We start from the raw sequence: 144,179 nt of genomic DNA, 5'->3' as shown, positions 1-144,179 counted from the left end.
ACCGCTCTTAAATGTGCTTGGATTTATGACGACTATTAGCGAGACGCTTCAGTTAAGAACAAAAGTGAAGCATTGTGGCTTAATGGTAAGGGAAGAGTGATGGGGATCAAGAAACCTGGGTTCTAATCCCAGTTCCAGGCCTTGCCTGCTCTACGTTAGCTTGGGTAAACTCCTCAGGTCACTGCTCTCCCCATGTCCAAAGCCCTGCTGAAATCGCATCTCCTCCTGAAGGACTTCCCTGACTAAGGCTTCACTTTTGCCCTCCCTTTGTGTCACCACAATTATTATTGCTTCCTCTTTTTGCCCTCCATTCCTCATCGCCCCTTCACTTGGGTCTGTTCCCCTTAATAATGATAGCGATGGCATTTGTTAAGCACTTACTATGTGCCAAGCACTGTTCTGAGCACCAAGGGTGATACAAGGTAATCAGGTTGTCCCACGTGGGGCTCACAGTCTTCATCCCCATTTTACAGATGAGGCAACTGAAGCACAGAGAAGTGAAGCGACTTGCCCAAAGTCACACAGCTGATAAGTGGCGGAGCCGGGGTTAGAACCCATGACCTCTGACTCCCAAGCCCGGGCTCTTTCCACTAAACCAGGCTGCTTCTCTGGAAACTAGTCTGGAAACTCCTTACGGGCAGGGAATCACATCTACCTATTGGGAAGGATCGGGGGCTAGTGGAAAGATGTCTGGGAGTCCGAGGAGCTGGATCTAATTCCAGCTCTGCCACTTGTCTGCTGGGTGACCTTGGGAAAGTCACTGGATTTCTTTGTGTCTCAGTTCCACCATCTGCCGAAGGGGAATTCAATACCCGCCGTCCCTCCGACTTAGAACGTGTGGCTCATGTGGGACCTGTTGATCTGGTATCAATGGAAAGAGCCCGGGCTTGGGAGTCCGAGGTTGTGGGTTCGAATCCTGGCTCTGCCACCTGTCAGCTGTGTGACTGTGGGCAAGTCACTTCCCTTTTCTGTGCCTCAGTTACCCCATCTTTAAAATGGGGATTAACTGTGAACCTCACGTGGGAAACCCTGATTACCCCTGTATCTACCCCAGCGCTTAGAGCAGTGCTCTGCACATAGTAAGCGCTTAACAAATACAACATGATTATCGTGGGGTGTTTACTGTGCTGAGTGCTGAGTATAATGTTCTGCACGCTATAAGTGCTCAATAAATAGCCCTGACTGACATGTTGGCTCTTTCCATAGAGCTTTGCAACTGTGACTTGGCAGTCTCGAAGGACGAAGGAGTTCCAGGGAGGAGGAAGGGTGTAAACAAGGCTCAGAGGCTAAAGAGTTGAGGAGGAGGGATTTGGGGAATGAAAGTTGTGAGCCGGGGTGTGATGTGAGGAGAGAGTAGATGAGGGATTCTGAGTCAGTAATTGATAACTTGGATCACATCTCTGGGGAGTAAATGGATCATTTGGGCAGCACAGAAACTGTTACTAGTGCAGCGACTGTGGTATGTGCCAAGCGCTGTACTAAGCACTGGGGTAGAAGCAAGACAAGCAGGTCCCACATGGGCCTTACAGTCCAAGTAGGAGGAAGAAGAAGGATTGAATCCCTCTTTTATACTTGAGGAAACTGAGGCACAGAGAAGTTAAACCCCTTGCCCACTATACCCAGCAGATGTGGCAGGCCTGGGATGAGAACCCAGGTCCTCTCACTCCCCAACCCCTGCTCTTTCCACTAGGCCGTGTCACATCATGTTCATTCCACTACTGGCCCCTTGCTCACACCCTCCCTCCTGTTTGAAACTTTCCCGGTCCACTGCTCTCCCCATCTTTAAAGATCTTCTGAAATCTCTCCTCCTTCATGATGCCTTCCCTGATTAATCTTTCGTCCGTCCTTCTTACTCTTCTCTCCACACTCCCCTTACTGCATTTCCACACGCCCAGTGTACTGCTCTCACAGTTTGCTTCTCTCCTCAAGACTGGAAGCTCCTTGTGGGCAGGAAACGTGTCTGCCACGTCAACGGTATTGTAATAATAATGTTGATATTTGTTAAGCGCTTACTACGTGCAGAGCACTGTTCTGAACGCTGGGGTAGATACAGGGAATGAGGTTGTCCCACACAGTCTACGCCCCCATTTGACAGATGAGGGAACTGAGGCCCAGAGAAGTGAAGTGACTTGCCTACAGTCACACAGCTGACAAGGGGCAGAGTCGGGATGCGAACCCATGACCTCTGACTCCCAAGCCCGGGCTCTTTCCACTGAGCCACGCTGCTTCTCCCGAGCGCTCAGTGGGGTGATCTGCCCTCAGTAATTCGTCAATAAGTACCACTGATGGTTTAACTGACTCCTTGGTACCCAAGGACTCGAAAATTCACAGCTGCAATAGCGCTTGTTTGCATAATCTTTATGGATTATCATTTCCTCTTACCTGTAATTTATTCCCGCATCTGTTCCCTCACTCCTTGAGGCCAGAGATAATGACTACAGATTCAATCGTACTCTCCCAGACTCTTAATAAAATGTTCTGCACAAAGTGGTGCTCAAGAAATACTACTGCTTGATTGTTTACTAAACAAGCCAGGAATAGAAATGAGACTCAGCGGCCTGAAATCCCCCATATCACCTCTGCCGCCCTTTTTATCTGTGACCTTGCAAGTATGACCTGCGTTCTAATCCCGGATCCACTGCTATTCAGCTATGTGACCTTGAGCAAGTCACTTAACCTCCCTCTGCCTCAGTTACCTCATCTGTAAAATGGGGGTTAAAACTGTGAGCCACATATGGACCAGGGACTGTGTCCAACCTGATTAGCTTGTTTCTTTCTCGAGGCTTAGAATAGTCCTTGGCACATAGTAAGCACTGAACAAATGCCATTATTATTATTATAATTATCATTATTATTACAACCCACCAGACCGCTGGACAGTGGCCTTTTGTGACCTCTAAGATGCTGCTATTTTCTCTCCTCGGCAAACACCGAGTCCATTTTCTGATTCCAGTCATCTCCTTCAGCCCCTCCCTCCTTAGTTCTGGAAAAAAAAAAACTTAGGTTACAAGTCCTTTCATAATAATAATGTTGGTATTTGTTAAGCGCTTACTATGTGCAGAGCACTGTTCTAAGCGCTGGGGTAGACACAGGGTGATCAGGTTGTCCCACATGAGGCTCACAGTCTTAATCCCCATTTTACAGATGAGGGAACTGAGGCACAGAGAAGTTATCTATAGTCTACCAAATGTATGGTACTTCCCCAGGTGCTTAGTACAGTGTTCTGTGCAATTTAAGTGCTAAATGAAATACCATCGACTGATTGAGAAATGTAGGTCTCGAGACACATTTGCGTATGACTGATCGATAGTAGCCTTTTCCAGAAAGTGGACCACGGCCTAAAACTGCTCTGAGTAACTTTAGGAAACCAAAGAGAAAAAAATAAATAAAACACACACCAAAAACATAGTATAAATCAGTGTCAGAAGGAAATGGTAGAATAGAATCTTCTAAACAATGGGGGAGCCATTATGGATTAGTGTCAGGCACGAAAGCCACACACCACTAAAATGAGAAATGCGCCTCTAGTGCGCAGTTATGAATTTCAAATCGGTCTGCGTAATAAAACAGTAAATGATGCTTTCTCATAAAATGGAGCGTCGTTTGGTGTGGCTTGGACGGGCTGAGCAGTAACCTTTCAGGCACCACTAAATCCTGGAGCGATTTACCCTGGCGTGGAAGAGAAAGCAAACGGGAACACCGTATCCCGGTCGGGCTAGTGATTTTGCTGTTCCGGCCATTCCGATTTCCAGATTTTTATTTGGTCACCGCTGCCGCCATCCTTATCCCTTTGAATCCCCCTATTCCCTGTGACTTCCGGTCTATCGATCCACTCCTGAAAAACTACCCTGGTGATGATTTCTGGCCCCAGAGCTGAGGTAAATAGGGCTATTGTTCATTAGAGTGGAATGGATCCGTTTTTCTAACTTCTCTTTACCTCAGTTTCCCCATCTGTACAATGGGGATCAAATACCTATCTTCCCTTCTCCTCAGATTATAAGTCCTGTGTGGGACGGGGACTGTGTCCAACCTGATGATCTTCTATCCACCCCAGTACTTAGTGCAGTGTTTGGCTCAACAGTCATATTTATCGAGCGCTTCCTGTGTGCAGAGTACTGTACTAAGCATTTGAAAGGCTACAGAATAAGAGTGTTGATAGACATCCCTTGTCCATAGTGAGCTTAGAGTCTAGAGAGGGAGAGAGACATTAATATAAATAAATGATGGCATTGTGCGTAAGGGGTCTGGAGCTGATGGTGTGGTGAACGGAAAGGAGCAGATCCAAGTGCAACGATACGAAGGAAGGGGACAAAAGGAAATGAGGACTTAGGAAAGACCTCTTGGAGGAGAGATGCCTTCAATAGCCTTTGAAGTTAGGTCACATATTAAATAATAATTATAATCATAATTGTGGTATTTGATAATAATAATGTCGGTATTTGTTAAGTGCTTACTATGTGCAGAGCACTGTTCTAAGCGCTGGGGTAGATACAGGGTAATCAGGTTGTCCCACATGTGGCTCACAGTCGACCCCCATTTTACAGATGAGGTAACTGAGGCACAGAGAAGTGAAGTGACTTGCCCACAGTCATACGACTGACAAGTGGCAAAGCCGGAATTCAAACCCATGACCTCTGACTCCCAAGTCCGGGCTCTTTTCTCTGAGCCACGCTGCTTCTCTAAGTGCTTACTATATTCCAAGCACTGTGGTAGATACAGGGTAATCAGGTTGTCCCACGTGGGGCTCACACTTTTAATCCCCATTTTACAGATGAGGTCACTGAGGCCAAGAGAAGAGAAGTGACTTGCCCAAGGTCATACAGCAGACAAGTAGCACAGCCAGAAGTAGAACCCACGTTCTCTGACTCCCAGGCCCGAGCGCTTTCCACTGTCACACTGCTTCTCTGAGTGCTTGATAGGTACCACTATTTTTATGATAATAATAATGTTGGTATTTGTTAAGCGCCTACTATGTGCCGAGCACTGTTCTAAGCGCTACAAGGGAATCAGGATGTCCCATGTGGGGCACACAGTCTTAATCCCCATTTCCCAGGTGAAGTAACTGAAGCACAGAGAAGTAAAATGACTTGCCCAAAGTCACACAGCTGACAGGTGGCAGAGCCGGGCTTAGAACCCGTGGCCTCTGAGTCCTAAACCCGACCTCTTTCCACTGAGTCATGCTGCTTATTATCAATCAGAGCAATTATCAAGCGCTCGGGAGAGGAAGAACAACTGAAGAGTCCGGTTGCACAGATGAGAATCTCCTGCCGTAGCAGAGCCCTCCGTCCAGCGGGATCGTTCCTTCCAGAACGTATGCTTTGCGTTTTTTGCGGGTTGGTTGGGTTTTTTTAGCCATTTTGGATGAAGACTTGAAAGATCTAGAGTTAGAAGAATAAGGAAATATCTTACCTTAACGTGGCTCTCAACTGACCATCCCATCAAGCTGCTCATTAACATTGGATAGAGAACTAATCTTGGGTTTTCAGAGTATAAAGTGTTTAAAGTTGATGACAGCTGAGGTCTACTGGAAAACACCGTTATACTGAGCTCCTTGTGAAATGCCTAATGAACTGATATCGTTCAGAAACACGAGGAAGGCAATTTAGAGGAGGTTTAGAAAGAGAAGCCTGGATATCTCACCTCTTCCAGTAGGTTTCAGTTGATTTTTCAGCCATCATCTCCAGGCCCCTTGCTCACTGTTATAACTGTTGTAGGCACAAGACAATTCTCTGTCGACCCCGGATTTTTCAGGATCTCAACTCTTTCCTTAGAGCAGAACGAACTGTACTTGAGCAATGGAAGCCGAAAAAGCCTATACTGCTGTGACACCCATCTCACGAGGCTGGGTCCTTCTTACAAAAGTGAGATTATTTTGATTGAATTATCTGGATAACAGCAGATGTGGACACCTGGTTCATGTGAGTTGCAGAGAAAGCATATTTTCTGCCAGAAAAGAATGAGCGTACACACACACCGCCCCCCCCCCGCCGCTCTGCCAGTTGCTTGCTGTGTGACCTCGGGCAAGTCGCTTTATTTCTCTGGGCCTCAGTAACCTCATTTGTAAAATGGAGAGTGAGACTGCGAGCTCAATTTCTTTGTATTCACTCCATTTGTACAGTGCCTGGCATATAGTAAGTCCTCAACAAATACCACATTTAGGATCTCTCGTCATTCAAAATACTGCTCTTTACGTACTTGATGGGCAGTCGGGGAATATGTCTTTCCTTTACCGTCTAGCCCCACTTCCTTCCCATGGAATGGGAACTGGGGCAAAATTTTGGCTTCCTTCCATTTTTTCATTTTATGGTAATGAGAACTTTCTATGTTACAAGCTCTGTTCTAAGGGCTGGAGTAGATGCAAGTTAACCAGATCAGACCCCATCCTTGTCCCACATGGGGTTCACAGTAAGTGGAAGAACAGGTATTGAAACATGGCTTTACAGTTGAGGGAACTGAGGCACAGGGAAGTTAAATGACTTGCCCAAAGTCAAACAGGAGACAAGTGATGGTCAGGATTAGAATCAGGGTTTCTGATTCCCAGGCCTACGCTTTTCCACAGGCCATACTTTCTTCTGGTTTCCTTTTTGGTGTCTAGCATTTATTTCTTGATCAGGTACAATAGCTTATAAGCATTACACTTTTTAGATGGCAATTTCTTCATTCTGTGGTTGAGTAGTGAAAACTTGGGTATGGGAGTCAGGAGATTGGGATTATAATCCTGACTCTGCCTCCTGCCTAATTTGTCACCTTGTCCCAACCAGCCAGTCATCTAACATCTCTTTACCTCAGTTTTTTCATCTGTAAAAAAGAGATTAAATACCCCTTAGATATGATCCCCACGGGGGCTAGTGACTGAATGTGATCTTACTGTAGCAAAATACCTGTAGTAATAATAATAATAATGATGGTATTTGTTAAGCGCTTACTATGTGCCAAGCACTGTTCTAAGCCCTGGGGTAGATACAAGGTAATCAGGTTGCCCCATTTGGGCCTCATTGTCTTTATCCCCATTTTACAGATGAAATAATGGAACCCACGACCCCCGACTCCCAAGCCCACGGTCTTTCCACTAAGCCACGCTGCACACAGTAAACACCTAATAAATACCACACATCGTTATTATTGGGATTTACAGCCCATCAAACCTCCTGCGCAAACTCGAACAGGGACTGAGGCTCAGACTGCCTCGCGGATGAAGTTACACACTGGAGGGAAAAGAAGCCATTTTACAAATGAAGCAAAGAGAGGCTTTGGAGGATTGGAGGGAGTGCCAACTAACGGAGATTTGATAACTGAGCCTGTCAGGAACACACTGAAGGTCATCACATCTGTGGATGAGACCTACAGCGGAGCAAACAATTTATTGGTTGATTCAGCAGCTCTTTTCAAACAGTCTGTCATTCATCATAGTTAGAACAACTGAGAGGCATAAATATGATTAATTCGTTTCTACGATTTTAGCGATTTTGAGCCATACATCATATTTTGTTCATTAGACAACTTATTTTTGAAGGTTGATAGCCAAGAAAAAAAAAATTGCCTTGAATTGAAATATGTTTTTCAAGTAACCTTTAACTTGTCGTGCTAAGCATTTTTTTTATTGACATTCTTCTTTTAGTGGGGGATCAAATTTAAATATGTTCACTTTTCTACCAAGTTAGCTTTAATCCTGGGCCCCCCGACGAAGGAAACGTTGTCCCTTTGATAATATCTTAATCATGGTTGTGGTGTAAGTGTACATTCCATAAAGACACTTGCGGGTCAAACACACATTCCAAAGCGTTGCTCCATGATATCTCTAGATATCAAAGCAAGATGAAGGAACTGGACAGAGTGCAAGGTTTGGCAGGGTGGTGAATGGATAGAATTTACTCAACACTTACTGTGTGCAGAGCGCTGTACTAAGCGCTTGGGAGAGTACAACACAACAATGTAATGGACTCATTATCTGCCCGCAATGAACTGACAGTCTAGAGGGGAGGGTACTGAGGAAATGCAATTTCCCCCCTAAGGTTTTCCTCTTTGGCATCCGTACTGAGCCATGTCTTCCCTCATCATGCCGTCTCTGATTGTTCCTGTGAATTGGGAAACTGGGGAAAGATTCCACATCATTTTCGCTTCTAAATAATGAGACACTTTCGTGGGATGTCTCTGAAGGTCAGGTTGGAGGATGTGCAGTCAAATCCTGCCTAAGTCTATATGGCATTGCTCACTGCTATCTCTACAGGCATTAGGCAAAGACGTATTAGCAAGAAGATGCTCAATGTGGGGAAAAAAAGTTGGAGGGCCTCTCGTCAGAAAGTTTCCCATCTGTAGGCTCTAGACGATGGAAATGCTCGTCGAGATCTATTAGATGAACTAGTCCACCCGGATTCACACCGAGGAATGAGGAACGCCTTTCAAAAAGCAGCAGGTGACTGACTAGTTAATCAAAGGCCATGGCCATCTGTTTTCCAAATCTGTAGCATTCCTCTCGGCTCGTTCCTGCTGATAACAGCATTTCCTCTCTAAGCACCATATTCAGAAGAAACGGAACAGATCAGCCCAGTGATTGTCCCTGAGAGAAGTCCAGGACCCAAATCCCTTCACTCCCTTGTTCACTCCCATCTTGTTAGTGACTTTGAGAGGTGTCCTCACTCAGAACAACCCCTTAGATATTGTACTTTACCAAGCACTTAGGGCTGTGCTCTGCACGCAGGAAGGACTCAATATTCCGCCATCAATATTTGTTGAGCGCTTTTTGTGGGCAGAGCATTGTATTAAAGCACTGTATTTTCCCCTTCTAGACTTTAAGCTCGTTATCGGCCGGAAACACGTCGACCAACAAGCACTTAGTGAATTGTATTTATTAAGCACTTATTGTAACAAGAAGAACAGTGCTTGGTACGTAATAAGCGCTTAACAAATATCATCATTATCATTACTGTTAATAGTAATAATAATGATAGTCGTATTTGGAAAGGACTTACTATGCGCTAGGCACTGTACACGAAGCACTGGGGTGGATACCAGCCAATCGGGTTGGACACAGTCCCCGGCCCAGGTGGGATTTATAGTCTCAATCCTCATTTTATAGATGAGGTAACTGAGGCAAAGAGAAGTAAAATGACTTGCCTGAGGTCACACCACAGAGAAGTGGCAGAGCTGGGGTTAGGATCCACAATCTTCTGACTCCCAGGCCCATGTTCTATTCACTATATTCATTCAATAGTATTTATTGAGCGCTCACTATGTGCAGAGCACTGTACTAAGCACTTGGAATGAACAAGTTGGCCACAGATAGAGACAGTCCCTGCCGTTTGAAGGGCTTACCATGCTGTGTGCAGGGCACTGTAGTAAGCACTTGGGGGAGTACACTGTAACAATAAGCAGGCACATTCTCTGCCTACAACAAGCTTACAGTCTACAGGGGGACACAGTAAGCACTCAATATATTTGATCGATTTTCCTGAGCAATGGGGAGGGTAGGGCAGAGTAGATAGACACAATCCCTGCAACCAGAGGAGTCAGATGTTTGATTCGATTACGTTAGCTGATTGGGACTGCTCTGGGTCTGTTCTGGCCCAGTTGCCACGCAAGCTAATTTCAAGTTTATAAGAATAATTATGGCATTTGCTAAGCACGTACTATGGACCAGGAACTGTACTAAGGGCTGGGGTGGACAAGCAAATCGGATTGGACACAGTCCTTGCCACTCAAGGGGCTTACAGTCTCAATCTCCATTTTCCAGATGAGGCCCAGAAGAGTAAAATGACTTGCCCAAGGTCACACAGCAGACAAGTGGCAGAGTCAGGATTAGAACCCATGACCTTTTGACTTCCGGGCTCTGCCCTATCCACTGAGCCATGCAGATTCTCTTTATGCCATGAGGCTTCTTACAGATCCTTCTCCATGTTTCAATCCAAGAGAGTTCTTTGTCTATGACTCTTCCAGTTTCTTGAAGAACTGCTCCGACAGAGTTGTGACTCATCTTGGGCATCAAGCTTATTACCTCACTGTCCTTTTAAGCCATTTCCCTGGGCTTCTCGAACTCAGGGCTGCAGTCTAGATGGCTTTCCCGGTGACGACTGAATGTGCCTCTCTTCTAAAGGTGCTCCTGGCTCTTAAAATCATGCCCTGCTCCTCTAAACAACTGGGCTAAATGGTCCATTGACCTCTGAAGCTTTTGGATCACTCGACATTTTTATGATGATGTCTTCTGATATTTGTTTATGAAATGATCTGACTGCCAGTTTATGCCAGTCATCGATATTCTCATAACATTCAGAGTCCTGAAAGATACTCATTTGCCATGGTCTCCGTCTTGCCACCAGCGTAACGTGGAGGCCGGAGGTTCCGGGATTATGTCTGTCGACTCTGTTATATTGAACTCTCCCTAAAGCTCCGTACAGTGCGCTGCACACAATAAGCGCTCAGTAAATATGATGGATCGATAGATGTAAGTCAGCATCCTTGGCTGCTCTGATGAGGAGAGGCACTATCACGGCAAGTCAACTGCTCCTGAGACCCAACCCAAATCCTCAGGACAGTGTACCACAGCAGTCGGTGCTCAGTAAATATCATTTATTACTTCTCTTGAGTCTAATCCCAGATATGTGAAGTTTGTGAATGGGATGAAACTTTGAAAATGTATATATATATATAGACATTTAAAAATATATACAGGTAAAAATATATACTATATATATGTATATATTTTTTTTTCCAGGAAGAAATTTGGCCCACTTCTTAATTGAGCAAACCTATTATGTGATCTACAGTCTTCTCTCTTTAAATGAATCCTCTTCCTGCAAAATGAAATGGCCTAGATTTTAAAGACTTTTTGGAAGACTTAGTTTACAATGTATTAACGTTACAGTTTGATGGGGACTTAGCACGATTACTGAGTGCTGCTTTTGCCACAAAAGATCGTATGCCACGATATCTGTGTGATTATGACTTTCATAACATCAGTGAATAATCAAATTGAGATTTTAAATAGGTAAAGATTGTTTCTCAGGTTCAAGGTAAAACTTTAAATGGTAGTAAAAAGAAAGGATGATAAATCATCTAGAATTGACGGGTTTTTACTAAATGAAAACAAATCAACCATCAAGATTATATTAGTGTTGTTAAAGGTCTCCATATAGAGATCTGTTAGAAACGTTTCTATTCATATAACTGTTTTATTAATTGTTTGATCTTTGGGCTTTAATCATGGGAAATGTACTGTGCTTTAATATGAGGCATGTAGTATGGATAACATCCTGAATGCATTGTTTTAATCTTTACCAATATTGATTGATGTTGTGGGCAGGGAATGGGTTTATCAACTCTGTTGATTTCTCCCAACACTTAGTTTAGAGCAGTGCTCTGGATACAGTAAGCACTCAGTAAATGACTTTGATGATGATGGTCAAGGAGTGACCTTCTGCTATCAAGAAAAATTAAAAGGCAAGTTTTACGGCTAGACAAAGTACCGGTGTTCTCGGGTAGCTTAAAGCCTGAAGGCCAAAACCACTTTTGCCAGAACTCTGCCAAACACTAGTTTTGACTTCCCAAACCTGGAATTGTCTTGGAGGAAGTCATGCCAATGCCAAGATCGGAATTCCGGGAGCAACATCCCTCGTCCCCCAGGATGCCTCGTCCCCTGGGAATCTCCACTGGGGTCATGAGACCAATTGATTTAATAATCCCAGAGCAGACAGGTGAACCTGTGGGTAGTCCCGGGGTAAAGGAAGGGTCATCTGACAACCAGAAGGAAATAACCCAAATATCAATGCTTTTTCAGCTCTTGCTCCTCTCTCTCCCAGGGGTGCTGGGCAGAAGTCAGCTGGCTCCTCCCCCACGAGATATATTCAAATAATCTGCTGACCTCCATGAAAAAACAAGGCCAAAGAAGACAACTTTTAAAAAGAGATGCATAAATCAGTGGTGTTTATTGAGCCCTCACTGTGTGCTACGCATTGTAATAATAATATTGGTATTTGTTAAGAGCTTACTATACGCAGAACACTGTCCTAAATGCTGGGGGAGATACAGGGTAATCAGGTCGTCCCACGTGAGCCTCACTATACATTATACAGATGAGGTAACTGAGGCACAGAGAAGTGAGGTGACTTGCCCACAGTCACACAGCTGACAAGTGGCAGAGCCAGGAGTCGAACCCATGACCTCTGACTCCGAAGCCCAGGCTCTTTCCCCTGAGCCACGCTGCTTCCCTTACTAAGCACTTGGGAAATTACAACACAACAGAGTTGTGGAAGAGTTGTAATAGAGAGATGCCACTCAGGTGATGTTTAGTAGACAGGCAGCTCCCCACAGAAAGAAACTGTATCATTTACTTCTAGTCTACTCTACTCTACGGTACTTCCCCAAGAGAAGCGGCGTGACTCAGTGGAAAGAACCCGGGCTTGGGAGTCAGAGGTCATGGGTTCTAATCCCAGCTCTGCCACTTGTCAGCTGTGTGACTTCGGGCATGTCACTTAACTTCTCTGGACCTCAGTTACCTTATCTGTAAAATGGAGATGAAGACTGTGAGCCCATGAAGGACAACCTGATCACCTTGTATTCCCCCAGCGCTTAGAACAGTGCTTTGCACATAGTAAGCGCTTAACAATTACCAATATTATTATTATTATTATTATCATTATTATTACTACATGGCTCTGCACAGAGCAAGAGCTCAGTGAATATTAAAGATTAGTTAGATGTGATTTGCCACTTGGCCTCATTGGAACCACTTTTAAAATTTAACTGAATTTGAATTGTTTTTAGGACTATGACAATGAAAGTCATAGATGTAGTTCTGTTTCCCTCTTTAGTCACAGAAGAGTCTAGCCTAGTGGATAGAGCAAGGGCCCGAGAGTCAGAAGAATCTGGGTTCTAATTCTGGTTCTGCCACTTGTCTGCCGTGTGACCTTGGGTAAATCACTTAACATCTCTCTGCCTCGGTTACCTCATCTGCACAGTGGGGATTGAAGGTTAGCCCCACGTGGGCCATGGACTATTGACAACCTGATTAGCTTAAATTTACCTCAGAGCTTACATGGTTCTAATCCCAGCACCATCGCTTGCCTGCTGAATGCCCTAGGCCAAGTCACTTGAATTCTCTGTGCCTCAGTTACCTCAACTGTAAAACTGGGGATGAAGACTCTAGGTCCCATGTGGGACATGGACTGTGTCCATTCCAATTAGCTTATATAATGATGGTATTTGTTAAGCACTTACTATGTGCCAAGCACTGTTCTAAGCGGTGAGGTAGATACAAGGTAATGAGGTTGTCCCATGTGGGGGCTCATCGTCTTCATCCCCATTTGACAGATGAGGTAACTGAGGCACTGAGAAGTGAAGTGACTTGCCGTGAAGTGACTTGCCCAATGTCACATAGCTGACAAGTGGCGGAGCCGGGATTAGAACCCGTGACCTCCGGCTCCCCAGCCCGGGCTCTTTTCCACAGAGCCACGTCGCTTAATCTACCCCCATTGCTTAATACACCACAGTCTGGCACATACATTCGTTCATTCATTCAGTAGTATTTATTGAGCGCTTACAATGTGCAGAGCACTGGACTAACCACTCGGAATGTACAATTCAGCAACAGATAGAGACAATCCCTGCCCAATGACGGGCTCACGGTCTAAACGGGGGAGACAGAGAACGAAACAAAACGTCATCAAAAGCAATGGAATCATGGAGATATACACCTTTTTAACAAAATAAATAGGGTAATAATAAGCACTTAAACACCTTAAGAAAACCATATTTTTAGATTCTTAAATATCCCCAGGTTAAGAAAAACAAACGTGCATCCTAGTATCCATGCTGTCACCATCACCACACTCCCGGAATCCTAAGACCGTAAGCCCGTCAAACGGCAGGGACCGTCTCTATCTGTTGCCGCCTTGTTCATTCCAAGCGCTTAGTCCAGTGCTCTGCACATAGTAAGCGTTCAATAAATACTACTGAATGAATCTCGTCCTCCTCCAAACTAGCCAATGAAATTGTCTGCTACGGAGTCATGTCCCTCTGGCAGGTTTCCCTGTGTGCCTCTATACACACCTACAATCAAATGTACAGTCAGTTGTTTACTCTGATTTCTCCACTCATATTTTTTAATCAGTCTCCCCTGGGTGTGCAAACTCCCTGTTCTGTTGTGTTCTCCCAAGCTCTTGGTACGGCACGAAACACTCGGTGTTAAGAAAGTACCGTCACCGGTATTAATACCATGCGCTTCTGTACCAGTGTTTCTCCTGATGTCACATAACTTTGTTATCACAAAAATAATGATGATGGTATCTGTTAAGCCCTTATTCTGTGCCAAACACTGATCTAAACTCTGGGGTAAATACAAGCTCATCAGATTGTCCCACGTGGGGCTCACAATCTCAATCCCCATTTTACAGATGAGGTCACTGAGGCACAGAGAAGTTCAGCGGTGACTTACCCAAGGTCACGCAGCAGACAAGTGGCAAAACTGGGATTGGAACCCACGACCTCTGCCTCTGAAAACCGTTCAGAAACCCCAAACCAGATTCTGGTTGAGAAGTAGCTTAGCCTGCAGGAAAGCAAAAAGGTCCCGGGAGACAGAATACCTGGCTGAATCTGCCACTCTCCTGCCGTGTGACCTTGGGCAAGACTCTGTGCCTCAGTTTCCCCATCTGGAAAATGGGGTGGCAATTCCTGTTCTTCTTCCTCCCCCTTAGACTCTGAGCCCCATATGGAACTAGGAACTGAGGCTAATCTGTTTATCCTACTCCATGCTCTCAGCACAGTGCTGGGCACATAATATGTACTTAATAACTACCACTGTTATTATTATGTTATTATGTGTTATTATGAAAAAGTCCATCACTTCTTCCCAATGCCATTTGCCCACCTCACCAATAGGATAAGAGGGAAGGCAGTTACAGAGAGGATTGAAATGTATTTGATTAATTTGGGGTGCATCACCGCATGAGACTGCATGAAGCAAAGCAACTTAGTTAAGTGGGGTTCTTGCTACCCCAAAGGACGCTTAGCTTGAGGGTTAACTTTCACCCCTGCAGAAGGAGTTTCAGAATTATTTCTCATCCCCATTAATGAGCCTTTATTATAGAAACCCTGAGGTATTTTATATCTCACACGGAAGAGTGTAATTAGACACAAATTGATGGTCCCGGGTCTTATGCGAAACTGGAATTTATAACAGATGATTCTGGACCCGTGCTCTGTCTGGTGTTATGTCTAAAAAGAGTCTGCAAATGCTGTAACTAATCTTCTAAAATCATCTGAAACCGATCTGCGCCCCATTTCCCACTTCCCGATATACAAACCATTATGGAAGCAGCCAGGTGCGATTCTTTTACGACTTTTACCAGACACAATTGAACATCTAATGACCTTGACAGAATTATCTTCATTAGAGGCAGGGAAGGCTAATCCACTCTGTCTTGGAGATGGAATTGTTTAGCAAAATGAGTTTTTTGGGGAGTAATCTATAGTTTGAGAAAACTTCATTCTTTGAAGATTTCCCCCTAAATGTTCCTCTTTGCAACTCCGTTAGTTTCTCACATTCTGATCATTTAATGGCTCGGCTGGTCCGATGGGGCTAGGTATCTGGACCCGATCTTTGCCTCCTGTTTATGCCGGGAAAACGTAAATAAACGAAACACGGAATGGAGCAAATCACACGGTGGTCTTGCGTTGCTATAAAAGCTGGGGGAAGAGATAGCATTATGCCTTATTTGGTTCTCAATAAGGCTTGAGTGTCCCAACACGCTAAATGATTGTACAGCTGTTTCCTCCCTGGCATGGGGAGCTCTTGGAGGCCAGGGATCGAGAGGATGCTTTAATGGGAGTCCTGAGTTCCTGCTTCTGGCACCCCCGGGTGTTCTTAGAAGGTGACCCAGGGGACAGGAAAACATCATCCCCAATACCACCTGCCTTGGTTTTCCACGCACAATAAAGAGGAAAAAGATCCCCTTGATTTAAACCGTGACCTGCAAGTGCCACTGTTTGCCAAGAATCCAATTTCTAGTTTCTTTTAGATGGCTTCTAAATGCCACACAGCACGTTGGAGCAACTTTGGTCTTCCCTTTAGGGAAGGTCTCTCTTATCTAGTGCTGCTAGGAAGGAATTCTTTGATCAGCCAATTAATCGATTAGAGAAGCAGTATGGCCTAGTGTTTGTAGTACGGGACGGGGAGTCAGAAGGACCTGGGTTCTAATCCCAGTTCCCCCACTTGTCAGCTGTGTGACTTTGTGCAAGTAACTTCACTTCCCTGGGCCTCACTTACCTTGTCTGTAAAATTAGGATTAAGACTATGAGCCCCATGTGGGGCAGGAATTCAGTCCAACTTGATTAGCTTGTATCTACCCAGTGCTGAGTACCATGTCTGGCACCATTTCCCTCCGCTCCTCCCCCTCTCCCTTCCCATCCCCTCAGCACTGTACTCATCTGCTCAACTGTATATATTTTCATTACCCTATTTATTTTGTTAATGAAATGTACATCGCCTCGATTCTATTTAGTTGCCATTGTTTTTACGAGATGTTCTTCCCCTCGACGCCGTTTATTGCCATCGTTCTCGTCTGTCCGTCTCCCCCGATTAGACCGTAAGCCCGTCAAAGGGCAGGGACCGTCTCTATCTGTTGCCGACTTGTTCATTCCAAGTGCTTAGCACAGTGCTCTGCACATAGTGAGCGCTCAATAAATACTATTGAATGAATGAATGAATGAACATAGTAAGCACTTAACAAATGCCATAAAAAATGGTATTTATTGAACATTTGCTCTGTGCAGAACACTGAACTAAGCTCTTGGGAGAGTACCACACAACAGAACTGTTAGACATGTTCCCTGCCTACAAGGTGCTTGCAGTCTGGAAGGGGAGACAGACAAATAAATTACGGAAATGGGCATAAGTGCAGTGAGGCTGAAGTGGGGTGAATGTCAAGTGCTTCAAAGGGTACAACCATTACACAGAAGAGAGGTGGAATAAGGGAAATGAGGGCTCAGTCAGGGAAGGCTTCTTGAAGGGGATGGGATTTTTAATAAGGCTTTGAAAGTGGTGAGAGTTGCGGTCTGACCGATATAATGGGAGAGGGAGTTCCAGGCCAGAGACACGGTATGGGTGATGAGTTGGCGACGAGATAGATGAGAGCGAGGTACAGTGAGTAAGTAGGTTGAGGTTAGAGGGGTGAAGTGAGCATGTTGGGATGTAGAAGGAAATCAGCCAGGTAAGATACGATGGGGCAAGGTGATTGAGTGCTTTTAACTCTATGGTAAGAAGATTCTTCCTGATGCCGAGGTGGTTGGGAAGCCCCTGGAGATTCTTGGAGAGTGAGGAAATTTTTTTTAGAAAAAAACGATCTGGGCAGAGTGAAGTATAGGCTGCAGGGAGAAGAGATAGGAAACAGGCAAAACAACAGTGGAGGCTGATGCAGCATTCAAGGAGTGCAAGTGCTTGGATCAGCATAGTAGCAGTTTGGATGGGGAGGAGAGCATGGATTTTGACAGTGTTGTCAAGATTGAACCCGCAGGATTTAATGACATTGAATATATTGGTTGAATGAGAGAGATGAGGATTGCGTCAAGGTTATGGACTTGGAGATGAGCAGGCCAGTGGAGGCATCTGTAGTGATGGGTGAGTCAAAAGGGGGACAGGGTTTGGGTGGGAAGATGAGGAGTTCTGTTTTGATCATGGTCGGTTTGAGTCTTTGGTGAGACATACAAGTGGAGATGTCCTGATTGTGGGAAGAAATATGAGACTGCAGAAGAGGAGAATGATCAGGGACAGAGATGGAAATTTGGGAATGATAATAATATCATAATAGTAGGGTTTGTTAAGCAATTTCTAAGTGTCAAGCAAGGATTAAGGACTGGGGTCGATACAAGATGACCAGGTTCTTTATGGGGCTTACAGTCTAAGGAGGAGGGAGAATAGGGATTACATCCCCATTATGCAGATGAGAGAATGGAGGCACAGAGTAGTTAAGTGACTTGTCCAAGATCACATAGTCGACTAGTGGTAGAACCCGAATTAGAGCCCTTCTGGCCCCCAGATCCATGGTCTTTCCACTAGGCCAGGTTGCTTCTCTCCACTGTTTTCCCTTCTTTCTCTCTCTCACGCCCCCTCACTCATCCTCTCTTTTCCTCCATCTCTCTTTTTCCCTTCACCTACTCCCCTGTGTCATCCCTTTCATCTTATATCTCTTGTAGATACAAGATAATCAGTTTGAACATAATCCCTGTTCCCCCTAGGGCTCGCAGTCTAAATTGGAGCAAGAAGGATTTAATCCCCATTTTACAAGCGAGGTAACTGAGTTACAGAGAAACTAAGTGACTTTCAGTTTGATCACCCCTCAGGCAAATGGCAGAGCCGAGGTTTGAACACAAGTCCTCTGTCTCCCAGACCTGCTTTCTCTCCCCGAAGCCACAGTGCTTCCCTGCTGCTTTTGTAGTATTTCTAAGAGAAATTACTCTTAGAAATACCACAAAGATAGTCTAGAAAGATGCCCCCTGTACTTGGATATTTTCATCTTCCATTTCTGCCCCTGACGATTTTCCTCTGTTTATTTTGAGTGATAAATAGACTTCCGTGCCCTCATTGCTCAGTTCTGGCTCAGACAACAGATGGATCTTCTTATCTGATTTGACAGTGATGTAGCAATACAAGTAGGTCTCCCCACGTTGGCATTTAATAGAGACTGAATTATCCTAAACTCTGGCTCGCAACTGCACGGGCCTGCCGGCAAAATGGAATAGGAACCCAGGCTGCTGCTCAGGAAGAATTTCTCTTTCCACATGGAGGGTAAAATCCATCTACATTAGCACATTTGAGGTCAGGGAAGTGTGAGCCAAACAGCTCGCAACCTGCAGAGGAAGCTGATCTAAGACACTGCAGCTTTCCCGGACCTTAACAATGTACAATCAATCCAAAAAGAATTAACCAAAGTAGCAAAAGATTCCTCATCTTTGCCAACAGCAGAAAACCTTTTGAAGGGGGATTCTGGAATTCCGGGCAATGCTCTGAACCGTTTTTGAGTTGGCATATCAACGGGAGTGTAGGGAGCTGAGTGTAGGGAGCTGAGTGCTGGAGTTTGGGTATGACTTCCCTGTTTCCATTTGCCAGCCGATTTCCCTGGGAGGTTAAATCTACTTCCTCCTTCTCATAATAATAATAATGATATGACTCTGGTATTCATTAAATCCTTACTTATTAAATCCTTATAGGCAATATATTAAGCACTGGGGTAGATGCAAGTGAATCAGGTCAACCGCACTCCCTGTCCCACATGGGGAAAACAGTTTTAGCAGGAGTGAGAACAGGAATTGAATCTCCATTTGACAAAGGAGGAATCTGAAGCACAGAAAAGTTAAGCAACAAGGTCACCCACTGGCAGAGCTGTTATTAGAAACCTGGTCTTCTGACCGCCGGGCCTCTCAACTCTTTCTATGAGGCTACACTGGTTTCCTCACCCAATTTCCTTCCTCCTCCTTCCACATGCATTCATTCCTTTCGGTGTCTGTTGAGTTGGACGCTGACCATACCCTTTTATTTCCCAGTGGCACATTGAATACAACACTTAGCTCTTTGCAGATTTTATCCGTGAACCATTGGTGTGATGACATTTTATCTGCTTGACCCAGTTTTTACGATTTATTGATTTGGCACTTCCACTTTCAGGGAGGTACGAGGGAATAACACTGCCTTTTTTTTTTTTTTTTGCTTTTTAGTTTTATATACGACTTGTTTTTGGAACCTTCGAATACTGCCTTTAGGTCTAATTAACTATATTAAAACTGACACAGCATCGGACTAGTCCAAAAAGTTTGAAATGATGAAACCACTGGGCGTGACTAATGAGGGAAAGCGGACGATCAGTCAAATCAGTTAGTATCAGCCTTGAATAAAACTCGTGGTGATGATCATCACTAAAATGGACTGAATGTCTTATGGTTGGAAAGCATTTTAGGAGAAAATGGCATACAATAACTGTCCGCCAAGTGTTTGCAATCTGGAACTAGAATCCAAAGCTTCTCTTCTTTCCAGTGGACCAATTGTAAAGCCAGGTTTACTGCTTCACCTCTCTGGTCAGCGTGATGCTCGATAGGGGAAGTGACTTGAGCTACACTGACCAGCGAAAACCGATTATCCCCTGAGACAGATTATGTTCCGGTAGAAATTGGCCAGGTTACAAGCAATAGGAGATAAATGCAGGTGGAAAACATTTGTAAGAAATGTGGAGGAAAGGCAGGAGAGAAAGAAATGAGTGCTTCTCCAGGTGACTAGAAAGCTAGGTATTGGGGAACATTTTCTTATACTATTTAATAATAATAACAATGTTGGTATTCGTTAAGTGCTTTCTATGTGCCGAGCAATTTTCTAAGCGCTGGGGTAGTTACAGGGTTATCAGGTTGTCCCACGTGAGGCTCACAGTTAATCCGCATTTGACAGATGAGGTAACTGAGGCCCAGAGAAGTGAAGTGACTTGCCCACAGTCACACAGCTGACAAGTGGCAGAGCCGGGATTCTAACCCATGACCTCTGACTCCCAAGCCCGGGCTCTTTCTGCTGAGCCACGCTGCTTCTCTAAATGTAACGTAAGCATAATGTTAGAAAGTCACTATCTTTAGACTGTTAAGTCTTGACGGTAAGTCGATCGTATTTACTGAGCACTTGCGCTGTGCAGAGTACTGTTGGTAAGCACTTGGGAGTCTACAGTATAACAAAGAGCAAACACATTCCCTGCCCACAGTGAGCTTACAATCTAGAGGAGGTGACAGATATGAATACAGATGAAACAATTACAGATAAGGCTGTGAGGCTGGGAGTGGGGATGAATAAAGAAGCAAATCAGGGTTCATTCATTCACTCATATTTATTGAGCACTTATTGTGTGCAGATCATTGTACTAGGCGCTTGGAAAGTACAACTTGGAAGAAGGGAGTGAGAGAAGACCACACGAGGGACTTAGCCAGGGAAGCACTTGTGGAAGAGAGGAACCTTCAGTAACACTTTAAGGGGTCGGGGTCAGGGGGGTGGGGGGTGAGTGCTCTCACCAGCACAAAGTAAGTACTCAGTAGATAGAACTGATTGCTTCGGTAGAACTCAGGAGTTTGAAGAGTGTTTTATACTTACTGAAAAATTTTTACTTGTGGCCAACAACGCAAGTATAGGGTTGCTAACTCTCTGAGGAGAGACACTGAGATTTTTGTGCAAGAGGGAAGATTGAGGAAGGGAGCCCTGCCCTACTATTTACCTCAAATCTCTGAACTTCTCAGATCTCCTATTTGCTGCTCTTTTTTTCCTGAGAAAACTACATAACGGAAGACCAGAGAGACCGTTAGCCCATTGTGGACAGAGAATGTGTCTACTAAGCGGTGTGGCTCAGTGGAAAGAGCACGGGCTTGGGAGTCAGAGAGCATGGGTTCGACTCCCGGCTCTGCCACTTGTCAGCTGCGTGACTGTGGGCAAGTCACTTCACTTCTCTGGGCCTCAGTTACCTCATCTGTCAAATGGGGATTAAGACTGTGAGCCTCATGTGGGACAACCTGATTACCCTGTATCTCCCCCAGCGCTTAGAACAGTGCTCTGCACATAGTAAGCACTTAACAAATACCAACATTATTATTATCATTATTATGATTATATTGTACTCCCCCAGGTGCTTAGTACAGCACACAGTCTAAGCACTCGGTAATAATAATGTTGGTATTTGTTAAGCGCTTACTTTGCGCCGAGCACTGTTCTAAGCGCTGGGGTAGACACAGGGGAATCAGGTTGTCCCACGTGGGGCTCACAGTCTTAACCCCCATTTTACAGATGAGGTAACTGAGGCACCGAGAAGTTAAGTGACTTGCCCAAAGTCACACAGCTGCCAAGTGGCAGAGCCGGGATTCGAACCCAAGACCTCTCACCCCAAAGCCCGGGCTCTTTCCACTGAGCCACGCTGCGGTGAATATGACTAATTCATTAATCACTTAATGCTCACATTAAGGGGATTCTTCACCAGTGCACTGTTAAAAAGGAGAATAAATTGGCTCTAATACAGACTGTTTTAACCAGGGACTCCCTTGCTAAGAAAACACTCTTGGAGAAAAGTTATTAACATTCTTCCTCATTTCTTTTAGTAATGTGTCTTCCCTGCCCAATAAGCACCACTTTCCAGAGATGTTTAGAAAGAAAAAGGAGAAACAAAGCTATTGGGAACTATTCTTTTTTCTATAATATCTGATTTTATTTGAGTTCCTCTACAAATGTCACTAGTTTTATTACCTCATACATTTTTTCCTCTGTAGTTTGAGTGGGCATTAGTAATTTGAGATAGGATGTGTGTGTGTGTTAAATTTTATACCTACTTTTTGGGTTTAAATTAATAGCATGTACAATTTTGTTTTAGTAAAAGTTTCAGGTAAAATCTTAAAACTACCTGAAGAAGGCTTGTGGGTTTTGGGTTTTTTTTGTTTATCCAGAGCACCAGGTACCACCTAATTCAAGCCTTTGAGGATGTACATTTTGCTCTACTTGGATTGTATAGTCGACCCTTTTTATTTTGGACTCAGGTTTCGACTTTACATTTTTCAGGAGGTTTCTAAAGAAAATTCTGCATCTTCTCTGATCTCATCATAAATGTGTGCCTTAAAGCTGAGGTAAAGCTTTAGAGCCCTTTGCTCTTCCCCCTCCACCCCAGAGCACTTATGTATGGATGCATATATCTATAATTCTATTTATTTTTACTGATGCCTGTTTCCTTGTTTTGATACCTGTCTTCCCCCTTCTAGACTGTAAGCCCCGTGCGGGCAGGGATCGTCTCTCTTTCTTGCTGAACTGTACTTTCCAGGCGTGTATGCTCTGCATACAGTAAACACTCAATACAGACTATTGAATGAATGAATGATTGAATAATGGGTTTTGTGTCTGTGTATATTGGTGTATATATGTATGTCTGTGTAAATAATATGCGGGTGTATCTATTTTTGTCTTTCATTGAGTCACTGAATGTTTCTGAATCTTCGAGAGTTCAAGGCAAGTTGCGCTTGACTGGATCTTTGGTGCTTGCTGGAAAAGGCCAAGGAGCCAATATACTGAGGCCAAGCCACAGTCTTGAATGTTGCCCCATTGTTAAGAAAGATCAAAGGGAAGGACACTTTTCTTCTTATCCTTGTCAATCACAGTAAATACAAGGCTCTGCAAGATGTTAGCTCGGTTGGACAAAGCAGAAATCTTTTATCAAGAAATAAACCTTATCTATGCCTGTCAGTTAAGAAGCTTTGGACTCAGTCCACAACTGTGTTGAATTGTCTTTTGTAAATCCCAATAAATGCTACCTCAATAGCCAAGGAATAGTTTTCACCCTAGGTTAAAATAAAAGGGGAAGTAGGTGGAACTTAAAAAACGGGCCTGCCCAAGACTTAGGAAACTCCCTGCTCTGGCACTTGCCTGTGGTGTGACCGTGGAAAAGTCACTTAACTTCTCCGTGCTTCAGTTTCCTCAAATGTAAAATGGGGTTTAAATTCTCCCTCTTAGCCTGTGAGTCCAGTGTGGGTCACGGGACTGTCTCTGCCCTGATTTATCTTGTATCTACCCCAGTGCTTCGCGCAGTGCATAGTAAGCACTCAACAAATACCATTAATATTGTTCGCTATTATTGTCATCAGTAATAATTTGCTCTGTTTTTCTTTCTTCCATTTTCTCACATCAATTTCCATTCAATTTATGGTCCAGAAGGGACAAGAGTAGACCATAAATTGAGGCGATTTTGTAAGGAAAATGATCAATAATCAATGGTGTTCATTGAGCATTTACTGAGTGCAGAGCACAGTACTAAAAAGTTGGGAGAATACAATGCAATAGAGCTGGAAACTGTCTAGAAGGAGAGACAGCCATCAATATAGATAGATGATAGATGATAGATAGATAGGTAGATAAGATAGATTAGATAGATAGATAGATAGATAGATAGATAGATAGATAGATAGATAGATAGATAGATATAGAGATATGTACATAAATGCTGTGGGGCTGAGGTGAACATTAAGAGTTTAAACAGTACAGATCCGACTGCCTAGGTGAGGGAGAAGGGAGATGGAGTAAGGAGAAATGAAGTTTTAATTAGGGAAGGCCTCTTGGAGGAGATGTGATTTAAATAAGGCTTTAAAGGTAGGGAGAATAGCAGTCTGTCTTAGAGGAAGTTATTTAAACATAGCATTATATTTGAAGTGGCGTGGATTTAAATTCCCTTGAAGGGAAACTGAAAGTACAGTAGCAAGAAGCAGATTTGAATCATAATATCCTAAATCCTGGAGAATCTGAATATTTGGCGGAAGGGGGCATCCGATAAACAGGCAAAATGAAAAGCCAAAGTGACGTGCACGTCCTAATTAGTTCATTCAGTCAGTCATATTTATTGAGCGCCTACTGTGTGCAGAGCACTGTAAGCTCTTGGAAAGTACTATACAGCAATAAAGAGAGACAACCCCTGCCCACAGTGGACTTCCAGTCTAGAGGGGGGAGACAGACATCAAAACAAGTAAACAGGCATCAATATAAATAAATAGAATTATAGATCTGTACAAATATACGTAAGTGCTGTGGGGTGGGTTCGGATCGGAGAGCTGAACAAATCTGAAGCATATCCAGGCAGAGCTGAGAATAGACTTACCCAGTTTGCGGGAACTGGTACAAAATATGCGTGTGGTTATGCGCTAATATTGTAGCCACCACCCCCAACGAGTCAATTCTCCCGACTCAGAGCGCAGTAGAAGTTCTGCAGGGAAAAGGTGGAATCAACTGTGGAACGGGCTAGAATCTTCGGTCAGGTGTCGTCTTGGCTCAGGAAATAGACGAAGGGCAGTCTTGCCCACTTGCACTTCATGAGCCGTGGACTCTCCCCCAGAGAAACCAGAATATGGAGTTTCTCACCTACTCGGCATTAGAAATTTGGGTTGGTAATAACGATAGTAAAAATAATAGTGGCATTTGTTAAACTCCTGCTCTGTGCCTAGCACTGCAGCGTGGCTCAGTGGAAAGAGCATGGGCTTTGGAGTCAGAGGTCATGAGTTCGAATCCCGGCTCTGCCACTTGTCGGCTGTGTGACCGTGGGCGAGTCACTTCACTTCTCTGGGCCTCAGTTCCCTCATCTGGAAAATGGGGATTAAGACTGTGAGCCCCACGTGGGGCAACCTGATTCCCCTGTGTCTCCCCCAGCGCTTAGAACAGTGCCCTGCACATAGTAAGCGCTTAACAAATACCAACATTATTATCTGTACAATGGGGATGAAGACTGTGAGCCCCACGTGGGGCAACCTGACAGCCTTGTATCTATCCCAGTGCTTAGAACAGTTCTTGGAACATAGTAAGGGCTTAACAAATACCATCATCATTATTCATGATTATTATTTTACAATCTAATCGGATACCTTGCAGTCCCTGTCCCACATGGAGCTCACAGTCTAAGGGGAAAGGAGGGCAGGTATTTGATCCCTTTGTTATTGATGAGGAAACTGAGACGTGGAAAGGTTAAGTGACTTTCCCAAGGTCGCGAGGCAGGAATTAGAAACCAGCTCCCCCCACTCCCAGTTCAAAGGTCTTGCCACCAGGCCACGCTTCTTCCCAGTGGTAACATTCACCATCATTTCTTTAAAACCTTTTCTTTGCTTCTGTGGTCCAATACTTGCCGAGGAAGAGTTAACAGCTCTTTATTCTGCCTTTATTCGGGCCAAAAATGTTTTCGTATTTTGTAAGCGAAGCCTTGGTATGAGCAGTTACAGAAAAATCAAACTGCCTCATTGAAATTCAGTGTAACTCCTGTTAGTGCAACATTCAGCCCAGTAACGTTTAAAAATATTTAAAATCTATAACATCAATATTAATTATGAGGTCAGACATGTCAGAAGTGGATTATTACGGGAATTAAAGTCATCACTTAGATGCTGCTGGAGGCTAATCATTTTCTGCGCTGGTCGGTGCCAATTATGAAGACTGTGAATGCGATACGCAGGGGTTGTAGATAAAAGTGTCAATTTTCCCCATCTGTTAAAATGTCTGCTATAAATATTTCTCAAATAGTATGTTAATCAAAGACTCTTCCTTTAAGATATTCATTTTCATCGAGACACTTATTTTAATAACTTAGTATGTGGAAGCCTGGATTTTTTTTTCAACTTCAACAATTAGGTGAATTGATTTCAATCAATCTACAGTATTTATTAAACTCCTATTGGGTCCACTAAACACTGGACTAAACGTGTGGGAGAATAAAATAAATTGTAAGATCCTCCTCTAGATTATAAACTCCTTGAGGGAGGGATCATGTCGGCCAACTCTATTATTTGGGCCTGTCCTTTAGTTTATCGGTCTAGTTTGTACATTTCCCCCTCTAATCCGTGAAGTCTCTGTGGACAGGGAACATCTGTACTCTTCATGACCCACCTGATGATCCTGATAAAAATAATAAGAACAATAATAATATTGATTGCTGGATTAGTTAAATATTAACTATGTGTCAAGCAGGGTAGTGATAATAACTAATAATAATTATTATGGCATTTGTGAAGCGCTCACTGTGTGCCAGGCACTGTACTAAGCGTTGGTGGATACAAGCAAATCGGGTTGGACACAGTCCCTGTTCCCCACAGGCCTCAGAGTCTTAATGCTTAGAGAGGCAGCGTGGTTCAGTGAAAAGAGCACGGGCTTGGGAGTCAGAAGTCATGGGTTCGAATCCTGGCTCCACCTCTTTTCAGCTGTGTGACTGTGGGCAAGTCACTTAACATCCTCTGTGCCTCAGTTACATCCTCTGTAAAATGGGGATGAAGACTGTGAACCTCACGTGGAACAACCTGATGACCCTGTATCTACCCTGTATCTACCCTAGGGAAGCAACGTGGCTCAGTGGAAAAGAGCCTGGGCTTCGGAGTCAGAGGTCATGAGTTCGACTCTCGGCTCTGCCACTTGTCAGCTGTGTGACTGTGGGCGAGTCACTTCGCTTCTCTGTGCCTCAGTTACCTCATCTGTAAAATGGGGATTAAGACTGTGAGCCTCACGTGGGACAACCTGATGACCCTGTATCTACCCCAGCGCTTAGAACAGTGCTCTGCACATAGTAAGCGCTTAACAAATACCAACATTATTATTATTACCCCAGTGCTTAGAACAGTGCTCTGCACATAGTAAGTGCTTAACAAATACCAACATGATTATTATGATTATTAATCCCCATTTTACAGAGGAGGTAATGGAGGCCCGGAGAAGTGAAGTGACTCGCCCAAGGCCACACAGCAGACAAGTGGCTGAGTCCGGATTAGAGCCCATGGTCTTCTGACTTCCAGGCCTGCTCTCTATCCACTGAACCAGGCTGCACTGGAGTACGTAGGTAAAAGTTAATCAGGTCGGACACGGGTCCAGTCACACGTGATTCTATTCTTGATTCTATTTATCTTGATTCTATTTACTGCTATTGTTCTTGTCTGTTCGTCTCCCCCGATTAGACTGTAAGCCCGTCAAAGGGGAGGGACTGTCTCTATCGGTTGCCGATTTGTACATTCCAAGCACTTAATACAGTGTTCTGCACATAGTAAGCGCTCAATAAATACTATCGAATGAACATGGGTCTCATTGTCTAAGTAGGTGGAAAAACAAAACTTTAGTCCCCATTTTACAGATGAAGAAACAGAGGCATAGAGAAGTCCAGTCAATCAAACAATGGCACTAATTGAGTGCTGACTGTGTGTAGAGCATTGTACCAAACACGTGGAACAGAAGTTAGTTGACTTGTCCAATGACACACAGCAGGCAGGTGATGGTAGGGGGATAAGAATCCAGGTCCACGCTCATCCACTAGGCCGGACGTACAGTGCAAGATGGAAGTGCTTCGGGGACATCCGCACTAAAAATAATAATAATGATCGTATTTGTTGAGCTCTTACTCTCAGTCAAACATTGTTCTAAGCGCTGGGGTAGATAAAAGATAATCAGACACTGTGTCCTACTTTTATTTCTCGCTTTCGCTCTCACCCACTGTCTTGCTCTCACCCGTACACTACCTGTCACTCGGACTGGGTGGAAAAGACGCAGGTAAAGGCTTTTAACCTGAGGTGTTTCGTAAGGCCGTTTGGGGCAGGGATGGTGTTGACTAACCACACTGTCCTTTCCCAAGCGTTCAGTACGGTACTCAGCACAGAGTAAACACTCCATAAATATGATCGATTAATTGAGTGAGGGGTCAGGGATCATGTCTACCAGCTCTGTTATATTGTTCTCTCCCAGGTGCTTAGTGAGTCGATCTGCACGAGCTAAGTGCTCCATAAATGCCATTCACTGATGAGAGGAAGCGAGATTATTTTCTGATCAGTCAAGGGCAGAGGTGTTCCTTTTCTCGCCAGCCACTTAGAATGCAAAGCCGAGGATTGCTTTTTCTAATCCAGATGCACTCCAATTTAGGCCGCTGGTAGCCCCTTTCTGATCGAGGATGGGGCTCGGGGGGATCCGCAGATCCGAGGCAATAAATCCGACATGGAGGCCTCACCTTGGCACTTGTTTCTGCCACTGATGTTCAGCTAAGAGTGCGTCGAAGCTTCGAAAAGATGTTGCATCTAAACTTAGAAATAAAAAAGACAGCATTCTCCTCTCAAGTGCAGTAGTTGGATGGGAGGAGGGGCTGTGTGTGTTTATGAGCACCAAAGAGAGAGCTCTCTCCAACCAGCTTCTTCTAGTCCAATAACGGTTTAATAACATACTCAATCAAGTACTTTCTGTGTTCATAGCACTTGGAAGAGCACAAGAGACTTGCTACGACCTATCCCAGCCCTCCAGGAATTTACAGTCTTCCTCCTATCATACTCCAGGCTAGGGAATTTCAATTCCGCTAGACGTGTGGTCTAGGAACTGAGTGACCTCCACCTAATGTTGATCTTCCATTTCTACTAGGGATGAAATTTCAAACGAGCATTGAGTAAGAAGTTTTAATATGGCTTGTGTTGGCTCTAATGTATCCAGCCAACTAAATGTACACAAATGGGCTGTTTCAGCAGAGCCCTGTCTTATAAATCTTCTAATTTAATATGTGAGCAAGTTGGGTTCAGACGCTGAAAATACAATCCTGAACGAAGAAGGGTAAAATCAATACTTGTAACGGTTATGGCCCGCGATGCAATGTTTATGGATTTTAAATATAGAAACAGTTTATTCTTGGGTATTTTATCAAGAGGCTGAGCGGAGAGAGATAGAGAACGAAACTGGTAGGAATTGAGAGTGAAGTCTTAGTTACACCCAGTTTTGGCATTGGCAATTATTCATTCCTTCGATAGTATTGACTGAGCGCTTACTGTGTGCAGAGCACTGCACTAAGCGCTTGGAATGTACAAATCGGTAACAGATAGAGACGGTCCCTGCCCTTTGACGGCCTTACAGTCTAATGATGATAATAACAGGAGTGGTAATGACAAAACTGGAGAAACGGTGCGGCCTAATAGAAAGAAGACGACCTCGGGAGTTAAGAGGACCTGGGTTCTAATCCCAACCCCGCCACCTGCCTGCTGTTTTGTCTTGGACAAGTCACTTAGTTTCTCTGTGCTTCAGTTTCCTCGTCTGTAAAACAAGGATTCGATATCCATTCTCCCTCCAACTTAGAATGCTGACTCCCTGGGAAAGGCGACTGCGTCTGTCCTAATGGCAGAATGTTGCGGTCTGTCATATATGAAGTAGGAGGGAGTTTCAGGTCCGGGGGAAGATGTGGGCAAAGGTCGACGGAGCGATAGAGAAGTTTGAGGTACAGTGAGTAGGTTAGCATTGAAGGAATGAAGAGTGTGGGCTGGGTTGCAGTAGGTTAGCGAGGTGAAGTAGGAGGGAGAGGGCTGACGGACAGATGATAGTAAGGATTTTCTGTCTGATGAGCATCCCCTAGAGGTTCTTGAGAAGTGGGGAAACATGGACTGAACGTTTCCGTGGAAAAATGTTGCGGGCATCGGAGTGAAGTGCAGACTGGGAAGGGGAAGAGACAAGATGAAGGCAGTTCATTGAAGAGACTGATGCAGTAGTCAAGGCGGAAAAGGATAAAGGCAGAGAAGCAGCATGGCTCAGTGGAAAGAGCACGGGATTGGGAGTCGGAAGTCATGGGTTCGAGTCCCACCTCTGCCACTTGTCAGCTGTGTGACTCCGGACAAGTCACTTAACTTATCTGTGCCTCAGTTACCTCATTTGTAAAACGGGGATTAAGACTGTGAGCCTCATTTGGGACAAGCTGATTACCCTGTCTCTACCCCAGCATTTAGAACAGTGTTCTGCACATAGTAAGCGCTTAACACCAACATCATTATTATTCTTATAAATGCTTGCAACAACATAGTAGCGGTTTGGTTAGAGAGGAAAAGACAGATTCTAGAGGGAGGATCAACAGGAGTTGTTGAATGAGAGAGCTGAATCGAGAGTAATGTCATGGAAGCGAGCTTGTGATGTTGTCTACATCGATAGAAAAGTCAGGGGGAAAGCCAGGATTTGGGTGGGAAGATGAGTTCAGTTTTGAACAAGTTAAGTTTGAGGTGTTGGTGGGACACGCAATTAGAGTTTTCCTGAAGGCGGAAAGCAATGTACAACCGCAGAGAAGGAGAGAGGGCAGAACTGGAGAGGTAGATTGGGGAATTGTCCATGTAGAGATGGTAGTTGAAGCCGTGGGGGCAACTGAGTTCTCTGAGGGAGCGGGCATAGATGAAGAATAATGTCCCCAGGAAGAGTGTATGCACAATTGCTGCCATTCCTGTCTTCTCCAATTTCACTCCCCACTTCCTTCCTAAAGGTACGGGCCACCTCTGAGCCCGCGTGTATCTTCAGGGGCTCTCCTGATCCTAACAGTGATCTCCTCTGAGGTAAAGGAGAAGCAGCGTGGCTCAGTGGAAAGAGCCTGGGCTTCGGAGTCAGAGGTCATGAGTACGACTCCCGGCTCTGCCACTCGTCAGCTGTGTCACTGGGGGCAAGTCACTTCACTTCTCTGGGCCTCGGTTACCTCATCTGTAAAGTGGGGATAAACTGTGAGCCTCACGTGGGACGACCTGATTACCATGTATCTCCCCCAGCGCTTAGAACGGTGCTCTGCACATAGTAAGCGCTTAAATACCAACATTATTATTATTATTAAAGTTTGCCTCTGGTCAGCAATGGCAGTGCATTCCACTGTCATCCTTGAGGGTCTATCAAACACTTGCACTATGAAAGCTCCACCCTGTTGTATATCCCTGGACACCCCTTCCTTCTCCCTCACCGGCCTAGGATTCACTGGGTTTTATTTCTGCACCGAACAGCCCAACAGAAATGCGAATTCTCAACAGCCGGGCCAGACTTGGCTGTCTCATTACCACCACTGTTCAAATAATAATAATAATAATAATAATGATGATGGTATTTGTTAGGCACTTAATACGTGTCAAGCGTTGTCCTCGGCGCTGGGTAGATACAAGCTAATCAGGTTGCACACAGTCCCTGTCCCACATGGGGAGCTCAGTCTTAATCCCCAGTTTATCAATGTGGTAACTGAGGCCCAGAGAAATAAAGCAACTTCATTCATTCAATAGTATTTATCGAGCGCTTACTATGTGCAGAGCACTGTACTAAGCGCTTGACTTGCCCAAGGTCACAGAGAAGTCCAGCAGTCAATCCTTTCCAATCGTCAGCTCTCCCTCCAGGGCTTGATCCATGAGATACGGGTTCCAGTGACCCCCTTCCCGGCCTCTATCGGTACTGGATAAGGGGTAGTTGGAAGGGAAAGCCGAGACAGAGGTGGACCTTCATGCTGTTCATTCATTCATTCACTCATTCATTCATTCAATCGTATTTATTGATCATTTCCTGTGCTCTGAGCACTGAACTCAGCACTTGGAAAGTACAATACAGCAATTGAAGAGAGACAATCCCCGCCCAGAGTGGGCTTACAGTCTAGAGTCCAGTGTTCCAGTGGAGAAGGATGACAGGGTAAGATGATTGATATGGGTCCAGCACTGTTCTTAAGTGCTGGGGAATTTACAAGTCAATCGGGTCAGACCCAGTTCCTGTCCTATGTTGGACTCAGAATCTAAGTAGAAGAGAGGACAGATTAGAATCCCAACTTCCCCTCGCTGGAGATCAAATCCTCTTCTTTCACCCCACCACCCACGCCCCAAAGAGATGGAAACTATTTTCCAAATGGTTTGAACGCAGACCTTCTTCTAAGTGCAATGAGCTCCGTGCCCCAGTGATGAGAAACAGCCATTTTATTTAGGTAATACATCCCGGAACAAATGAATTCTTAGAGGCACCGTGGGATCCATTCACCTGTCACGCATGGTTTAAGCATCTAGAGAGTTTGGATTAGCCCTTCTTAATCGTTTGAATTAGGCAAGAAGGCACGCATTCAGTTTTCTCCTGGAATATTAGTTCTAGTCATAATTTAAATAGATAGATGTTGTGGAGCCTTTTATGATTTATGTATCTCTAGCTGTCATATTTTTAAAAGGGAATCATTGGGCTTGCCTATTCTCCATATCTTTTAATTTAAGCACAGCTTTTGAATATGTCAAGATTATTTCTTTTTTCTTTGCATTTTAAATTGGCAAAAAAACTTCTAAGAAAATCGCAGGTTTCAGTGTCATTATAAAATTGATCAATCAAATTTACCGCGTGCTAACTGTGTGCAGGGCACTGTAATGAATATGAAAGTTGTATTGGTGTATATTTCATATACTCCTTAAGAAGCGTTGTCATAGTGGCCGCATGGCCCAGTGTGAAATGCGTGAGCCTAAGATTAGACTGTAAACCCGTCGAACGGCAGGGACCGTCTCTATCTGTTGCCGACTTGTTCATTGCAAGCGCTTAGTACGGTGCTCTGCACATAGTAAGCGCTCAATAAATGCTATTGAATGAATGAATAAGAGTCAGAGGAACTGGGTTCTAATAACAGCTCTGTCAATTACTTCCTTTGTGACTTTAGGCAAGTTAATTAACTTTTCTGTGCCTCAATTTCCTCAACTGTAAAATTAGGACTCAATACCTGTTCTCCCTCCTGCTTAGACTGTAGCCTCAAGTGGGAAAGGGTTTAACTTGTATCTTAAGGGAAGCAGCACTGTGTAGCATTGCTAGAGCACGGGCCTGGGAGTCAGAAGGTCATGGTCATGGGTTCTAATCCCAGCTCTACCACTTATCTGCTGCGTGACCTTGGGCAAGTCACTTCACGTCTCTGTGCCACAGTTACCTCATCTGTAAAATGGGGATTGAGATTGTGAGCCCCGTGAAGGACAGGGACTATGTCCAATCTAATTTGCTTCTATTCAGCCCAGTGCTTAGTACAGTGCCTGGCACATGGCTAGCCCTTAACAAATACCATAATTATCATTATTATTATTATTATTATTATCATTATCTTCCCCAGTGCTTAGAATAGTTCTTGGCACATATTACATGCTTAACAAACATAATAATAACAATAAAAAGTAAGCAGTTTCTTCTCAAGCTTAGAGGACGTAGATCATGTTTTCAAGGCTTAATGGTGGATAACGTTATTATTTTCAGTAGAGGAAATTCTGGGTATTGACCCAACTGCATCTCCTTCAGACAGGAAAGGTCCAAGCAGAGATAGGCAAATTTACTATTACTCTGGTCCCTCACTCATATTAAAAATACTTTTTCTTCTTTTCCTTTTTTTTTTTTTCTTTCAGGGACCTTGACAAAATTGTGAACCATTCAATTTTGTCTATATAGAGCCAAATATCTTGTCAGCATTGTAAACCAGAATGGGTAATTTTTTGTTTCCCAGTGAGAAATTCAGGTGTCCTTCTCTCCGCCACACTGATGTCCGTTTCACAACCACACATTTTTCCCATCGCGTTTCCATGTTTGTTTCCCATCTTTAAAGTGGAATTCATGTTCTACACATATTCCAAACATGAATATTAAATTAGACGAGTTGGAATTTCAAACACTCTCCAAGTACAGATAATCCTGCCCTACCGAGTGAACTACAATGTCATCACAAGACCCTAGGGGTAAAATTAAAACCAGTTGGTCTTGACTTACAAACATATACAGAGTTCCTGATCGGAATTATCAAATTGCCTATCGCCGACGTGTTTTATTTATGGCTCAATTACCACAGAGGCCAGATTTAAACGTCTACCTCTATTAGAATGTTTCAGTAAACTATTACAAATATCTTAATTTCTAGGCTTAGCGGTGCAGTTCGTTACCTAACTGAAAGTCTATTGTTTTTAGTCAATTACTATTTTGGGGATGAGAAATTTCATTTTAAAAGTTCTCTCTGTTCTCGGAGGGAAAGAAAGGAGACCAGGGTGAAAGCACGTAGCAATATATTTATTTTACTTAAATCTCAGCAGACGTCAAGAAATTAAGTATTCACTCTAACAAAGCATTTGCAAACTGGGGACCAGCAAATGCTTTAATGACCTTTCTTTTGGAAGGGGGAAATATCTTGGCCGGCAGCAAAGGAAAATTTTCATCTCTACAGAGTACACCAGACAATCTCTAAGTGATTTACTTAATTGATCTAAAAGAAACTTGATTCATGATTAGTAAAAGGGCAAATAAATCTTCATTTAAAGCTTTGAGAGTCAGGAAGCTCAATGCACCATGTCAGGGAAGCAATTCCTAAATCTAAAAAAATGAACATTGCACAGACCACTTGGTGAATTTGGGCTTCTCACTACAGAGCAGCAGCAGAATGAAAATGAGTTTATATCTTGCTTCCACATTGACATCAGAAAGGAAACTCTGAGGAAATGACTAGGAGAATGTTCTCTGACCTGAGCCCCGTTCCTTTAAGATATGAAACACGTGACTGAATAATTCTATAATTTGGAGTTAAAAAGCCACAGATCATCCACTCTTAACTGAGTTATAGAGCTTATATGAAAAAATGTGTGTAGTTAGTTTGGTCCAATCTCATAACATCATCTCTACCCGAGTGATTAGCACATAGTAAAGGCCGAAAATATAGGAAAAAAGATGGGAGTCAGAGGACCTGTGTTCTAATCCTGGCCCCACTATTTGCCTACTGTGTGACCTTGAGCAAGTCACTTAACTTCTCTGTGCCTCCTTTTTCTCAACTATAACAGAGGAGCTAAGATTCCTCTCCTTCCCCGCTGAGACTGTGAGGCTCACGTGGGCTTAGGAGTGTGCCTGAGCTGATGGTCATGCTGAGAAGCAGTATGGCGTAGTGGCTAGAGCCCGGACCTGAGAGTCAGAAGGTCATAGGTTCTAATCCCAGCTCCGCCACTTGTCAGCTGTGTGACCTTGGACAAGTCACGTCACTACTGTGGGCCTCGGTTACCTCACCTGGAAAAAGGGATTGAGACCGTGAGCTCCACGTGGGACAGGGACTATGTCCAACCCCATTTGCTCGTATCCACCCCAGCGCTTAGTAGAGTCTGGCACCTAGTAAGCGCTTAACAAATATCATTATCAGTATTATCGACCCCAGGGCTTCACGTAGTGCTTGGCATGAGGTCAATTCTTCACAAATCACACTTACAGTCCAAGATGGGGGACAAATGTATATGTTATCTCCATTTTACAGATGAGGAAAGTGAGGCAAAGAGAAGTTGATCCCATTTGCCAGAGTGGGCAAGAGATGGGGTTGGGACCAATACACCAGTCCTGTCCTGTTTCTTCCTGGGAATACTGCCTGGTGGAATTGAGGAGAGAGGGCGTTCCGGGCTAGAGGCAGGACGTGGGCTAGGGATCAGCGCTGAAAGAGGCAAAATGGAGGAATAATGAGCAGGTTAGCACTAGAGGAGTGAAATCTGCAGGCTGGGTTGAAGGAGAGAAGCGAGGTGAGATAGGAGGGGGCAAGCTGATGATATAATTATGGTATTCGTTAAGCACTTACTATGTGCCAGTCACTGCACTAAGCGCTGGGGTAGATACAAGCAAATTGGTTTGGACACAGTCCCTGTCCCATGTGGAGCTCACAGTCTCAATCCCCATTTTACAGATAAGGTCACTGAGGCACAGAGAAATAAAGTGACCTGCCCCAGCTCACACAGCAGACACATGGCAGAACCGGGATTAGAACGCGTGACCTTCTGACTTCCAGGCCCATGCTCTATCCACTCTGCCATACTGCTTCCCCTAATGGTGAGGAGTTTTTGTTTGCTGTGGAAGTGGACGGGCAGCCGCTGGAGTTATTTGAGGAGAGGGGTGACACGTCCTGGAAGTTTTTGTAGAAAAATGATCTGGGCAACAAATAAATTATGGGCTGGAGTGGGACGAGACAGGAGGCCGGGACATCAGCAAGGAGGCTGATGCAGTAATCCAGGAGGGATAGTAGGAGTGATTGGATTAGCATGGTAGAGGTTTGGATGGAGAGGAAAGGTTGGATTTTAACGACGTTGTGAAGGTGGAACTGACGGGATTTGGTGACAGATTGAATATTTGGGATGAATGACAGAGAGGAGTCAAAGATAACACCAATGTTATGGGCTTGTAAGACAGGAAGGGTGGTGGTGCCATCTACAGTGGTGGGTCGGTCGAGGGGGAGGATGGGTTTGGTGGGATGATAGGAGCTCTGTTTTGGGCAGGTTAAGTTTGAGGTGACGGGAGGACATCCAAGTAGAGACGTCTTGAAGGCAGGAGATGCGAGACTGCAGAAAGGAAGAGAGATCAGGGTTGGAGATGGAGATTTGGGTATCATCCGCACAGAGGTGGGAGTTGAAGCCACGGGAGTGAATGAGTTCTCTAAAGGAGTGGGTGTATGGAGAATAGAAAGGGACCCAGAACTGAACTGCAGTGTGACCTTGGGTAAGTCACTTCACTTCTCTGGGCCTCAGTTACCTCATCTGCAAAATGAGGGTTAGGATTGTGAGCCCCATGTGGGCCAGGGACCGTGTCCAACCTAATTAGCTTTTAAATACCTCAGAACTCAGAACAGTGTTTGACAGATAGTAAGCACTGAACAAATACTATTATTATTATCATCCAACGCTATAGGCAGTAAGCTGGCTGTGGAATGAGAACGTGTCTACTTCTGTTTTCTTGTACTCTCACAAGTGCTTAATAAAGTGCTCTTCACAAAGTATGCGCTCAATAAATATGATTGATTAATAGTCCCTGTCCCACATGGGGTTCACAGGATTAATCCAGATTTTACAAATGAGGAAAATGAGGCACAGAGAATTGAAGTGGTTTGCCCAAGTTCACAACATCAGACAAGTGGTGGAGCTGGGATTAGAACCCAAGTCCTTCTGATTCCCAGACCGGTGCTCTATCCACGAGGCCATGCTTCGATGCTGTTAAATATCTCTACACTCGTGTGTGCACGTCTGTAGGATTGTCAGTTCGATGAGGTTAGGAATCATGTTCGCCATCCTACTGGGCTCTCCCGAAACTGTAGTACAATACTCTAATACTCTTAGAGAAGCAGCATGGCTCAGTGGAAAGAGCCAGAGCTTGGGAGTCAGAGGTCATGGGTTCCAATTCCGGCTCAGCCGCTTGTCGGTTGTGTGACTTTGGGCAAGTCACTTCACTTCTCTGTGCCTCAGTTCCCTCATCTGTAAAATGGGGATGAAGACCCTGAGCCCGACTTGGGACAACCCGGTCACCTTGTATTCTCCCCAGCGCTTAGAACGGTGCTTCGCGCATAGTAACTGCTTAACAAATACCATCATTATTATTATTATACTCTACACATGGAGGTCTGTCAGTAAAGAGTAATGCTCTATGGTCAACTGAATTGCAGTGCACCCTCTCAGGGTCGAAACTGGAAAGTTTCCAGGAATGTACCGTCTCGGCTACGGGAGGGAGAGTCGAGCAGCGGCCTACCCGTTCCGTTCCTAGCTTGGGCAATGGCTAGCGAGTGGACGGCAACCTGCTACAAGTCAAAACTCCCCCGTGCCGGGCAGCAGCGGCAAGGGAGACGGTCGAGGGCGCAGACGCGACTTTACTGCGCAGGAGGAGGCGATGGTCAACCACTTCCATATTTTGATCGAGAAAACTCTCTGGAGGCACTACCAGAACGACTGCAGGTGGAGGCGGGGCGTGTCGGGAGAGACGTGGCCCCGGTGTCTCTGTGGGTCGGAGACGCCTCGGCAGCACAGGACGAGGCCGGACGCATTGGGTATTCAAGCATCTCTAGCCTGTCTTGGTGTCTTAAAACGTGTGAGTTAGAAATGGAACTAATATCTGTGAGGAGAAGTGAGCGCACTGCAATTTCTAAAGCAGAAGCCAGCAATCTGGTGGGAATCGCCTGGCTGGTCGCCTGGCTTTTCTCAGTGATTTGCCGATTTTCTTGGGCTTTTTGGAAGAGCAATGCTGCCATCTAATGCTCTCTACCATCCCTCAGCTTCCCTGGCATCCCAACCTGCAGAATAACGTCCTGAAAATGAATCTGTTCTTTGAAATACATTCTGGCAGCCAATCGATGATATTTACTGAGCCTTCGCTGTGTGCAGGACAGTGTACTAAGCGCTCGGGAGAGCACACCACAACAGAGCTGGGAGATATGTTCCCTGCCTACAAGGAGCTCGTACCTGACATTCTTCAGCATATTTGTTGCAAAAGGTTGCGGTAACTGAGATTCGCAAAGCAAACTGATTTCTTTGAGGCACTGGTTGGTTCCCCCGGCAAAGAGATTTCTCCACGACCCTCACGTGGAACGCTGTTAATGTATCTTCTCCGGATTTTGGTGAAACATTGGCAGGAGATGCAGGACCGTCGCTTCCTGCATTGTCTGAGAGAGGCGTCGGTTACGGTCCGGGTTGCTTAATAAAGAGAAATATTTCCTGGCTCGGTGGAAAGAGCCCGGGCTTGGGAGACAGAGGTCATGGGTTCGAATCCCGGCTCCGCCGCTTGTCAGCTGGGTGACTGTGGGCAAGTCACTTCACTTCTCTGGGCCTCAGTTACCTCATCTGTCAAATGGGGATTAACTGTGAGCCTCACGTGGGACAACCTGATGACCCTGTATCTAGCCCAGCGCTTAGAACGGTGCTCTGCACATAATAAGCGCTTAAGAAATACCAACATTTGGGAAGCGGCGTGGCTCAGAGGAAAGAGCACGGCCCTGGGAGTCAGAGGTCATAGGTTCGAACCCCGCCTCTGCCACTTGTCAGCTGTGTGACTGTGGGCAAGTCACTTCACTTCTCTGGTCCTCAGTTACCTCATCTGTGAAATGGGGATTAAGACTGTGAGCTTCACGTGGGACAACCCGATTACACTGTATCTACCCCAGCGCTTAGAACGGTGTTCTGCGCATAGTAAGCGCTTAACGTATACCAGCATTATTATACAGGGGTAAATGGGCTCATTGAAAATCGCCCTTCATATCCAATTCATCAACAGCATTTGGGAGCCTATTATTTGCGGAAGAGTACCGAGTATGGTACTAAACCCTTGAAAGAGTACAAGAGAGTAAGAATGGAAGCTTGCAAGACAGGATACCTACCTTCAAGCCTCCTGTATTAACAATCAATCGTATTTCTGTGTTTAGAGTACTGTAATATGTGCTTGGGGGAGTACAGTACGCCAGATTTGTTAGCTGTGTTCCCTGCCCACCAGGAGCTTATAGTCTAGAAGGGGAATTTATAGTCTAGAGTCTACAGACTCTATAGTCTACAGTCTAGAGTCATTCCGGGCCTGGGAGTCCGAAGGACCTAGATTCTAGCGCCGAGTCCTCCACTTGTCTGTGAGGTGACCTTGGGTAAGTCAGTTCTCTTCTCTTCATCTATAAAATAGAGAAGCAGCGTGGCTTAGTGGAAAGAGCCTGGGCTTGGGAGTCAGAGGTCATGAGGTTGAATCCCAGCTCTGCCACTTGTCAGCTGTGTGACTGTGGGCAAGTCACTTCACTTCTCTGTGCCTCAGTTCCCTCGTCTGTAAAATGGGGATTAACTGGGAGCCTCACGTGGGATGGCCCGATGACCCTGTATCTCCCCCAGCGCTTAGAACGGTGCTCTGCGTATCGTAAGCGCTTAACAAATACCAACATTATTATTCTTATTATTATTATAAAATGGGGATTAAGACTGTAAGCCTCCTGTGGGACCCGCTATGCTTGTATCCACCCCAGCACTTAATATGGTGCCTGGCACATAGCAAGCACTTTACAAATATTACAGTTATTATTATTATTGTTATAAATTCTGGGGAATTCACCAAACATGGGGATTGCTGCCCTTACAGTTGGATTAACTCATGTTCCTGAGCAGAGCTCTGTCCAAAGAGCAGTAATAATAACAATAATAATGTTGGTATTTGTTAAGCGCTTACTATGTGCAGAGCACTATTCTAAGCACTGGGGTAGACACAGGGTAATCAGGTTGCCCCACGTGAGGCTCACAGTCTTAATCCCCATTTTATAGATGAGGGAACTGAGGCACAGAGAAGTGAAGTGACTTGCCCACAGTCACACAGCTGACAAGTGGCAGAGCAAAGATTCGAACCCATGACCTCTGCCTCCCAAGCCCGGGCTCTTTCCATTGAGCCACGCTGTTTGGTAGAGGACACAAGAGTTAGGAGACCTGAGTCTACGGGACAGGATTCCTGCTGTCGAGGAGCTGTGCTTCTCCTCACTCCCAGCTAACAATTTTTTCCAAGTGGGACAGCACGGCAGCTGGGACCTGCAGGAAGTAGCAGGGAAATAAAACCAGGAACTCTGTAGCCCCATCTTGGCGGGGCTTGGTCCGAGGTCCCGGTTGAAGACATTTTTTTTCTAATGCTATTTGTTAATCACTTACTTTGTGCCAGGCACTTTACTAAGCGCCGGGCTAGATAAAAGCCAATCCGGCTAGACCACCGTTCCCTTCTCACAGTCTAAATCCCCATTTTACAGATGAGGGAACCGAGGCCCAGAAGAGTTAAGTGATTTGCCCAAGGTAACCCAGCAGACAAGTGGCAGAGCCGGGATTAGGACTCTGGTCGAAACACTGCAACAGCAATAGGGTTTGAAATTGGGGCGGGCGTTGCCATGCCTGCTCGGGACGTCGGGGGCAGGTAAGAAGAGGCAAGTGATCGTGTGAGGGCTGGCTGATGTCCTCACCTAATACAGTCAATCCTATTTATTGAGTACTTACTGTGTGCAGAGCACTGTACTAAGCACTTTGGAGAGCAAAATACAACAAAACAACTGACACATCCCCTGCCCACAAGGAGCTGACAGTCTAGAAGACAAGCTTACAGTCAGTTTGGAAACCAATTCATCCATTAAGCATTCAATCAAATAGCGTAGTGGAAAGAACATTAGCCTGAGAGTCAGAGGACGTGGGTTCTAATCCCGGCTCCTCCACTCGTCTGCTGTATGACCTTGGGCAAGTCACTTAGCTGTGCCTCAGTTACCTCATCTATTAAATGGGGATGAAGACTGTGAGCCCCACATAGGACAACCCGATTACCTTGTATCTACCCCGGCGCTTAGTACAGGGCTTGGCATATAGTAAGTGCTTAAGAAATACTATAATTATCATTATTATTCATCAAGCAGACGGCTTATGGTTTTGGATCCAGACAAAAGATGGGCTGATGTTAACCGTGGAGACCTCAGGTTTCCATCTTTTAGGGCCGATTTAAAACCCATCGAGCATCCCGTGGTTGAATTCCTCTGAACTTCCTCCTCGTCTTCCTCAGGACGAGCAAATCTCTGAGCCAGAGACTTGAAGTCCTACATCAAGGGACCTCCCCTCCACCCCCCAGCTTCCTGGCAGCGTCCCCTGGCATCCCCCCCAGAATCACCAGCCAACAGCCCCTCTCATTCTATGCCCGTCACCAGCTCTGAACTCGGACCTGGGCTGTGAAGCCTCTGCTTTCATGCGGAAGAAGAAAACGTTCTTTGAGCCTGGGTTTCGTTGGATCTTTTATTAATCGCCCCACAGTTCCCACAGGTCATTCGCTCCGTGTTTCCATCTGCTGTGGGCCTTTGCCGGAGAGGGAGCGGGAGTGATCGCATCTCTTTTCTGAGCCGATTCCTTCTGTAGTCGTAAGGGGGGGAAAAAATGAAAGTTCTACCAATGGGTCGTATGAAGGGCATACTGATCTTTTGTTCATCTCTGACCCAAGTCAGGGTTATACCCGGGGTAAACGTAATGTTTCCTATGGAATTTCCTGCCTCTTGCTGACCCTCCTCTAGCAGTAGTCATCAGAGACATCTTTAGAATGAGGTTCCTCTAGGAGGGTAAGGTGATAAACCTGGAGAAAGATAGGTGTTCATGTCAGTTGCAACCATTTGAATGAACCAGCGGTATTTATTGAGCACCTATTGTGTGCAGAGCTTTAAACTGAACACTTGAGAGAGTTCAGAAGAGTTAGACGATCAGTGGTATTTATTTTATCAATCCATCAGGAGTCAGACAACATGGGTCCCAGCTCCACCACTTGTCTCCTGTGTGTGACCTTGAGCAAGTCATTTCACTTCTCTGTGCCTCAGTTACCTCACCTGTAAAATGGGGATTAAGACTGTGAGCCCCGTGTGGGTCAGGGACCGTGTCCAAGCCAATTAGCTTGTATCCACTCCAGCGCTTAACACGGTGCCTTGCACGTAGCAGATTCTTAAAAAATACTACAGGTAGATGTATCGAGCGCTTACTTGTCCAGAGCTCTGTACTAAGTGCTTGGGGGAAAGTATAATATAACAGCATAACAGACAAATTGCCTGCCACAACGAACGTACAGTCTAGACAGGAGCCAACAGCCTAGAGGCGAGCTTACAGTCTCGCTTACTATGTGCAGAACCCGCAGTTTCGTTATTCGATGTCTGTATGGCTGTCCTTTATATCTGAAGAAGACCTCACTTCCAGTGAGATTCACCTCTGACTGGGACTTGGGAAAGGCCAATTTAGGATCTGTAGTCCTTTGGGCACAGAAAAAGCCTGTCCCTCGTCATCTAAGTCATTCTTAAAGTCTGCAGCATCAGGCAGTGTTTTCTCTTTTGCTTTTTTGTCCCGCCCTCCATAAGAAGGTTTGGCTCAGAAAGCCTCTCAATGATACTGTGCCCCGTAGGTGAAGCAGCGCGACTCAGTGGAAGGAACCCGGACTTGGGAGTCGGAGGTCATGGGTTTGAATCCCGGCTCTGCCACGTGTCAGCTGTGTGACTGTGGGCAAGTCACTTTATTTCTCTGTGCCTCAGTGACCTCATCTGTAAAATGGGGATGAAGACCGTGAGCCCCACGTGGGACAACCGGATGACCCTGTATCTACCCCAGCGCTTAGAACAGTGCTCTGCACATAGTAAGCGCTTAACAAATACCAGCTCTGCCACTTGTCAGCTGTGTGACTGTGGGCAAGTCACTTAACTTCTCTGTGCCTCAGTTCCCTCATCTGTAAAATGGGGATTAAGACTGTGAGTCCCACGTGGGACAACCTGATTCCCCTATGTCTACCCTAGCGCTTAGAACAGTGCTCGGCACATAGTAAGCGCTTAACAAATACCAACATTATTATTATTAAATACCAACATTATTATGATTATTAGGTCTCAGTGCTCTGCCCAAAGTGAACATTCAGTAAGCACTGTCGATAGATACCCTCAGCAACTGATACCCAGTTTTCCTCTGGGATGCAGCATCGTCCGAGGCTTGGTTTTACCGTGTCCTCAGAACGAGGAGCCTTCCGCACGTGGAACGTGGCCCACGGGTTGTGGAGACATCACAGGGGACAATGTGCTGGGATGTAGGGATTAAGCAGCAACTCCCTTGATCCACCTATTTTTCCAAGGAATAGGATTCATTCATCAAAAACTTAACAAGATATTGCAAATAAGTCTCGTTTCATATGCTTTCAGTGGACCGCTTATTTCAAGTGCTGACACTTCTTTGAAATGGAAAAAAACCCGACGTGACACATTTCTATTTTTCTTGCCTGTGGTAGAAGGCTGTGCCCTTTCCTTTCCTAAAATATATGCCCTATCATATTCCGTATACAAGAATTACAAAGATATTAAACATTGATTTTCCTGTAAGCCAATCTCTTTCGAAAGCTCCCGACAAAGGTTCATTGAACGGAAGTCTAAGGAATGGGTATTTCAGACGGCGGTTCCCAGATTTTGAAAATGAACGATGTGTTGTAATGACTCTGAGATGGTGTATTGATATAAAATTAATCAACTTTATGCCTCCTGTCACTGGTCAGCAATAATAAATGGCAGGTGGTTGTGGTGCCAAACCATCCAAGAAATTATTTGCTGTAGGCCCTGTTGGAAATCCGCTGACATTCATTGTGTTCTTGACCGTGGCTCCGACAAAGTCCAGCTGTGTGTCATATATGCGTGAGTTCTCCTTTCAGGCTGTTTGGGCCCTATGAAACCGTTAGAAGGTCAGAGGTAATTGGAACAGCCACGAGGACGCTATCGGTCATCATAATTGACTTGTCATCATACGTAGGAAATCGCATCGAATACCAGGGCTGACGTTTCTAGAGAAGAAATGGCGCGCCCCCCCCCCCCCCCCCCCCCCCCCCAGAACAAGCTTCTCCACCTCTGAATTGCAGTTGATTTTGGAGTATTTGCTCTGAAACACCTGCAGGTATTGAATTTTGATGACTGGATTTGGTGGGACTCCCCCTAATCTGCCTACAGTATAGAGTCTGGTCTTCCAGATCTCGTGTTTTCATTTGGCACTGTGGGTAGAGTGCAGTGGCAGAATTTCTGGATTTTCTTTTTGACCAATTATGTGGGTCTGGTGCCGCCCAGTGTGGTGTTGGAAGCGCCAGGTGAACTTCTGTGCACGGCATCGGAGATAGGGTGAGTAGGGAAGGGAGATTGATGGTACACTGGGATTAGTGATGTTTCCACAGCTGGCGTGTGCCTCTGGCTTAGAAGAAATGGTTCTGTGGGATAGTGACGAGTTTCAGGTTGCTCTGTGGCCAGAGTAGGGTGTTGTCCAAAAGGGTCAGCATTCTCAATTTTTTATCCGGCAAATCAATCAGTGGTATTTATTGAGTGCTTACTCCATGTGGAGCACTGTAGTAAAAGCTTGGAAAGGTACAATGCAACGGAATTGGCAGAGCCATCCCAGCTACAAATCGCTACTGGAAGGCATCTCATTTTACCTTCCTGATTTTGCTACAGAGGGAATGTATGTTCCTCATCTTCCATTAATCGATCTTTGTACTTCTAAAGTGCTTATTCATTCACTCACTCATTCAGTCGTATTTATTAAGCGCTTACTGTGTGGAGAACACCATGCTAAGTGTTTGGGAAAGTACGATGCGACAATAAAGAGTGACAATCCCTGCCCACACTGAGCTCACGGTCTAGAGGGGGGAGACAGAGAGCAATACAAAAGAACAGACATCAGTACAAATAAATGAATAAAGTTACATATATGTGCACAAGTGCTGTGGGGCTGGGAGAGGGGGGAAGAGCAAAGGGAGCAAATCAGGGTGAGGCAGAAGAAAGTGGGAGATGAGGTCTCTTGGAGGAGATGTGCCTTCAGGAGGGCTTTGAATGGGGGAAGAGTGATTGGTAGAGGAGGGAGGGCGTTCCAGGCCAGACGGAGGACGTGGGCCAGACGATAGCGAGACAGGCAAGATGGAGGCAGATTGAGAAGGTGAGTATCAGAGAAGTGAAGTATGCGGGCTGGGTTGTAGGAAGAGAGGAGCGAGGTGAGGTAGGAGGTGGCAAGGTGATGGACTGCTTTAAAGTCAATGGTGAGGAGTTTTTGTTTGACATGGTGGTGGACAGGCAAACCCTGGAGATTTTTGAGGAGGGGGGTGACGTGTCCCGGACGTTTCTGTAGAACGATGATCCGGGCAGAGGAGTGAAGTACGGATTGGAAGGAGAAGAGGCAGGAGGTTGGGAGGTCAGCAAGGAGGCTGGTGCAGTAATCTAAGTGGGATGGGATGAGTGATTACTGTACTTCATGCTTAAATTTCAAATAAATAAAAAAGATATCCTTTGAAAGAGCACGGGCTTGGGAGTCGGAGGTCATGAGTTAGAATCCCGGCTCTGCCACTTGTCAGCTGTTTGACTGTGGGCAATTCACTTAACTTCTCTGTGCCTCAGTTACCTCATCTGTAAAACAGGGATTGACTGTGAGCCTCACGTGGGACAACCTGATGACCCTGTATCCACCCCAGCGCTTAGAACAGTGCTCGGCACATAGTAAGCGCTTAACAAATACCGACATTATTATATCCTTAAATCTTTCTCTAAAAGGAACCCCCGATAATTTTCACAATAATGAGAATTGTGGCTTGGGGAATGATAGGCGCATTCTACTGCAGAGCAGCATATTCAAAGACCTTTTTCTGGGCCCGCCCCCTCTTGCTCCGTTGGCCTTAGAGGACAGAGTTCACCTGAGTCTGGCCAGCAGGCCTAGTTTGGCAGAGGTGATACATAACATGAGAGGGAAGTTGAGAGAGGTTTTGACAAAGAGAACATGGATGACTACTGCATTTCTGCTTGGAAGTTGTGTGACTTTTTTGAGGACCATTTCCCAGTTCCATTTGATGTTGCTTCATACAGTTTCACTTTTTTTTTTTACCCATCAAGTTCAAAGAAACTGAAATGTAGCCTCAAACCTTTAGCATTAAAACAATTTCCACCAAAAACTATAATTTGGCCTAGAATTACATAAAAGGTGTAACTCCAGGGAAAAAATGTTTTAGAGCAGTTTTGCATGTGCAGGTTGCATTTCAGGGCTCATTGCCAACTTTAAGGTTGTATAACGATAATGATGAGATTTACCAGGTGCTTGCTATGGAACGATCCCAGCGTTATTTGTGATACACGTTTCTCCCGCCAGACACACTTCCAATCCCCCTGGGGTCTCATCCTCTAAGAAGCATGGAGCAGCATGGCCAAATGGATAGAGCATGGGACTGGGAGTCGGAAGGACCTGGGTACTAATCCCAGCTCTGCCACTTGTGTATTGTGTGACCTTGGGCAAGTTATTTCACTTCTCTGTTGCTCAGTTACCTCATCTGTAAAATGTGAACTGAGACTGTGAGCCCCATGTGGGACAGAGATTACGTCCAACCTGATTAGCTTTCACCTACCCCAGATCTTAAAATAGTGCTTGACACATAGTAAGTGCGTAACATATGCCATCATCACCATCAAAGGGGAGGGGAGATCAGATAGCTCCATTTTACAGATGAGTTGATCCATTCAATAGTATTTATTGAGCGCTTACTCTGTGCAGAGCACTCTACTAAGCGCTTGGAATGTACAAGTCGGCAACGGATAGAGACAGTCCCTGCCCTCTGACGGGGTTACGGTCTAATCGGCGGAGACGGGCAGACGAGAACAATGGCAATAAATAGAGTCAAGGGGAAGAATATCTCAAAAAAACAATGGCAACTAAATAATAATAATATTGGTATTTGTTAAGCGCTTACTATGTGCCGAGCACTGTTCTAAGCGCTGGGGTAGACACAGGGGAATCAGGTTGTCCCACGTGGGGCTCACAGTCTTAATCCCCATTTTACAGATGAGGGAACTGAGGCACAGAGAAGTGAAGTGACTTGCCCACAGTCACACAGCTGACAAGTGGCAGAGCTGGGATTTGAACTCATGAGTCCTGACTCCAAAGCCCGTGCATTTTCCACTGAGCCACGCTGCTTCTCTAGAATCAGGGTGATATACATCTCATTAAACAAAATAAACAAAAGAAATAGGGTGATGAAGATATATACAGTTGAGCAGGCGAGTACAGTGCTGAGGGGGTGGGACTGACCCCAGAGGGAGTCATTCACCATTTTTTTTGTGTTTTGTTTTTTTTTAATAGAGAATGACAGATAATATTTGGGAGGGAAACCCTTTTAAAAAAAACTTTTACAAGCATATCTTCAACTCAGACATATAATGACTGATTGCTGGGAAATAAAACAATAAATAGCTCCAGCATTGAACTCTGTGAGCACCAGCCTTTCTCCAAGGTCTCTAACATGCTGGCAGAATAAAGGTTTGATGAATGGCATTTAAACTGTGATGTTCCTGGAATATCTGTGAAGAGAAAACTTTGCTGGGCTACAACGCCTGTGCATTCAGTAGGAGTAAATGGTCTACAGGGCAAAATATAGGATTGGACCAGTGTGCGGGAGAACCGCTGCCCAATAAATAAAAAGAAGGTAGGCTCACAAGTCACCCAACTAGAGTTTTATGCTATTTTTAATAGATGATCCTCCTGAATAACTTTATTTGGCGATGCTAGTCAACTTTATTCACTAGGTCTCATTCTCTTTACCATGCTGGAGGCATTTTTTGCAGTTGGTAGCATAATAAAGTTTCAATTTGGATCACAGGCATCTTGTATTTATGGTTTTCATAACAACATTGTCTCCCTTTCCATCATGGCACAAGCAACATTTGGTGGTAATATTTCTAGCAGTTCATCTTCTGGAATATTCCAAATAAGGTAGGGTTGGAAAGGCGACAGCAAGCCGACTTTGAAACTTACTGAAATTCATTCTAGCACTCTATTTGGGCAGTCCCATTCCTTTCTCACTGTCATCTGAAAAAAACAAGTCAACATTGTAAAACAATGTGAAATGTTATAAGGCTCTCACAAGGCTTTATTGATCTGAGCAGCAAATTGAAGCATCCTATCACAATTCTCTCTGATTCTCATGCATCTGATATGCAGAAAAGCCTTTTGATATTCGTTAAAAGCCCTTGCAGGTGTGGAAAAGCTGTTACATGGCAATAATAAATAGCCTGTCTTGGATGGGTAAAAGGTTTTAAAGTACTTAAAAAATAGCTTACGCTCACTCCGATTATTAGACCCTTCGAGATGATATACACATTTGCATCAGGGCTTTTACCGAACGGTCCTTAATAGTAATTTGCATGTAAAATAGACATTAAAGGAGATTTCTGTTTGTCCTCTCTTGTCCTATTCAGCTTCTGCAAGTAAAGCGGGGCTTCAAAGGCTAGCATATCCATCTTGTGGGGAAAAAAATTCATTTTGCCTAATAGCCACCAAGTCAACAAAATAATATTCATTGAGTTCCTACTGTTTGCAGAGCATTATGCAAAGCACTTTTTTATGGTATTTGTGAAGTGCTAACGAATTCTAAGCACTGAAATAGATACAAGTCAATTAGGTCAATCGCAGCCCCCTCCCCTCCCACCATGGGGCTCACAGTCTAAGTAGAACAGAGAACGGATATCCCCATTTGACAGTTGAGGAGGGTGAGGCACAGAGAAGTGAAGTGACTTGCGCAGGGTCAAACAGCAGGAAAGCGGCAGAGTTGGAATTAGAACCCAGGTCCTTCTGACTCCCAGGCCTGTACCCTCTCCACCAGGCCATGCTGCCTCTCACACTCCTGAAAGAGTACGGTAGAATTAGTAGAGATGGTCCCTGGCCTCAAGGAGCTGACAACAGAGTGGGAAAGATAGACACGAAAACTGAAGTTAGAAAATAATTCATTCAATAGTATTTAGTGAGCGCTTACTATGTGCAGAGCACTGTACTAAGCGCTTGGAATGAACAAGTCGGCAACAGATAGAGACAGTCCCTGCCGTTTGACGGGCTTACGGTCTAATCGGATTAGATTAGAAAATAAAATTTTCAGATTAGAAAATAATTGATGTGAAATGTACCAGAGTAAGGAGGGAAGAGGAGAGACCCAAATGTTTAGGAGGAACAGATGTGAGGACCACTCGCTTTACCTTCGAAGCCCTCTTAAAATCTCATTTATCCAAGAAACTTCCCTCAACTAAAGCCTCATTTCCCCTACCCCTCTCCCTTCTCTATCACCGCGGCACTTTTGATCTGCACCCTGTAAGCACTAGCGATCTACTCCACCCTCCACTCCCCCATTACATACGGATCTATCTTTATTTCTGCCATTTCCCCTTTCCATAATTTATTTTAATGTCTCTCTCCCCCTCTAGTCTTGAAACTGCTGCACTGTACTCTGCCAAATGCTTAGTACGGTGCTTTGCACACGGTGAGTCCTCAATAAATAATAATGTTGGTATTTGTTAAGCACTTACTATGTGCAGAGCACTGTTCTAAGCGCTGGGGTAGATACGGGGTCATCAGGTTGTCCCCCGTGAGGCTCACAGTTCATCCCCATTTTACAGATGAGGTAACTGAGGCCCAGAGAAGTGAAGCGATTTGCCCAGAGTCACACAGCTGACAAGTGGCAGAGCCGGGAGTCGAACCCATGACCTCTGACTCCGAAGCCCGGGCTCTTTCCGCTGAGCCACGCTGCGTCCCTGCCACTGATTGATTAGAGGTTAATTAGAGAAGACCTGAATACTGTCAGGCAAGGGATCGGAAGAATCGGTTGCGCACGTGTGTGTGGTGTAGGATGCGAGTGAAGTACTAAAATATGAAGTTTCCAAAACATGGGGTTCTATGTGAACATAATCCTTGTGATGAAGGGAAACTGACTGTAGCTTTGCACTGAATAAAGGTCCTCAGTAGGTTATTTTAGAAAACCACAACTCACTCCTTTGATCCCAACCTCATTAGCCAGCTTACTCTGTTTAATCAATCAATATCACTTATTAAGGGCTTGCAATATGTGAAACACAGTAATAAGTGCTGGGGTAATTATATGGACATGGCTTCAGGCGTGGTATCTGGTCTCGACGATCTCATATACTGAACAGGGAAAGAGGGGGGAAGACAGACAGAAGACAATAAGAATATGAACGTACGAAGAAAAATGATATGGAAATTATCAAAAAGGACTTGTATTTAGTCAGTATTTTTTTTTTTTCTTTGTGTGTCTGTTTTGGGGTGTGTTAATGTGTGTGCCTGTGTGTATATATTCGCGGTCCTTTATTTCACTGATGGTGAAATTCATCAAAGGGTTCGAGTGGGGCTGAAAAGGTCAAGGTCAGAAGTACAGTGCAGATCACATGCTCACTCACACACACACAACCAGGTATCAATATTATACATATTTTATATGTATATAAAATTTACACAAACACATATAATGACGATGGTACTTGTTAAGTGCTTACTATGTGCCAAGCACTGTTCAAAGCACAGAGGTAGATACAAGTGTTGGTATAGTAATGAGCATAGCTGCCTTCCAAACAGTTGACCCGGACTCGATTCCCGGCCAATGCGGTGTACTTATTTTTAGAAGGAGCGTGGCTCAGTGGAAGGAGCCCGGGCTTGGGAGTCAGAGGTCATGGGTTCTAATGCCGGCTCCGCCGCTTGTCAGCTGTCCGACTTAGGGCAAGTCACTTTTCTTCTCTGTGCCTCAGTTACCTGATCTGTAAAACGGGGACTAAGACTGTGAGCCCCATGTGGGATAACCTGGTCACCTTGTATCCCCCCAGCGCTTAGAACAGTGCTTTGCACATAGTAAGCGCTTAACAAATACCATCATTATTATTATTATACAAGGTAATCAGGTCATCCCTCTTGAGGCTCACAGTCTTAATCCTCATTTTACAGATGAGGTAACTGAGGCAGAGGGAAGCTAAGTGACTTGCCCAAAGTCAGCCAGATAAGTGGAGGAGCTGGGATTAGAACTCACGATCTCTTGCTCCCAAGTCTGTGCTCTTTCCACTAAGCCATACACACACACACACACACACACACACACAGGTATGGTGTGTGTATAAAATATATAGAAATATATATATACATGGTAGGAGATATTGATTTGAAGTCAGTAGAAAGAGTAGAGTTTATGGTTGCCAGAAGGGAAGAGTTGTCAGTGGCATCATCACTCTAGGCTGTGTTGTTGGTCTTAAGTGTCGCTTCCTTAGCAAAGTTCTCAGTATATGGCAACTGTGACCCTGAGCCCACGTACACTAAAGTTTGGATTTTCAGGCCCTAGAACTTTAGAGCCACGGAGACTAATCAATCCCTCAATCACTGGATTTATTGAGCAAGTACTGAGTGCTGTTCACAGTGTTAAGCACTTGAGAGAGTATGACAGACACATTTCCTGCCCATAAGGAACTTCCTTCCACCTACAAATAGGAGAGTGAGAGAGCATGAGAGAGAGAAAGAAAAACAAAAAAGATGAGGACAACTTAGAGAGGAGAAATCCTGGAAGATTTTAGGTCCCGTGTTCTCTTGAGCTCGCAATTTTCTGGACGTACTTTTCAAATGATGATTTCACCTCCACTTTCAGGCGGATACGGCTGCCTGAAAAGGTGGTATGTTCAAGGGTCAGCTTTATGAGGACATCTTGCACAGTTAATTTAGTTTCTATTTCCTCAGAAAACATTCTTTGCCAGGCCAATTTTGACTTCCCTTCTAGGGATTTTGTGATGTTTTAATTAAGACTCCAGAGCAAAACAAAAGACTCCAAGATTTGCTTGTGCCCAGTAGGGTCAGAATGTGTGTGGGTAGTTAAGACACAGCTAAAATGTTGAAGTCGTTTTATTATTTGTTTTGTACTTTTATTTTGATTTGTTTTCCATAGATATATCCCCTTCAGGATGCCAAAAATAACTATGAATCCCCCTGAGCACCTAGAGTTTCCTATTTGTCAAAAAAAATTGTGTTTTTTTCCCCCTGTAATTTTGAGACTGAAGTGAAAATCAACATGGTGGGTTTTGTTTAACAACAACCACTTCAATTTATGTAACGCCTTATCTTGGCAAAACATCTCTGCGAGCTCATTGCCATCTTCATGCTCTATGGAAATAGCGCTTGTTATTTTCCTGCTTCTGGCGATGAAAAAATAGCATGGAAACTGTGGAGTTTGTGGATCATCCATAGACAATACTGCGGTGGAGGTGGGGAGTGTGCTTAAAAATTACATTACATTACAGATTACATTGGATGAATAGGAAAAGGGGATTGGAGGTCAGAAGAATGTGACCCACTAGGGAGAAGTTTCAAGTGTGGAGAAAAATGCTTTTTGTCCTCCCTCTTCTGCCCATCTTCCACACCCCCGGTGGGTCTACAGAAGAGGGGTTCACTGCACTTGTTAATAATATAAATGATAATGAGAATTCCGTTCACTGAGTGTAGTGCGGCTTAGTGGAGAGAACCCGGGCTTGGAAGTCGGAACCCCTGGGTTTGAATCATTCATTCAATAGTATTTATTGAGCGCTTACTATGTGCAGAGCACTGGACTTAGCGCTTGGAATGAACAGGTCGGCAACAGATAGAGACGGTCCCTGCCGTTGGACGGGCGAATCCCGGCTCCGCCGCTTGTCTGCCGTGTGACCTTAGGCAAGTCGCTTCACTAGCCTTCGGTTACCTCATCTGCAGAATTGGGGATTCAAAAATGTGAGCCCCACGTGGGACAACGTGATTATCCCGTATCTACCCCAGCGCTTAGAACAGTGCTCTGCACCTAGTAAGCGCTTAACAAATCCCGTTATTATTATTACTAGCATTCAGTATAGTGCTCCATAAATACCACGGATTTATATATAAATAAATAAATAAATAAATAAATAAATAAATAAATAAATAAATAAATAAATATAGTGCTCAATAAATACCACGGATGGATTCATTATGTGCAGAGCACTGTACTGAACCCTGGGGTTCGTACAAGGTAATCGGGGGGGGGGGGGGACAAAGACCCTGTCCCACACGGGGCTCAAAGTTTAAGAAGTCTAAATGCCTCTCTCCCAAGCTGTAGGCTCCCAAAAGAGGGTGCTGCTTCCAGTTTCACAGGGAAGGGAGCATTACTGGTACAGATGCAGTAGTAGAAGGGATGGTAATTACTGAGCAATGGAATGTAGTGGACTCCAGCAGAATCTTCTCTTGGTAGTCCAACCACAAGGAGCTGTTTCTCCCCTCCGCGTGCCCCTCTCCCCCCCACAAAGCATATCAGTACCTAGTCATCATCAGGGCACTGTGCATTTCGAGCTGCTTTTCTTGACTATCTACTGAATGCCAACACACTCTCCTGAAGCCAAAATGTCCACCATTTTAACAGACAATACCAAACTCTTGCTGAGTTGGGCACTTATTACATTGATTCTTCCCACTGGGAAAATGGATAGGAAAGAAATTGGAAACTGACTAGAAGATGCTTTTTGATCCAGGTCACGGTCCTATAATGAGAAACCCATCTACCTCTTGTTGCAACTTTTTTTTTTAATCTTTAAACCCCAAGGGCTCTAAGCACATCTAAGGTTTAGGTTTCTACGATCATTTTAAGTTAGGTGCATGGGGAGGAAAGTGAAACTGTATATATTTTCATCTGTATATATTTTCATTACCCTATATATTTTGTTAATGAGATGTACATCACCTTGATTTTATTTATTTGCTATTGTTTTAATGAGATGTTCATCCCCTTGATCCTCTTTGCTGCTATTGTTGTTGTCCGTCCGCCTCCCCCGATTAGACCGTGAGCCCGTCAAAGGGCAGGGACTGTCTCTATCTGTTACCGATTTGTACATTCTAAGCGCTTAGTACAGTGCTCTGCACATAGTAAGCGCTCAATAAATACTATTGAATGAATGAATGAATTAATTAATTAATTAATTCTTTAAGTTCCCCTTGGATTGTTCATTACATTTAAGTGGCATGATCTAGGGGATAGAGGGCATGGGCCTGGGAGTCAGATGGACCTGGGTTCTAATCTCAGTCCTGCCACTTGTCTGCTGCATGATTTTGGGGAAGTCACTTAACTTCTCTGTGCCTCAGTTATCTCCCCTGTAAAATGGGGATTAAGACGGTGAGCCCCATGTGGGACATGAGCTGTGTATACTTTGATTAACTTGTACCTACCCCAGTGCTTAGTGTAGTGCCTGGCATATAGTAAGTTCTTGAACAAATATTGTAAGAAAAAAAAAAGAATGAAAAAGTGTTTCAAAGTGTAGGGACCAATACATTAAGTACCCCCCCACCCCAAGTGATCTAAAACTGTAGACTTTTCTTCAGGGGAGTAAACTCAAGTCCTGAAATAATCCGTTCATCCTGGTTAGCTGAAATAATTATGGAAATGACTTAATCTAAATAAAGCATAAAATGTCTGTGCTGAATGAGCTATAAAGTTCACATTACAGTATCTTAATTAAGCATGGAGAATCATCCATTACTCCACTGGTTTAGTAATGCCTTCCACTAGACCCAGAGATGAGAGAAGACTTGGAAGTGACAACGATATTTTCAGGGGTGAGCTTCTTCCTATGTAAACTTTTTGTGTTTATTATTCATGAGTTTACAAACGTCAGAAATCCGTAAGGTTTAGGAGCGGAGGTGACTGAAGAATGAAAATGTCTGTGTTGTGGAATTCTGCAAAGATGTCTCCCTCTCTGGACTGTAAGCTTCTTGTGGACAGGGTACACGTTGATCAACTCTATTGAGCCGATCTCCCAATTGCTTAGTACAGTGCTGGGCACGTGATGTTGCTCAATAAATAACCCTGATTGTATGACTGAGGAGAAGCCAAGTGAGGAAGTGGTATGGCCTAGTGGAAAGAGCGTGGGTCTGGCAGACAGAGAACCTGGATTCTAATCTCCATTCTGTCCAAATGCTTGCTGTGAGTCCCTTCACTGCTCTGTGCCTCAGTTTCTTCAAGTGTAAAATGAGTATGAAATACCTGTTCTTCCTCCTCTTTAGAATGTGAGCCCCATATGGGACAGGGACTCTGTCCGATCAGATTCATTTATATCTACCCCAACCCTTAAGTGCGTGACACATAGTCAACTCTCAAAAAATAACAAAATTAACATCATCATCATTCTCCTCTTGGCACACTAGGACATCCAAGGAAATGCAATGTGCCTTAATGTTTAGAGCATAGGCCTGGGAGTCAAAAGAACTTGGGTTCTAAGCAGGGTTCTTATACTTGTCTACTGCAGAACCATGGGCAAGTCATTTTACCGCTCTGTGCCTCAGTTACCCATTTTTAAAATGAGGATTAAGGCTGTGTGCACCATGTGGGACATGGGCTATGTTCGAACCTTTGTATCTACCCCATGGCTTACAACAGTGCCTGGCACAAAGTAAGTGCTTAGCAAATATGATAAAAAAAGAAGACCAGGCACGGAATGCCTTTAAGAGAGAAAATCCGTGTGTGTGTGTGTGTGTGTGTGTGTGTGTGTGTGTTGGGGGAGGGCATGAGGTAGGGGGCAGTTGTCTTTAATGATAATAATAATAATGTTGGTATTTGTTAAGCGCTTACTATGTGCAGAGCACTGTTCTAAGTGCTGGGGTAGACGCAGGGGAATCAGGTTGTCCCACGTGGGGCTCACAGTCTACATCCCCATTTTACAGATGAGGTCACTGAGGCACAGAGGAGTTAAGCGACTTGCCCCCCAGTCACACAGCTGACAAGTGGCAGAGCCGGGATTCGAACCATGACCTCTGGCTCCCAACCCCGTGCTCTTTCCACTGAGCCACGCTGCTTCTCTGAGTGCAGCCCTGACTGATACCTTAATTAAGAATTGATAATTTTCTCAGAGGGAAAGAGAAGGACCTCAAAGAAATCCACATATAAGTGTCTTCAAGACAAGGAAAACTCACTGTCATTATGTCTATTGATTGGGAAGAATGGACTCATTCTAACCTCTTCATCTTCCCTATACCGTGGCTCAGCGGAAAGAGCACAGCCTTGGGATTAAGAGGTCATGGGTTCAAATCCCTCTCCCCGCCACTTTTCAGCTGTGTAACTATGGACAAGTCACTTAACTTCTCTGTGCCTCATTTACCTCATCTGTAAAATGGGGATTAAGACTGTGGGCCCCACAAGGGACAACCCCCAGCTCTTAGAACAGTGCTTGGCACACAGTAAGCACTTAACTAGTACCATTATTATTATCACCGACCCTTTTGTGAGACGCTTTTATACCGTCGCGAGAGCTCAGTTCAGTGCTCTGATTAGTTATCGCAATTACCTCGAATGAATTTTAAAGTCTGATTATTTTTCCACTCTTCAGAATGAGTGTTGAAATGCTAGATTGCAACTGTGTGGTGGGGTTGAAAAAGTCCCCAAGCTCGTGGCAACTTTTCATCCTCGAATATCATATTTAGAGACTTTCTGTTGGCAAGATAGATACCGGGCTTATTCTTTCAGAGCAGACCGCATCGTCTCTCCACACTACATAAAATCCCTCCAGGGTGTGAGGCCTCAGTAGACGTTCAATGACTATTTAATGATGATGCCATGTATCGCCTCTGATACGGTCACACTTAAACTTCCCTTTTCAATATATTATGGAGGTACTGAGGTGTTTAGTTATTTCGATCTCTTATTAGACATCAGACAAGCATTTGCTCTTTCCCTTTCTGACCCTGCTCTCTCTCCCCCCCCCGCCTTCTTGGGCCTCCTCTTTCCCATTGTCCACCTCTTTCTCTTTCTCCCCACCTCTTTTTCCACTCTCCCACCCAACTCTTTATTTCCCCTGTTTTGTCTTCCTCCCTCTCTCTGTCTCTTACCTCTCTTTCTTATTAGCTCTCTTTTTATCTTCCTCCATCTTTTCCTTCCTCTCCCCTCTCTTTCTCTCTCCCCTTTCTCATCTCTCTTTCTTCTCCTCTCTCCCCTCCCTAACTCTCTGTACTTTCTCCCTCTTGCTCGCCACACTCCGTGGCTCCATGATTTTTCACTCTTTATCCCCTTCTCCCTTTGAATCTACATTTGAATTGAGGATAGGTGTGCCAAAGAGATTCCATGTTTTTCATGTTCTGCATAGTGATTGTTCAAGGGACCAATTATTTATTAATGTCTCTTTTCTCGCTCCACTGGGTTGAAATTTTTCCTTGTGATTCTGTGATAAGGTCATAGGGACAACTTCATTCAGTGGTACACCAGGTCTTGAATTCAAAGAGGATTTGACGCCTTGACACTTTTTCAGGTTTACATTCTGGTAATCCTGCTGAATCGAAATATTAGCCTTCTCCGATTAAGGACAAATTTGCTTCCTCAAGGTATTTTTAATACATGCTTTCAAAGGTGGCTGTTGACCACTTATATACCTGGTACATGATTTAGTCAAATGACCTGTGATGATTTGGGGATATTTCCCAAAAGGGAAGATTGTTTCTCAGTGTGTTTGCTTTTGTATTTGTGTATTTCTGGAAGATGGTGATACGTGGATAAATCGAAGGATGTTACCATGACAACACCTATCCCACATGCCCCACAGGCTGGTTCTTGACCCACTCTTTAGTGAGTTTTGTTAGGAAAAAAGCAAGGTGTGTACTCAGAAATAGAAATGAGCATTTCATCAAAGAAAGCCTATGGCTCTCTGAGTAGAAGTGGTTAACTGTTTTTTATAATTGATGAGAGTCTACTTAAATGGAAGGCCTTTCAATTTTTTGGCATTCTAATGTTTCAGAGTATTTTTATCATTTTTTTGATCCTTTAAATGCCCAAAGGACATTTACATTATCATGCTCCAAACTACTCAAATACGTTGAGGGAGAGTCCAGTCATATATGAAGGCTGTCTGTAGTATAAAAAGGACACTTGTTTTTAGATTTAAATACTTTCAACCGGTATTGACCATCTTAGGAAAATAATAATTTATATGGTTTTCACTTGCTTATCTATAATGAACATCGATTGAATATGTGATCAAGCTGAATATAGTGAATGTGTATATGTACGTAATTTATCATCTCCTCACCCTTGAGCACCACTTTTAGTAACTGGATCCTTCCCTCCCTCTCCTCCTCCTCTCCCCAGGCCCACCCCCCATACGCCTGTGTTTATGTCTTTGTCTTCCATTACTTCCATCTTTGGGTTAACTCACGTTCCTTTACCCCCTCTGATTGTAAGCTCCTTGAGGGCAGACATCATATCATTACCTCTGAATCACTCTCCCAAGGACTTAGTGCTAAGCGCTGCATAGAGAAGGTGCTCAATAAGTACTATTGATTGGCCATGTGTGTATATATCTCTCAATACACATAAAGAAAGATTTATCCTTTTCTGGTATCACATATGTTCAAAACTGGATCCATTTTTGTATCTCAAAGGTCAGAAGATGTCTAGGTCTCAATTCCAATTCAGAGTGATAGGGTTTCTTTTGCTTGTATTTTGGGTTTTTTCGTATTTAAGGTCTTTGTGCCAGGCACTGTGCTAAGTGTTGGGATTGATGCAAGTTAATCAGGTTGGACACAGTCGATGTTCCACATGGGGCTCCTAATAATATTAATGGCATTTGTTAAGCACTTGCTATGTGCCAGGCACTGTTCTAAGTGCTGGGGGGATACAAGGGGATCAGGTTGTCCCACTTGGGGCTCACAGTCTTCATCCCCATTTTACAGATGAGGTAGCTGAGGTACAGAGAAGTGCAGTGACTCGCCCAAAGTCACATAGCTGACAAGCGGCAGAGCCGGGATTAGAACCCATGACCTCTGACTCCCAAGCCTGGGCTCTTCCACTGTGCCACACTGCTTCTCATAATAATAATAATAATGTTGGTATTTGTTAAGCGCTTACTATGTGCAGAGCACTGTTCTAAGTGCTGGGGGAGATACAGGGTCATCAGGTTGTCCCACACGAGGCTCACAATCTTAATCCCTATTTTCCAGATGAGGTAACTGAGGCCTAGAGAATTTAAATGGTTTGCCCCAGATCACACAGCAGACCAGTGGAGGTGCTAGGATTAGAAACCAAGTCCTTTCTGACTTCCGGGCCCGTGCTCTTCCCACTAGGTCACGCTGCTTCTCTGGAGAAGGAGACAGGAGAGTCAAGGAAGGGACGCTTCTGAATCAAAAGCCTCTTCTGCATCAAAAGTTTCTTCTCCCTTCAAGTGTTTAGATAATAATACTAATAATGGCATTTAAGTGCTTACTATGTGCCAAGAACTGTTCTCAGCACAAGGGGAGATCTTGTGTGCTGTGTGATCCTTTTCCTTATGCACCTGAGGGAGGCGGGACAGTCTCAGAATTCTCCCGTGACGTCGTGTGTACAGTAATCAGTCAATCATATTTATTGAGTGCTTACTCTTCATGAATCTCTTACTAAATTTGAAGGGAGTACAGTGTAATAGGGATGAACATTAATAATGCTTAAAGGATTCATTCATTCGCTCGTATTTATTAAGCACTGGCTGGGTGCAAAGCACTGCGCTAATCGCTTGGGAGAATACAGTACAGCAACAGACACAATCCCTGTCCACAACAAGCTCCCAATCTAGAGGGGATGAAAGACGTATTATAATGAGCAGAAAACAATATGAAACCTGTCAATTTACAAGGTGACCCCATTCAGTAGAAATCAGTGGACTTTTAATATTGCAGATGTTTCATTCCACAATTACAGAGCCGATGACATGCATTCTAAGGTGAATTCTCCCCCAGACAGGACGTGCTACAGGACTGTGTGGTTCTCCCAGATCTGGTTCAAGATGGCCTTGTTCATCCCTCTCTAAAAGCTGTGGGATTCTTCAGACACAATCAGTAAATTGCATTCAGTCTACGGCGTCGTGGCTCAGTGGAAAGAACCTGGGCTTGACAGTCAGAGGTCATGGGTTCGAATCCCAGATCGGCCCCTTGTCAGCTGTGTGACTGTGGGAAAGTCACTTCACTTTTCTGGGCCTCAGTTACTTCATCTGTAAAATGGGGATTAACTGCGAGCCTCACGTGGGTCAACCTGATTATCCTATATCTACAACCTGATTACCCTGTATCTACCCCAGTGCTTAGAACAGTGCTCTGCACATAGTAAGTGCTTAACAGATAGCAACATTATTATTAGAGAAGCAGCGTGGCTCAGTGGAAAGAGCCCGGGCTTTGGAGCCAGAGGTCATAGGTTCAAATCCTGGCTCTGCCACTTGTCAGCTGTGTGACTGTGGGCAAGTCACTTCACTTCTCGGGGCCTCACTTACCTCATCTGTAAAATGGGGATTAAGACTGTGAGCCCCACGTGGGACGACCTGATTCCCCTGTGTCTACCCCAGCGCTTAGAACAGTGCTCGGCACATAGTAAGCGCTTAACAAATACCAACATTATTATTATTAGTGTGGCTCAGCGGAAAGAGCACGGGCTTGGGAGTCCGAGGTCATGAGTTCGAATCCCAGCTCTGCCACTTGCCAGCTGTGTGACTGTGGGCAAGTCACTTAACTTCTCCGTGCCTCAGTTATCCATCTGTCAAATGGGGATTAACTGTGAGCCTCACGTGGGACAACCTGATTCCCCTGTATCTACCCCAGCGCTTAGAACAGTGCTCTGCACCTAGTAAGCGCTTAACAAATACCAACATTATTATTTGAGTGCTTACTAGGTGTCGAGCACTGTACTGAGCACTTGGGAGAGTACAGAGTTGGTAGACATGTTCCCAAAAGTCATCATCCCTTGACGATGGCGATGTGGCTTACATTGTTCTTGTGGTGGTCAAAAGACAAGGTTTTCTTTCCTGCCTCTTGGCAGTCATCATTGATTAAAAACTAGTTTCCGGAAATATCCACGGCTTCTCGCCTTTATGAGAGTCTTGTCTTCACACCATGAGCCACTCCTGCAATTTGGGTTCTAGACTTTTCTTGGTCTCCACAGACCTTCTGTTATTCATCCTGATTTATACCCAGATAAATTCTGACCAGCCCCTGCTCCGAATCTCACTTCTTTCCACCCAGTTTTATGGCCAGAATAAAGCCCAAGCCCTTCATGGTGATGAACCAAAAAATAACTTCCAAATAGCAAAATGTCTTGGGGACCACCAAGAATTATCGATTAGGGTAGGGAATCTCCCTTCCTTCTGTCTTGATATAGGTTTTTTTTTATTCACTTTAGTTTCTCCATTGTGAATCTCTGAGAGAAGTAGTGAACTCTCAGGGTGAAGTAAAGCCATGAAAAGGAAAAATGTGCTTAAGCTTATCAATCAATCTATCAGTAGTATTTATTGAGCGCTTGCTGTATGCAGAGCATGGTACTAAATGCTTGGGAGAGTACAATCTCAAAGCGTGGGTAGGCATGTTCTAGCCTACAGTCTAGAGGGGGAGGCAGGCATTGAAATTAATTATGGATACCTACATAAACGTTGTGGGGCTCAGAATGGGTGAATAAAGGTTACAAATCCAGTACCAGGGCAAGACAGAAAGGAGAAGGGTAAATGAGAGCTTAGTCGGGGGAAGGCTTCTTGAAGGAGATGGATTTTAATGAGGTTATCCACTAATTCTCATTATTATTGAATATGGTCATTCCTACTACAAAGTGTCAACTCCTGTTTTTGGAAAGTAACAGATGAACAAATATAATGTTATTAACTATTGTTTCAGCGTTAAGGAGTTAAGGAGGGCAAAAATCATTGACAAAGTCGACGAGGAGAGTTAGACACCACTGAGCTTTAGCCTCTGAAGCACATTTCAGTTTGCATTAAGTCTCAATATGAGAACTACTACATCAATCAATTAATCTGAGGCCTGCAAAGCCTCCAGGATCCAAAGGCAGATTTTGTGGACCATTCGGGGATATTCTTATGAGGGCAGAAACAATGTAGCTCTGCTCACAAGAGTTTTTCAAGCTTCCCAGGAGGGTGCCTGAATACCTTTATTTATTTAGGTCTACTTCAAGAGGAATCGGAGAAGTCAGCCGAAACCTATCTCCAGTGTGAAATCAAACAGTCAAAACCAAATTTCCAGGGCAGAGGTCAAGTTAGCCAGGTCCGTCCTTACTGCGAGACGACTTTGAAGCCGGGACCTCGGAACGGATATCTCTGTCACAGGGCAGGGTGAAAGAACCACAGAATGACGTCTGGCCTAAATTCTTTCACTGGGCCACCGGTGCCGTCCAAGTGACTTCTTCATTTTCTCACTCCTGGGGATCTTTTGGGAAATGCTCACCTTCAGAGAAAAAATTGTAATCCAATATTGCCACCTAGTGAGAAGAAACAAACAAGAGCTAGAAGTCTAAGGAAGCGTGAAAAACATTTTGTCCCTCACTGTGGAAAAGTGTAATTCGTTTAATCTCCTAATTGGATTCGTAGGACTTCACCAAAGGAAGGACTGCTTTAGAGCACTCGATCGGGAACTCGCACCCCCTTCATATATGCCAAACGACCGCTCCTCACACCTTTGAAGTCTCCTTAAGCTGCATGGCCTAGTGGCAAGAGCGCAGTCTTGGGAGTCAGAGGACATGGGTTCTAATCCCCACTCTGCCACTTGATTGCTGGGTGACCTTGGGCAAGTAACTTAACCTCCCTGGGCTTCGGTTATCTCATCTGGAAAATGGGGATTATGACTGTGAGTTCCATGTGGGAGAGGGACTGTGTACAACCTGATTACCTTGTATCAACCCTAGTGCTTAGAACAGTGCTTGGCACATAGTAAGTGCTTAACAAATACTATAATAATTATTATAGTTATTTTCATATCCCCTCCAAGGGGTCTTCCCCAACTAAGTCCTCTTTTCCCTGACTAGCTCTCCTTCTGCATCATCTAGAAGAGAGAAGCAGCTTGTTTACCGACAAGAGCCCGGGCTTGGGAGTCAGAGGACATGGGTTCAAATCCCGGCTCAGCCACTTGTCTGCTGTGTGACCTTGGGCAAGCGACTTCACTTCTCTGTGCCTCAGTTATTTCATCTGTAAAATAGGAATTGAGACTGTGAGCCCCACGTGGACAAACTGATCACCTTGTATCTCCCCTTGTGCTGAGAACAGTTCTTGGCACACAGTAAGCGCTTAACAAATACCATTATCGGTATCATTATTATTATCTAAACACTTGGATCTGTACCCTTTGGCAACCGGGGATTCCCCCCACCCTCAGCCTCACAGCATTTACATACTTATCTGTAATGGATTTATTTGCATTAATAGCTATCTCTTCCTCTAGAATGTAAGCTCCTTGTCATCAGGGAACATCTGCCAACTGTTGTATTGAACTCTCCGAAGTGTTTAGTGCACTTCTCTGCTCACAGCAAAAGGAAGCAAAGCAGGGGCCTGCAAGACAGAGGACCTGGGTTCTAATCCCATCTCCATCACTCATCTATGTGTGACCCTGGCAAAGTCATTTCTCTAAGTCTCAGTTTCCTCCACTGCAAAATGGGGATACAATTCCCCTTCTCCCTCCAAAATTACCGAGAGCCTCCTGTGGGACAGGGACTGTATCCAACCTCATTAACCTTGGGCAAGTCACTTCACTTCTCTGGGCCTCAGTTACCTCATCTATAAAATGGAGATTAAGACTGGGAGCCCCACGTGGGACAACCTGATTACCTTGTATCTACCCCAGCGCTTAGTACAGTGCTTGGCACATAGTGAGCACTTAACAAATACCACAGTTATTATTATTAGCAACATGCCTTTTCCCCCCCAGTGCTTAGAACAGTGCTTGACGCACAGTAAGTGCTTAACAAACACTATTAAAAAAGGAAGTACTCATTTAATACCATTTATTGATTGAGTTCTCATCCATTAAATGTTTGCCGGCCCAAGGCGTCACAAAAGAATTCAGATGAGACCACCCTTATCACCAACAAAGAGGAAATATTTCCCAGATGTTAAGAAGCCAGGAGTGATCTCTTAAAAATGCCTCACAATACCAAGAAATTGGACAAAATGTCACAGCTTCTGTCAATCAGTGGTGTTCTTGAAGTGCCTGCTGAGGGCAGAACACCGTACCGACCATTTAAAAGAGTGCAACGGAAACAAAGTTATTTCCCTGGTGTCAAGGAACTTATGATATAATGGTCTTCAAAGGCGAATTTGAGGAAGTAACACCTGCAGACAAAGTTATCAAAAAAGACGAATTCCCGAGCCCTGGTGACATCTCGATAGAATTGAAAATGAGAAAGAATCTAATTATAATGTGGGTCATTTGTTATGGGCTTACTATGTACCAAGCCCTGTGCTAAGCAGGAAGAAAGACACAAGATGTGCAGATCAGATATAGTCCCTGACCCATTTGGGGCTCACAGACTAATGAGTAGGGAGAACTGATATTCAATCCCTATTTCATTAATAATAATAATAATGATGATGGCATTTGTTAAGCGCTTAGAAATCCCCTAAGATTTCAAAGGTAATATTATGATTACATTATTATTAATAATAATTATAATGGTAATGATAATGATGGTATTCGTTCAGCTCTTACTACGTGCCGAGCACTGTTCTAAGTGCTGGGGTAGATATGAGGTAATCAGGTTGTCCCATGTGGGAGTCACAGTTTTAATCCACAGATGAGGAAACTAAGTTACAGAGGAGAAAAGATTGAGGGCTTTCCATGTGCAGGAAGCTGTCCTAAGCACTTGGGAGAGTACATTACAACTGAGTTGCTAGATACATTCTCTTCCCAAAATGAATTTACGGTCTAGAGGATTCACCATATGGAATTTGAGAAGCAGCATAGCCTAGTGGAAAGAGCATGGGCCTGGGAAGCCGAGGACCTGTGTTCTAATCCCGGCCCTGCCAATTGCTTGCTGTGTGACCTTGGCTAAGTCATTTAAGTTCTCCGTGTCTCAGTTTCTTCACCTGTGAAATGGGGATTCAATACCTGTTCTTCCGCATACTTAAAACTGTTAGCCCCTTGTGGGATAGGGACTCTATCTGACCTAATTAATTTGTACCTATCTCAATGCTTAGAACAGTGTGTGATGCAAAGTAAGCGCTTATGATAAGTGTCATAAAACTAAATAATAAAACAAATGAAATATTGGGGAACTGTCCTAAGATTTCAAAGATAGTAATAATAATAATGATAATGGTATTTGTTAAGCTCTTACTATGTGCCAAGAACTGTTCTAAGTGCTGGGGTAGATATAAGGTAATCAGGTTGTCCCACCTGGGACTCACGGTCTTAAACCCCATTTTGCAGATGTGGCAACCGAGGCACAGAGAAGTTAAGTGACTTGCCCAAAATCACACAGCAGACATGTGGCAGAGCCGGGATTAGAACCCACGACCTCTGACTCCCAAGCCCGGGCTCTTTCCACTAAGCCACGCAACACCGGACACTGGGAGCAATACCACCCTATACAACCTTACACAACTTTTTGCCTCCAAGCAGATTAGGGATTAGGGAAAAATATTGGGCGCTATTCTCAACTGAATAAGAATATGTGGCTTCAGACCAAAAACTGCACTAATGTGGCCTAGGGGAAAGGGACTGGGCCTAAGAAACCCAGATTTTAGTCCCTGTTCATTATCCGACCTGTTGGTGACCTCGGGGAAATCATATCAAGTCTCTAGCCCTCAGTTTCCTCATCTGTAAAATGGGGAGAGTAATGCCTGCCTTGTCCCTATCTCAGAGGAATGTTCTGAGGCTGAATCTAGATCTGAGAGGTAGCCTTCCCTAGGAGAAGCTCTTTGATCAGCTTTCTTCTCCCCAGACCATATGCTTCCCTCTCAAAACCAAGGCCTTCACAGCCAGCTGTCCGTATTAATGTAAGGACTTCGCATTCACGTTTCCATCTTTCCCTTCTCTTTTTCTTTCTAATGTTGTGGTTGTCTCCCTTCAAGAGATAAGAGCAGAGGAAGAGTACAATAAGACTATTATGCTCCCTGGTTAACTTTTCATTTCCCTGCCTTATATGACCCCCGCCCACCCCTGCTTCAACCTAGAGTCCCTAAACGTAGCCTTTCATTCCTGACTGAAATGAATAGTTCAGAATCCCATCCCTCTTTTTTCCCCTTCAGTATAAAGCTTCACTGCCTTTCTCTGTGATACACCTGAACGATATTTCCCATTCTATTTCCGTTCCTGAGAGATGTGCACTTTTGTCTGGCGTCTCCAGGTATGAATCATTCGGGTAAGGTTTTAAAATACGTAGATTATGTAATCTATATTTTAAAGTGACAGGCCTATGAAATCTTCATTGCTTTTTCTCCCTTCAAGCTGCAGAGGTTTTCAAGCCCCATTTTCAAATGTGATTTAAGAAGCACATTCTTAATAAATATCCATTCTCAAAGAGAATGAACCAAAAAGAATAAAGTGAATGAAGAGGTGAAAAGAAGAAAACTGTCTTTTTTTATGGTATTTGTAAAGTGCTTACTAGGTGCCGGGCTCTGTACTAAGCGTTGGGGTAGAAACAAGCCAATCAGGTTGGACACGGTCCAGGTCCCACATGGGGCTCAGTCTTAATCCCCATTTTACAGATGAAGTGGTAACTGAGGCACAGAGAAGTTAAATGACTCGCACAAGGTCACACAACAGGCACCAGACAGTTGCCACCCCTTCTCTTTGAGAGGTAGAGACGGTATTGGGATGAGACTTGAGCAACACTTACATATGCTGGCAGTGATTTTTCTATGAATTAGAAACACTTGAAAGTGTTTAGATGTAATGTTTATGCACAATCTTTAACAAATTTTGTCAGATGCTGACCTCAATTGCAGCAGACATTTTCAATTAAGAAAAACGTTTATATAGTTAGCAAGCTGTCATTCAGCAAAACTCGTTTTTTTTAATTAAACAGATGGTGATAACAAAGAAATTAATGAACACATACTTGTTTGCTTGCTATACTGATTTGCATTTTTAAATTATTCAGGTTATGCAGCAATTAAGCTTTAATTGCTTTTAGGCAAATGAATATCTTAGAGTGAGTGACAAATGGTGATGTAATTGTCTAAGCATCAGATTTTTTTAGTGCCTGTGTCATACTTTCTAGTAACCACTCGGGCCACTGGACTTGGACAGGGACTTAGAAAGGGGGGTTGGCTGCATTTAGTGTAGGGTCACGTGTGGGAAGTTCCAATTTTTCAGTGCCTGGCTTTTTCTAGGTGAATGTATTATTATTTGTTAAGCACTTACTCTGTGCACTGTTCTGAACTCTAAGTTAGATACCAGAAAATGTCGTTCTCACATTTCCACTCACATCCAGGGAATCTCCACATGGATGTCTAACCTCTAATGCCAACCCTCTCCCCGTTCCTCCATCTCGTTGACCTCACTGCCAGCGCTTAGTCCACATCCTCCATTTGGCCTGGAATGCCCTCCCTCCTCAAATCCGGCTACAATTATTCTCCCCCACTTCGAAGACGTATTAAAAGCCCGTCTCCTCCAAGAGGCTTTCCCTGACTAAGCCTCCCTTTTCTCTTCTCCCTCTCCCTTCTGCGTCACCCTGACTTGCTCCCTTTGACCCACCCCCCCCGCCCCAGCCCCAGAGTACTTGAGTACATATCTGTAATTCATTTATTTAGATTAATGTCTGTCTCTCCCCCTAGACTGTAAGCTCATTGTGAGCAGGGAATGTGTCTGTTTATTGATATACTGTACTCTCCCAAATGCTTAATGCAGTGTTCTGCACACAGTAAGTGCTCAGTAAATACTACTGAATGAATGTCTCTCCAGCCGCAGAAACCAAACTTCTCACATTCCTTCCAAGACATACTCCTCCTCCAATCTTGTCCACCCCTGGTGACCCTACTTCTTTTCTCCCTGCCCTATACACAACGCCTTAGGTGTCATCTCCAACTACTCATTGCCTATTAACATTCAATTAACCGTTCAATGGTATTTGTTAATAATGATAATAATGTTGGTATTTGTTAAGTGCTTACTATGTGCCGAGCACTGTTCTAAGCGCTGGGGTAGACACAGGGGAATCAGGATGTCCCACGGGGGGCTCACAGTCTTAATCCCCATTTTACAGATGAGGTAACGGAGGCACAGAGAAGTGAAGTGACTTGCCCACAGTCACACAGCTGACAAGTGGCAGAGCTGGGATTCAAACTCATGACCTGTGACTCCAAAGCCCGTGCTCTTTCCACTGAGCCTCGCTGCTTCTGTTCAGCACCTGTTGTGTGTAGAGCACTGTACTAAACAGTTAGGAGAGAACATACGGTGGAATTGGGAGACCTGATCCTTGTTCATTTTTCCAGTGATATTTATCGGGTCCGTTCTTTCCTTCCCACTCTGTTGTTCACTTCCCTGGTTCAAACTCTGGTTATTAGCCTCCTCATTGTCCTCCCTTTTAGACCGTAGTAGACTCTGCTCCTCATATTAGATTCCTTCAGTGATGTTACAAATTCATCCCTCCCTTCTGCAAAAACATCCAACCGTTTCCTTTTTCCTGCCACATAAAACAGAATAATAATAATAATGGCATTTATTAAGCACTTACTATGTTCTAAGCGCTGGGGTAGATACACGGTAATCAGGTTGTCCCATTTGGGGCTCACAGTCTCAATCCCCATTTTACAGCTGAGATTACTGAGGCACAGAGAAGTTAAGTGACTTGACCAAAGCGACACAGCTGACAAGTGGCGGGGACGGGATTAGAACCCATGATCTCTGACTCCCAAGCCCGGGATCTTTCTGCTGAAGTGTCTAATCCTGAAGAAGTACCTTCAGTAGTCTCCACAACTCTCTCCCTCTTACACATCAGCTCTTCACCAGCCATTTCCCCCATTTTAATCTTTATTCCTCCCAAACTAACCTTCTTACTGAATCTTGCTCTTGGTTTGCTCATCTCTGGCACATTTCCCTTTCTCCCTGCGTGGAACTTGGCAATATGGTGAGTTCCCTTGCAATATACGTCCCTGTCTCTTTGCCCAACCGTCAGACCTTTTCATGTTACGAATGATAACCCATTAAAAGTTTGTCTCTAGCAGACTCATTCTAGTTGCCGTTTGAACACCGGAGCCTAATAATGATCCTATTAAGGGATTATCTTCAATCAACTCCAACCCAAAATAAATTATCGAGTAGACATTTTGAAGAGACTTCAGAAAGAGGCCTTCTGCACCCAAAGTAGGCTGAAATGAACGAGCATTTAGTTACAGCAGACGAGGGTTGTATACTGTGGCTAATAATGCAGAAAATGCAATTTGAACTAATTCAAGATATGAGTGAAGATATTTTCACAGGGATATTATGGAAAACTCCCCAAACCGTCGCAGCTTCTAAAATGAAAACGGAAACCCACACCAAAGTAGAAGGTGCCCAACTCGAGTCTGGAAGCTTTCCCACACGTTTAGGTCAGTGCTCCCCGCAGAGACGCCAATCGATTGATTGTGATCGATTGACTTGAGCCCGGCTCTGACATTGCCTCAGGAGCAGTAACAGCACTGTCAACGATTTGATGTGTGAGATATTAGAAGAAGAAAGCATCTGGGAGAAGGATTAGCAGCCCTTGGCTGTTCCAGAAGTCAAAACTCTCAGCACGGTGGGCTGCTCCTTGACCGGGAATATTGGACAAGGGGAGGGAGGAGGGATTTGAATAGAGCTGCTTTCCCCGGGCCCCACTTCCTGGCACCCACAGAGCTGGTCTTTGTGTCACCACAAATTAATTCATTAATTCATTCATTCATTTAATCGTATTTTTTGAGCACTTAGCGTGTGGAGAAAACTGCACTAAGCACTTGGGAGAGTCTAAGAGAGCAATAAGAAGATACATTCCTAACCCACAATTAGATTACAGTCTAGTGGGGGAAAGAGAAATGTGCTCTCTCCCATCCTCAGGCCATTTTGAGACGGGAGAGCTGGAAGTGTGGGATGGAAAGTGAGAAAAGGTGTAGCCTAGTGGAGAGAACTCTGGTCTGGGAGTCAGAGGCCCTGGGTTCTAATCCCATTTCTTCCACTTGCCCACTGTGTGACTTTGGGAAAGTCATTTCATGTCCCCGGGTCTCTCTTCCCTAATCTGCAAAATGGGGATCCAATGTCCATCCTCCCTCCTATTTAGAATGTGAGTCCTATGTGGGACCTGATGATCTTGGATTCATTCATTCAGTCAGTCGTATTCACTGAGTGCTTACTGTGTGCAAAGCACTCTACTAAGCGCTTGGGATGTGCAATTCAGCAACAAATAGAGACGATCCCTGCCCACAATGGGCTCACAGTCTAGAAGGGGGGAGACAGACACCAACCCAAGTCGACAGGCATCAGTAGCATCATTATAAATAATGAGAATTGCTGAAATATACACATCGTTAATAAAAATAAATAGAATCATCATTATAAATCTGTACGTATATACACAAGTGCCGTGGTGCGGGGAGTGGAGTAGAGCAAAGGGAGCGAGGCGGGCGATGGGGAGGGGAGGGGGAGCAGAGGAAAAGGGGGGCTTAGTCTGGGAAGCTCTTAGTCCAGTGCTTGGAACATAGGAAGCGCTTATCAAATACTGCTATTATTATTACGTGTCTCAGACCCAACATCTAGGGCACAGGCCTGGGAGCCAGAAGGGCCTGGATTCTAATCCCAACTCTGCCACTTGTCTGCTATATGAACTGGGGCCAATCACGTCACATCTATTTGCCTCGGGTTATCTCATCTGTAAAATGGGGATTAAGATTATGAGCCCCGTGTGGGACGGGGGCTGTGTCCAATGTGATTAGGTTGTATCTACCCCTGCACTTAGAACAGTGCTTGACACAGTGAGCACTTAGCAAATACTGTTATCATTATTATTATAATTATCATTTTTACGCCACTCTCAGAGGGCATATTGCTATGTTTTCCATGGATACAGGGAAGCGTGGTCACCAAGAAATGGTGATTATCAGCACATGCAAAGAGGAGCGATAGGAGGAAGAGCGGTTTTGCTGGAAGGTTTCTGCTCCCCTCTATTGATTTCCCATTCCCTGCTTAGGAATGGGTGCATGAGTTCAGTCCTGTGAGATCACTTGGGGTAGAGATAAGGCAAGGCATAGCGATGGGATGGGAGCAGTGGAAAGAACGCACATAGGGGAGACAGGAGCACTGGGTTCACCTCCCAGATTTGTCACCAGTCTGCTGTGTTTCCTTGGTCAAATCACTTAACCTCTCTGTGCTTCAGTGGTCTATCTTCTGATGGATCCTCCAGATCAGAAGAGATGGGTTTGATCCTAACAAACAGCGACTCTGTTTGGCAGATGGCCAGATGGGGAAGTTAGATGAAGTTGAGGCAAGGTGCCCGGATGGCTTTGAAATTTGGGCCACCCCCCCCCGACGCTCTGCTCCTTGCTCTGCAGGGGCCCCCTCATGCTTTTCGCTTTGCCCCTCCCACACCTCCTCCTCTTGTCTCCCTCCCACACACTCTGTCTCTCACCCCTCACCCTCCATATTTTCAATTTTACCTCCTACCTCCCCCAGATTGAGTCATTAACACTACTCCGTCCCTTGATGAAACCAAACCTGAGAACATCTGTTACCTATAATGACTTAAGACGGTGGATTTCCTTAAATTCCGTTGTGAGACTACCATTGAAATGATTGACCAGATTTAACCTGTTCCTTATTTTTTTTTCCCAAAGTGGGAGGTTATTTACTTTTTTGTTTGTTTTCCCTCCGTTTTGTTTTCCTTCTTTCACAATGATTAATTGTATGTTTTGCTTTTGGCATCTTTTCTGCTGTACTCTCCAACAGGGATCTGCACATAGCAAGTGCTCAATTAATATCACTGATTGATTGATTTTATCAATTAAGTGAAATACATTTGGACCTAGTGAAAGCAGGGGAGACACGTTCTCTAGAACCAATATGGTTCTTTGGAGATAATGCGAAACAGAAAAACTGACCATTCACTTTTCATTAGCATGTCAAATTGAATCAGAATTGCATTCAACCATAGTTGATTTAGAGCAACCCAAAGAAGAATTAATGGCAGAATGTTCACTTGGAGGCCAGTTATGTTCTCTGCCATTGTTTTTACGAGACGTTCTTCCCCTCGACTCTATTTATCGCCATCGTTCTCGTCTGTCCGTCTCCCCCGATTAGACCGTGAGCCCGTCAAACGGCAGGGACCGTCTCTATCCGTTGCCGACTTGTTCATTCCAAGCGCTTAGTACAGTGCTCTTCACATAGTAAGCGCTCAATAAATACTATTGAATGAATGAATGGTTCACTGCAAATGGATTTTTTTCCCCAATTATTTGACATTTATGGCTGAGTTATTTTTTTCTTTTGTTGTTATTAGTTTTCCACTTTTACATCATCCAGGTCCTTATGTGTGATCCTCATTGTCATGCCTTTTAGTTATTTTTCTTGTTCTCTAGATTAATATCGTGTAGCTGTCTTCAGAGTCAAAGAAGGACCAGTGCCATTGAAGTTCACTTGTGTGTGCATGTGTGTGCGTGTTTGGGTAAGGACTCAGGGCTGACTATCCCCATTAGAGTGTAATAATAATAATAATAAAGTTGGTATTTGTTAAGCGCTTACTATGTGCAGAGCACTGTTCTAAGCGCTGGGGTAGACACAGGGGAATCAGGTTGTACCACGTGGGGCTCACAGTCTTCATCCCCATTTTACAGATGAGGTAACTGAGGCACAGAGAAGTTTAGTGTAAGTTCCTTGTGTGCAGAGAATATGTTACTTTCATTAGACTTCCCACACACTTAATTCCGTGCTTTGTATCTAGTGGTGCTCAGTGAGTGCTATCGACGCTATGGCGACCTTGATGATAATAATAATAATTATAGTATTTGTTAAGCACTTACTATGTGTTTAAGTGCTGGGCTAGATGCAAGGTAATCAGGTTGTCCCACGTGGGGCTCACAGTCTTAATCCCCATTTTACAGATGAGGGGACTGAAGTTCAGGGAAGTCACACAGGTCCCAGAGCACAAGGTCATACAGCAGACAAGCGGCAGAGCCAGAATTAGAACCCAGGTCCTCTGACTCCCGAGCCCGTGATCTTTCCACTAAACCACGCTGCTTCTCTTGATAGAACTACTGTCTTCAAAGGCTTGGGCTCAAGAAGGCTGGCCATTTGTTCACTTTCCAGGTGGCCCATCCCTGTCCAGTAGGGGATGAGAAGCAGCGTGGCTCAGTGGAAAGAGCACGGGCTTGGGAGGCAGAGGTCATGGGTTCCAATGCCGGCTCTGCCACTAATCAGCTGTATGACTTTGGGAAAGTCACTTTGCTTCTCTGTGCCTCAGTTACCTCATCTGTGGAATGGGGATTAAGACTGTGAGCCCCACGTGGGACAACCTGCTGACCTTGTATCTACCCCACTGCTTAGAAGAGTGCTTGGTGCCTAGTAAGCGCTTAACAAATACCATTAATTATTATTAATTCAAGACCTCCCAGGGTCGTTCTTTTCTTTTCCCAGCTTGCCTCTGTGGCTCCTGATACTGAGATTATGACTCTGAATAATAGTAACAACTCTGGTATGTGTTAAGCGTTTACTACGTACCAGGCACTGTATTAAGCGTTGAGGTGGATACAAGAAAATCAGGTTGGAAAGAAGCTCCCTTGACCTTATGAAACCAGGTGAGCCGCACAATGGCTCCGGAACAAAGATAGAGGCCAGGGGCCTCCCTGGTCACTTATATTTAAATTCTCTGGATTTCCACCGCAGACTTCGGGTGATGTCACTTCCAAAGTGAAGCCTGTCCAGGATACTTAACGAAGCGTTCCTGATGATTTAGGGTCAGTGGAAGAGGGTTCAGCTGTTCTCCAGTGCCATCAATCTCCATCCCGTGTCCAGTCTTGAAGGCCCAAAAGCTTAATATTCAAATGTCCCCTCAGATCTATAAGGAATTTACACGACAAAGAGAGAATCTGACCCAACGTCTCCCTTAGTGCAATTCCTCCAGCGATTAAGAGTCGTATTTAGGACCGTCCAGCTCTCCTAGAATTTCTAGCATCATCGAATGAAGGATCTTGTGTTATATTTTGGGGGTTTTTTCCTTAGTTTAAATCCATCAGAAATGCAAATGAATTGATATTTGCATTTATATTGAGCAAAGCATGGTTTTCAGGTGGATTAGCTTCCATTAAAATGAGGGAGACTCGGGTGGTCAGAAGCATCATGGAATTAAAAACCAAAGCATAAATGCAAAGTGAATGATAAGATTCTATTTTACAGGGGTTTTTTTTAATCAAATCGCCTCATAAATCTTATAGGGAGGATAAACAACTCACCTAGATAAATAAAAAAGTTGTTAGGGAAATAATGAATTGCTGAGATTAAAATATTCATTATAACTCAAACATATGTTGCCTTTAATACAAGTACATGATCTTGAATAATATTAAGGCTTAAACAAATTCAAATGTGACAAGCTGGAGATTAAATGTGGCCCATAAATGAGTTTAAACAGCTAATTAGGTTTTGTTGGTCCATTTTATGTCTGTCTAATATGTAATAGCAGTAATACCAATTAGATAAAGCATATAAGCAAACAAGACACTGGGCTTATCATCCATTGCTTTGCGCCACACACTATCCCACTTCGTACTTTGTTATAATGAACTGAGGAAAGCAGATCAGATCAATTACCATCAGGATATTTTCTTTACACATTCCATATCACCTTCCCAGAGGCTTTCAAATTGAACTTAGTCCAAACAATGCTAAATAAATAACGTTTCCTTCCTAAAAACACAGAATATGAAATGTTCTCTAGCATTGTGTCTGAAAGATATCAGTTATTCTGAGACTATGTTTTTGTGGTTGGAAAGAGACAACGCATGGGCCGATTATCGGATCGTCCCTTCAGTTAACCTGAGGTCCTAGTAACCTGAAGATTTCCAGTGTTCCTCAAAACCCCCACCTTAATTTTCTTCTGTCCAGTGCCAAGAGCTGTCTGCCTGACTGACTTTCGATCAAGCTGGCATTTGTGATCCCCCAATCCATGTCCAAGCCTAAACCTGCCTTTCCTCGTTGCAACACAAAGGATCCCAATATCCATATTAGGGAGCGAAAATGGTGATTCATTCCTTTTCTCAACATCGCTAGCCTGACTTGAAGCTGCTCTCCAGGTTAAAACACTCCCTCCCCTCCCCTCCTCTGCCCCCAACACCATCGAAGGGGATTATCAGGGGTGGTCATGGTTTAGGTGGAGGACTTCCATGAACAAATGGATCTGCAAGCAGTAGCAAGTTGTGCAATTAAGTCGAGCACAGTAACTGCCCCATGTGGGGCTCACAGTCTAATTAGGAGGGAGAACTGAGGCACGGAGAATTAAACGACTTGCCCAAGATCATCCAGCAAGCTTTTGGTCAGAGCCAAGATTAGAACCCAGGTCTTCTGTCTCACACCCATGCTCTTTCCAACTCAGCCATGCTGCTTCTCCCTCCTTCAGATCTTTTGCACCACTTAAACACGTTGGTTTTCTCAATCATATCACATCTGTACTTATCTTTATAATCTAAAACTTTCCTAATATCTATTTTAGTACCTATCTGTTCTGCTACATTGTAAGATCCTTGAGGGGAGGAATGATATCTACTAACTCAGTACAATATTCGGCACACAGTAGATCCTCAGAGCTCACTGCGGGTAGGGAATGTATCCGTTTAATGTTATCTCATAATCTCCCAAGCACTTAGGACAGTGCTCTGCACACAGGAAGGACTCATTAAATACGATTGACTGGCTGACAATTGATTGACTGAGGTGACTATTTTTGGCACTTGACCACGACCTTCAAAATCCTTTAAACCATGTGATAAACCCCTACAACTCTGGGAATCTCTCCATGCCGCTAAGCTTTAATTGGCCAAGATTCATTTAATTATCATTTATTATTGACATTTCTCTCAAAGAACACATTTCCTGCCCCCATAAGACTCATTATAGGCTCGGTCTTGGAAAAAAGAAAAAAAAAAGGTTTTCTGGATAATCTGTCAATTAAGAATGCTCTTTGACACTCAGTATATCGGTTCATAATGACCATATTAATTGGAGTTGTGATGTTTTAATATGTTGAGCTAACAATGAAAACGAGGTTGACCAGAGAGAAGGCAATATTTACGGAGAGGTGGTGAACTCTCACAAGCCCCCGAGAGAAGGATTGAATACATTGAGAGAACTCGTGTCTCCAAATGATATTCCATTAATCTTCATTGACAGGTTATTTTATCTCTGAGGCTGTCTTAAAAAGCACAAATTTGGGCCTGGGCCTGGGGACGTTCTTGTTTAGCCTTGATTTCCCAGATGTCTCATGGCCCCGGAACAAAGAGGAGACGAGGCCAAGAGTTACCTACCACCTCCTCCAGTCAGATTTATTTATTTGTTATTGATATGAATGTCTGCTGCCTCCCTAGACTGCAAAATCGTTGAGGGCCGGGAACGTGTCTATTTATCGTTATACTCTCCCAAGCGCGTACTACAGTGCTTTGCACACAGTAAGCATTCATTAAATCCGAGAAAATATGAGTAAGTAAAATAATATGCTGGAACAGGAACCCCTGGCGAAGAGAGGCTGGAGAGGTTCTCTGGGGTGGGCATTCTGGCTGTTCAATCAGTCTTATAGAACGCTTACTGTGTGCAGAGCACTGTACTAAGCATTTGGGGTAGAATACAATATAGCAATGAACAGACACATTCCCTGACCCCGGTAAGCTTACAGTCTAGCGGGTGTTAGAAGAGGGGAGCCCATAGTCTACTTCTATCAGTTGCTCTGGGTCCCATGGAACCAGACTTAGTCGTATTTAATGAAAGTCTATTGTGCGCAGAGCCCTCTACCAAGCCCTGGGGAGAGTGCAATATAATAATAGACACATTCCCCGCCCACAACATGCTTACAATCCAGCAGGGAAGGCAAACGTTAATATAAATTAAGAAACAGACTTGAGGGGCATAAAGAAAAGCCTCCCAGGAGAAGCAGTGAGGACTAGCTGTAAACGGCAGGGACCGTCTCTATCTGTTGCCGACTTGTTCATTCCAAGCGCTTAATACAGTGCTCTGCACATAGTAAGCACTCAATAAATACTATCGAATGAAATACTATTGAATGAACTAGCAGAAAATGCCTGGGAGTCAGAGGACCTAGGTTCTAATTCCGTCTTTGCCATTTGCTGTGTTACCTTAAGGAAGACACTTAACTTCTCCGGGTCCCATTCCCTCATACGTAAAATGGGAATTCATTACCTGTTCTCCCTCCTGCTTAGACTGTGAGCTCCATCTGATCATCTCATATCTACCCTACTGCAAAGTCAAGACCTTGTATATAGAGCTTGACAGAATCACAATCGTTATTAATATAATTATAAAGATTCTCATCATATCATTGTAAAGCCCTTCTTCCCTCTTCTCCCGTTCCCTTCGGATCATCCTTACACTTGGATTTCACCCTCGCACTTGGAATTTGCACCCTTTATTCACCCCTCCCTCAGCCCCCCAGCATTCATGTACGTATCCATAATATATTTATTCATATAAATGCCTGTCTCGCCCTCTGGTCTGTCAACTCACTGTAGGCAGGGAACGGGTCACCAACCCTCTTATATCATGCTCTCCCAAGTGCTTCTTACAGTGCCCTGCGCACAGTGAGCACTCAATAAATATGACTGATTGATAATGAGTGATGCATCGCTGATTTAAAGTGGAGAGGAGTGTGGTGGGAAGGGAAAAGACATTGGGATTGAACTGGGGGGTGGAAAGACTCACCTAATTCTCTTCCTGCCCCACTCAGTGTTCAGTTGCAGCTACTCCCTGCTGGACTCCTCCACCCTTCCCCAGGTCTTCAGAAAGTGAAGGCGGCGGCTATCATTCTTCCTCTCTACCCCCCACCTCTCCCCTAGTCTCCCAGCTTTTCAACCAGGCCGCGGCAGCTAGTGGTGGTGAGGGATGAGAATAAGTGGTCTCTGCAGCTACCCAGGCTGGCCACAAATGACCTTCCAGGTCTCAGTAATTATAAGAATAATAATTATGGCCCTTGTTAAGTGCTTACTGCGTGCCGAGGACTGTTCTAATAGCTGAAGCAGATATAAACCAATTGGGTTGGAAACAGTCCCTGTCCTACACGGGGCTCACGCTCTTAATCTCCATTTCACAGATGAGGTCCAGCGAAGTAACTTGCCCATGGGCACTCAGCCGACAGGTGGCGGAGCTAGGATTAGAACCCAGGTCCTTCTGACTCCCAGGCCGGCGCCTATGCCCGGCAGGAACTCCTGCTTCTGAAACCGGTGTAGTTCCTATGGAGTGGGCCGCCTTCGGTTGTTAGCAAGTGAAATCGGGCCCCCGGTCGTCTCCCCGTGCCTTCATGAGAAACCGGGCCTGAGTGGACAGAGACCTAGGAGAGAGATGTGATGACTTTGGAGACAGTGGCTGGGCAGGAGTAAGAGCACAGGCCTGGGAGTCGGGAGGACATGGGTTCTAATCCTGACTCCACCACTTGTCCCCTGTGTGACCACCTCCTCCAAGAGGCCTTTCCAGACTGAGCTTCCCCTTTTCCCTCTGCTCCCTCTCGGCCCCCCTCTTCACCTCCCCTCAGCTCAGCCCCCTTGTCCCCCCTTTCCCTCTGCTCCTCCCCCTCTCCCTGCCCCTCCCCTCAGCACTGTGCTCGTCTGCTCATTTGTGTATATTTTTATTACCTTATTTATTTTGTTAAGGTACATCCCCTTGATTCTATTTATTGCTACTGTTTTTGTCCGTCTGTCTCCCCCAATTAGACTGTAAGCCCGTCAGTGGGCAGGGATTGTCTCTATCTGTTGCCGAATTGTCCATTCCAAGCGTTTAGTACAGCGCTCTGCACGTAATAAGTGCTCAATAAATACTATTGAATGAATGAATGAATGAATGTGGTTAAAGATCGTGAGCCCCATTGGGAAAAGGGACTCTATCCCACCCGATTATCTACCCCAACTCTTAAAACAGTGCTTGATTCATAGCAAGTGCTTAACAAATGCCATAATTATTCTCTAGACTGTAGACTTGTTTGGGGGAGGGAACATGGCTACCAGCTCTGTTGTATTATACTGTCCCGAGTGCTTAGTACAGTGCTCTTCACCCAGTAGGCTCTCAATAAATATGATCAATCAATTAATTGATTCTGCTTCAACATTATATAATGACATCATTAAAAACAAGAGGAGGCCGTGGATCTTTCCCCATCACAGGGTGTTCTGATGCCCCTATGCTATGGTAAGCTATGCTTCAAGCCGCAGCGAGGGAATGCAGCGGAGAGTGAGAAAATTATATCTTTAGGCCCTGTGCCCTCCCTCGAGAGGGTAGGACTTCAAGAGACATGGTAGAGGCATGAAAGAGAAGTGAAAAACAAGCGGGCATGATGGTCGACCTCGCTGGCAATACCCTTCTACGACCATCCTGTCTTCCCCACCCTCAGCTGCTGACAGAATGCACAGTTGGGTCTCGGGGGAAGTCCCGATGGTAGGCGGAACCGTTCACCTGGCCAAGACAGGACAGTGGAGACAGGAACCACACGCCGGACCTATCATCATTATCCTTATTATTATCATCGTATTTGTGAAGTGCTTACTATGAGCCAGCCACTTTACTAAGCACTGGGATGGATACGAACAAAGGAAGTCGGACACAGTCCCTGTCTCACATGGGGCTCACAGTCTTAAGCTCCACTATACAGATGAGCTGACTGAGGCCCGGGGAAGTGAAATGACTTTCCCAAGGTCACACAGCAGACACGTGGCCGCGCCGGAATCGGAACCCGTGACTTTCTGACTCCCGGGCCCCCGGTCTCTCCACTACACCGCGCTGCTTCTCGTGATCCCCTTTCCACCTGGTCATAAAACACCCCGCTGCCTCAGTAACCGGCATTGGGAACTCTGACCGTAAAAAGAGATTAGGCAAAGTGGTCACTGTATATTGCTCATAATCGTGCAATTTGCTAGCAACTTAGATACACGATCAGATAGGAATAGCTCAGAAACTATTAATTGCTTTTGACACTGAATGACAGAAGCACCTTTGATATCTAATTGGGGAGCAATACAGTTTAACCAGTTTTAATTTCTTGTGCCGCTGGAAGACAATGAAGGGGAAGCATGCGAACAAATTAAATGGTATATAGGTCAATCATCCTATTAGGACTCTTCGGGGAACACATATCTAATTTGCATAATTGTATTTCTACCGCAGCCAGACACACTGCTGTGCTGATACGTGTTCTTGGTGGGTCTGTAAAAACATTAAAGATGGCCTACCTCCCTCTAAACGCCGGCGGAACTACATGGATTGATGTGGGTTTTAGCTGAAAAGGCTCGGCGATTTTCAGAATCGCCTATTTGGAAGGGGAGCAACAACCTCAGATATCTTGAGAAATTGATATGGCTTAGAATAGACTAAAAATCTGAGTGACTACCCCTTCCCTTAAATCTTATAAACTGTATTCAACTGTGTACGTTTATGTGTATAAAACCTCTGTTTTGCTATCACAAGGTTTCAGTCAATAGTATGTATTAAGCATTTACCGAGTGTGAGTGTAGACCACTGTACTAATCATAACGGAGAGGGCACTGGAGTTATTAGACTCCAGAGACTCCAGAGACTCCAGTGCTCGGCACATAGAAAGCGTTTAACAAATACCAACATTATTATTATTATTATTAGACACTGGTCCCCGGCCCCAAGGGATTTACTCTCTCATTTTGGCTAGGACAAGGTTAGGCGACGGGGGCCCGTTTAGACACAGTGCATTACAATGTTGGAAGCTGCCATATTGCGCATATATATGGTGGGTACTGCAAAATGAATTTCTTTTTGTCCCAGAGTTTTGCAAGAAGGTTAATTTTGCAGTATAAAAGACTAGGTATGTTTGCATATTTGTGTGGGATATGTATTCTTGTGTATATACATGTTGATTGAAAAACAGTGCTTCTGCCAGTGAATTCCTTAATAATAATAATAATAATAGTCACTGTGATATTTGTTGAGTAATAATAATGTTGGTATCTGTTAAGCGCTTACTATGTGCAGAGCACTGTTCTAAGCGCTGGAGTAGTTACAGGGTAATCGGGTTGTCCCACGTGAGGCTCACAGTCTTTAATCCCCATTTTACAGATGAGGTGAATGAGGCCCAGAGAAGTTAAGTGACTTGCCCACAGTCACACAGCTGACAAGCGGCAGAGCCGGGATTCGAACCCATGACCTCTGACTCCCAAGCCCGGGCTCTTTCAACTGAGCCACGCTGCTTTTCTGAGTACTTGCAGTGTGCCTGAGTTCTGTCTACATGTGCAGTAGAGATAATTGTCAGACTCACTCCCTGTCTGACTTGGGGCTCCCATTTTAGGGGGGAGGGGAACAGATTTAATTTCCAACTTACTGATAAGGGAACTGAAGCATAGAGAATCGGGTTCTAATCCTGCCTCCACCACCTGCCTGTCGTGTGACTTGGAGCAGGGGTGACAAGCTCAAAGGCAAGTGCTGGAGTCAGGATCAGAACCCAGGTCTTCTGACTTCCGCCCGTGTGCCCTTTCCCTTCAGGTGAGGTTTATGTGCCGGAAGAAGGACCGCATAGCTACAGTTTTCCCCCCGCGGGACTTGTTACTGGGTTTGAATCTGCCTCTCAGTCTCCCAATCTGGGTGACCCATTCCTTGAATTCCTGCTTTCAGATTTCCAGAGCCCGAGCACATCCCTGGGAAAGAGGAGACTAGGATGTCGTTTGTACACCTGGGGATCCACGCAGGAACTAAACCTGGGGTGGGGGGGATCGAGAGTGGATCCCCTCTGCTTCACATCGTACGTGGCTATTGCACTGTATGCTCATGGTCAGCACCCCACTGATCGTCACCACTCCGGGACAAACAACTCAAAGACATGTCCCGCTCTCTCTTCCCCCTAATGCAAGTTAAGGGTCAAACCATCACAGAAGAAATGGTAGTGTATTAAACGCTTTCTCTGATTCAGGGTTTGGTATTCAAGCCTTAGTCCTTCAAGCCTAATACCAACATTATTATTATTATCATTCATATAGTGTACTTTCCCAACTAGTAAATCACAGTGCTCTGCACACAGTTAGCTCCAGACTGTAGGCTTGTTGGGTGCACACAGTAAGTGCTCGGAACACAGGAAGCGATCGATAAATGCTACTTATCGATGGGCTATGGGAAGGAGAGGATGAGGTGAATTCCTAATTGCTTAGTGGGTGCGTAGGCGATTAGGAAGTGTTGAGGTGGAAGTAGTAAGGGGTGGAAGGGGGAGATAAAGGTAGGTAGGGGATTGATAAATCAAGGAAAGCCTCCTGGAGGAGATTTACTGCACTGACCGAAACCAGACTACTAGAACAGCTCTCCTTCTTGAAGGTGACATCCTTCGGGTGTCAGGTGGGCAATCAAGCAGTCCTTGGACTCCGGCTTTCCGAATCTATCCAGAGGCAGATGTGACCAGATTATGTCCCTGGGTCTGCCTCTAAAGCTAAAACGCTTTCCTCCCATCATTAGCACTCAGATCCCAACAAAGTAAACAAAAAAAATGCCAACAGCACCCGGCTAGACTGTCATATCTTCAAAAAGCCGACGCCCGGAGCACCGCGGGAGATCTCAGTGCCTGGATGGTTAGCTATTTCACGCCGCCGAATTCCCGCCGGGAATCCCTTAAGTTTTAATCTAGTTCCGAGGATAAGCACACGTTCACGTGGCTATTTGGTGATCCAGGAAAATAAACGAACATAACGCAAGTGAATTGAGCCCTGCTTTCACGTACGGTGCTCTTTCGGTAAAACAATACAGAAATGTTCGATACGAGTATATCTGTGACTCTCTGAAACATATTTTCTCCAATCACCAGCTTTAAACTTTACAGAGACGCCTGCCTTCTCTTCCTAAGGATTCCATGATCCGTTTTAGTATCTGAGGAAGCATCGTTTAGCGTAATCTGCAATCTTTTAATGGGCATTGGAAATGTGTTGCATGTATTAGCATCATCACTTACAGAATTGCTAATTGAACTACTGAAGTCAATAGCAGTTCAGTGCTTAAGAAATGTGAGCACTCAGCACGGTGCAGTCGATAGAGCACAGGCCTGGGAGTCAGAAGGTCATGGGTTGTAATCCCGGCTCCACCACTCTTCTGCTGTGTGACCTTGGGTAAGTCACTTCACTTATCTACGCCTCAGTTGCCTCATCTCTAAAAGAGGGATTAAGACTGTGAGCCCCAAGTGGGACAAGGGGTTGCGTCCAACCCAATTTGCTTTTTTGTACCCACCCCAGAGTTTAGGACAGTGCCTGGCACATAGCAAGCACTTAAAAATTACCATTATTATCATTACGGAATTAAGAGACTCACTAGCTCCCTTTACACGGCTGCATAATTTGAAGAAACACATGCTATTTCAACCCTTGAATTTTCCAAAGTGCAAATGAGGTTTTCACAAACGATAACGCAAATACAGCTCGTCAGCCTCGGATGTGGGTGCTGGGTGTGAATTGCTTCTTGTTGAGCTACTTCCGTTCCCATTTCGTCCTTCGGTCCTTCGACACACGCGATCGACCTGCAATAGCAACGTGCAATCCACAAGAAGCTCAGACTGAAAAGATGAAGTTTCCATTAGAGCGTAAGATGGTTGCGGAAGGGAACATGTCGCTGTTCTACTCTCCGTTTCCCATTCTCCTATTAGAGCGCACACTACCCAGCGAATCGTTCAATCAGTGGTACGTACTGAGCACTTTCTGTGCGTCAGAGCACTATACGAAGGTGCCTGATGTTCAATAAATGCTGCTACTGCACGTCTCTTCCTGGATGTGAATTTTGAGCAGCAGAATGCGTGTGGGTTTGGATAGCTGTCAGTCTATTTTTTGTGATTCAAGATAAACAGGGAAGCAGCGTGGCTCGGTGGAAAGAGCCCGGGCTTGGGAGTCAGAAGTCATGGGTTCAAATCCCAGCTCTGCCACTTGTCAGCTGTGTGACTGTGAGCAAGTCACTTCACTTCTCTGTGCCTCAGTTACCTCATCTACAGAATGGGGATGAAGACTGTGAGACTCACGTGGGACAACGTGATGACCCTATATCTACCCCAGCACTTAGAACAGTGCTCTGCACATAGTAAGGGCTTAACAAATACCAACATTATTATTACTATTGTTATTAGTATTAAACCCTCTTGCCCACACAATAAGCTATAGCCTCTGCACTCATAGAGTATGCAATTTAATGCCTTCAGATAAGTGACCTCGGCATTTATGTGAATTTTATGCTGTGCATAACTTCTAACTCTAAACCAGGGCATATTGTTAAATTTATAATAACTGTCTCCCACAAGGGATGGTCAGTTCCTCAAAGCATTGGATTGAGAGCTCCATGAGGGTAGTAGCTATATTTTTTCAAACAGCCAACAGTATTTACTGAGCCCTTACTGGGTACAGAGTACTTGCGGTAAGCACTTCAGAAAATACAATGTTGTAGAGTTCCTAGACATGATCCCTGCCTTCAGTGATCTTACAATCTAGTGGAAAAGTTTCCCATTTTTAATTTTTATTCTCATTCCCAAGTCTCTCAAGAAAATTGGGAATGATGTCGGTGTGATCAGGCAGCGGGACTACTGAATTGGTGAATGCTTGAAGGAGGAAGTGACATTTAGGAGGAGATTGAAGGGCTTCTTTCTAATATCAATGTCAGTATGCCACCAGGTAGTCATGGCTAAAACTAATTAGCCATGCATACACTCTCCACCGCTTAGCATGGTGCTTGACATATATTAAGTGGGAAGGAAATGTGTCAATCTTTGTTCTGTACTTCCCAACCACCGGGAAGAGTATATTGCTCCCAGAGGGCACATGATGCTACAGTAGGAATAAACATCTGCCCTCAACCCCCAGGGCAGGACCGTGGCTGCGTCGGATCTGATTTTATTGTAATAAAAATAATAATAATGATAATACTAATTCCGGCATTTAAGTGCTTACTATGCACCAAGCACTGTCCTAAGTCCGGGAACGCACAAGATAATCAGGTCGGACACAGTCCCGTATCATAATAATGGTATTTGTTAAGTGCTTACTATGTCGAGTGCTGTTCTAAGCGCTGGGGTAGATACAAGGTAATCAGGTTGTCCCACGTGGGGCTCGCAGGCTTCACCCCCATTTTACAGATGGGGTAACTGAGGTACAGGAAAGTTGTGACTTGCCCAAAGTCACACCGCTAACAAGCGGCAGAGGTGGGATTAGAACCCCCGACCTCTGACTCCCAAGCTCGGGTTCTTTCCACGGAGCCATGCCGTCTTACTTTCCATTTTACAGATGGGGTAACGGAGGCACAGTGTAGTAAAGTGACTTCCCCAAGGTTATATAATAGACAAGAGGCAGCGCCGGGATTAGAACCCGCATCCTCTGACTTCCAGGCCCGTACTCTTTGGACCAGGCCACGCTCCTCTGGTTGGCACGTAGAAACCACTCAGTCGAAGTCACGACCGTTCTCATTTTACAGATAGGAAACCAAAATGTCGGCCCACACCCTACCGGTCACCCAGCCGACCAGAGGCACAAAACCTGGGCAGCAGGGGAACGGTAGCAATAGTGTTTATTAAGCACGAACTGTGTGTGCTGAGCACCGGGCTTCTTCCCGCCACAGCTGTTCCCAGGGCCCACTTGCTCAGCGAAGGGCCGAGCCCGTTGTACCGTAGGACGGACCTGGACCCGACATCGACTCGGAGCTGAGCTGGCATGCGCTAGTCATCGGCCGAAGCCCCGCGTTTCAGGGGATCGTGGAGATTTACGGATAACGAGCGGCGACACTGGCCCTGCGGGAGTCCCGTTAGCGTTTCACGGAACATAAATCTGTCATCTTGGATAGACCCGGCGCCGCAACGATTACAGAAGGGGAAGGTCCTTTCGGAAACGGACAGGGTTGCTGCTTTTCTCCCTGCTAAGCTTACCTGTGGAAGAATGGAGGGTGGAAAGGGGTGTGACAGAGATTCAGCATGGCCTAATGGGAAAGGCAGAGTCAGAAGACCCAAGTTCTAATCCCACCCGTCACACCCTCGTTATGTGATTTCGGGCTAGTCACTTCTTGGCGCCTCATCTTCCCCCTCTGTAAAATGGGGATTCGATACCTGTTTTCCCTCCTGAGTGTGAATCCCATGTGGAACAGGATGTGGGTCCAACCTGATTATCTTGTATCTACCCACTGCTTTGTGCAGTGTGCGGCATAAAGTAGCACTTAACAAGGCACGCAATCATTATTATTATCAGTACTAATAATAATTGTTAAGCGCTTACTATGTGCCAGGACTGTACTAAGCACTGGGCTGGATACAAACGAATTGGGTTGGACACTGTCCCTGTCCCACATGGGTCTCACAGTCTGAATCCCCATATTACAGATGAGGTAACTGAGGCCCAGAGAATAATAATAATAATAATGTTGGTATTTGTTAAGCGCTTACTATGTGCCGAGCACTGTTCTAAGCGCTGGGGTAGACACAGGGGAATCAGGTTGTCCCACGTGGGGCTCACAGTTAACCCATTTTACAGATGAGGGAACTGAGGCACAGAGAAGTTAAGTGACTTGCCCAAAGTCACACAGCTGACAAGTGGCCGAGCCGGGATTCGAACCCATGAACTCTGACTCCAAAGCCCGTGCTCTTTCCCCTGAGCCACCCTGCTTGACTGGTTGATTTTGATGTGCTCAGAGAGGGAATCAGCCAACATTAAAATGTAAAATGTAATCTCCACTGTAAAATGGAGATTAAGACTCCAAACCCCATGTGGAACCGGGACCGTTTCCAGCCCAATTTGCCTGTAGGCAACCCGGCGCTTAGTGCGGCGCCTGGCGCATAGTAAGCGCTTACCAAATGCCAGAATTATTATTATCCTTATTATTATTTGGGTTTAGAACAAGTCCCAACCACTTACCCAGCGACGGAATGGAAAGGGCCAGTTTGGGGTCAGTTTGCCTGTCGTTTCAATCCTCATCGACCAAATTTTCAAAAGAGGAAGTTAGGCATTGAAACGACCTGCTGGTACGGCTTCAGCCTCAGCCAGACCCCCGTTCCAGAAAGGTTGACGATCCCCTTTAATGAATCCCCGCTGTTCTCCGTTGGCCCGAGGGTTCATTCTCATTACCTCAGTGTATTTTGATCCGACACCGTGGCCGCTCGCGTACACCAGGAGCCGCCGTGAGCTCACCGATGTGCTTGAAACTCATCCAATCGCACGTGCTGCTCTTGGCAAGCGAGCGTGAGGGAAGAGGCCGAGCCTGGTTCAGGTGGAGAGGAGGGGCCTTTGGCACGGATGCGTTGCGATCCGGCCCTCCGCTTCCTCTTTCGCCCGCCCCGCCAAGCTGGTGGGGTTTTGACATTAAACCAGATGCAGTGGTAACGAACAGTTTTTACCGTTACCTCATCTCTTTTGACTCTCATTTTCGATTAGAAATCGAAGGAAACATTTTCATTCTATAAAGAGTGAATTGTCTGTTGGTTTAAAAGCAGGGAATGTGCTAATTAAAGCCACTGCTGTGATGGCCACTTCAAATAGCAGGTCCGTTCAACTTCCAGTGGAAAGAGTGCAAAATGCAAGGCCCCCGGAAGAAGGAGAGAGAAACCGCGTAGCCTAGGGGATGGATCACGGGCCTCGGAGTCGGAAGAACCTGTGTTCGAATGGCGACTCTGCCACTTGTCTGCTGTGTGGCCTTGGGCGAGTCACTTAACTTCTCTCTGCCTCAGGTTCCTTATCTGTAAAATGGGGTTTAAGACGGGGAACCCCATGCTGGACACGAATTGTGTCCAACCTGATCAGCTTCTACCTACCTTACCGCTTAGTAAGGTGCCTGGCACCTAGTAAGCGCTTAACAAATGCCATTAAAAAACCGCTATGCTATTTTAGGCACAATCAGATTTCCATATCTTGGGTATCCCTGAGGTCACTGAACAACGTCATTACAAGTTGATAATTCTAACCAAGGTATTTGACAAGTCCTTATCGTATTGTAAAGCGCTGCTAGGGATGCCACATCATCAGGTCAGACACAATTCCAGATTCCCATTGGGTTCCCAGTCTAAGTGAAGTGACTTGCACAAGATCACGCACTAGGCAAGTGGCAGAGCCGGGCTTAGACCCAAGGGTCGCAGACTCCCAGGCCCAGGCTGTCTCCACGAGGCCACGCTACGTCTTTATTATCAATCGATCAATCAATTGGATTCTTTGAGTGATTACTGTGCACAGAGCACTATAATCACTTCTTGGGAAAGTGCAATATAACAACATGATATGTACAACCCCTGCCCACAATGAGCTTACAGCCTAGAGGGGGGGAGTCAAACAATGATATAAATGATTTATAGATAAGTCCTGGGGGCCGGAAGGAACTTCAGCCAAATTGGAAACTTAAGTTTCAAGTGTCTGAAATTCTAGGCCATCCATCACGTACCAAGAAGGAGCATGACCTAGTAGAAAGAGCATAGGTGTGGGATTCAGTGGACCTGCTTTCTAATCATGCTTAGTGGCCTTGGCCATGTCACTTAACTCTTCCGAGCCTCAGTTCCCTCCTGTTTGCTCTCTCATTTAAGCCTTGGGCCCCACGTGGGACAGGGACTGTTTCCAACCTAATTATCATGTATCTGCCCCGGTGATTAGAACAGGGCTTGGTATATTGAAAGGGCTTACCAGATACTGCTTACCGAGTATTCAGGAGACTGCACTAGAGTTAGACGACGCAACTCCAGCCCTCAAGAAGGTTAAAATCTAGTGCGGAAAACAGATGAGAAGACAGGCAAACTGTCTCATTCCTTAGCACTGGAGCCTGAATCCCCCTGATGAAAGTACTATTATTATTATCATTGGTAGTGGTAATAGTAATAATGATTGTGGTATCTCTTAAAGGCTTACTATGTGCCAGGCACTGTACTAAAAGCTGGGGTAGTTACAAGCAAATTGGACTGGACACAGTACCTGTCCCACTTGGGGCTCATAGTCTTAATCCCCACTTTATAGATGAGGTAACTGAGGCACAGAGCAGTGAAGTGACTTGCCCAGGGTCACACAACAGACAAGTGGAGGTGCCTGGATTAGAGCCCAGGTCCTTCTGACTCCCAGGCTTGTGCTCTCTCCACTAGGCCACATAATAATAACAATAATAATAATAATAATAATGATAATGTTGGCATTTGTTAAGCGCTTACTATCTGCAGAGCATTTTTCTAAGCACTGGGGTAGATAAAGGGTAATCAGGTTGTCCCATGTGAGGTTCACATTCTTAATCCCCATTTTACAGGTGAGGGAATTGAGGCCCAGAGAAGTTAAGTGACTTGCCCGAAGTCACACAGCTGACAGGTGGCGAAGCCTGGATTAGAACCCGTGCCCTCTGATTCTTAAACCCGGGCTCTTTCCACTGAGCCACGCTGGGTGAACTGTTTCCCGTGACCTCTGACTCCCAAACCCGTGCTCTTTCCACTGAGCCACGCTGCTTCTCTATGCACAGCTGCATAAATGTACGTACCCACTCGACCCCGAGATGACCCCGCTTTTCGTTTATCTCAGGGTTGGAAAGGAGATATTCCGCCCCTGGGATTTCTAATCTGGATTTTCTCCTGGATAGAGGAAACTTCATTTTCCATTTAAACACAATCTAGACCTGCGATTGAATTGAAATTGGAGAGGAGCAGATAACTTATGAACTCGTCCTTTTTAACTAAAAGCTCAGAAGTCCCATAGAGCATCACCCCATTTGTATCACTATTTCCATAGAAATAATGGATATTCTTCAATTAAGAGCTGGCAGGCCTCTTATGCCGGAGACTACCTCTGTGGATTTATCACATGCAAGCCACAGAATGGACAATGAAGAAAAGGAATGTGAGACATTAAAAAATGTGTCAGGAAGGCATGCTTAATTAAACTTGAATTAGGAAAGTCATTTTTTGTATATTAATGGAGAATTCAAGGGAAGTTTGCCATAGAATCAAGTTGTATATTAGCAGAAAACCCAATGAAATGTAATGGCTCATTTTGGCAAACAATTGGACCAACACTTTCTCCTTTTGGGGATCTGAATAGCTCTCTTGGAAGTTTGTAAAGCTTTGGGGAAGAAGAGGTCCAGACCATCAGTCCATCAACCCTATTCAATGAGTGTTTATTATGTTCAGAGCACTGTATTAAGCGTTTGGGAAGGTAGAATAAAACAGGCAGAATAAAAATAGAACGGGTAGACGTGTTCCCTGCCCCCAGTGAGTTTACAATCTAGAGGTAGACTATTCAGGGGTTGGAGAAGGGTGAGGTGAGGTGAGGGAGGAAGTTGGGATTGGAATGGGGTGACATCTGACCTATAATTTCCTGAACTAATGCTAATTTCAAACTTCAGTTTCAAGGCCACTTCAGGGAAAATCAAGATTTTATTGTGGTTAATTTAGTAGTACCTATTCACTGAGAGTGCAGTCGATGCATGAGACTCATTCCCTGGACACAGGGATTTTCCTCTCTAAAGTTGGGTCCACAGAAGATAATGTTGGTATCTGTTAAGCGCTTACTCTCTGCAGAGCACTGTTCTAAGTGCTGGGGTAGATACAGAGTCATCAGGTTGTCCCATGTGAGGCTCACAGTTTTAATGCCCATTTTACAGATGAGGGAAGTGAGGCACAGAGAAATTAAGTGACTTGCTCACAGTCACACAGCTGACAAGTGGCAGAGCTGGGATAATAACTCATGACTTCTGGCTCCCAAGCCCGGGCTCTTTCCACTGAGCCACGCTGCTTCCCTGATGGAGATGGATGGTCTGCCCCCAAACTGGAAAGTCCAAACTTTAAGTGTCTTGTCCAAAGTCAAACAGCAGAAAAGTGGCAGAGCTGCGATTAGAACCCATGTCCTTCTTACTCCCGGGCCCAGGCTCTATCCACTAGGCCTCAGTCCTTCTCATTTATTAAATGCCGTGCATTACGCTACTTGGCTGGGTGGCCAGAGCACAGACCTGGGAGTCAAAAGGACCTAGGTTCTAATTTCTGATCCCAGTTCCGCCACTTGTCTGCTGTGTGACCTTGGGCAAGTCACTTCAGTTCTTTGGGCCTCAGTTTCCTCAACTGTAAGATGGGGATTAAGCGTGTGCCTCCCATGTGGGACAGGAACTGTGTCCAACCTGATTTACTTGTATCAACCCCTGGGCTTAAAACAGTGCTTGGCACATAGTAAGCATTTAACAAGAACCGTTATCATTATTATTATTAAAAATAATAATACATCCATGTCAGTTTCACGGTTTACTTTCACGAGAAGCAGCGTGGCTCAGTGGAAAGAGCACGGGCTTTGGAGTCAGGGCTCATGAGTTCGAATCCCAGCTCTGCCACTTGTCGGCTGTGTGACTGTGGGCAAGTCACTTAACTTCTCTGTGCCTCAGTTCCCTCATCTGTAAAATGGGGATTAAGACTGTGAGCCCCACGTGGGACAACCTGATTCCCCTATGTCTACCCCAGCGCTTAGAACAGTGCTCGGCACATAGTAAGCGCTTAACAAATACCAACATTATTATTATTATTAGTTTCCTCAGCGCACCCTTAATTAGTAGAGATCACTTTTATGAAGTTCACTTACGAGCCAAAGGAAGTTTCAAGCAACTCCAGGTGAGGACATCAAGTTGGAGTTATTTGGTGGGGAGGCCAGTGAATGTGCAGAGAAAAGAGACACGACATCATTATCGAGTTTCTCCCGGTCGTTATAGTGCCATCTCATTAGGATAACCACTCCGTAAATTTGGATTTTTTCTTTTGGTTTCTCATTAAATAGTACCATAAATAAAATTCTAGTACACACGGAGCACATGCGTCGTCAACCTTCCAGTTGGGATTGAAACATTTTAATGAATTACTGCTGGATGTGGTAATCCAGACCTCATTACCGCTGCACTGTGCATAATAAATTCTATACTTTAAAATAGATAGTTCGACTTCCTTAACGGCAGCATCTCTGCTGTCCTCTACAGGCTTATGGCTGATCCCCAAATAATTGCAGATATGAAAAATGAAACCCTGAGGGCAGAAATTCTGAGCCTCCCAGCTCTCGGTCGGTGCAAGCTTCTCTCAAGGATTCTGGGGGCTGAGGACCGATGAGAAAATGACTTACACCATCATTCGTGCCGATTCATCGGTCACATTCTGAAGGAGTTACTTGCCTTCCTCCTCCCTGAGACATGGGGGAAAGAATGTGCCTCTGACAACTCAGGAGTCGATTTGCCACAGACTGTAATAAATAATAATAATGATGTTGGTATTTGTTAAGTGCTTACGATGTGCAGAGCACTGCTCTAAGCACTGGGGTAGGGACAGGGTAATCAGGTTGCCGACTTGTTCATTCCAAGCGCTTAGTACAGTGCTCTGCACATAGTAAGCGCTCAATAAATACTATTGAATGAATTGAATGAAAAGGTTGTCCCACATGAGGCTCACAGTCTCGATCCCCATTTTACGGATGAGGGAACTGAGGCACAGAGAAGTGAAGTGACCTGCCCACAGTCACCCAGCTGACAGGTGGCAGAGCGGGGATTCGAACCCACGACCTCCGACTCCCAAGGCAAGGGCTCCTTCCATTGAGCCAGGCTGCTTCTCGTCTGGTCGACTGTACCTCGTCGACCAATCCCAATAGGACATTCTGGAAAAGCGACGTCAGCCATCTTAAGGCACTTGAAACCTTACATACGGCCTGAATGCGAAGAGCCTGGTTTCTCCTTGAAGGGTAAATTGGATCCTGAGTTCCCGCAGGAAGAACAGGATTTAGGTGACGGCAGAGAAGAAGCCTCCACGCGGAGGGACGTAGTCAGGAGCAAGTCAGTCACGCGTATTTATTGAGCCCTTGCTGTGTGCAGAGAGTACAGTAATAATGTTGGTATTTGTTAAGCGCTTACTATGTGCAGAGCACTGTTCTAAGCGCTGGGGTAGACACAGGGGAATCAGGTCGTCCCACGTGGGGCTCACAGTCTTAATGCCTATTTTACAGATGAGGTTAACTGAGGCACCGAGAAGTGAAGTGACCCGCCCACAGTCACACAGCTGACAAGTGGCAGAGCCGGGATTCGAACTCCTGACCTCTGACTCCGAAGCCCGTGCTCTTTCCACTGAGCCACGCTGCTTCTTAATAGAAGCAATAGAAGCACAGTCTCTGTCCGCAACGAGCGTACAGTCTAGAGGGGCAGAACAGGAGCCTGGTTTACTCCTGGCTTATCGCCACGGACATAACGGCCAACAGTGAGTTGTGTCCATCTACTCCCGCATTGCTTTAATCTGGGGCAGTGAAACCCTACTTTATCCTCACTAGATCGTCAGCTCCTTGTGGGTAAGAATCGTGTTTCCTGTTACTTGTTTAAGGCCCCCCGAGTGCAAAATACTATGCCCTACCAGATTATCGTGTTTCTACCTTGGTACAGGGCTTGGCACATAGTGAAGATTTAAATGATTAATCTAGCACTCAGTGGTATTTACTGAGTGCTAACTCTGTGCTGAGAGTACTGTAGTGAGGCCTTGGGTGAGTTTAATACAACAGAGGTGGTAGACAGACTCACTGCCTACATCTGACCTACCTTATAGAACGGGAAACAGGTACATATATTAATGATACATAGATGTGTACATAAGTGTACACATCTTGGTTTCAAAGCTCTCCATCACCTAGGCCCCTCCTACCTCATCTCCCTTCTCTCCTCCTACAGCCCAGCCCGTGCACTCCGTTCCTCTGCCGCTAACCTCCTGACGGTCCCTCGTTTGGGCCTGTCCCCCCGTCGACCCCCGGCCCGCGTCCTACCTCTGACCTGGAACGCCCTCCCTCCTCACCTCCGCCGAACTAACTCTCTTCCCCCCTTCAAGGCCCTACTGAGAGCTCACCTCCTCCGGGAGGCCTTCCCAGACTGAGCCCTCCCTTTCCCTCTGCTCCTCCTCTCCTCCCCATTCTCCCTTCTCCCGCCCTCTGCTCTTCCCCCTTCCCCTCCCCACAGCACTTGGGCATAGTTGTATATATTATTTATTACTCTGTTTCTTTAGTTAATGATGCCTATATATCTATGATTCTATTTATCCTGATATTTATGCCAGACTACTTGTTTGGTTCTGCTTTGTTTTTGTGTTCTGTCTCCCCCGTTTATACTATGTGCCCGTTGTTGGTCGGGGATGGTCTCTATCTGTTGCCGAAATTTACATGCCAATCACTTAGTACAGTGCGCTGATCATAGTAAGCACTCAATAATTATGGTTGAATGAATGAATGAATGAGAGCTGTGATATTAACACAGTTATCATCAGTTCAGTAGAAGCAGGTCATTTGATCCATGCCCTCAGTAATCTTCTTACTCTACCTCCGGCCTGGAATGTCCTCCCTCATCATCATCATCGTCATCATAATGGCATTTGTTAAGCGCTTACTATGTGCCAAGCCCTGTGCTAAGCGCTGGGGTAGATACAAGGTAATCAGGTTGTCCCACATGGGGCTCATAGTCTCAATATCCATTTGAGAGATGAGGTGACTGAGGCGCAGAGAAGTTAAATGACTTGCCCAAAGTCACCCAGCTGATAAGTGGCAGATCAGGGATTAGAACCCATGACCTCTGACTCCCAAGCCTGCGCTCTTTCCACTAAGCCACGCTGCTTCTCATAACGATATCCATTAGACAATTACTCTCTCAACCTTCAAAGCCCACTGAGTTCTGACCGAGCCCTCATTTCCCACTCCCTTCTGTGTCACCCTGATTTGCTCCATTTATTCACCCCTCCCTCAGCCCCACCTCACTTTTCTACATATCTGTAATTTATTTACACTAGTGTCGGTCTGTCCCTCTGGATTCTGAGGTCTCTGTGGGCAGGAAATAAGCCCACCGACTCTTTTATATCGTTCTCTCCCAAGCGCCTAGCCAAGTACTGTGCACACGGGAAGCTCTCAATAAATAGGACTGATCGGTTGATTCCTAAGTTGGTTGATTCATAGACATGGGGGCAGGAAGATGAAGAAAGGCACACGTACCTAAGTACTGAAGATGGGAAATCAGTGCACTGAGAGATTTTTCCAACCAAGTCTTTACTATCCTGTGAATTGATGCAACACTGCCAGGGAGAGCAAATGGTGCCTTAGAACTCACAGGAAGTCTGAGGAAAACCGAAGCAGCTGGTGAATAATCAACCCTCCCCATCCGCCTCCCCCAACACCCACTTCCCAAAAGGCAGGATAATAACCAGAAATTAACGAGGACAATTAGAAGAACCGAGATGAGTCAGCCACAGACACTGGGCATGATTGACAGAGCACCATTAAAGATCCTAAATTGACTCCGACGGGGCCGGGAACGTTAGGAAGCTCGGAGAGACCCGGTTCGGTCGCCAGGCTCCCTTGAGACGAGGACCGGGTCTGAACAGGTCCCAATCCCTGATTCCATTTCCAATCAGGAAATAATTCGACGGTACTTACTGAGCGCTTACTCTGTGCAGAACACTGTACTGAGCACTTGGGATAGTCCAATCCAACAGAATTGGCGGGCATGTTCCCTGCCCAAAAGAGTTTACAGTACAGTCTCACTGGGTGTCCATGAAACACTGTTTCCCTCCGTCGCAGAAATGGAGAGAGTGGTTGGAGAAGCTATCCGGACGACGTGGAGAGAACCAGATCTGCGGAAGCTCAGATTGGGAGTGGGACTGAAATGATAGGAGGCGAACAGAGAGATCCCCACTCAGGGTCGCACCTGGAGAGTTTCCAGTCCTCTACAAGAGAAGCAGCGTGGCTCAGTGGAAAGAGCACGGGCTTTGGAGTCAGAGGTCATGGGTTCTAATCCCGGCTCTGCCGCTTGTCAGCTGGGTGACCGTGGGCAAGTCACTTAACTTCTCTGTGCCTCCGTTACCTCATCTGTAAAATGGGGATGAAGACTGTGAGCCCCACGTGGGACAACCTGATTCCCCCTGTGTCTTCCCCAGCGCTTCGGACAGTGCTCTGCACATAGTAAGCGCTTAACAAACACCAACCTTATTACTATTATCATTACAAGTCTCGGCTACGGGAGGGAGAGTCCAGCAGAGGCCTACCCATTCCGTTCCTAGCTTGGCCAGCGGCTAGCGAGTGGAAGGCAATCGCTACAAGTCAAAACTCACCCGTGATGGGCAGGGGCGGCATGGGAGAGAGTCGAGGGCGGAGACTTGAGTTTACTGCGCGGAAACCACTTCCGATTTTTACCAAGAAAACTCTGTGGATCCACTACCAGAACGAGCGCAGATGGAGAGCGGGGCGTTCTGAGAGAGATGTGTCCGGGTGGTCGTTATAGTTTGGGAAACCACTGGACGGCATAAAACAAGACAAGAGCAGAGAGAGCGAAAGTACAGAACACTGTGGAGCCAAAGTAAGCACTGGGAGAGACTCACAAAGGAAAGGAGGAACAGAAGAGGTGAAGGGGGAGGGTCACACCTGAATGTGAACATGTGCGTGCATACACACACACACACGCGCACAGCCCACCCCATCCCCCCCGCCATGCCTCCAGTCAGTCAGTCAACAGTATTTATTGTCAGTAGTATTTACTGAACACTTACAAGATGTGTGGAGCTCTGGATTAAGCGCTTGGGAGAACACAGTGAACACATTTCCGGCCCACGGCGAGCTTACAGTCGAGACGCAGCTTGGTGTAGTGGATAGAGCGCAGGCCCGCGAGTCAGAAGGTCATGGGTTCTAATCTCGTCTCCACCACTGGACTGCTGTATGACCTCGGGCAAGTCACTTCACTTGTCTGGGCCTCGGTTACCCCATCTGTGAAAGGGGGATTGAGACAGTGAGCCCCGTGTGGGACAGGGACTGTACTGAAGCAGCACGGCTCAGTGGAAAGAGCGTGGGCTTGGGAGTCAGAGGTCAGGGGTTTGAATCCCGGCTCTGCCACTGTCAGCTGTGTGGCTGTGGGCAAGTCACTTGACTTCTCTGTGCCTCAGTTCCCTCATCTGTAAAATGGGGATTAAGACCGTGAGCCTCACGCGGGACAACCTGATTACTCTGTATCTCCCCCAGCGCTTAGAACGGTGCTCTGCACATAGTAAGCGCTTAACAAATACCAACATGATTATTATTATCAACTCATTTTGCTTGTATCCACCACAGTGCTTAGTTCAGTGCTTGGCACACAGTATTCGCTTAACAAATACCAGCATTATTATTATTCCACCTAGGGGGTTAATTTATTTTCCTGTAATCATCTGAGAACTTTGCACAGTGGTTTGCAATACACTTTGCAAACACTTAAATGTTAGTAGCAACGAGAATACTGAGCATAACCGTGAAGGCTTCCTTTAGGTGACTTCCTAAGAAAAATCAAATGAATTTGAAAACCCGAAGCAGAGATCAAGAAACCACACTACATCCCCCAAATTCAGAGATTAGTGGATTTACAATTGCTTAGTTGATGGGGAAAATGGGTAGCTTGAAACAAGTCATGTGGCAAAATGGCCTCATTCTACCGATTGTCCAGCGGCTAAGAGACTCTGATGGCTACAGACCTTCAATTGGCCGCACAGCAGGGTTGACAAGTGAAACTTCTGTCTGTCATTGCCAACAAATGCACTCATATAGCTTAATGCAAACGGAGGGAGGGTGCCTCAAATTTGGGGATCGGGAGGAAAACGGGGAGCCAATTCTGCCCAGATGAAACAACTTAAATCAGAACGGGGCTCGCTAACGGGAGATTTTCCTTTCTTTTGTTTTGAGGAGAGTTTGATAGGCAGGACTATAGCTGCCTGTGAATCAACAGAATTTTGCCATCCACACTGGAGGATGCCTGTGTACTTCCCTGCCGCTTAAGAGACACCATCTGAGAACAAGGTGTTTCAAGACTGAGGTTTTCTAGAGGCAGCTGCTTAGTTTGCCTACAGCATTACAGGTCAGAGGTTGCCTACTGTTTCTTATTTAATTAAATGGGGGGACTGCTAGTGTCTCCACTAATCATTCTAAAATGCTGGGAGAAGTTATTTAATGGTTCGGCAAGGAGATGAGAAAAGTGCCCCCTACGTGAACAGAGCCCTGGATAGATTCTCCTGGGAAGACGCTGAGCCTTTACTGAGCTCAAGCCCCTATCCTGCTTCTGCTTCTGCCAGCTTCTTCCAGTTACAAAGAGGGATAATTCTGATTTCAGCTACTTCCCAGGAGCCAGCCTGTCAGGTGTTGTTTTTTTGTTAATTTGTTCTTTTTAGGTATTGATTACCATGTGCCAGGCCCTGAGTTAATTGCTGGGGGCATACAAGATAATCAGGGTGGTCACAATCCCTGTCCCACATAGAGCTCACAGTCTCTGTCCCCATTTTAAAGATGAGATAACTGAGTCCCAGAGAAGTGAAGTGACTTGCCCACAGAGGACAAGTGGCAGGGCTGGTATTAGAACTCAGGTCCTCTGGCTCCCAGGCCTGTGCGATGGGTGGAATCTCCCAGCGTAAACAATGGACGACGCTCGGTCCAGTTGTGAAGAAATCGGGATGCAGGATGGATTATGGAAATGGTGGCTTGTGGGGTGCCATTTGCTTTGTCTCGCCCTGCCCACTGGGACAGGGCTGCGAAGAGCACGTAGGCAGACAGAGCTACCGTGCATCGTACCGTCCCCGTAGACTGTATACCCACTGTGGACGGGGATTATGTCTACCAACTCTATTGCACTGTATTCTTCTAAGCACTCCGTGCAGTGCTCTGCGCCCAAGAAGTGTTCCATAAATACCTTTGATTGATTGCTTGATGGACTGATCGAAGAGTTCAGGCAGTAATTTACAAGTTAGTCCAATGGGAAACTTCAAAAGCACCAATCCGACAAGCCTAATCGTGTTGTTTCCCGGAGAGTTCAAATTGGAGATGTTGTTTTCTTCACAGGAAAAATGAGAGGACAAATGATAGTGAAAACATGGTGCAGTTGTACCCGGGTTCATTACTCAATGAGATTAAATTAGGGAGAAGAAAAATTCAAATGGAATTCACCGAAATAGAATGAGATGCTTACAGTGATGTGGAATTGATGTCTTCCAAGCCTGAAATATTTCAGCCTGGCCAATTTGAATAATTTATGGTAACTAATAGATTAATTCTTGCGAGGAAGGTAGGGCGAGAGATTACCCTTATTTCAGAAATGAGAAACCTAAGGTAGAAAAAGATAAATTATTTTAATAATAGAAATACATCTGAAGCCCTTTTAACTATTCAGAGAAAGAGACTCTAGTTCACTCTAGAGTAGATATGAACTGTATGTTAATTGGAGGGCGACAACTAATATTTGGGGAAGGCCGTGAGCCTACATTTGAGTGTTCTAGTGGACGCCCTTTGCCCAGGCATTCACCACTAATCAATAGAAAAAATGTGAATAACCTTTAACCCTTTTAAGAGAAACTGAAGAAACCCCATGTTGGACCTCAGTGAACATGAGGAAATTCGAAGAGATGGCATACACCGTTTTAGCATATGTTTGCTGCTCTCCTTGAGTTTCTAAGATGATTCCCCTGATGGGTTTCTCCTCTTTCCTTGTAAAATACTGGAGAAGCAGCATAATCTAGTGAAAGAGCATGGGTCTGGGAGTAAGAGGACCTGGGTTCTAATTTCACCTCTGCCAACTGCTTGCTTTCCGTGCCTCACTTCTCTGACTCTCCCACTTAGACTGTGTGTCCCAAGTGGGACAGGGACTGTGTCCAACCTAATTCACTTGTATCTATCCCCACGCTTAGAACAGTGCTTGACACATAGTAAGTGCTTAGCGAATACCTTGAAAAAACACAAAGCCAGAGAAATCGGGGGATCCTTCAGTCAACGGTTGGATAATGCAGGTGTTTATAGGCCTGGGCTACTATAATTTACTACGCCCTGGTCACTCAGTGTCGTGTGACAGTAGAGATAACGGGAGGATGGGCAGTGAATCATATTGATCAATACGGTATTGACTGAGTAGCTCTTTTATTCATTATCCAATTTTGTCATCTGGTACTGGCCTCCCTCTCCTTAAAATGTCCCCTCCAACTTGTGAGTCTAACAAGAACGATAGAGATCAAATCCACTATTTCACCCACTGTAAGATTCTAGGTTGCTTGTCATTTGTGACCCTACTTGGACTCCTTTCTCTCGTGCGACGGAACATTCAGCTGAAGGGAGAAACAAATGCCAGAATTTCAAACCCTCGACAAAGAGAGAAAATGACCTCCTTTCTTCTACGGCACAGATGAGAATGCAAGTTATCATTAAGGCTGAAGGAGCCTTTGCTTCATTTCTGGCAGAGCACAACTTACCAATTTCAAATCCACTCAACCCACAAATGAGTGACAGTTAGAGAGGTGATTAGCCTGTGTGCAAATCTGTACTGATTACCTTATCGACGTTGGCTTGGAATTCAGCCTCACAGATTTGCCATTGTCCTTTGGAGTTCTGGATTGTCCCGGCCGCATCTGGAAGTTGTGACTGATGTGTATGGAAACACCCTAATTCTCCCAAAGCGGCATTGGACCCTCGTGTTCTCGGCTAGTTGTCTTAATCTCTGTGAAAACCATAGGCTGGTGCACGGTTACTAGGACAATCGAGAAAGTTTGGGAAATGCTAACGAAAAATAATAATAATAATAATGTCGGTATTTGATAAGCGCTTACTATGTTCCGAGCACTGTTCTAAGCGCTGGGGTAGACATAGGGGAACGAGGTTGTCCCACGTGGGACTCACAGTCTTAATCCCCATTTTACAGATGAGGGAACTGAGGCACAGAGAAGTTAAGTGACTTGCTCACAGTCACACAGCCAACAAGTGGCAGAGCTGGGATTCGAACTCATGAGTCCTGACTCCAAAGCCCATGCTCTTTCCACTGAGCCACGCTGCTTCTCCAAAAAAGATGAGAAAAAGATGAGATTGGTGGGTTCTGATCAAAGACTATCGAACTAAGTTCCTAATTAGGAGCTGAAATAATGATAATAATAATGATGGCATTTGTTAAGCGCTTACTGTGTGCCGAGCACTGTTCTAAGCACTGAGATAGATACAAGGTTATCAGGTTGTCCCATAGTCTTGATCCCCATTTTACAGATGAGGTAACTGAGGCCCAGAGAAGTTAAGCGACTAAGTTAAGTCACCACATCACAGGGCTGACAAGTGGTGGAGTCGGGATTAGATCCCATGACCTCTGACTCCCAAGCCTGGGCTCTTTCCACGAAACCACGCTACTTCTCTGAAAGAGCCCCTGCCATGGGCAGAACAACGGGCCAAACACTTGGGATGAGAATACCGTAGTGTAAGTAGCCATGATCCAGGCCTCCAATAAATTTGCAGTCTTTAATTTGGAAGGAATTTGGGGGAAGCAAAAGTCCCCCAAATTTTAATATGGGGGAAGCAGCGTGGCTCAGTGGAAAGAGCCTGGGCTTCAGAGTCAGAGGTCATGGGTTCGACTTCTGGCTCTGCCACTCGTCAGCTGTGTGACTGTGGGCAAGTCACTTAACTTCTCTGTGCCTCAATTACCTGATCTGTAAAATGGGGATTAACTGTGAGTCTCACGTGGGACAACCTGATGACCCTGTGTCTCCCCCAGTGCTCAGAACCGTGCTCTGCACATAGTAAGCGCTTAACAAATACCAACATTATTATTTAATTTTAGCTTGCGCTAAAATAATTTACAGAGAGGAGGGAGGAGACGAGGAGATAGATAGGAGGTTGGATTTAACTAGTTGGCTATATAAGTTGATAGGTACGAAAGTGCTACGGGTTATTTTGTGTCAACAAATGCATTATTTCTGCGGAAGAGGCAAAGTGGTAACTGTGGGGATAGAAACTGCTGAGAAGAGAAATTAATCGGGGAAGACCTTTTGAAGGAATGGGATTTCAGAAGGACTTTGGAGATGGGAAGATGAATGGAATACACAATATGAAAATCAAATAGAATGGACACACAATTAAAGTAACAGGATTTCAGGGATTTCCAGTAACAAAATGGGGGACTTCAGAATTTGAAATTGAGAGTAATGTCAATGGAAAATCTCCTAAAGGAGAAATTACAGACGAAGTATCAGGGATCCACCCAAGTTCTCCACACTGTGGAAAAAAATCTCCACCTTTTACAAATGTAAGACTTCTCTTCTTTTTCAGGTTCTCTTCGCAGAACCACTTCCTGAAGCTCTGGAGACAAATCCAAGAAGATGGTCATTGATGACAAGGTACCAATTTTGTCTCTCCGTTTAGTGTGGCTCGTTCTGATGGTCCTGACAAAGCATCACACAACCCTGGGTTTTTATATTTGATCAGTCGGTTGGCATTAGTTTGGTTCCAGGTATTCTTTGGAGAAGGGGGCCATCTCAGGTCTTCCACTGCAAAATCCTTGACAGTTCTCAATGGGCTTCAGTGGTTATCAGTTGAAATGGAGGGAAATATTAAAGACCAGGGGGTCAAAGATGGGCAGGGAACTAAATTGGGTGGTAGCTGACTATATAGCTATTTGATGCGTGGCCCAATTTTCCCTTTTGATACCATAAGCAGGACTTGAAGCTCTTTCTCTGAGTTATAAGAAAACCCATGCCGCCTTCTGTCTGTGGTAATGTGGGGATGTGAATTCCATAATCGACGGTGTGTCCATGAACCCCTTTGCCTTAAAATGACTGTATGTGATTCCCTTTCTGGTTCTTATTGTAAGCTTACATGTTGCCACTGTGAGTCATAAATGAGTGACCTTAACGACTCAAAACTGTATGGCGTTTTCCTGCGTAGAGGAAGGTCTCTCTTGTCCTACTCGATAGGCAGCTTAACTTCCATTCAGACAGTCATGGCAGATAGAAAGAAACACCTAAAGAGAAAGCATCTAATTAATTTCATGGTCCTCACTTGGAAAATACCTTGAGTACTTCGCCCTGGGCTGGAAATTTGATTCTCAAAAAAAACCTTGTTTTTTTCGTTTTTGTTTTTTATGTTTGGCTTTTGTTTTTTTATCGTATTTGTTTAGCACTTACTATGTTCCGGGCACTATATTAAGTGATGGGTCAGATGCAAGCTAGTCGGATCGGTCACAGTCCCTGTCCCACATAGGGCTCGCATTCTCAATTCCCATGTTCACAGATGAGGTAACCGAGGCACAGAGAAGTTCACTGACTTGCCCAAGGTCACATAGCAGATAAGTGGCAGAGCCGGGATTAGAACCCAGGTCCTTCTGACTCCCAGGCTCAGCTGCTTCTTGTTTTCCATCAGCTCTTCTTATGGGCGACTTTGCTTAAAAAAGAAAAAAAAAAAATTGAAAATCTATCACCAGAAGGAAGAGACACTGATAAGATATTTTACCGAACGAAAGCTTTGCCCTTGAATTTGGAACAAATTTACATCAAGGCAACCGCAAGTTTAGCATTTTATTTTAGAGAGAGGCTTAGGGAACAGACTCGACATTTGAAATGAAATGGAAATTGAAAACGATTGTAAAGCCGAACCGATGGCTTTGAGAGACCACTTGGCAGAGTAAGTGTAATTCAGACCCGAATATCCCGCCACCCAGGACCGGTAAATGACGATCGCTTCGGAATGAAAGGAGGGAAGGGGCTCTGTAAAAGGGGTTCTGTGAAACGTTTTGCCTTATTTGTGGTGACTAAGCGTTGCCTGACCCTATCGTTTTGAAAGCGGGGGGTAGGCTCTCTTTGGGTCCTCAGTTAACTATTGCTTAATTCCCTGGGAAGATGGCGAAGGGATGAAATGTGACTTCCAGACGCACTGCATTAGCGGGCAGCTTCCAGTAGGAAAGAGACCCCCAGGCGGCTTCTTTGCTCAAGCCTTCCAGCCCTGAACTTCGGGCAGGATGTCCGTGGATGCCCGATTTTCCCAACAGTTATGGGAGCACATCCATCCAGCTGCGGGCCAGTGGGGATGCTCCCACCCGAGGCTCAGGATTGGAAAATGGAACCCAGGAAGGGTAGGCTCCCTTTTCGTGCTCCAGCTGTACTGGCCGGGAAGGAAGGCTACAAGGAATGGTGGGCGACAGGTCAGGTTTCGGGCAGGAGGGCAATAACGGCTTTCCTCTCCTTACCCTGACACGTGCATCCCCTCTCCTCCCCTCCAACAGACTGACTCAGCCATTGCCGCCTTAGATGCTTCCCCATGAGGGGCAGGGTTTCAGTGGGGCCTAGTGGATAAAACATGAGCCTGGGAAGCAGAGGACCCGGGTTCCGATTCCAGTTCCGCCCCTCGTCTGCTGTGTGACTTTGAGCAAATCGCTTCTCTAGGACTGAGGTCCCTCATCTGTCAAATGATGATTAAGACAGGGGCCGTGTCCAACCTGATCAGCTTGTATCTACCACAGCCTTTAGTACAGTGCCCGATATATAGTAAGCACTTAACAAATACTTTAAAATAATAATGATAACTGTGGTCTTTGTTAAGCGCTAACTGGGTGCTGGGTACTCTACTAAGCACTGGGGTGGGTCCCAGCAAATCAGGTTGGACTCAGTCCAGGTCCCAACTGGGGCTCACAGTCTCAATCCCCATTTTGCAGACAAGGTAACTGAAGTACAGAAAGTGAAGTGACTGGCCCAAGCCAGTACACAGCAGAGAAGTGGCAGAGCTGCGATTAGTCCCCATTGACCTTCTTGACCCCCAGGCGGCTTCTGCCATGCCGCTTCTCAAGTGACACAGTGTCTCAGCCCTCCTTTTCACCTCCTGCCTCAAACACCCCGTCCCCTCCACAAAATGGAGAAGAGGAGAGTCACTGATCTGTCAGCAAGACTCAGTCCTAAGGAGATCCGTGTCTTGTAGACCAACTCCTCTTCTACTGTGGGTCAAACTCAGCGCTAGGGCATTTAGTTTTCTGCAGGCAGGCCCTGCACTCCACTCAGAACCTGACGAGCCTTACTGAGACAAGAATAAAACTCTGCATGTGTTGGAGCAAAGCTTCCGTCATAAGCATTTATAATAAAAATACAACTGAGAGTTGTTCACGTTCAGCACAACAGCAGAACGAGTGACTCAGTCCGGTGATATTTACTGAGCACTTCTTGTGTGCGGTAGCGAAATGAAGGTATTAGGATGGGGTGTTTCTGTTGATCTTTTCCATATAGAATAGAAAGTTAATTGTTTGAACTAATTGGGCCCGAAGTTTGTCTGGGGAAATCAAAAGATCAGCAAGCTGGACCTGACTATTTAAGGCTATCGTAACTGATGGAAAGTAAGGAATAAGATTCGAATTTGGGTGAGCTAAAGTGAGGACAGTTTTGTTATTTTTTTTTTTTAATGACATTTACTAAGCACGGACTATACAAGTGCTAAACTCTGGGGTAAGACACGAGGTCATCAAATCAGACACTAACTCCATCCCACACAACTCTCACCTGTGTCGCCGCCGACACCTAGCCCTCGTCCTGCTTCTCACCTGGCACGCCCACCCTCCTCTAATCAGACAACCGCTCTCCCCCGCTTCAAAAATTCACTGAAGTCACATCTCCAAGAGACCTTCCCAGAATAAGCCCCCCTTTTCCTCATCTCCCACTCCTTTCTGCCTTGCCCTGACGTGCTCCCTTTTCCCTACCCCTCTTCCCAGTCCCAAAGCACTTGTGTCCGTATCTGTCATTTTATTTATTTGTATTGATGTCTCTCTTCCCCAATCTAGACTGTGAGCTCGCTGTGGGCAGGGAATGTCAGTGTTATTGTCCCAAGCTCTTATAACAGTGGTGTGCACTCAGTAAACACTCAAAAAATATGATCCAATGAATGAATGAATGAATAAATGAACTGTCACAATCTAGTTCATCCCCACTTTATTGCTCAAGGTCACCCAGCGGCCCAATGCTGGAGCTGGGACTTGAACCCAGGTCTCTTGACCCCCAAATCCTGTACTTTTTTTCCAGTAAGTCATGTTGCCTCCCGTAGGTTTAGGATAAGAATTAGAATGGGGTTAGAGTTTAGGACTAGTTTTAGTTTGGAATTAAGACTAAAGTTAGAGAGCTGATCATTAGGTGATGAACTCCTGTGTCTCCCATATGGATTGTACCCATCAAATATAATAATGATTACAATAATAGTAGAACTATAATATAAAATGATAATAACAATATTGGTTAAGTGCTTAGCTTGGGTCACCTGAACTAAACTCTGGGGTAGATATAAAATAATGAGATCTTACCTGGGGCTCAAAGTAGGAGGGAGAACAGGGATTGAGTCTCCATTTTGCAGATGAGGTAACTGAGGCATAGAGAAGTTAAGTCACTTGCTCAAGGTCACATAGCAGATAGGTGGCAGATCAGGATTAGAACCCAGGTCCTCTAACTATCAAGCAATTAATCAAGCATATTTAGTAAACACTTACCACGTGGCGAGCACTCTACTAAGCACTTGGGAAAGTATAATACAATAGAAATGAGAGGCAAAACTCTGTGCCGAGCACTGGGTTAATAATAATAATAGTAATAACGGTGGTATTTGTTAAGCGTTGAACTATGTGCCAGGCACTGTACTAAGCGCTAGTTAAGCATTGAGGTAGATATTACACAATCAGATGGGATACAGTCCCTGTCCCATATTGGGGTCTCAGTTTAAGGTCTAGGGAAACAGATATTTAGCCCCAGCTCTATTCATTCAATAGTATTTATTGAGCGCTTACTATGTGCAGAGCACTGTACTAAGCGCTTGGAATGAACAAGTCGGCAACAGATAGAGACGGTCCCTGCCTTTTGACGGGCTTACGGTCTAATCGGGGGAGACGGACAGACGAGAACGATGGCGATCAATAGAGTCGAGGGGAAGAACATCTCGTAAAAACGATGGCAACTAAATAGAATCAAGGCGATGTACATTTCATTAACAAAATAAATAGGGTAATGATTGAGGAAACCGAGGCACAGAGAAGTTGTGACTTGCCCAAGGTCACACATCTCCTGCAAGGCTATGTTCGGGGCTACAGGGGTCCGAACTAAGTGAAAAAGACAGAGTGTCCCATCAGGATTGATGAACGAACCTTAACCTTTCATTCATTCATTCAATAGTATTTATTGAGCGCTTACTATGTGCAGAGCACTGTACTAAGCGCTTGGGATGAACAAGTCGGCAACAGATAGAGACGGTCCCTGCCGTTTGACGGGCTTACGGCCTGATCGGGGGGCTTACAGTCTAATCGGGATTGAGCCCAGTGCAGAGGAGTGGATTGTAGTGTGAAAGGACCTCACCTTCTCCTCTCCACCCATCGTGTTCCACAAGGAACGGGAGTGCATCGAGCGAGAAGGCTGATGGGAGCGAAACACAACGTGAAGCCCACGTTCGCTCTTTGCCCGTGTTAGCTAGCTACAGTTAGAACACGGCCGAGAATTGAGAAGTCCTGATTCCCAGAGCTGGGAAGCAGCGTGGCTCAGTGGAAAGAGCCTGGGCTTCGGAGTCAGAGGTCACGGGTTCGACTCCCGGCTCTGCCACTTGTCAGCTGTGTGACTGTGGGCGAGTCAGTTCACTTCTCTGGGCCTCAGTTACCTCATCTGTAAAATGAGGATTAACTGTGAGCCTCACGTGGGACGACCTGATGACCCTGTATCTACCCCAGCGCTTAGAACAGTGTGCCGCACATAGTAAGCGCTGAACAAATACCAACATTATCATTTCCTCTGGGACTTAGACTGTAAGCCTGTTATGGGCCGCAAAGTTGTCTGCTAATTTCATTGTATTATGTTCTACCAAGTGCTTAGTGCAGTGCTCTGTACATAGTAAGCGCTCAATAACTACCGCCGATTGATTGATCGATTGATTACTTACATCTTAAATCTTAAATAATAAACTCAAATTTATCAGAGAAGCAGTGTGGCTCAGTGGAGAGAGCGTGGGCTTAGGAGTCAGAGGTCATGGGTGCCAATCCCGGCTCCGCCAGCTGTCAGCTGTGTGACTTTGAGCAAGTCACTCAACTTCTCGGTGCCTCAGTTATGTCATCTGTAAAATGGGGATTAAGACTGTGAGCCTCACATGGGACAACCTGATTACCCTGTATCTACCCCAGCTCTTAGAACAGTGTTCGGCACATAGTAGGCGCTTAACAAATACCAACATTATTATTATTATCATTTCAACTGTGAGCCCGATGCGGGACAGAGACTGTGTCCAACCTGACAACCCTACCTACTCTAGTCTTAGTACAGTGCCTGATACACGGTAAGTGCTTAACAAATACCATAAACAAACAAACCAACCAACAAACAAAGCCTGTACCTACCCCAGTTCTTAGAACAGTGTTTGGCACATAGTAAGCACTTAACCAACACCATATGAAAAAAGGAGTATTTATTGAGTACCTACTCTGTAGGGGTCATTCATTCATTCATTCAATAGCATTTATTGAGCGCTTACTATGTGCAGAGCACTGTACTAAGCGCTTGGAATGGACAGATCGGCAACAGATAGCGACGGTCCCTGCCCTTTGACGGGCGCACGGTCTAATCGGGGGAGACGGGCAGACGAGAACAGTGACAATAGAGTCAAGGGGAAGAAGATCTCATAAAAACAATGGCAACTAAATAGAATCAGGGTGATGTACATCTCATTAAACAAAACAAACAAAATAAATAGGGTGATGAAGATATATACAGTTGAGTGGACGAGCACAGTGCTGAGGGGGTGGGACAGGAGAGGGAAAGGGGGGAGAAGAGGGTTTAGCTGTGGAGAGGTGAAGGGGGGCAGAGGGAGCAGAGGGAAAAAAGCGGGGAGCTCAGTCTGGGAAGGCCTCTTGGAGGAGGTGAGCTTTAAGTAAGGATTCGAAGAGGGGAAGAGAATCAGATTGTCAGAGGTGAGGAGGGAGGGCGTTCCGGGACCGCGGGAGGACGCGGCCCAGGGGTCGACGGTGGGATAGGCGAGACCGAGGGACGGTGAGGAGGTGGGCGGCGGAGGAGCGGAGCGTGCGAGAACATTAGATTTAGTCGGGTCAAATCCTGCCCTCAGTGAGCTTATATTCCAGCACTCAGTGCACCGTGCTCTCTGCATAGTAAGCGCTCGATAAATATCATGGACTGTTTGACAGATGGCAAAGAAGACAGGTCGCGATCTATCAGAAAAGACCCATGGACCCATTAACTCCAGGATGATGTCACGAGAGTGACCCCTTTCCTGACTGTTTGAGAAAACAAAGTCTTCCCCACAGCTAGATGAGAGTGTTTGCACAGGGAATTGTTCAGAGGCTAATATGAGATTTGAGTGAGGAGGGCTATTTCCACAGGTCATTCTATGCATCCCCCCCGAAGACACTTCATGAGAAAACATTAGCATTGCTATCATCATTATTACTATTGTTACTGTTATATTTGTTAAGCATTTACTATATGCTACGTCCAGTTGCAAGCGCTGCGATAGATACAAGACAAACCAGTCAGACGCAGTCCCCATTTCATATGTGTGCTCACAGTTAAAGTCAATAGGAAACCAGATATCGAAACCCCATTTTATAGATGAGGAAACGAAGGCTCAGAGAAGTTAAAGTCCCAGGCAGACAAGTGACGGAGCCGGGCCTTGAACCCGAGTCCTCCGTGGTCTTTCCGCTACGCCACACTGCTTGGCCTCCCCACTCTATCCAGTGGAGGGAGGGAGGATGCGGTAGGAGCCCTGGGAGGAGAGGAGATACCGAGGCAACATCACTCCCAAGATTTGGAATGGCACAATGACTTAATCTGTCAGAGACCCAAGTTCGAAATTCTCTCCGCTGCCTAATGATGTCCTACCTGTTGTTGCTCTTTGTTCTGTATTATTCATATAATACTTGTCATTTTAATATCAGCGAGGTGACGTTATTATAAAAGAGCATATATAATTTTCAACAGTGTGTTTATCTAATTAAGCATTCCCAGTTTACTTTGGACCGTCAGAGGACCAGAACCTACAGCCATTACTTCCCCTTCATAAATCCCATATATCTTTGTTTTAATTCGAAACTACAGTATTCATTAAACTTGTTAACAACCTCGTTGCCTCTCGTAGAATTCATTAAAATTAAATAACGCAGAAAAGTTTAAATCTCTTCCTACACCATTAAACTGTCAGTTGGGATCAGGATAGTGTGGTGGGTCTAAGCGGCAGGCCTCGGGACGACGTCCTATTCCAAATGCGGGAAAGGCAGCGGGTTGGGGTGATGGCGGGGGGGGGTCTTTCCAGATGTTGGTATTTGTTAAGCTCTTACTATGTGCCGAGCACCGTTCTAAGCGCTGGGGTAGCCACAGGGGAATCAGGTTGTCCCACGTGGGGCTCACAGTCTTCATCCCCATTTTCCAGATGAGGTAACTGAGGCACCTAGAAGTGAAGTGACTTGCCCAAAGTCACACAGCTGACAAGTGGCTGAGCCGGGGTTCGAACCCATGACCTCTGACTCCAAAGCCCGGGCTCTTTCCAGTGAGCCACGGTCTTTCAAAACTCTGAGCCCCCCTCTAGTTCCTGGGGGGAAGGAGAAGGAAGGGGTGTCCGGTGGCGTAAAGGCTATATTCATTCATTCATTCATTCATTCAATAGTATTTATTGAGCGCCTACTATGTGCAGAGCACCGTACTTAGCATTTGGAATGTACAATTGGGTAACAGATAGAGACCGTCCCTGCCCAGTGACAGGCTCACAGTCTAAACGGGGGAGACAGACGGCAAAGCAAAACAGAACAAAACAGAAACCAAGACAACATCATCAAGATAAATAGAATCGAGGAGATACACACCTCATTCACAAATAGGGTAATAAACAATATATACAAATAAGCACAGTGCTGAGGGGAGGGGAAGGGGGGAGAGCAGAGGGTGGAAGGGGAGAGGGGAGGCGAAGGGGAGCAGAGGGAAAGGGGGAGCTCAGTGTGGCGGGGAGGTAAGCGAGCTCACCCTGTGAGGTTATTTTCAGGTAGAAAACAAAAGTAAAAGACGACCCCAGACCATTTAAGGGTTTCGTGTCTCATGGTCGATACCAACAGGACATAATTTAACCCCTTTACCTCTTCTTCAGTGCATGTGAGCCCGTCACTGGGCAGGGATTGTCTCTAACTGTTGCCCAATTGTCCATTCCAAGCGCTTAGTACAGTGCTCTGCACATAATAAGCGCTCAGTAAATACTATTCAATGAATACCCAGGACAATAACAACCCTCTACCTGTCCAGGTCATCCCTGTGAGCTCTCCAGACCGAAAGAGGAAACGATGAGAGACTTTTACTTGGAAACCAGAGAGACCCGGCGCCTGTTAAGACAAAACTGGCGATGTGAAAATGTTCCACTTCAATCATATAATTTATTAGCATCGTTTTAGCACTGGAAGAAGAACTGTGAGCTAGGTCACAAATCCAATCCTATAATGACTCACTGATATCGATGTTTCTATCTGTGATTAATCATTGATCAAGGAGCTGTCTTGCTTTAATTAGATGAGTCGGTAATATATCAGCGTACTCTCTGATTAAACGGAGAACTTTGTTTAAAACTCTTTCAAAATATTTGGATTCGAACAGCTCCTGGCTGTCGAAACTGTGTGACCAAAATTAATTTAAAATCCAAACTGTCTAGGTTATTTAGTCAGAATTGCCGCCTTTTGAAAAGCTGTCCATTGGGGAATACTGGATTCAAGATTCAATTTCATGCTATATATTATGAGATTTTAGCTTTCTACTTTAAATTAGATCGACTAAAATGGTGGAGACCGTAGACCACTGATCTGGCATTGTGGAGGCTTGAATTCCTGGCCCACGTCGGCGACAGACCCAGACCAAATCACTGAACTTCTCTGTGCCTCAGTTTCTTCACCTATAAAACCGATCAGTCCGAAACTGTGGGTAGTGCTCCGTACTAAGCGTTTGGGAGAATGTGACGCAACAGAGTTGGTGGATACGTTCCCGACCTGAAAGGATATGTCCTCGTTGTGGGCAGGGATTGCGTTTGCTATACTGATGTATCGTATTCTCCCGAGCAGTTAGTACAGTGTTCTGCACACAGTGAGCGCTCGATAAATATGATCGATTGACTTGGGCCGAGGCTGCGGTTATTAAGGGTGCAAGAGTGACGCAGAATGGAGAGGGAGTAGAGGAAATGAACGAGGGGCCGTAACACCGACTCTGACCTCTGCTCAGGGAGGGATGTTGCAAAGAGATAATGGCAGAATGAAAGACAAAACCTTCGAATTCAAGGAGTTATTTTTCTTTTTTCCTCACTCTTATGACTCTGACCTGTCTGTATTCACCACAAAATTTCTTCCTTTGGGGAACAATCAAACCGACCTTGTCCTGAGGCTGGAACCATAATGTTCCTTCTCTTTTTAAATACAGTTGCCCTTTGTTGCTTTTTGGCTTTCTACCTTTCTTGTATGTTGCCCTCAATAGAGGGCGGAAAGACAATCTGAAGGAACGTCAGTCTGAGCCCAGGCAATGCACCCTGTGAAGCACAACAATCCGTCCACGCCACGCAAGAATTCCCATTCCATATATCTCCAGCGAAACTGTTCGGTTGCAGAACTGTGCCATCCGGAATGGGAATCAGGCAAGAGGGAGCCAGAGCAGTTCAATCTTAGATGCGTCATAGATGGCGGACAGAGGCTGGGTCCACACACCCCGTGGGGTTTTGAGCCGATTATTAGTGGAGCATTCCTTTTTTAATGGTATCTGTTAAGCGCTTACTATGTGCCTTGCCCTCTTCTAAGCGCTGGGGTAGAGACAGGCTAATGATGACGTTGGTATTTGTTAAGCGCTTACTATGTGCCGAGCACCCTTTTAAGCTCAAATTGGGCACAGTCCATGTTCCATACAAGGCTTACAGTCTTAATCCCCATGTTACAGATGAGGTAACTGAGGCACAGAGAAGTTAAATGCCTTGGCCAAGGTCACCCAGCAGACCCGTTTTGGAGCCAGGATTAGAACCCAGGTCCTTCCGACTTCCAGGCTTGTGCTCTGTCCACTGAGCTACGCTGCTTCTCACGTTTGTTAACCATAGATATTCCAGACTCTGGGGGAGATACCAGATAAATAGATCCAGCACAATCCTAGTCCCACATGGGGCTCAAATCTAAGAAGTAGGGGCAAGAGAGATAGTATCCCCCTTTTACTGATGAGGCAACTGAGAAGTCACATGACTGTCAGAAGTCACCAGTTGTTCTCATACCCTGTCCCAAGTTCTAAAACTTATTCTTTCACCCCCTCACCTCCACCCCTTCCAAATGCAGACTGGCAAGGATATCGTTTTCTTTTCGTGATGTGTGAAACGGTGGTACAGAATGATTCATTTTATTAATTCATTCAATAGTATTTGTTCAGCGCTTACTATGTGCAGAGCACTGTACTAAGCACTTGGAATGGACAAGTTGGCGACAGAGACAATCCGTGCCCATTGACGGACTCACAGTCTAAATGGGGGAGACAGTAAAGCAAAACAGAAAGAACCAAAAACAAGACAACATCAGCAAGATTAATAGAATCAAGGAGATATACATCTCATTGAGAAAATAAATAGGGTAATAAATAATATATACAAATGAGCACAGTGCTGAGGGGAGGGGAAGGGGGAAGAGCAGAGGGTTGGGGGGGAGGGGGGAGGGGAAGGAGCAGAGGGAAAGAGAGGGCTCAGTCTGGGAAGGCCTCCTGGAGGAGGTGAGCTCTCAGTAGGGCTTCGAAGAGGGAAAGAGAGTTAGTTTGGCGGAGGTGAGGAGGGAGGACATTCCAGGACAGCGGTAGGATGTGGGCCGGGGTCGACGGCGGGATAGGCGAGAACGGGGGACGGTGAGGAGGTGAGCGGCAGAGGAGCGGAGTGTGCGGGATGGGCGGTGGAAAGAGAGAAGGGAGGTGAATTACAGTTTGGAACTTAGACAATGCCATCCCGGATTAAACCAATGGTTTATCCAGCCTGGTTATCTCTTTCCAACAATGGTACCAGAGGACCCTGCAAAGGAAGATATGGTATTGCTCTTCTTGACATCTTCCTAAATGACAGCTCCTTACAGATTTCCATAACAAACTACTCGAACCCCGTTCAGCGGGTGGAAACGCTACGACCTCTGCCTGGCGCTGGATGCGAATGTCAAAAATGCCTACCCGTTATCAGAAAGGGACATTGCCCTTCCCTAATTTTTTATGGTATTTGATAAGCACTTACTATGTGTCAAATACAGTTCTTTATAAGCTCTGGAATAGATACAATTGAAGTAGGTCAGACTCAGACCCTGTCCCACATAGGGCTCACAGTCGAAGTGGGAGGGAAAACAGGGGAACTGAAGAGAACACTTAAGTCACTTGCCCAAGGTCACACAGCAAACACCTTGCAGAGTGGGATTAGAACCCAGGTCCTCTGAACCCTTGCCCATCATCTTTCCACTGGGCTACACTGCTTCCCTATGTTGTTGTTGATGGGAATGGGGATTACTGTTTCCCTAGACACCCCCTCAATGAGAACCACAAGTCACTTTTCTCCTATCACATTTTCTTAAAGTATTTGTCTTACGGCGGCTGAGCTGCAGAGATGAGCCGCACAAATGCAGAATGTAATATGGGAATCGATAACTGGTATATGAGTCGGCAGCTCCGGAAAAGAATTCGAATACAGCCATTCAGAACCTTCAGCACGGGGTGAGGAACACGCATATCCTCATCATCAGTGGTATTCACTGAGCACTTCCAGTGTACAGAGCACTGTCCTAAGAGCTTGGTAGAGCACAATACTACAGAGTAGGTTGACACGTTCCCTGCCCACAAGGATCTCCGGTCTTGGGGAGTGACGGAGGAGAAGCCCTTCCACTGTCTTCTATGCTTCTTTGGAACTCTAATGAGGACTGTATTTCCAGAATCGACTAATCAGTGGTGTTTATTGAGAGCTTACTGTGTGCAGGACGCTATGCTAAGTGCTAGAACCGGTGAACTCCAGGAACCAATACACTGGGCCTTGAAAGGAGGCAGTTTTCAGAGATTCGGATTCCAAAATAACTCTATAGGATCCAAAAGTGAACAGGGGGAGATTTACCGGCACTGCTGATGGTACATTTTGTTATTAACCACCAGACCCCAAACACACGGTTAAACCGCCCCTTCCTGTCTAAAGGGAGCAGACAGAGCCAGGAACTGTGCACATCTCATATTCTAGAATAGCCAGTTGAGGATTTCTACCAGGTGAGGCTGAAAGAACCAGGCAAGGATAAATATAGACTGACTCTTTTGGCCAGAAAACTTATTACTAGGCCTGGGGCATCTGTAAGTAAGGTCCCACAGGAAATTAAATGAAAAGGAGGGGAAGAGGGAAGGCGAGTGAGAGAGGGAAAGAGAGAGGAAATACAGAGAAAAAGAGAGAGAGAGAGAGAGATTTATTTCAGCTCATCTAGCCTCTTTGGTAAGCCATTCACAAATAGTGTAATTAAATCTGATTTGCCATGAATATTCATGATATACTTGTCTGCATCAAGAAAAAGAAATCTGTCTGAGCAGCCCTTATAAATAACTAATCAGGAAGCCATAGAAACCCAAACCTGTAAGAGAACATTAAAAAGGGTCCACCATATTGATAATCTGATATTGAATTTTCTACTGTTTAAAACACATCCAATCATTTGGACTCTCCCGTAAAATGCCACTCTCCATTCTCCGAGTGTTTGACCTTCTAAAGAAATGATCTCTCTCATTAATGGAATTGTTTGAACAGTCAGGTCCATTTCTCCTGGGGAATTTCTTAGGCATTTTGGGAGTTCAATTTAACTCTTACCTGTCCTTCAGCCATCACCCGTGAGGCCAAATGACTACATTGATTGTTTTGGAAATTATAGTATAAAAATAGTAGTCGTAGTAATAATGGAAAGAGTACGAGCTTGGGAGTCAGAAGACCTGCGTTCCAATCCCGGCTCTGTCACCTGCCTGCTGTGTGACCTTGGACAAGTCATTTAGCTTCTCTGTGCCTCAGTTTCCTCATTTGTAAAATGGAAATTTATTGCCTGTTCTCATTTATCCTTAGGCTCTGAGCCGCAAGTGGGATAGGGTCCGTGTCCGACCTCATTGACTTGTATCTCTCCCAGCACTTAGAACAGTTCTTGATATATAAATGGCAGTTAACAAATACCATTTATTGACCACCTTCTGAATGCCAAGCATTGTAGTTAACACTTGGGAAATAGAAGAGAAACAAAAGATGCCTTCCCTACCTACTCCAGTAGGTAAAAAGATCTAAGAAGATTCACAACCTGCAAGAATGGGAAAAAAAGAATAAGCGTTCAGCCTAAATTCCATAGAGGTCCAAGTGCTGAAGACAGACATGAACTACTACACGGAAAGTGCAACGCTCAATCAGTCAATCGTATTTTCTGTGGAGTGACTGTGTGCAGAGCACCAGACTGAGCACTTGAGGGAGGACAATACAGTGGACTTGGTAGACACCTTCCCTGCCCACAAGGAGATGTAACTGAGGGGTTGATGAGATAGGTAGATTTGATCATTCCTCGAGGGATGCCTATTGGAGGAGGTCAGATTTTAGAATGGCCTCCGTGACTTGAAGCCTCGATAATAATGATGATAATAATGTTGGTATTTCTTAAGCGCTTACTACGTGCCAAGCACTGTCCTGAGCGCTGGGGTAGACCCAGGGGAATCAGGTTGTCCCACGTGGGGCTCACAGTCTTAATCCCCATTTTTACAGATGAGGGAACTGAGGCACCGAGAAGTGAAGTGACTCGCCCAAAGTCACACAGCTGACAAGTGGCTGAGCCGGGATTCGAACCCATGCACTCTGAACCCCAAAGCCCATGCTCTTTCCACTGAGCCCCGCTGCTCGATGACTTGCGGGTGGTGGCCGGGGGAAGGTCGAGGGCCCAGAGGCAGCGCGAGTACGCGATCAGAGGTGAGCAAGATGAAAGAGCAGACTGAACCAGGAACGGGGCTTGCGGAAGCAGTGAGCATGATAGTAGTGGTGTCGGTTGATAATAATAATAATAATAATGATGTTTGTGAAGCCCTTACTATGTGTCAGACACTGTTCTAAGAGCTGGGGTAGATACAAGCTAATCAGGTTGAACAAAGCCACACGGGGCTCTCAGTCTTAATCCCCATTTTCTAGATGAGGTAACTGAGGCTCAGAGAAGCGAAGTGACTTGTACAAGGTCACACAGCAGACAAGTGGCAGAGCTGGGATTAGAACCCAGGTCCTTCTGACTCCCAGGCCCAAGCTCCATTCACTAGGCTATGCTGCTTCTCAGATGAGTTTGGAAAGTCTCGCAGAGCAGTGAATATTGCTTACAAGTCCGAGGAATATTCCAGCCCTGGGGTTCAATATAACTGTGGTACTCTCCCAAGCACTCCTTTAAGCCGTCTCCGCATGGTAAGCGCTCAATAAATACCATTGATTGATTGCGGATCCACCACCGGCCATGTATCCTGGTGCCTGCATATTCATTCATTCATTCATTCAGTAGTATTTATTGAGCGCTTACTATGTGCAGAGCACACTAAGCGCTTGGAATGAACAAGTCGGCAACAGATAGAGACGGTCCCTGCCGTTTGACGGGCTTACGGTCTAATCGGGGGAGACGGACGGACGAGAACGATGGCGATGAATAGAGTCGAGGGGAAGAACATCTCGTAAAAACGATGGCGACTAAACAGAATCGAGGCGATGGACATTTCATTAACAAAATAGATAGGGTTCATTGGGAAAGGTCAACGGTTGACAGACGGGCTCCTTGAGAATCCAGCATACCCATCTCAGTGGCGAGCATCGAACGGACACTAGCCTTGGAGGCAGTGAGGCTGAGTGGAAAGCGTGTGGGCTTGGCAGTCAGAAAACCTGAATTCTAGTTCCAATTCCACCATTAGCCTCCTGGATGACCTTGGATATGTCACTTAATCCCTCTGGGCCTTGGTTTTACTGGCTACGACCTGAGAGAAAAGGGGATGACAGGAGGATAACGATAATGTTGGTATTTGTTAAGCGCTTACTACGTGCAGAGCGCTGTTCTAAACGCTAGGGTAGATCCAGGGGAATGAGGTTATCCCACGTGAGGCTCACAGTCTTTATCCCCATTTTACAGATGAGGGAACTGAGGCACAGAGAAGTGAGGTGACTTTCCCACAGTCACACAGCTGACAAGGGGCAGAGTCGGGATAGTCAAACTGCTCTTGAGAACGGAGCTGAAATAAGATGGTTGAAAGCAAGTGCCTGGAGGAAACGACTTAAAATCTCCGAAAGATGTAACTCGGACAATGGGCCGGCCAGTGAGCGGGGAACGCATCCACAAACTATATTTTATTGTACTCTCCCAACTGCTCCGTACAGTGCTCTGCCCACAGTAAGCTCTCGATAAATACCACTGCTTAATTGATTAGTGAGACGAGTATAATCAAGGCTCGGATCAAGGCAGAGGTTAGTCGATCCGTCAAGCAACGATATTTACTGTATGCGGAGCACTGTGTTTGTCGTGTTTGAGCAGAAGATATTCAAGAAGATGATAATCTGAGACAAAAAGCAGTACATTAGCAGAGTACTTGGTACATAGTAAGCGCTCACCAAAGACCATGATTATTAAATTTCATCATCAAATGGCTCAATCAATAGCAATGATTGAGCACTTACCGTATACACGGTTCTTAATTAAGTGTTTGGGGGAGCACAGTAATAATAATAATAATGCTGGTATTTGTTAAGTGCTCACTCTGTGCCGAGCGCTATTCTAAATTCCGAAAAGTATAATGAGAAGACACAGTCCTTGCCTTCAAGCATACGATGATAATAATAATAATGGTATTTGTTAAGCGTTTAATAATGATAATATTAATAATATTGGTATTTGTTAAGCGTTTACTATATGCAGAGCATTGTTCTAAGCGCTGGAGTAGATACAGGGTAATCAAGTTGTCCCACGTGAGGCTCACAATCTTAATCCCCATTTTACAGATGAGGTAACTGAGGCACAGAGAAGTGAAGTGACTTGCCCACAGTCACACAGGTGACAGGTGACAGAGCCGGGATTCGAACCCATGACCTCTGACTCCCAAGCCCGCGTTCTTTCCACTGACCCACGCTGCTTTTCTACTTTGTGCGATGCACTGTTCTAAGTGCTGGGGGGGGCGGGGGTGGATACGAGGCGATCGTGTTATCCCATGTGGGACTCACAGTCTTAATCCCCATGTTACAGATGAGGTAACTGAGGCACAGAGAAGTCAAGTGACCGACCCAAAGTCACACAGCTGACAAGTGGGAGAGCTGGGATTAGAACCCATGACCTCTGACTCCCAAGCCCATGCTCTTTCCACTGAGCCAAGCTGCTTCAATCTAGTAGGGGCCACAGGTACTAAGGTAAATTTCAAGTTAGAGGGAGGCAGCAGAATTTAAAGTGGGTACATGACTGATGCAGTTGTGCTATACTTGTCCCCCAAAGCAGAGGTGATTCGGAAATGACGGAATGGCAAGAGGGGATGATTATTGGGCGAGAGCAGCCGCAACGGATATTCCTCAGTTGTAGATGATTCGAATGCTTCCCAGTAGGCTCTCATATTTGAGGCCGTTGCCAACATATGAAAATATATTTTTTTTTTCCTTCTCAGCCTCAACCCAGGCCTGAGAGTAACCATCATTCGCAAGCAATAACCTTCAGCCCAATGGGGACTGCCAAGCAGCTTAATCTTTTCTCTCTATTTCCTCTGTTTTAAAAGCCAATCGAATCAAAGGTCTTGGTTCAGAGGAGACCCAGCGTATCCACGCTCCAAATGAGTCTGAGACCCATTTGATGTAGGTCGGTTCAGTAATGTCTCTCAGTCCCGATGAAGGAAGGGGACGTTTTGACCAGAGCGACCCAGAGAAGAGAGATGGCCGAATTGGGAGATGCATTAGCTAGTAATTAGTATTATTTGCTATTGCTTTAATGAGATGTTCTTCCCCTTGATTCTATCTATTGCCATCGTTCTCGTCCGTCCGTCTCCCCCGATTAGACCGTGAGCCCGTCAGAGGGCAGGGACTGTCTCTATCTGTTACTGATTTGCACATTCCAAGTGCTTAGTACAGTGCTCTGCACCTAGTAAAGCGCTCAATAAATACTATTGAATGAATGAATGAATGAATATTTTCAGCCTCTGAGCATCTCCTTGAACGACGGCCGCGTTTTTCGGCCTCGTTGCCTCACCCGTGGCGTGCGTGTCGATGACGATTTGTAAAAATCATTCTGGTGGCTGCTTGAGCCTCTGCCCCGCCTCTCACTTTGAGGCCAGAATCGGCACGGCAATGGGATGACCGTTCAGGATGCGCGTGCCATGGGAGGAAATGCCTGGGCCTGGGAGGATCAGTTGGAGCTGGTATCATTTTCCCAAAGTAATAATGTCTGCGGACGACACCGGCCAACCCTTGGGTCTCGGTAGCAGTGGCGAGGTGGGCTTCAGAATAGAGAAGGTCACAGATGCCAAGCTGAACACAGACGGAAAACCATTCCAGAGCTCCTGAGGGGCGGGGAACATCTCTAGTTTGCAATCTTCGGTGACGACAGGAAATAAGTCCCATTAATCAAGGAAACAGAGGCCCAAACTCTCACAGGCTCCAGCCGCTACCCTTTAGCTCCCAATTCCCTGGCTGGCCGATGTTTCTTCCCCTTTTTCTCCATTCCACAGCCCTCGGACATGGAAGCAACTGGACCCCGCGCAACAGAAAGGGGTTACAAATGAGGTGTCATCTGCTTTCTGGCTATTTTCTACTGGGGAGCCCGAGATAAAGAGCCTCTATTTGTTGTTCTTGCAAATAATTCTAAAGTACCTCAGAGCAATTGGGCCCAGGGTGACCTAGCTTGAATACATCCAGGCGGTTCAATGACCCTTGTCCAGCGTGCGTTTGTATGTGAGAGTTCTGCAGGAAGGGTTAGTGTTGCATCCTTCAGGTGACTTTAATAATAATAATGATTATTGTGGTATTTGTTAAGCACTTACCCTGAACCAGGCACTGTACTAAGCGCTGGGGTAGGTACTGAAAAGCAGCGTGGCTCAGTGGAAAGAACACAGGCTTGAGAGCCCGAGATTGTGGGTTCTAATTCCTGCTCTGCCATCTCTCAGCTGTGTAACTTTGGGCAAGTCACTTAACTTCTCTGTGCCTCAGTTACCTCATCTGTAAAATGGGGATTAAGACTACTTGCCCCACGTGGGACAAGCTGATAACCTTGTATCTACCCCAGCGCTTAGAACAGTGCTCGGCACATAGTAAGCGCTTAACCAATACCATCATTATTATTATGATTACAAGCGAATAAGGTTGAAAACAGTCCCAGTCCCACATGGGGCTCGTGGTCTTAACTGAGGCCTGAGAAGTGAAGCCATTTACCGGAGGTCACACAGCAGACAAGTGGTGGAGTTGAGAATAGAACCCAGGTCCTCTGATTCCCAGGCCCGGGCTTGACCCGGGCCCGTGCTCTACCCGGAGAAGCAGCGTGGCTCGGTGGAAAGAGCCCGGGCTTGAAGGTCAGGGTTCATGGGTTCGAATCCCGGAACTGCCACTCGTCAGCTGTGTGACTGTGGGCAAGTCACTTCACTTCTCTGTGCCTCAGTTACCTCATCTGTAAAATGGGGATGAAGACTGTGAGCCTCACGTGGGACAACCTGATTACCCTGTACCCAGCGCTTAGAACAGTGCTCTGCACCTAGTAAGCGCTTAACAAATACCAAGATTAGTACCCACTACGCCGTGCTGCCTCCCAGACTTTGGGCAGTGAAAGACCACAGAAAGAGACTGTTTTCTCTTGAGTCTTCACGCTTCCTCATTTAGGCTCATGTGACTTTTCTTCCACCGGAATCCTCTTGATGGTTTCTGCTCATCCCTGCCGTCATTCATTCATTCATTCACTCATTCAGTTGTGTTTATTAAGCACTTAGTGTGTGCAGAACACTGTACTAAGTGCTTGGGAAAGTACAACAATAAACAGACAATAAACAATAAATTGTCATCCCCTCCTCCCTCACCATATACGTGTTCACACTTTTTCTGGTAACGATACCCTCCATAATACTTACTTGGCCAGCGCTACCTTTGAAATCATTCTGGGGGGGAAAAAAATGGAGTTACTCCTTAAGACAGTGAGGAAACAAGTAACGGTATTGAAGCTCAGCGAGACCCAGCAGAGCTCTGTTCGTTCTAATTCTCGTTTTCAATTTTATAATTCACACTGAGAATGCCTTCAGATCGATCAACGGAGATGTGATGCAATTAGAGTGACAGCGGCCTGCTGGGAAGTTCATCCCTTCCTCCATCCCCATTTCTATTAGGGAGCTGACAGAGCTGAAGCTGTGAAGACAGAGATTTGGAGATGAGCTTGTTTAAGGCACTGTAGGTTCGGTCCTCTCTCCTCCGATGCCCAGGGCAGGTTTTTTTTCATTGTTGTTGTTCGTGGTATTTGTTAAGCGCGTACTATGTGTCAAACGCTATTCTAAGTACTGGGGTAGGTACAAGTTACCTACGTTGGGCACAGCCCCTGTCTGTCACGGGTCTCACAGTGTAAGGAGGTTTCACCTCCATCAATCTTTTCTAGAGTGGGTCGATGCCGCTGTCCTGGGGGTGATTTTCACGTCCTAACTGGATGGTTTTGAGCATCTGGAAGGCTGGGTAGAGGAAGAAGCCAAGGGAAAGGAGTTCATTCATTCACTCATCCATTATCATTCGCCCCTCTGCGCAGCCCCACAACACTTCTCGTCATATCTGTAATTCATTTATTTCTATTAATGCCCCTCTCCAGCTCTAGACTTTAGACTCGTCGTGGGCCGGAAACGTGTCTATCAACTCTGCGGCACTGTGCTCTCCCGAGCACTTACTGCAGAGCTCTGCACACAGTAAGTGCTCGATACGAGTGGTTGATTATGTAGTCATTAGGTCTGTTCTTCAAATTTCCTCGTGTATAAGGAAGATATCTTCCTGAAAATGTCGTTCCAACTCACACTACCATGAGGTTCAACAATAAAGATGATGATGGTATTAGTTATTGATTGATTAAGGGCACTGAACTCCCTCCCTCCATCATCCCACTGTCCTTCTGTGAGGAAGTCATTGAGAACATTCAGATATCTACAAAACACAGGGCATCTGAGGGGACAGTTTGGAATATATAAATTCCAGACGCACTTGTCTAGGAGAAGTCCACAGTCTAGGCAGCTCCTTTTTTCTGTTTTTTGTTAAGGATTTACTATGTTACTGTACTAAGCACTGGCGTAGATTGGAGAAGCGGCATGGCTCAGTGGAAAGAGCCCGGACTTTGGAGTCAGACGTCATGGGTTCGTATCTCGGCTCTGCCACTTGTCAGCTGTGTAACTGTGGGCAAGTCACTTAACTTCTCTGTGCCTCAGTTACCTCATCTGTAAAATGGGGATTAACTGTGAGCCCCACGTGGGACAACCTGATTCCCCTGTGTCTACCCCAGCGCTTAGAACAGTGCTTTGCACATAGTAAGCACTTAACAAATACCAACATTATTATTATTACTAGCTAATCAGCTTAGACACAGTCCCTGTCCCCTATGGGAATCCCACATGGCAATCTCAGTCTTAATCCCCATTCTGCAGATGAGGTACCTGAGGCAAGAGAAGTGAAGAGATTTGCCCATAGTCAAGCAGCACAAAAGTGGTTGAGCCAGGATTAGCACGTAGGTGTGACATGATTCCCATAACACACGCTGGATTAAATTTCATCCCGCTTTTGGCCCTGCACTCATAATTAGAAATTGACCCTGGTGGTTTACTTGTTTGATGGCATGGTGGAAATTGGAACTCTGATTTGCTTTCTTTCTGTTTCGAAAAGGAAAGGAAAATCTGTCGTTCCTTCAAGGTAGTTGTATGAGATCACCACCACAGGAAAAGAGGATACTCCCTCTTTAATAATCTTAAACAAAATTAGTTGTCAAAAGAAGAAAAATAAATCCGCTTTCGACCATCCAACTCCAACTGTGCTCTCTGGGCTTTTACACGAATGCTCTTAGTTTAATTTCTTGAGCTATTTAATTTCGCCCCCAAGACACACGAAATGGGAGGCGAGTCCAATGGGACTCTTTTACCTTGGTGTCAGGGAGGGGCTTTGGTATTTTCAGGGGTAGATCGCTCTTTTCTAGAGGGTAAATGAAGTGATCTTGGGGGAAGGAGTCTCGGAGGGTGAACTTATAGCAACTCCAGTGAAATTTGTGGGAACAAACACGTCCATTCACTTAACGCTATTCAAATTTCTTCACATATAAGAAAGATGTCTTCCTGAAAAATCTCATTTCCATCTCAAACTACCCTATATTTCAATATAGATGATGATGATGGTATTTGTTATGTGCTTACTCTGTATCAAGCTCTATTCTAAGTGCTGGGGTAGGTACAGGCTAACCATGTTGGACAGCTTCCCTGTCCCACTTGGGACTCACGGTCTTAATCCTCATTTTAAAGATGAGGTAACTGAGGCCCAGAGAACTGAAAGTGACTTGCCCAAGGTGAAACAGCAGACAAGTGGAAGAACTGGGATTAGAAACCAGGTCCTTCTGACTCCCAGATCCACGTTCTAATCAATAGGCCATGTTGTTTCCCACATAAATCCCACATCATTACAACTAGTTTAAATACCGCCATTTTTCCCAGTTATCTTTTCTCCATTTTCTTTCCCCTTTAACTTTTTTTCTCTCTGTCCACCAATACCAAAATGGGAATTTTATTAACATTAATAGATTCCATCATAAGTGAATAGATCCTGTGCGACCTTTGAACATTTGATATTTGCTCCAGCCAGCAGCATTTCTGAACATATCTTGAAATTAGCCATTATAAATTAATTATTGATTGTAATGTCTGTCTCCCTCCTTAGTCTGTATAGACTAAGCAACAACTCAACAACTCTGGGCAGGCAAGTCATTAGAGAAACAGCATGGCATACTGGCTAGAGCACGGGACTGGGAGTCAGAAGGTCATGGTTTCTAATTCCGGCTCCACTTGTCTGCTGTGTGACCTTGTTCAAGTCACTTCACTTCTCTGTGCCTCAGTACCACATCTGTACAATAGAGATTGAGACCGCGAGCCCGTGTGGCACAAGGGACTGTGTCCAACCCGATTTACTTGTATCCACTCCAGCGCTTAGTACAGTGCCTGGCAGCTAGGAAGCATTTAGCAAATGCCATAATTATTATTATAATTATTATTGTTATCAGAGTTAAGCTCAGAGTGGAGGGAGAGCAAGAGGAAGGAATAGCATTGAAAGGAATTATGATTAATAATAATAGTATTTCATTATTATATTTGCTAAATGCTATGTGCCAAGAGCCATACTAAATACTAGGACAGACACAAGATAATCGGAGCCCACCGGAGGCTAACGTATAAGTATTCATTCATTCATTTCAGTAGTATTTTTTGAGCACTTACTATGCGCAGAGCACTGTACTAAGCGCTTAGAATGTACAATTAGGCAACAGAGAGAGACAATCCCTGCCCAACGACGGCCTCACAGTCTAAATGGTGGAGAGAGACGGCAAAGCAAAACAGAACAAAACCAAAACAAGACAACATTATCAAGATAAATAGAATCAAGGGGATGTACACCTCCTTAACAGAACGAGATTTGAATCCCCATTTTACAGATGAGGGAACTGAGACAGAGAAGTGAAGTGACTTGCCCAAGATCACACAACAGACAAGTGGCAGAGACCAGATTAGAACCCAGGTCCTCTGAGACCCAGGCCCGTGCTCTTTCCACTTGACCACACTGCTTCTCAGTAGGACCTAAAATGAGAATATGCTGTGTGGATGGTAAATTTAATCACAGGGGGTGTTTTGGTTGTTTTTTCTGGCTAATTTTACAAAGGTGTGTCAATCAATCAGTGGTATTTATTGAGCTCTTTCTGTGTACTGAACTACGCACTTGGGAAAGTAAAATCTGACAGAGTTGGTAGCCGAGATCCCTGCCCATAAGGAGCTTGCAGCGTGGCTCACTGGAAAGAGCCCGGGCTTTGGAGTCAGAGGTCATGGGTTCGAACCCCGGCTCTGCCACTTGTCGGCTGTGTGACTTTGGGCAAGTCACTTAACTTCTCGGTGCCTCAGTCACCTCATCTGTGAAATGGGGATTAAGACTGTGAGCCCCACGTGGGACAACCTGATTCCCCTGTGTCTACCCCAGTGCTTAGAACAGTGCTCGGCACATAGTAAGCGCTTAACAAACACCAACATTATTACAGTCTACGGCGGGAGTCAGATTCTGAAACAAATTACGGACAGGGAAATAGTACAATAGAAGGACGTTTATGTAACTGCTGGGAGGCTGGGGTGAGTATCAAAGTGCACACAGTCAAGGGAATAGCCCGTCAAACGGCAGGGACCGTCTCTATCTGTTGCCGACTTGTTCATTCCAAAAGCTTGGTACAGTGCTCTGCACATAGTAAGCGCTCAATAAATACTATTGAATTGAAGGGAATAGTCTACACAAATAAAAGGGCAGAGGCCAAATGTTGGATTAAGTCAGGGAAGGTCTCTGGTGATCTAAGTAATGTCATCTTGCTTTTCTGCCTACTGGCAAGAAGGTCCTGAGACTGGGTGTAAAAGAATAGCCATCCTCATTAGAAAAGTCTACTTTTAGCTATTCTTTCACTTCATGGTCTCTCTTCATGGAACCGATAGTGAGGGGAAGCAGAAGTAGAGCAAAGCGTCAGATGGACGGCCTTGCCTCTTGTCGATCTTCATTTGGGATCCCCTAGGGGATAAGAACTTCAGCCTCAGGGACTATGAATCCCACGCAAAATTCCGAATGAGGAGAAGGATGATGACGTTCATCAGATCTCCAAATGTCTCTTGGAGCTTGTAAGTAGGATATATCATTTTCCTCAGGATATATTTTGTGTGGGTGTGTGTGGGTGTGTTTTGGGGAGTAATAATAATAAGAATAATGTTGGTATTTGTTAAGAGCTTACTACGTGCAGAGCACTGTTCTAAGCACTGGGGTATACAAGGTAATCAGGTTGTCCCACATGAGGCTCAGAGTCTTAATCCCCATTTTACAGGTGAGGTAACTGAGGCCCAGAGAAGTGAAGTGACTTGCCCACAGTCACACAGCTGACAAGTGGCAGAGTCGGGACTCGAACACATGACCTCTGACTCCCAAGCCCGGGCTCTTTCCACTGAGCCACGCTGCTTCTCATGAAGCAGGGAGTCACACTGACGCTCAGTTTTTCCAATTTCTAAATTTCTCAGGATTATCTAGTGAAGTGGATTCCTTGGGAAGTTTCATTAGAACTATAAGAATGAGCATGGGAGTCAGAAGGATCTCAATTCTAATCCCTGCTCTGCCGCTTTTCTGCTGTGTGACCTTAGGGGAGTCATTTCACTTGACTGGGCCTCGGTCATCTCATCTGGAAAATGGGGATTAAGACTGTGAGCCCCATGTGGGACAGGGACTGAGTTCAACCTGATTAGGTTGTAGCTACCCCAGCGTTTAGTACAGTGCCTGTCACATAGTAAGTGCTTAACAAGTACCATTAAAAAAACAAAACGCTCAAGAGCGCCTGGAGCAGAAACTGAAAAAATGGTACTCCTTAAGCCAATATCCATCCTAAGGCATTGCAAGTAGACCATAGTTGGATTGGGAAGCAGCGTGGCGCAGTGGAAAGAGCCTGGGCTTCGCAGTCAGAGGTCACGGGTTCGACTCCCGGCTCTGCCCCTTGTCAGCTGTGTGACTGTGGGCAAGTCACTTCACTTCTCTGGGCCTCAGTTACCTCGTCTGTAAAATGGGGATTAACCGTGAGCCTCACGTGGGACGACCCGATTACCCTCTATCTACCCCAGCGCTTAGAACGGTGCTCTGCACGTAGTAAGCGCTTAACAAATACCAACATTATTATTATTATTATTTTTGGAAGATGTTTGGGGTTGCTAGGGAAAAATGACAAATATCTGCACTCGGGCTTGAGGAGAGATTGGGGGAATGCATGCCCAAGTAGTAAAATAGAGGTAAAAGGGAGACGAGAAGGAAGTTGTTACTTCCAAACTTGATTTTTTTGACGTTTTAGCAATGCAAGTATCATTACTAATAGTAGCTTGATCTTGAATTTCAACACTCCATTTCCAGCTATAAACAGAGACAAACCACTTTCAGAGCAGCAGATGCTCTGATTCCATTTGCTTGCTGTTGCATCTGCCTGCCTCAGATGCCAATAAAATACCACAAAACACTCAGCTTCACTTAGCATCTAACAGCCAGAGTTGTTGGAAGGCCGCTGGATTCTGTGGATAAAATATTTTATTCCATAACGGGCCGTTGTTTCAAGAGTCACGAGTTTGTGCAAGACGTGATTATTTTTATAAGTTACTGTTATGGTGTTTGTTAAGCGCTTACCGTCTGTCAAGCAGTGTTCTAAGCACTGGGGTAGCTACCAGGTAATCAGGTTGGACATAGACCCCATTCCACATGGGCCTCAAAGTCCAAGCAGAGTGAGAGACTAGGTATTGAATCCCCATTTTACAGTTGAGGAAACTGAGGCACAGAGAAGTGAAATGACTTGCCCACGGTCACCCGGCAGACATGGGGCAGAGCTAGGATTAGAACCCAAGTCTTCTGACTCCAAGACCTGGATTCTTTCCACTAGACCACACTGCTTCTCTCAAGGACATCAGGGCAAACGGGGCAATTAGAAAGAATGTCAATCTCCTGACCTCGAAGAGGATGAGCCCTGCGCAGGACCATGACTCTCCCCTATTTAACGACCTCACAGCTACCTTAAAACAGAGCTTGGCACAGAGAAAGCACTTAATAAATTCCCTCACTGCTATTTTTATCATTCTGGAAACCCACCTCTCCTATGAAATTTTTGGAAAATTGCTTTCTTCAGCTCTGAATCACCATGGCTAAATTGGAACTGTGGGGGCTAACTCTAAGGATGTTCAATATTCCAGATGGCAATTTTCCACCATGCTGCTCACTTCTGCAACCAGACGTTGGAGATGGTATTTTAACTTGTTACAGATTGATAGACAGGCAGACAAGTGATGGATAAATCACATATTTGAGAAATTGTGAATCCTATTCGCGATATTTCAGTTCTGCTCTTTAGACTCGAGAAAATCACAGCAGCTATGAAGTTTACGTTCACTAGCCAACAGCCTTTATCCCCTTTGACTCTCCCAAACAAGGAAGTTTGGGAATGGCGTCGTTCTCCTAGCAGGAAAACTATGTTCCCCTCAATACAGCTACCCTGGGTGGGACACGTGAGGTGAATGAGCAACAGCAGGAGACCCAGGGAGCTGCCATACGGAAAGTTGAAATTGGAAAACCCCAATTTTTGCTGTTATATTGTACTCTCCCAAGTGTTTAGTGCAATGCTCTGCACACAGTAAGCACTCAATAAATTAGAAACAGCAGAGAAGCAGCACGGCGAAGTGGATAGAGCCCAAGCTGGGAGTCAGATGACCTTGGGTTCTAATCCAAGCTCTAAAACCTGTTTAATCTGTGACCTTGGGCAAGTCACTTCACTTCTCTGGGCCTCAGTTACCTCATCTGTAAAATAGGGATGAAGACTGTGAGCCCCAGGGGGCACAAGAGACTGTGTTCAACCCGTTTTGCTTATATCCAACCCAGCGCTTATTATAGGGCCTGACTTACAGTAAGCGCTTAGCAACTAGCATATTAATGCTTATCATTATTCATTCAGTGGTATTTATTGAGCGCTTACTGGGGGCAGAGCACTGTTCTAAGCACTTGGAATATACAATAAGGCAATAGAGACAATCCCTGCCCAACAGTTGGCTCACAGTCTAAAAGGGGGAGACAGGCAACAAAACAAAACAAGTAGTCAGGCATCAATAACATCAAGATGAGGGAGGGAGGAAGGGAGGAAGGAGGGAAGGAGGGAGGGAGGGAGGGAGGGAGGGAGGGAGGGAGGGAGGGAGGGAGGGAGGGAGGGAGGGAGGGAGGGAGGGAAGGGAGGGAAGGGAGGGAAGGGAGGGGAAGGAGGAGGGAAGGAAGGAAGGAAGGAAGGAAGGAAGGAAGGAAGGAAGGAAGGAAGGAAGGAAGGAAGGAAGGAAGGAAGGAAGGAAGGAAGGAAGGAAGGAAGGAAGGAAGGAAGGAAGGAAGGAAGGAAGGAAGGAAGGAAGGAAGGAAGGAAGGAAGGAAGATGAATGAAGGAAGGAAGGAAGATGAATGAAGGAAGGAAGGAAGATGAATGAAGGAATGAATGAACCTCACCCTTGCCAGCCTCAACTGGGTAACTGGCGTCATCCCAGTAGCATCTTTTTTCTGCTCATCCTGTACACTCTAAGCTCATTTTGAGCAGGGAACATTTCTGTCAGCACTGTTGTACTACCATGAGTGTTTAGTACAGTGTTCTGCATACTATAAGTGTTCCATAAATACAATTGATTGATTGATTAATTGATTGAATGAATACTTAAAGGGAGATATGGGTGCATGCATACATAGCAATTTGAGTGTCTTTGTAAGTTTCAGATTTTTTATATCCTAGAGGCAGCGTATATATTACATATGGATGTTCTTGGTATACACTTTAAAGTTGCATATGAAATTAGTTCTGAAAGTGAGCTGAGTAATGATAAAAGTAAAAGCAGAAAAATTAACCTCAATTCAGTTCAACCAGTAAAATACAGTCTGCTTCCTCCCATAAACAACGGATTTTCGTCCATTTGCCCAAGACCTTATTTCAGCATTTTAGTTGAAAGTGAAATTCAATCAACAAAGCCTTTCCTCTTTGCTAAATTTCCCTTCTCAGATTGCTTTCGGTTTCTTACCACATTTTTTAGCAGAGGAATAAGTTATAATTTCTGTCCCATTTGTTTCATAATAAGGTTTTCCATTATGAATAAATTCCTACTAATTTCATTGTAGCATTCATAAACTCAACGGTAACTGATATACAAATAATTAAAATTTCTGTTTCTGGCAGATCTGATTCCTAGGAGGAATATCTCTAAAATGAAAGCATTCAGTCCCTTCGTTTAAAAACACAGAGGTATTTAAAAAGATATTAACAGAATGGAAAGTGATGACAGACCCTATTATAGCCTTTTAAAATGAAGATTAATTGGAAGTACTCTGGTCTAGAGGGAGATGTTCCATTTTTTTTCTCATGATGCTTTAGTCTGTGATGTTTACTCAGATGTTCAGTGGGTCTTGGACAAAAATATGCTTTGTTTTGTTTCAATATGGATGGAGAGCGCATGCTATTCTGAAACATTTTAATATTTGTATAGATAGCACTGCAGGGAGGCTTATGACTATTTTCCCCTAAATAGTAGCCAGAATATCGAGAAGAAGGAGAAGAAGAAGAATTTTGGTATTTGTTAAGCACTTATTATGTACCAGCTTCTGTACTAAACGCTGGGAAGGTATACGAACCCCCAGTCGAGTTGGACGAAGTCCCGGTCCCATGTGGAGCTCACGGACTCAATCCCCATTTTACAGATGAGGTTAATAAGGCACAGAGAAGTGAAGCGACTCGTCCAAGATCACACAGTAGATACGTGGCGGAGCCGGGATTAGAATCCACGGCTTCGAAATGAAGGAGGTTGTTTTCTTTTGTGACTTTGAAGGCTCACTGTCATCCCTTTATAGACCCTTCCCTCCCAACCCAAAGCAATATTTGCCCAGGAGTAGAGGGCAGGAAGAGTAGAGGGGAAGAGGAGGTCTAGGAAGTTTCCATCAAAGCAATCCAATACCGTGACTTGGTTCCGCCTCTAGACTGAAAACTCCTTGTGGGCGGGGAATATGCCTGTATGCTCTGTCCCAAGCACTTAGTACAATGCTTTGCACACAGTAAGCACTCAATAATTATCACTGAATGGATGAGGAATCCAATCATTCAGTGTTCTTTATTTAGCACTTACTGTATACAGAGAACTGAACTAAGCTCTTGGGAAAGTGCAACGTAAGAGAATCGCTAGATATGATCAAGAGAATCGGTAGATATGATCAAGAGAAGCAGCGTGCCTCAGTGGAAAGAGCCGGGGCTTGGGAGTCAGAGGTCATGGGTTCGAATCCCGGCTCTGCCACTTGTCAGCTGTGTGACTGTGGGCAAGTCACGTAACTTCTCTGGGCCTCGGTTCCCTCATCTGTAAAATGGGGATTAACTATGAGCCTCACGTGGGACAACCTGATTACCCTCTATCTCCCCCAGTGCTTAGAACAGTGCTCTGCACATAGTAAGCGTCTAACAAATATCAACATTATTATTATCCCTCCTCATAAGGACCTCACAGGACTGAGGGGGAGACAGAAATTAAAATAAATTACAGAGAGGTGAAAAGGCATTCTGTAAGGATATGTACGTAAGTCTTAACGGTGGGGTGGATATCAAATGCTAAAGGGGTACGGACCTGAGTGCTTAAACCACACAGAGGGAAGAATAGGTAGGGAAGCAGCATGGCTTAGTGGATAGAGAACGGGCCTGGAAGTTAGAAGGACCTGGGTTCTAATTCTGGCTCTCCCAAATGTCTGCTGCATGACTTTGGGCAAGTCACTTCACGTCTCTGGGCCTCAGTTACCTCATCTGTAAAATGGGGATTAAAAGTGTGAGCCCCACGTGGAACAGCCTGATTACCCTGTATCTACCCCAGTGCTTAGAACAGTGCTTGATACATAGAAAGCGGTTCACCAATGCCATAATTATCATTATTATTATTATTATTGTTATTATGTGGGTAAGTGGTTGCAATGAGATAGACAAGGTTGAGGTACAGAGAGCTGGCTAGTATTAAAGGAGCGAAGACTATGGGATGGATTATAGTGGGAGATTAGTGACGTAAGGTAGGAGGGAGAGGGCTGACTTTAAACCTATAGTACGGAATTTCTGTTTGAAGCAGAGGTGGATGAGCAACCACTAGAGGTTCTTGAGGAGTGGGAAATCATGGATTGAACATTTTGTATAGAAAAATGATTTGGACAGCAGAGAGGTGTGGACTGGTAAGGAAAGAGAGAGGAGGCTAATGTACTGTGATGGATTTTAGAAATGGCGTGAAGGTTGAACAGACAGGATTTAGTGACAGATTGACTGTGTGGGTTGAACCAGAGAAATGAGTCAAAGATAATGCCAAGGTTAGAGGCCTGTGATAGAGGAAGGATGGCGTACTTCTCTACAGTGACAGGAAAGTCACGGGGAGGATAGGTTTTGGGTGGGAAGATAAGGATATCTGGATTGAACATGTTTAGTTTGAGGTGTGGCGGGACATCCAAGGTAGAAATGTACTGAAGGCAGGAAGAAATATGAAATTGCAGAAAAGGAGAGAGATCAGGGGTGGAGAGCTGGATTTGGGGATACATACCTCAAGGATTTGGGGGGTTACTCTCTCAGTAAATAATTCAGCCAATGAGAAGCCTGTTTTACAACAGAGATGCACCCCAGAAGGTTTGGAAGATGGCCGTGTGGTCAAGAGGTGGTGTTTGGAGCGTGCACTTTGCAAAAGTAGGTTGTTGCCTTTGAATTTGTTAATTCCACCTGGTCCGATGGCTTTCTTCCCTGTGTGGCCTTCTTATTCTAGCCCTTAAATCTCCCATTATAATGAGTTTAAATGATGATGGTTCTCCTGAGGTGGGTTTAATTATTAGCCGAAATCCCGTTCTCGTTCATCTCACTTCATCACTGTGGGGGATCTTAGGAGGAACTGATGACGGTGGCAAAGAGTTCCTATTTTAAGGATAGGCGTGGCACCATTAGATGCACTTAGTACAGTGCTCTGCACACAGTAGGTGCTCAATAAATACGATTGAATGAATGAATGAATGATCCAAAATGAATGACAACCTGGTCCCAATTTCAATCCGTAATTGACATCAAGCAATGGATGGCATTTATTGAGGGGTCAATTATTTCATTCTTATAGTCCACTGCTCTACAGAGGAAAGGCTTTCCAAAGGCATTCATCTGGTAGTGCCATCTCACTTGCTGCGTGGCTCAGTGGAAAGAGCATAGGCTTTGGAGTCAAGGGTCATGAGTTCGAATCCCAGCTCTGCCACTTGTCAGCTGTGTGACTGTGGGCAAGTCACTTAACTTCTCGGTCTCTCAGTTCCCTCATCTGTAAAATAGGGATTAAGACTGTGAGCCCCACGTGGGACAACCTGATTCCCCTGTGTCTACCCCAGTGCTTAGGACAGTGCTCTGCACATAGTAAGTGCTTAACAAATACCAACATCATTATTATTACTCAGCTCCATAACTCGTTCTTAGACAACTAGAGCTCTTCTAACTCAAGAAGCACAAACAGAAATCTGAGGTTTTAGGTGGACAGTTGCAGTCAGGACAGACTGATCAACTAGGAAAGGGAAATGAGAAAGGTGGGGAAAGAAATTATGTTCTCTGCACAGTCTTTGTGAGAGTTGACTACTAAATCCACGCATGGTTTGAGTATATTTATGCTGCACTATGAATAGCAGCAATCTCGACCTTGGGAAGTCACTATGAGAAATGCAAATTACTTTTTTTTCCCTCCACAACAAAGAAATTTTCATTTATCTTGAGCATATAAAATGCCATTGCATTTCACTCTTCCTTTTGCATATGCATATATCTTCAAGATAAAAGAAGAAATCAGTGTTCGTGTACTATATAGTGTGTGTATAATTAGTTTCACCAAGTAATTTCCCATCAATTGACCAAAGAATACTGCATTCTTGAATACACCAGAGAGCTGTTTGTTTTTCCCAGAGGCTCTAGTTTAAGGGAACGAAAGATTACAGAGATATCTGTTTCAGCATAAATGAAAGTGCTTCTTTGAATCTATTTTGCATGTTTCCCATGTGGAAATATTTTCTTTCCTTTTCAAAATGTCTTTTGAGTGATGATTGTTGTAGGGACCTCCTGAATGATCACTGTTCTCCTAAGGAAAATACTTTACAATTGATTATCTGGACATAATCTGTATTCCCTTGCCCTCAACAGTTCCCCATGGAAAGATGGAAATGTTTGCTTGTCATTTCAACTCCACAAATGTCGCCAAAGATGGAGCTGAACTTTAAACAAGATTTTCCCAAACAGTGAGAGCGTTAATTCTCACCTCACCCACCACTCTACGTTCTGGGATAAAGTCCAAGATATCCTCAGTTTCAAAGTGTGATCCAGTGTGGTATTATACATATGTTCTACCCTCCCTCTCTAAGCTGTATGCTCCTCGTTGGAAGAGATTGTTCCTACCAACTCTGTCGTATTGTACTATCTCAAGCATTTAGTAAACCCTCATTAAATATCACTGCTTGACTGATTTTCCCTTCGATGTAGACATGTCGTACTGAAGGGCGACAGCACAGCTATGCTTGGGTCTTCCATTTGCGGTGTCTCCCTTGTGTCTGTATAGTTATAGAGAACTTATATAATGCAACCTATCCTTTCTGATTTGGGGTGTCTGTTTTCTCTTTCCCTCTGCTACTTGGTTTTCATATTTTTTTTTCTTGAATTTTGAATGCTATGCTCTTTTTATTGACTAGGCACAGCTTCCTTGAAGATGATTTTTTAATGTCCGGTGAAACTTGGATTGTATATGTGGTCCTGCTCTATGACCTGTATGAGACAACTGACTGATTGTGTCCACACTGCCATAGTGGAAAAGACCGATATGTGACAGTGTGGAAACTGACAGTTTTTCCAAAGCTATGCTGTTACTTTCACTACCTACAAGGCCTAGCAGAAATTTTCATTTCTGCCCTTGGGATCATATTTTCCCTAGTATCTCTACTCAATCAATCAATTAATCAATCAGTCATATTTATTAAGCGCATACTGTGTGCAGAACACTGTACTAAGAGCTTGGGAGAGTACAGTATAACAGAATTGGTAGATATGTTCATTGTCCATGGTGAGATACAGTATAGAGGGGGAGACAGGTATCAATATGAATGAATTACAGCTGTGTACATAAAGCCCTGCGGAGCTGAGAGAAGGTGAATAAAAAATGCGAATCAAAGTGCAAGAGTGACAAGCTTCTCGAAAGGTCGTCACTGTATTCCTAATCTCTCGGTATCACGCTGAATGATTTACATTTTGGATTCCCAGCTTTGTCTTTTTGCAAACAGTGGTATTTATTAAAGTGCCTATTGGGTGCTGAGCACTGTAGTAAGTGTTTGGGAGAGTATATGAGAAGCAAACTACATGATTGCTCTCTCAGGTGTCCGTCCCCATGTTCAATGCACTCATAAAAACCCTCCTCCTCCCGGGGGTATTCTCCAAGTTCTTCCCATCTGACCTGTTCCTGTCTTGCCTACTGCTACTCTTAGGGCTTAGGTATTACTATGATGATATTAGCTAAGCGCTTACTATGTGTCAAGTATTATTCTAAGCTATGAGGGGAATACAAGCTAATCTGGATGAACACAGTCCCAGTCCCATATGGGGCTAGCAGTCATAATCCCATTATACAGATGAGATAACTGAGGCACAGAGACTTAGACTGTGAGTCTCACATGGAACAGGGAATGTGACTGACCTGATTGATTTATACCTACTTAGAACAGTGTTTGACATATAGTACGTGCTTAACAAATACCATTAAAAAGAAACAAAAAGTTAAGTAACTTGCCCAAGGTCACGGAGCTGACAAGTGGCGAAACCAAGATTAGAACCCAGGTAACTTCTGAATCCCATGTCCATGCTTTATCCACTAGGCCATGCTATATGTGTGTGTGTGTGTTTATGTGTGTTTATATACATGTGTACATGTACATATATACATATGTACATGTGTGTGTGTATATATATATATATATGTTTATTCCATCTATCAGTCCATTCTTTCCATTCCTCCACTCCCTTGCTGATAACAGATAAATCAGTTTTTCTCCTCTTATTATACATATGTAGATATATGTATATGTGTATGTCTACATATATATATAATATGCATATATTAGATAGATATCTCTATCTATCTATATGTATGTATATGCCTGCATACCTCCCTCGTTGGTGCTCAAGCTTCTCCAGGGCAGGTACAGTGTCTCTTGCATATACTGTTTTCTCATTCAACTGTAGTTTGCAAAGAGTAGGGAGTCAGTCAATACTATGAAACTGATAGATAATATTTTTGTTAGCTTTGCCACTTAATAAAAGTTCCCCTTCTTGTTTTGGTTGGGTCTTTTGTGGTAAATAAGTGTCCTGAGATACCACCTCTGCCAAAACTATTCAAATCATTTCATTAATATTATTTCCATTTCATTTTCAATTCATTGTAAAGCAGTTTGATCTACTGGATAGAGCATGGGCCTGGGAATTAGAAGACCCGGGTCCTAATTCCATCTCTGCCATTTTCCTGTTGTGTGACCTTGGGCAAGCCACTTAACTTCTCTGTGCCTCAGATACCTCAACTGTTAAATGAGGATTCAAAGCTGTTCCCCCTTCTACTTAGACTGTGAGTCCCATGTAGAATGGGGACTGTGTCTCTGATGAACTCCAATCTACTGCAGCACTTAGAACAGTGCTCGACACATAGTAAGTGCTTAACAAATGCCATAAAAGTCACTCAATCTTTCTAGATTGCTAGTATATCCATTTTTATAGTGACCTAATTGGCCATACAAAGATTGAGGACTGTACCGTTTAAAAATTGAGGCATTTACATTTTCAAGCAGTCTAGCAATGGGAAACGTGTTTTTCTCTATGTTTATGATTCATTCTTCAGTTACAACACATATAAAAGTAGTATTCAGTCATTCATTCAGTAGTATTTATTGAGCAGAACACTGTACTAAATGCTTGGAATGTACAATTCGGCAACAGATAGAGACCATCCCTGCCCAATGACGGGCTCACAGTCTAAACGGGGGAGACAGATAGCAGAGCAAAACAGAGCAAAACAAGACAACATCATCAAGATAAATAGAATCAAGGAGATATACACCTCATTAACAAAATAAATAGGGTAATAATATCTACAAATGAGCACAGTGCTGAGGAAGGGGGAAGGGCACAGGGTGGGGGGAGGGCCAAGGGAAATGGGGGGCTCAGCCTGGCAAGGCATCCTGGAGGAAGTGAGCTTCTGAGTAGACAGTAAAGAAAAAATCTTTCCAACCTCTAGGAGCTTATACCTAATGACATCTATTATTTTCTTTCTGATAAAAAGAAGTCTCACTTTAAAGTAAGTACAACACATTTTTATTCTCCATATGTCTTACTGTCATTATCATTGCACCTATTTTACCTAATAGTCTGTAAAGCTATTCTTGAAAGGTTCTGTGCAGCAACGACCAGATAAATGCTTCAGTCTATCTTTTCTGAAAGGAAAAAAAAAAGTCAGGAGCCTTAAAATTCCTTTTGTTTTAAGAAAAAGACTTTGCCTTGTATTTTTACAAATGTTCACAGGAGATCATCCTGATTATGTTTTGTGAAATCAAACAATTCATCCTAATAGTTCTGAGTTGAAAATTTAGGCATTGAATCTGTGCGGATCACAGCGCTATTTCCAAGTCTAATTTTCTCCTATGTATATTTCACAGTCCTTAGTGCGTTTGATAAATACCACAACTATTAATACAGCTAGTCGAAATGAAAATATAAAATATAGAAAAGTATCCAAGTGTTGTTCAATGAAGTAACCAGTAAAAACTGGTTCCCTAATGCAACTACCTGAAAGTTCAACACATGTAGGTTGTCAAGTAAAGAACAAGTCCTCTGTCTATTGTATAAAAAGGCAAGGCATTGTGAAAATGGACTTTTTTCAGGAGTTTTATGAAAGTAAAATTGGTTACACATAAGATAACAGAAATTATCAGCTAAAAGAAAGTCTCCTTGAAGATTTCTCTCATATACATATTTGTGTGTGTGTATAATACAATCCTATTTATTGATACACACACATATGTATATATATATGCTTATCAAGTGTATTTATTGAGCACTTACTGTGTACAGGGTAATGTACTAAGCATCTGGGAGAGTAAAAATAGCAATATAACAGGCACATGCCATGTCCACAGTGAGCTTACAGTATAAAAAGGGACACAGAAATAGCATGAATAAATAAATTATGGATATGTTCATAAGGGATGTGGGGCTGGGGGAAAGGTGATAAATAAAGATAGCAAGTCAAAGCAATGCAGAAACATTCTGAGAAGATATGCCTTCAATAATGGCTTTGAAGGATGGGTCGAGTAACGGTCTGTTGGACGTGAGGAGGGAGGGCATTCCAGGCTGAGGCAAGAGGTGGACAAGAGGTCGGCGGTGTGATAGACGAGCTTGATATATAGTGAATAATTTGACATTGGAAGGAAGTGTGTGGACTGGGTTGTAGTAGAAGAGCAGTGAAGTGAGGTAGGAGGAGGCAACGTGACTGAGTGCTTTGAAGCCGATGGTAAGGATTATCTGTTTAATAAGGAGGTGGATGGGCAACCCCTGGAGCTTCTTGAGGAGTGGGGAAACATGAACTGAGTGATTTTGTAGAAAAATGATTTGGGACACAGAGTAAAGGATGGACTGGAGAGGGGAGAGGAAGCTAATATACACATTGGTTAACCAATCAGTTCATTGTGATCCAGTCCTCCATCCACGCACAGGCTTGGTCCCATGTGAATTTGCAAGGCCATGAAAGAGACACATTGCTGCCAACCATCCAGCGTGGGTGGACAGGGCAAAATCGAAGGTGGATTTAAGACGTGGAGGAGAACAATGGTGGATTTAAGAAGGGGAGGAGTCAGCAGGGTGGGATCCAGCAAGGGGAGGTGGGATCTTGTTTGTCTCGCCACCGATCTATTGTCCACATCCTGCCTCTACCCTGGAATGCCCTCTTTCTTCATATCAATTGACTCGCCCCTGGTTCAAAGCCTTAGTGAAGGCACATCTCCTCTGAGAGGCCTTCCCAGACTAAACCTTCATTTCCTTCCCTTCCACATCACCTTGGCTTGCTCCCTTTATTCGTCCCCTCTCCCAGCCCCACAGCACTCGGTAACATATCTGTAATATATTCATTTAAAATAATTTCTGTCTGCCCCTCTAGACTGTCAGCCCATTGTGAGCAGGGAATGTGTCCGTTTATAAATGTACTCCCCCAAGCATGTGTGCTTTGCACACAGTAAGCGCTCAGTAAATATGATTGACTGATTGACAAACTGTTCCTTGGTCTTTGGGCTTGGAAGGTCTTCAGTCTTGTCCCAGACCCAGAATGAGGGAGAGAATGAGGGAGGTTGGCAGTTTGAGCCAAACAGCTAAGAGTAGGAAAACTTAAAAGTTGGCCGCTGACATGATGTCATCCAAGCCACTACACAGTTACTAAGGTTTAAGCATGCAGCAAGCAGAAACACATTGCAAATTTTAATATTGTCGAGGATCATTAACTTGATTGTGTTAATTTGTTAAAGGGCCAAGTAATGATTTTACAGGTAATTAGACTCTAACGGGCAGAAAGGAATTTATATCCTCCTTGTTTTTATGATGCATGTAATGATAGATGTACTATCGCACAAGCTGTTGTTTTTAGGTACACAACATATCTTAATGTCCTAAAGAAAATGAAATATTACATGTCAAGGACCGATCAGTGACCGTACAAAGCACATTAGTGGCTTTTCTTCTTTTAGCTACTTTTAATCGAAGCTCATTCATCATGTCATAGAAAGATGGAATGTTTTCAGGTTCCCTCACTGCTTGGAGAATGGCAGTCAACCTTTAAAGTCAAAAGGATCAAGACAGTGGTCTGAGGTTTCGCCAATTGCATCCTTGACAGTTGAGATTCATATTAGACCTGTCTGTTTGCTTTCCTAAGCCACATCTGCCCTTGGAAAGACAACAGAACTGCTTGGTTTTCTTCCTGGAGGGAAGAGCTGGAGCTCTGACCAGGCTCAATGGACTTCCTTTAGTGTGGACCACCTCCCGGTCATGGCTACACTAAAAATAGCCACTTTCTAGCAAACGTGGCCTAAGGAGAAGCAGTGTGTCCTAGTGGATAGAGCACAGGTTCAGAAGGTCCTGGGTTTAATCTGGGCTCTGCCACCTGTCTACTGTGTGACTTTGGGCACTTCACTTCGCTTCCCTGGGCCTCAGTTACCTCAACTGTAAAATGGGGATTAAAATCGTGAGCCCCATGTGGGACAGAGACTGTATCCAACCCGAATTTCTTATATCCACACCAGCACCTGGTACAGTTCCTGGCACATAGTAAGCATTTAAGAAATATCATCATTATTATTATTATTACATCGCAGTCAGTCTCCTGCGTCTGATTGCCCAGGCCTGTGCTCTTTCCTCAAGGCCACACTGCTTCTCTTGTCTCTTGCCTCTTCTCAATTCAGACACTCTTATTCAGGAGGAAATCAAGGAATTCCACTGATTCACCAGACATCATACCCTCTCTTCTTCTCATATTACACCTCCTCCCAGTCAGAGAGAAAAAACAGCTCCCCTCTTCTCCTCAGGAATCAGAGCCTGGATGCTAACCATAACTTCCTCAGTTGAAGCACACTTACAACTAGTATTTTTTTTTTTTTGGTGATATTTGTCAAGTGCTTACTGTGTGCCAGGCACTATATTAAGTGCTAGGGTAGATGCAAACTAATCAGTTTGGACAGGGTTCACATCCCACATGGGCCTCACCGCATTTTACAGTTAGGTAACTGAGGCACGGAAAAATTAAGCTAATTGTCTTTCGGTGGGTAGCCCATGTCAGCTGTGTGAGTGTGGGCAAGTCACTTAACTTCTCTGTGCCTCAGTTGCCTCATCTGTAAAATGGGGATTAAAACTGTGAGCCCCACGTGGGACAACCTGATTACCCTGCATCTACCCCAGCGCTTAGAAGAGCGCTCTGCACATAGTAAGCACTTAACAAATACCAACATTATTATTTAAGTCAACAGATATTTGAGGAGAATGGGGCTTCTTCTTCCTGGTAAGTCAGCTGGCTTTCGCTTATCCTACAAGGCAGACGGAGAGGAAGAAAGGAAGTCTTACCTGTGACTTGCAGAGACTGTCCATGGCGGTTGAGGTGGTCGGCTCTCTTTAGCTGAGACATTCACCTTCATTCTGCTGTGTTGTCAGCTGAATTGATTGCCAGTGAAATGCCGAAGCTGTTCGCTGAGTAGTGCTCCTTATTGCTTCTCACCTCATAAATGAGATGTTTAATAGATTCTCCCCTGAAAATTACTGTGTCCAAACGCACGATGCACTCAGAAAATGTGCGTCGGAATCCCCATTACAAATCACACTGGGTAAGCAGTGTGGCTTAGTGGCTTGGGAGTCAGAGGTCATGGGTTCTAATCCCGGCTCTGCCACTTATCAGCTGTGTGACTTTGGGCAAGACACCTCCCTTCTCTGTGCCTTAGTGACCTCATCTGTAAAAGAGGGATGAAGACCGTGAGCCCTCTGTGGGACAATCTGATAACCTTGTAATAATGATAATGTTGGGATTCGTTAAGCGCTTACTATGTGCAGAGCACTGTTCTAAGTGCTGGGGTAGATACAGGGTAATCAGGTTGTCCCACGTGAAGCTCACAGTTAATCCCCATTTGACAGATGAGGGAACTGAGGCACAGAGAAGTTAAGTGACTTGCCCACAGTCACACACCTGACAAGTGGCAGATCTGGGATTCGAACCCATGACCTCTGATTCCTAAGCCTGGGCTCTTTCCACTGAGCCACGCTGTACCCCAGTGCTTAGAATAGTGTGTGGCACATAGTAAGTGCTTAACAAATCCCATTATTATTATTATTATTATTATCTTCTCCAGAATTGTACATAGCTAAGAGAGCCCTTGGTGGTGCCATTTCCTCATTTGTAAAATGGGTCTAAGACCCCTGATCTCCTTAACTCTTCAATTTTGGGTACTATTCGGGACAGTGATTGTGCCTGTCCTGATTCCCATATATTTATTTCAGCTTGACATTTAGTCGGTCTCTAATGCATTTTTAACAATATTTGTTAAGTACTTACTGTGTACTAAACACTGGAGGAAAATATAAGATAGGTTGGGCAGAGTCCTTTTCCCTCATTGGCCTCACAAAGTCCAGGTATTGAATCCCCATTTTATATATGAGGAAACTGAGGCACAGAGAAGTTAGGTGACTTGTCCAAGGTTTCACAGCAGGCAAGTGGCAGACATGGGATTGAAACCCAGGACCTCTGATTCCCAGGTCCATGCGTATCATGCATTCCATATTGATTTATAAATAATATTATTATCAACAAATTGTATAGAAAGTATCTTAGAAATAAGTATTGCCATTATTTATAAAGGGGATTGTTGTAATAATAGTTCTGATTAAAAAAACACTGTCTCTAAAACCAATTTTATTTTTTTCCAATATGTAGGGTTATTTTCAATCAATTGATCAGAGGTACTTATTGGGACACTACTGAAGGCAACCACCTAATGTAACACCACCTCCAACTCAAACTCATCAAGTCCAAAATAGAACTCCTCATCTTCCTACCCAAACCGTGTCCAACCCTGACTTTCCCATCACTGTAGACAATACCACTATCCTCCCTTTCTCACCTCACAAGCCCAGAATCTGTTGTCTATTCTATTCTCTACTCCTTTCCCTCATTCAACCCACATATTCGATATGCCACCAAATCCTGTCTGTTCTACCTGCCCAACATCACTAAAATCTGCCCTTTCCTCTCCATGCAAACTGCTACTATACTGATCCAAACACTAATATCCTATCTTATAGGAGAGAGGTAGATATAGATCTGTCTATGTTCTCTATAGATGTAGATAAATCTTACGGGATAGCTTAGAAAAGCAGCATGGCTTTGTGGAAAAAGCATGGGCTTGGGAGTCAGAGGTTGTGGGTTCTAATCCCGGCTCCGCTGCTTGTCAGCTGTGTGACTTTAGGAAATTCACTTAGCTTCTCTGAGCCTCAGTTACCTCATCTGTAAAACGGGGATTAAGACTGTGAGCCCCACATGGGACAACCAGAATACCTTATATCTACCCCAGTGTTTAGAAAAGTGCTTGGTACGTAGTAAGTGCTTAACGAATACCGTCATTATTATAATTATTATTTTGATGACCACTTCAGCCTCCTCCCTGGCTTCCCTGCCTCCTTTCTCCCCACTCAAGTTCTTACTTCACTCTGCTGCCCGAATCATTCTTCTTTTTTTTAATGGTGTCTGTCCGATGACTAATTCCTTGAGAGAGGACAGTTGAGTTGGTAAACACGATCCCAGCTCTTGTGGACTATAATCAGAAGGGAAGAGTTTGTGAACT

This window comes from Ornithorhynchus anatinus, chromosome 6 (assembly GCF_004115215.2).
Source record: "Ornithorhynchus anatinus isolate Pmale09 chromosome 6, mOrnAna1.pri.v4, whole genome shotgun sequence".
NCBI lineage: Eukaryota > Metazoa > Chordata > Mammalia > Monotremata > Ornithorhynchidae > Ornithorhynchus > Ornithorhynchus anatinus.
The sequence above is the reverse complement of the archived record's forward strand: the minus strand, read 5'-3'. Positions refer to the sequence as shown.